Source organism: Triturus cristatus, chromosome 6 (genome assembly GCF_964204655.1).
Source record: "Triturus cristatus chromosome 6, aTriCri1.1, whole genome shotgun sequence".
NCBI lineage: Eukaryota > Metazoa > Chordata > Amphibia > Caudata > Salamandridae > Triturus > Triturus cristatus.
This window is the reverse complement of record NC_140589.1, coordinates 1552335242-1552479420: the sequence shown is the minus strand read 5'-3', so window position 1 is coordinate 1552479420 and position 144179 is coordinate 1552335242.

The following is a 144179-nucleotide window of genomic DNA, read 5'->3' as shown; positions in this document are numbered from 1 at the left end:
AACCCTTCTGGGTCACCCTGGATTGTACCCCGCTACCCGCACCAGCCTTCGCGACGCGGCCCGCCCCGGCCTCGGTCCCAGCGAAGCCCCGACATCAAGGCGCGGGAAGAGTGGGGAAGGGTCAAAGCCCCTCTCCAGCCCTTTCCAATAGTAAACACCCCGTTCGAGCGAGTGGGGATCGACATCGTGGGGCCCCTGGACCCCCGAACCTCCCAAGGACATCGCTTCATCCTCGTCCTGGTCGATCATGCCACCCGATACCCTGAGGTCATCCCTCTCCGAACAGTGACGGCCCCCGTGATGGGCCAAGCCTTGATGGGCATCTTCTCCAGAGTGGGTTTCCCCCGGGAGGTTGTGAGCGACCGAGGCACAAACTTTATCTCAAAGTATATGCGGTCCCTGTGGCAACAATGCGGGGTCACCTACAAGTTCACCACCCCGTACCACCCCCAGGGGAACGGAATAGTCGAACGATTTAACCAGACATTGAAAGGAATGATCAAAGGCCTGGAGGAGCCCCTGAGACGCAAATGGGACGTCCTGCTGCCCTGCCTCCTGTTTGCCTATCGGGAGGTCATGCAAAAGTCTCTGGGGTTCAGCCCCTTCGAACTCTTGTACGGACACCCTGTCCGAGGCTCCCTCAGCCTGGTCAAAGAAGGCTGGGAGACTAACGTCCAAGATGCTCCTCCCGACGTCTACCGGTACCTCCTGACCCTGCGGAATCAAACCCGGAAATTCAGGGAACTGGCCGAAGCCAACCTCGAGGCCAGCCAGGAGGAAATGAAACGCTGGTATGACCAGAACGCCTCCTCCATCGAGTTCGAGCCAGGCCACCAGGTCTGGGTCATGTCGCCCATTGACCCATGTGCTCTCCAGGACAAATGGACCGGGCCCTTCAAGGTGGTAGAGAAGAAGAGCCCCGTCACCTACCTGGTCGACATGGAGTCCCCCAGGAACCCCCTCCGGGGTCTCCACGCCAACAGGCTCAAACCCCACTTTGCCCGAACGGAACTTAGCCTGCTGATGGCTACGGACGATGGGGCCGAAGACGACTCCGAGCCCCTACCCGACCTCCTGAAAACCTCCGAAAAGGACGGCTCCGTAGAGGGAGTCATCCTCTCCGCCACCCTGACTCCAGAGCAGCGCCAAGATTGTCAAGGACTGCTGCATCACTTCGCTGCTCTCTTCTCCCTCACTCCCGGAGTCACCCGATGGTGCGTCCACGACGTCGACACCGGGGACAGCCCCCCCGTGCGACACCGAGCCTACCGGGTCCCCGACCGGGTGCGGGCCTGCATCCACGCCGAGGTCTCCAAGATGTTGGCCCTGGGGGTCGTCGAACCCTCCGACAGTCCCTGGGCCAGCCCTGTGGTCCTGGTGCCGAAAGCTGCTGCCACGGGCACCACCCCGGAGCTCCGGTTTTGCATGGACTATCGGGGATTGAATGCCGTCACCAAAACCGATGCCCATCCCATTCCTCGGGCAGATGAACTGATCGACCGCCTAGGAACAGCCCGCTACCTTAGCACCTTTGACCTCACCGCCAGATACTGGCAGATCGGGCTCACCCCAGGCGCCCAAGAGCGTTCTGCTTTCTCCACCCCCGATGGCCACTACCACTTCCGAGTGATGCCCTTCGGCATGAAAAATGCCCCGGCGACCTTCCAAAGACTGGTGAATAAGGTACTGGCCGGCCTAGAAGCGTTCAGCGCCGCCTACCTGGACGATATTGCGGTGTTCAGCAGCCACTGGGCCGAGCACCTGAGGCACCTCTGGGAGGTCCTGACCACCCTCCAAAGGGCCAGACTCACAGTAAAAGCCAGCAAGTGTCAGATAGGCCAAGGATCCGTAACCTATCTGGGACATCAAGTGGGGAGCGGCCATGTGGCTCCCCTCCAGCCAAAGATCGACGCCATCGTGGCCTGGGAGCCCCCAACCACCCAAACCGCTGTGAGGGCCTTCCTGGGTCTCATGGGCTATTACAGGCGTTTCATTCAGAACTATGGAAGCATTGTGGGCCCCCTCACAGAGCTCACATCAAAGAAGCAACCAAAGAAGGTGCACTGGACGCCCCTCTGTCAGGTGGCCTTCGAGACCCTCAAGACAGCGATGTGTACCGCCCCCGTGCTACAAGCCCCCGACTACAGCAAAGAGTTCGTGGTACAGACTGATGCCTCGGAGTACGGAGTCGGGGCTGTCTTGTCCCAAGTGAACTCTGAGGGGGTTGACCAGCCGGTGGCCTTCATCAGCCGGTGCCTGCTGCCCCGGGAGCAGAGATGGAGCACCATTGAATGGGAGGCCTTCGCCGTGGTGTGGGCCCTCAAGAAGCTCCGGCCCTACCTCTTCGGCACCCACTTCCGGGTCCAAACCGACCACTGGCCCTTGCGGTGGTTAATGCAGATGAGAGGCGAGAACCCGAAGTTGTTGCGATGGTCCATCTCTCTGCAGGGGATGGACTTCACTGTAGACCATCGGCCCGGCAACAACCACGCCAACGCCGACGGCCTGTCCCGCTTCTTCCGCCTCGGCGAGGAGAACCCCCAAGACGATGGGTGACTCTCCCTGCCTTCAGCTGGGGGAGACGCCTGTTGGACCCGGCCTCGTGGCGTGGTCCCGAACCCTCCTTCTCGACCAGACGGGGGCAGCCCCAACCCTTCTGGGTCACCCTGGATTGTACCCCGCTACCCGCACCAGCCTTCGCGACGCGGCCCGCCCCGGCCTCGGTCCCAGCGAAGCCCCGACATCAAGGCGCCAAGATCCGACCAAGGGGGGTCGAGTGGCCACTCCACAGATCCCGGAGGAGCAGAGTTTCGATGGGGCCTCCAGCCGTCCCCCGACGCCTGGCTCCGATCACCCTCTGGCCTCCCTGGGCGCTGGCCCCCCCCCGCTGGGTGTCTGGACGCTCTCATCCCGGCCCCTCCGACTCCCCCAGGCGCGAGGGTCCGGACATCAAAGGGCTCCAGCCATATATCTGGGGCAGCCCAAAACCAGGACAGCAGTTGTATCCTGGAGTCAAGAGCCCTGCTGATCGCATCGCGGCTGACCCTACGGAGAGAAACTCATTGCCTGGAACTTGGAACTCGAGCCCTGCTGACTGCGTCGCGGCTCCCCCCTTGCTGAGAAGAAGACCCTCACGAAACATCGGAGCCCTGCTGACATCGTCGCGGCTCGACCTCGCTGAGCTAACCATCGGAGCCCTGCTGACCTCGTCGCGCTCGACCTCGCTGAGCTAACCATCGGAGCCCTGCTGACCTCGTCGCGGCTCGACCTCGCTGAGCTAACCATCGGAGCCCTGCTGACCTCGTCGCGGCTCGACCTCGCTGAAGTAACCACCGGAGCCCTGCTGATCTCGTCGCGGCTCGGCCTCATCGAAGCAACCCCCCGAGCCCTGCGGACGACGTCCCGGCTCCCGGAACCTCCCCCAGCTCGAGGATTGAGAGCTGGGCGCAGGGTGTTCCCGTACCAGGCTGGTACTGAGACTGTCCCGCTACCCCGTCCCTAAAAGACCCTGAGACTCTTTTGGATCCCTCAATCCGCCTGTAAATATTGCCATGGAAACCTGCCTTTAATACCGATAAAAACTTGTGAGAATTGATACCCTTGTTGTGTCCCTTTGTGGTGGTGGGATTGCTTGGCTGGTACGATCATAGGAGAAGGACCTCGCCCAGGAGGAGGCTTCTCAGCGGCGCTCGGCTACTTTCCTACGGAACGGTGGCTCTCGGGGTGGTCAGTCCGACACCATCTGACCCCCCCCCCGGAGATCGCCCTTCTAACAGTTCTGATGCTCTGTCCATCACCACCCCCTTTTGTACCGCCTTGTTCGCCATAAGTTGGCAGGGTATGCTCAGACGTGAGTCCCTTGCTCACTTTGCCACTGGATTCAAGCAAGTCTGGCTGAAGACGGCTGAAATGCCAGAAACCGGTCCTAGGAAGCTTGTTTCTGGTCCAGGGAAGGCATAGCTTGGCAGTTCGGGCTGGACTGTTCCCATGAGGCACAGGGTCAGACTGATTTGCATATGGCCATGTCTGAACTGGGGTGACAGAGTGAGCTAAAGAACGGTGATGGATCAAACCCAGATCTGTTGACTGGGTGTGAGTGTTTGATTGGTTCTGATGCGCCGTCCATCACCACTCCCTTTTGTACCGCCTTGTTCGCCATAAGTTGGCAGGGTATGCTCAGACGTGAGTCCCTTGCTCACTTTGCCACTGGATGCAAGCAAGCCTGGCTGAAGAGGGCTGAAATGCCAGAAACCGGTCCTTGGAAGCTTGTTTCCGGTCCAGGGAAGGCATGGCTTGGCAGTTCGGGCTGGACTGTTCCCATGAGGCACAGGGTCAGACTGATTTGCATATGGCCATGTCTGAACTGGGGTGGCAGAGTGGGCTAAAGAACGGTGATGGATCAAACCCAGATCTGTTGACTGGGTGTGAGTGTTTGATTGGTTCTGATGCGCCGTCCATCACCACCCTCTTTTGTACTGCCTTGCTCACCATAAGTTGGCAGGGTATGCTCAGACGTGAGTCCCTTGCTCACTTTGCCACTGGATTCAAGCAAGCCTGGTTGAAGACGGCTGAAATGCCAGAAACCGGTTCTAGGAAGCTTGTTTCCGGTCCAGGGAAGGCATGGCTTGGCAGTTCGGGCTAGAATGTTCCCATGAGGCACAGGGTCAGACTGATTTGCATATGGCCATGTCTGAACTGGGGTGGCAGAGTGGGCTAAAGAATGGTGATGGATCAAACCCAGATCTGTTGACTGGGTGTGAGTGTTTGATTGGTTCTGATGCTCTGTCCATCACCACCCCCTTTTGTACCGCCTTGTTCGCCATAAGTTGGCAGGGTATGCTCAGACGTGAGTCCCTTGCTCACTTTGCTACTGGATTCAAGCAAGTGTGGCTGAATACGGCTGAAATGCCAGAAACCGGTCCGAGGAAGCTTGTTTCCGTTCCAAGGAAGGCATAGCTAGGCAGTTCGGGCTGGACTGTTCCCATGAGGCACAGGGTCAGACTGATTTGCATATGGCCATGTCTGAACTGGGGTGGCAGAGTGGGCTAAAGAATGGTGATGGATCAAACCCAGATCTGTTGACTGGGTGTGAGTGTTTGATTGGTTCTGATGCTCCGTTCATCACCACTCCCTTTTGTACCGCCTTGTTCGCCATAAGTTGGCAGGGTATGCTCAGACGTGAGTCCCTTGCTCACTTTGCCACTGGATTCAAGCAAGCCTGGCTGAAGACGGCTGAAATGCCAGAAACCGGTCCTAGGAAGCTTGTTTCCGGTCCAGGGAAGGCATGGCTTGGCAGTTCGGGCTGGACTGTTCCCATGAGGCACAGGGTCACACTGATTTGCGTATGGCCATGTCTGAACTGGGGTGGCAGAGTGGGCTAAAGAACGGTGATGGATCAAACCCAGATCTGTTGACTGGGTGTGAGTGTTTGATTGGTTCTGATGCTCCGTCCATCACCACCCCCTTTTGTAACTTCTGAAAGCACTACATCATAGTTTGTAAAACTATACTCATAGTGTCCCTTGTCATAAAACATATTAAGCAATAAACTACAAGTAATACCATACGTTAAAGGGAGATGATGTTATTGGATACCTTCCTCCACAGACGCAGGCAACTGCATACCTACATAACAGTCTCTCACATCCATCGAATTCACATACTCATATAGCAGCTTCGCATAGGCATTAAGCATGTAATCACCTTTAGACAAATCTACATGCAACATAAGACTGATTTGATCTAGCAGAGCTTTTTCAACTCCTACGATACCCTCTTTTGTGCTAGAAGTGATAGGTGTGGATGTCCCTTGTACCCCCACTCCCCAACTTCTGCATCGTGTGAAATGATTACAGATACAACAACAACTACTACTATTGCTACTATCACTCCTACAATAAATGTACCTATTACACCCTTGGACCTACGGTTCGAACTTCCAGACTCCATCTTCAACTTGCCGGTTCAGCTTAATCAGAGAATACACAAAAGTCTCACCTCAGATTGCTGCTCAAACAGTTCAAACACATTTCATTGAAGTCCTGGAAATTCATTTACAGTTCAGTTCTTCTGATTTTATTTACACTGTCCCAAGAGATTTACCTAGCCCTCTTTCTTCTTCTACAGGAAAAACCCTAAATATATTCTTCTTCCACTCGGACCTAGGTTATCTTCTTGAGTTAACACACGCTGCAATATTTCATCACAAACAGCTGTGATCCCCTGAGCTGGTGGCTGAAGGCAAAAGTTGGAAAGGACAATTCCTGAAGGATCAGAATCCGCACTTTGCTCAATACTGGAGGTCTCAGAACTGTTATTGTCAGCACTCCCTCTATTTCTAGTCCAGGAACTATCAATCTCACCTCGAATTTCAGCTTGGGTGTTCTGCTGATTACTCATGAAGACCTCAGTCTTCCGGTCCCCACCACTCCCAGCATCTGCTACCCTATAAGACCTCCCAATATGACTCAAAGCAACCACAGTCTTCTTCCCAGCATTCATCTGCTGACACGTGACACACCTATGACACACCGCTTCAGCAAACGCACGGAACCGTGGACTATACCACGACTGTCTGAACACTCGCACCATAGCATCCCTTCCAAGATTCACTGCTCCAAGAATCTGTGTTGCCATCGGACTTAATAAATCATCTGGCAACACTGCTCGACCATCATTTGAAACCTAAATCCCTTCATCTCCTATCTCGCATCCTGCTCTGATCCACACAGCTGTTTCCTCTTCTGAAACCTCTCCCTGCAGACGTTTGAGCTCATCCCAGGTGTCTGCCATGGCTAACATCATGCTGAGCTCGGATCTTTCTGGGCTCTCTCCTGTATGATCTCCAGTCAAAATGCACCCTTGCTCAGCGTAAAAACGTACAACTTCATCAGCACATCTATTCCCCAGAGAGACAAAGTCATTTCCCCTCCCATGGGCTGTACATTTTACAACAGCAATTTCTCGTGGATGCTGATAATCTTCTAACAATTGTCTTACATATTCCCCATTCCTAATTGGAGATCCTGATGACGTTAGGAAACCTCTCTGTGACCATAGCTGTCTGAAATCATGAACCACACCAAACCCATACTGACTGTCGGTGTAAATAGTGATTCGGATTTGCTCAGCAGCCAAACAGGCATGAGTCAGAGGAATGATTTCAGCTACCTGTGCTGAGTATACTCCCTGTAAACAAGCAGCTTCCACAGCTCATGAAATGGTAAACACAGTGAATGCTGCTCTCAAATAATCTACATTGTCTCTTAAGCATTAACCATCCACAAAACAGACTTAATCGGACTCAGGTAGAGGTTCATCCACAATGTCAGGCCTAGGTTTGGTGCAAAATTCAGTCACATCGAGACAGTCGTGGTTCTCACAATCTTCATCATCAACTTTCGGTAAAGGCATTAAAGTATCAGGATTCAGGACAGAACAACGTTTCAAAGTCACATTCTCTAAAGCAAGTATAACCTGCTCATAACGGCTACGTCTATTATTTGTCATATGCTGTGTCTTAGTTCTCGTCATCAGGAGCTCAACTGAATGTGGAACAAAAACAGTAAGTGGATGACCCATAACAATACTCTCACATCTCTCAATGATGACACCTGTTGCAGCAACAGATTTGAGACATCCAGGCAACTCTGAAACTACTGGATCTAAAGTAGCTGAGAAGTAGGCAACTTGTCTACAGACTCCTCCATGGCTTTGAGTTAGGACAGACAAGGCACAACCTTCTCGCTCATAACAGAACAATGAAATGGACTTGTTATAGTCTGGCATCCCCAGAGCTGGACCACGACATAGGCTCTCTCTCAACTCCAAAAATGCGACCAAACAGTCATGATCCCACGGTACTGGATCACTCACATCCTTGTGTGACAGCCTCTGTAAAGGCTTTGCCTTCGAGGAAAAATTGGGGATTCATTGGCGACAGTATCCGACCATCTCCAAAACCATCCTAACTTCCTTTTGAGTGGTGGGCACAGTCATGTTCATGATTGCCTCAATTCGATCTGGTGACACCTTCCTCTTGCCTTTCTCGATTCGATGCCCCAAATACTGAACTTCGGGCAAACAGTACTGCAGCTTATTCGGTGACACCTTATGTGCATTCTCTGCTAGATGATTCAGTAAGGCAACAGTATCGATCCTACAAGCAACCTCCGTCTCGGACGCGATCAGAAGATCGTCAATGTACTGCACAAGGACCGAATTCTGTGGCAGTACGAGACTCTCAAGATTTGTTTTCTTTTTTTTTCTTCTTTTTTAAATTTTTTGTATTGATAATATAACATTCGTCATTTACAGATCTTTATAATATACAGTTTATCGTTTAAAAGAGAAAGATGCTGTATAATGTGCAACAATACAATCAGTCATCACATTGTCGTGATTTTCTTTCGTGACATTTCAAGTTCTACAGTTGGCGAAATGCAGAGTTCCCCCAGATAGGCCTTCCAGGCCCCCCACTTTGTATCCCACTTCTTAGGACATCCTCTAGTTTTATAGACTTCTTTTTTGGCAACCATACATTTATCCATTTCCGACACCCATTTCATAGCAATTGCTCTCTTAACCAGGGTGTGTCCCAGGGTGGTGAATTGTTGTTCAATATCTGTGAGATCATTTGCCTCCCAAACGTTAAGGATTCCCAGTGGGGGTGTCAGCACGAGTGGTTTTCCCAGTGCGTCTTGCATCTTATTCGTAGCTCGCTCCCAGATGTGCCGAATGTAGGGGCAGTCCCATAATATGTGATAAAATGTGGCAACTTGGTTACAGCCACGCAAGCAAAGCTCATCTTGTTGAGCCCCTATCTTGGCTAATGTCACCCCGGTAAGGTATGTCCCATGTAGGACCTTAAGTTGAATCAATCTCAAGCGTTGATTAATCGCAGCTTCCCTAGGAGACATCAGAGCGGTCTGCCGGTCCTCATCATCAAGTTGTCCTAGATCTAATTGCCATCTGTCTCTAAGAGTGAAGAAGGGATCTGGTAGATTATTACACAGCTTTCGATAAGTAAGGGAAATGGCCTTAGTAGGGAGAGGCTCAGAGAGAAGTCAGTCTTCCAGAGGAGACGAGTCCAGGACGGTCGTCAGGTCTGTTAATGCTGTATTAAGCGCATGTCTGATTTCTATGCTTCGGAAAATCTCTTTGGGTGCCAGTTCGTGTTTCCCTTGCAGTTCTTTAAATGTGAGTAATTTCCCTTTCTGTAGAAGGTCTCCAACTGTGGAGATCCCTATCGTATCCCACCTGTCGAACCCTACCTGATAGCATAATAATCCCAGTTGTTGAGAGGACCATAGAGGCGTGGCCTTCATCAACCTTCCCTGCCAACCCAAGCTTTTGTTAGCTAACCGCCAGACGGAGGTCGTGTGAGCCATTGGGCCAAGATATCTCCCCTTGCGAGGTTTGGTATAAAGGACTCCTAGATATCCCTCTCGGCCAGTCTGGTATCTCTCAAGGTGATACGCTGGGTTCAATGGGGGACTGTACAACCAGAGGTTAGTTGCCACAAATTGAGATACCCAATATTAAAGGCGAAAATCTGGGAGTGCGATGCCTCCGTCATACCAGCTCTTTCCCTAGGGCAATACGTGGCATCCCTCCATCCCAAAACAGTGTCCGAACCTCCGCCTCCTTACTAACAAAATAGGAGTCAGGGATAGAATAAGGGCAGTTATGGAGTGACTAGAGGAACCTTGGTAGTGCTAGCATTTTAAACAGGGCTGCACGACCCAATAACCACAGTGGCAACGATCTCCAATGTCTGACGTCTTCCTTAAATCTCTGCAAAGGGGCGGCTAGATTTTTATCGTAAAAGGTTTTGGGGTCGGGGTGATGAAGATCCGTAAATACGTAAAGCCCTCCCTGGTCACTTCTACATTGCACCCTTGAGGTAGTCTAGGCGTGGGGCCGTGTAGAACATAGAGTATTGATCTTGCCCAATTAATGACATAACCAGAGTATTTTCCGAAGTTAGTAAAAATGTTGAGTAGATTGTGGATCGAGGCATACGGGAAAGCTAAATAAAATAGGATATCGTCTCCGTATAATGATATTCTATCCTCAGTGTCTTCATCCCATTTTAGACCTCGTAAAGTGACGTCCTGCTGCACCCATGCCGCCAGCGGTTCAAGAACAAGCGCAAACAGCAGAGGGGATAGGGGGCAGCTCTGTCTAGTTCCCCAGCGTAACTTGAATTCCCTAGAGGTATGGTTATTAATCCGCACCTGTCCCGCAGGTCAGTATAGAGCAAGCAAAGCCAGGCTATAAACTTGGGGCCAAATTCAAAGCGTGAGAGCACTTCGAAAAGGTATGGCCTTTCTATTGAATCAAACACCATGGTGGCATTTAGGGACATGATCACTGCGTCTTCTTCCAAATAGGGTTGCCTCGCAAGCACATTATTCGATCTGCGAATATTCAACGCTGTATTTTGGCCAGGCACGAAACCAGATTGGTCGGCGTGGACCAGGGAGGGCAACACAGTATTTAGGCGGGAGGCCAATCATTTTGCAAGGATCTTGGCCTCTGCATTTATTAATGAGATTGGTCTATACAATCTGCAACAATCTACCGCCTTCCCGTGCTTCCGTATGACTACTATAGATGCTAGTTTTTGGTCTGGTGGTAATATGCCCTTCTCCAGGCTTCCCAAATACATATGGTTAAGGTGGGGGGCCACTTTCACTGCCACGGATTTAAGGAACTCTATCGGGATACCGTTAGGCCCCATCGCTTTCCCTGATTGATCACTATAAATGGCTTTGCAGAGTTCCTCGTCTGTGATATCTGCTAGGATTCTTTTCAAGAGCTGATTAAAGATCAAGGGACTCTCTGTATACCCTTGAGGGATACAACACCATGTTAACACACGATCTTCCAGCCGGAATGCAAATAAAAATTGGCTCTCTTCATGCAAAGGTATCGAAAAGAATGCTTGACACAAATCAATCACTGCGAACCACTCAGCTTCACATGGGATCTGAAACAGGATCACAGATGGATTCGGTACCACAGGACAACATGGAAGCACAATCGTGTTAATCTTTCGCAGGTCCTGCACAATCCTATACTTCCCACTCGGTTTCTGCAATCCCATGATCAGTGAGTTACATGGACTCCCCATTATTTCCTTCAGAATTCCCTGTTCAATCATAGACTCAATCACAGGCTTGATTCCTGCAATCGTCTCCGGTGACAGATTATACTGGAGTGTTCTTGGGAACTCAGCATTGGGTTTAACCTGTGAAATCCCATACATCCAGAGAGACAGAGTCCCTTAGGTCAAGTGGGAGTTCCTCCACTGTCAACATAGGAAATTCTTCTATGCACAAATTCGGATTTACCATGTTGATCATGAAAGGTCCCTAATCTCACAGATATCGACTCAGTCAATGGGTTGGTCATTCGCTTATTCGCCACTCCTATGACTTGAATCGATTGTCCTAAAAGGGGCAAATTGGGGACTAGTGCCGATCTTACAGTAATATGGGTAGCACCAGTATCAACCAAAAATGTGGTTGGATGACCATCAACATCTACCTCTACATACGGTCCTCTCTGGTCTACCTCCAAGTCTTCTTCCCACCTCAGGCATTGTCGTTGCAATGCATCTGAATAGAGTTAGTCAAAGGTCTCGATAAAGGGCATCTGTTGATATGTTCGGTTTCCCTGTGAGATTCTCGGTGGCTGGGGAATTTGTACCTGCGCACCTATTGTCCCCCCTTGTACAGATCTGGATCTCAACACTGTATTGACGACCTCTGGTGTCTGCACCACTTCCTCCTGCTGAATCTGATTAGTTGGATTCAATCTACACTCGCACTTCCAATGCCCGATCTTGTGACAGTTATGACATGCAGTAGTCTTCTTTAAGGTAGCAACATCTGTTCCTGTCTTAGGAGCTATGAGTTTCCCCTTTCCCTGGCCTAATGTATTTTGAGTCCCTCCTTGATTATTTCCCTGTCTTCTTCCTAAAGTTCCTCCGTTTGACTGTGTCAGAACTTCCTTTTCTGCATTCTGCATTTGGACCAGCATCAGCTTATCCTTAAGCTTCTTATGCTGCGAGTCCACATCGTCACTACAATACCTGGCGTACCTCAGAATCCCATCCCCCGATTTGTTCTGCAAGCAAATCAAATGCTCCTGGATCATAAGGCTTACTTCTGGTCTCAATCCTAACACAAACTTGGAGACGAACTGTCCCATATCCTTGGGGTCAAGGGTATCCAACCCACTAAACTGCTTGAATGCTTGCAAAAGCCTCTCATAAAAGGCATGTACAGTCTCCTTTGGCTCCTGAACAGTTCTGTCTATCTTAACCCAATCAATATCTTGTGGTGATATCTTAGATTGCAACCATGTGATTACCTGTTTATACCTTTTCATAACCACAGGTGAAGCACCATGTGTAACACAATCTCGCTCTGAAGACGACCAATCAACAGCAATTTCACAAGCAGACCACAAATCACTTGGTACTACAATATCAAATAATGTATTTAAATCAATCCACAGAACGTTTGAAATTTTGACAAATCGATCAACTTGCTTGTACCACTCAATAGGTTTTTCCCTCAGCCGAGGAAAATCATTGGTAAACACCTCTACTCCAAGGCACGTGCACATACCCTCCGCTCGGTACCTTTCGCAACGGAAAAGACTCTACTCTCATTGTTCCGCCTCCTGGAGATGGTGTCTCTCCTATGCTCTTCCTAGCACTCTTTTTCTTTGACCATCTTTCCTCCCACTTGTCAAGAATGCTCCATGCATGTATCCCTATGATCAGTTCTCGAATGTGCGTTTTCAGACCTATGACTCTATTCTCTTCTAGTTCCTGATCACTGTAATTTAACCTGTGATTTCCCTGTAACATTTTCGTTTGAGACAAATCCACATCATACCTCCGTGCCAACTCCGTCAATTTCTCATGTGCTTTCCTTGCCTTGCGAGTTACATCCTTTGCCACAAACAACAATTCATCCGGCTCATAGAGTTCGATCCTTTCCAAAGGCAATTTCCCACTAATTATCTCCTTCACTTCTGCCTTTAGTCTCATCACATCCAGCACCTTAACCCTCAGGTCAGCTTTAATTGTCCCTCGACTCGACGCACTACTCGACTCTCCACTCTCAGTACTCTGATCTTCCTGCTGATTCCCTTCCATTAAGTTCTGTGAGACAGATTGACTCCCCGAAACTCCCTGACTATTACCACTTCCCGTCATCCTTCCACTAGGGCCTCTCACTGGGGGTTCCCACATCCTCAAGTCAAAGCGCGAATCAGCCAATGACCCTGTCCTCGGTGCTCTCTGCTCCACCTGTCCCCTAGAGGAGTCTGCTGTGGCTGGCAATGGCGTACTTGATTCTATGGGCCTCGAAGGGTGACCACTTCCACTTGCTATCCCATTCCCTCCGGAACCAGTACCCTCTCCCATTTCTGACCGTACTAGACTTCCATTACCTGCCTGATCTGGATCGTATACTGAAAACAATGGGACCAGTGGTGACCGGCACTGTAAGAGCTCCGATAGCCTGGGAACTGTGTTAGCTTCATTTGTCTCCATTCCTCTCAGTGGTTGTGTCCTTATTCTCTCTGTTCCCACTGAAATCCTTCCTCTTACTCTCACAGTAGAATTTGTCTGCGGCTCCCCTGTTTCCCTTGTAGAAGCTCCCATTCCTCCTTCCGAATCTGGATTATACGGAAGTGGACGCTCTGCCAACAACCTCTCCAAAAGACTGTCATCTGTGTCGCTATCATCTTCCTCTTCTCTTCTCTTTGGGGCATCTCCTACCTTCACTAACAAAGGAAACAACCTATCTCCCTCAATGGTGTCTACCCTCCAACTGTTCGTCAATGCATCCCACTGTGCATCCTGAAATGCCCTGATCGACTTCTTCACTCTTTCCTGACTTCAATCTCTTTTTCTCGCATGCGCTGCTCTTATCCATGCATCCAGCGCCTCAAACTGAGATGATCTAGGCAGGGGTCGTAATGCAGCCATCACTGACTTCAAGTGATACAACACATCAAATCTGAATGAACCATAATGTGGGAAAGCCAAATCTCCCTCCTTTTCAGTCATCGTTTGCCAATTCTGAAGCCAAAGTATAGTATGGAGCCCTACGTTCATAGCCATATAGTGAGCTGGGGTATCCTCAGGCGGTGCTTCTTCCCCCACTCGAGTTACCACTCCTCTATCTCCCCTACAAAGATCTCGCAATACCTTAAAACATTTCATGATTAAATCAACTCTTTCACCCACAGTGTTTTCGTTTTACTTCCTGATGTCAATCCACCAATACCAGCGCAGCTTTACACTAACCAACCAATCACAGCGCGGCACAATTCGACGTCACTCGTTCTCCTCACTCAGCACTTCCCCTCCTTCAAAATTCGACTCAAACATTTTCGCACGTTTCACTCATACAACAAGTAACTGCCCACCAAACGACCACACAATCACTTGATCGACTGTCTGTCCACCATATGACCAGACAGTCACTCGTAATTGTCTACCTCAGTCTGACAATTGTCTGTCCGCGAAACAACCAGATAACTGCCCTCGACCATCTGCCCACGAACAGCCAGACGGTCACATAAATAGTTGATAGGATCCAATCACTCGATTTTACACACACAGTAACGACCTGCGTTGGTCACTCAAGCACTCACTCTCTCGTTCCCTATATCGGGTGGGGTTGTCGATGACGTCTCACGACTTCCACAATCAATGGTTGACAATTACGGCTCTGGGTGTCTTCTACACCACAATCTATCTTTCTCGGGATCTTAGGCTACTCATTGAGCCTGACATCAAAAATCACATAGACCGCGTGCGCTTACAGTCCGAAACCACATTCACTCAACTCTCATTCCAACTCCGCAAGACATCAATTAATCAAATCATCACCGCAATCTAACAACATCCCTGTTCATGCTCACTCCTCTGCGAACTGCTGCTTCCGCCGCACCCTCACTCTCCGTCGGTCTCTGCCAAACACCGTCGTTCTCCTCTCTCGATCCTCTGGACAACCATCTTTTGGGCTCTATGGGGTTTTCCTAACCTTTCCCTAACTTCTCCCCTTACTACAGAGGTAACGGTCGTCTCGCTACCAAGGCTTGGTTCCACTACAGAAATGTTAACAAGGAACCCTAAGTCGATGTCTCTTTTTACCTGCTGAGAAGTGTAAAGGAGAGAAACAACGCATCCCCAAATTAACTTTCCAAAACTTATCATGACTCAAGGACCACAAACTCCAACTTCGGTTTAGGGGTTTTATTACAAAGCCAAAAATAACTAAACATACAAGCATCTAAAAACAAGATTGTAGAAATACATGGGAACTAATGCAAAACCGAACCTACAAATTAGTCTGCTCCGGCGGATCATGAAGAGAATAAACAGCTCTAAACATAAAACACAAGCAAGGACTGCTCCAACATTTAATTTAGACTTCATCTGTAGCTGAAAAGTAAAAAGCATTAGACTATCCCTACTCTAACTCTAAGGTGACATCCCTACTTAGGGTCCGATTCCGATCCTGGATAAACCGGGTACGAACCGTCGGATGGAGCGTTTTCTCCGTCCGACTCGTACCCGGTAGAAATACCTTCCAAACATGCAAGTACGATTCGTACGCAAACACCATTTGCGTACGAATCGTAAGAAACACCGACCGAACAAAAAATACCCACAATTCTGATCCGTGACACCGCGGACGTGACGTCCGGACGGAGTCAGGCAGCGTTTCACGAACCAGCAAGTACGATTCATACCGACGTCACTCCGCACGGACAATATTTTACGGGAGCCAAAAACTGCCGGGAAATCAGGACGACGCGCACAAGGAGCACCTGTACGCGACGGACAGCCATGGACCCCAACCTACGTGTCATCCCGGCCCTCATTGCAGTCCACCTGGTGTACAGGAACCGACGCAGACGCCGCAGAAGGTCAGAACAACACCCAGGGTCAAAGGGGGGGGGCAGGGGCAGGAAACATAACCCCCACCCAAGTCCAAAATCAAACATGCCCTGTACATACCTGACCCCCAGGGCCTTGTAACTTCGGGGGTGGGGGCGTCTCCACCAAGGCCTGCGTCCGCCACAACGGAAGTCAACATGGACGTGAACCGGCAACACAACAATTGTGGTATGCACCGTACCCACGCCTTAAGAGCGTGGGTAAGTGTCGTCCCACGCCCACCCCTACGTCACCCCAACAATGGCGGTACGGCACGTACCCACGTCCCAAAGGCATGGGTACGGGTTGTACCGCCATTCTTGGGGTGACGTAGGGGTGGGCGTGGTACGACCCGTACCCACGTCCTAAAGGCATGGGTACGGGCCGTACCGCCATTCTTGGGGTGATGTAGGGGTGGGCGTGGTACGACCCGTACCCACGTCCTAAAGGCATGGGTACGGTGCGTACCCCTACGGCACCCCAACAATGGTGGTACAGCCCGTACCCACGCCCCCAGTGCGTGGGTACGGCCCATACCATGCATACCCCTACGTCACCGCCACAATGGTGGTACGGCCCGTACCCACGTCCCACAGGCATGGGTACGGCCCGTACCACCATTGCAGTGGTGATGTAGGGGTATGCCTGGTACGAGCCGTACCCACGTCCTAAAGGCAGGGGTACGGTGCGTACCCCTACGGCACCCCAACAATGGTGGTACGGCCCATACCCACGCCCCCAGAGCGTGGGTACGGCCCGTACCACGCGTACCCCTACGTCACCCCAACAATGGGGGTACGACCCGTACCCATGCCTCAAGGACGTGGGTACGGACGTACCAAGTGTACCCCTACATCACCACTGCAATGGTGGTACGGGCCGTACCCAGGCCGTAGGACGTGGGTACGGGTCGTACCACGCCAGTGGACAGACACATAGGGGTGTGTGGGCATCAGCCCCAGCAGTGCCCAGACATATGAGGGGTGGGTGCAGAGTCCTCCCAGCAGTGCCCAGACATTGGAGGGGTGGGAGCTTATCACTCCCAGCAGTGCCCAGACATAGGAGGGGTGGGCGCCTATCACTCCCAGCAGTGCCCAGACATAGGAGGGGTGGGTGCCTATCACTCCCAGCAGTGCCCAGACACATGAGGGGTGGGTGCAGAGTCCCCCCAGCAGTGCCCAGACATAGGAGGGGTGGGTGCAGAGTCCTCCCAGCAGTGCCCAGACATATGAGGGGTGGGTGCCTATCACTCCCAGCAGTCCCAGACAGAGGAGGGGTGGGTGCAGAGTCCCCCCAGCAGTGCCCATACAAATGAGGGGTGGGTGCCTATCACTCCCAGCAGTGCCCAGACATAGGAGGGGTGGGTGCCTATCACTCCCAGCAGTGCCCAGACACATGAGGGGTGGGTGCAGAGTCCCCCAGCAGTGCCCAGACATAGGAGGGGTGGGTGCCTATCACTCCCAGCAGTGCCAGACACATGAGGGGTGGGTGCAGAGTCCTCCCAGCAGTGCCCAGACATAGGAGGGGTGGGTGCAGAGTCCCCCCAGCAGTGCCCAGACATATGAGGGGTGGGTGCCTATCACTCCCAGCAGTGCCCAGACATAGGAGGGGTGGGTGCCTATCACTCCCAGCAGTGCCCAGACACATGAGGGGTGGGTGCAGAGTCCTCCCAGCAGTGCCCAGACATAGGAGGGGTGGGTGCAGAGTCCTCCCAGCAGTGCCCAGACATATGAGGGGTGGGTGCAGAGTCCCCCCAGCAGCGTGGGTACGGCCCGTACCACGCGTACCCCTACGTCACCGCCACAATGGTGGTACGGCCGATACCCACGCCCCCAGAGCGTGGGTACAGCCCGTACCACGCGTACCCCTGCGTCACCGCCACAATGGTGGTACGGCCCGTACCGACGTCCCACAGGCATGGGTACGGCCCGTACCACCATTGCAGTGGTGATGTAGGGGTACGCCTGGTACGAGCCGTACCCACGTCCTAAAGGCATGGGTACGGTGCGTACCCCTACGGCACCCCAACAATGGTGGTACGGCCCGTACCCACGCCCCCAGAGCGTGGGCATGGCCCGTACCATGCATACCCCTACGTCACCCCAACAATGGGGGTACGACCCGTACCCATGCCTCAAGGACGTGGGTATGGCATGTACCAGGCCAGTGGACAGACACATAGGGGTGTGTGGGCATCAGCCCCAGCAGTGCCCAGACATAGGAGGGGTGGGTGCAGAGTCCTCCCAGCAATGCCCAGACATATGAGGGGTGGGTGCAGAGTCCCCCCAGCAGTGCCCAGACATATGAGGGGTGGGTGCCTATTGTTGGAAGGCGTTCACCGGGGAGGCTGCGGAATGCGTTCCTGACCACCCGGAGACCCACCTTTCCCAGAGTTAGGCCGAGCAAGAGCGGGGAGGCCCTTCCTGGAAGGGTCTCGTACCTAGGATCGCACACGCTGCGCTTACTCTCTTCCGATAGAGGGACACCACACAGTAGTTCTTCGTAAGACAATATACTTTATCGTTAGTTGTAAGGGATCTTTATGATCCGGAAGGCAGGTACAGAATTAGTGCCACAAGCGGCGGCGATCTCGTGATGGGGGGTATGGGGGTAGCGGGACAGTCTTTGAGTCAGTGTCTCTGCGGAGTATCCGGCGCACAGCTCTCAATCCTCGAGCTGAGGGGATGTTGCTTCTCTCGGCAATCTCTGCCGATTCTCTTGGAGGAGGGGGGCTGCGAGTCACTCAGCAGGCACAGGAGGTTCGTAGTTCGGGGAGCCGCGACGGCGTCAGCAGGGCTCAGATGGTTCAGAGTTCGGGGAGCCGCGACAGCGTCAGCAGGGCTCAGGTGGTTCAGAGTTCGGGGAGCCGCGACAGCGTCAGCAGGGCTCAGATGGTTCAGAGTTCTGGGAGCCGCGACAGCGTCAGCAGGGCTCAGATGGTTCAGAGTTCGGGGAGCCGTGACAGCGTCAGCAGGGCTCAGATGGTTCAGAGTTCGGGGAGCCGCGACCGCGTCAGCAGGGCTGAGGTGGTTCAGAGTTCGGGGAGCTGCGACAGCGTCAGCAGGGCTCAGATGGTTCAGAGTTCGGGTAGCGTTCTTCGGTTCGGGGAGCGATCGAGCCGCGACCAGGTCAGCAGGCTCTCGTCAGTCCAGGTCTTCTCTGCCTCCCGTCCCTTCCGCACCCCTTGTTATACTTCCCCTCCTCTTTGAAGTCCGGGGTCCTCGCCGAGAGGGGTCTTGGTGCCTGGGGGGCGGTGTGTCGGGGCTTCCAGTCGCTCGGCCCTTTGATCTGTTCAGGTGGGTCCGGGAGGGACTCCAGACACCCAGCAGGCGAGGCGGCCGCTCACCGGGGGCCTGGTGGTCGATCGAAACCTCCCTTGGGGAAGAGACCAGAGGTGTGACAGGGTCGGCGCCTCTCGGTCTGGCTTGGGGGGTTTCACTCTCCCTCGGCCGGGCATGCGTGTTGGGGGTCTGGCCGGCCATCGGGATGTTGGGCCATGGTGGCCAGAAGTCTGTGACATGGAGGATCGGTGCGGTTGCAGGGTGGCTTGCTGGTCGGGAGGGCCCACGCCACGAGGCCGGTCTCACACCTATCACTCCCAGCAGTGCCCAGACATAGGAGGGGTGGGTGCAGAGTCCTCTCAGCAGTGCCCAGACATAGGAGGGGTGGGTGCCTATCACTCCCAGCAGTGCCCAGACATATGAGGGGTGGGTGCCTATCACTCCCAGCAGTGCCCAGAGATAGGAGGGGTGGGTGCAGAGTCCTCCCAGCAGTGCCCAGACATAGGAGGGGTGGGTGCAGAGTCCCCCCAGCAGTGCCCAGACATATGAGGGGTGGGTGCCTATCACTCCCAGCAGTGCCCAGAGATAGGAGGGGTGGGTGCAGAGTCCCCCCAGCAGTGCCCAGACATAGGAGGGGTGGGTGCCTATCACTCCCAGCAGTCCCCAGACACATGAGGGGTGGGTGCAGAGTCCCCCCAGCAGTGCCCAGACATATGACACATGCATACCCACCCCTGGTGCTGGCAGCACAATACACACAATGAGAGCATGCAACAAGACTGTATACTCATGTGCCACCCTACTAAACTAAGAGACCCAAAGGGAACACACACTGTCACGCACATTCAAGGACTGATAGGAATGTACAGGTGCTGGGGCAGCCAACAAGTTGTTGCCTCCTGTTGGAAAGGCATTCTCCGGGGGGCTTCGGAATACGTTCCGGACCACCCTTTGACCCACCTCTCCCAGAGTTAGGCCGAGCAAGGGCGGGGAGGCCCTTCCTGGAAGGGTCTCGTTCCTAGGATCGCACATGCTGAGCTTGCACTATCTGATAGAGGGACACCACACAGTAGTTCTTCGTAAGACAGTATACTTTATCGATAGTTTCAAGGGATCTTTATGATCCGAAATGCAGGTATTAAATCAGTGCCACAAGCGGCGGTGGACTCGTGATGGGGGTATGGGGGTTGCACATCGGAAGCGGTAGTGCCCATCCGGGGTGGAGAAGGCGGAGCGCTCCTTGGCTCCCTCAGTGAGCGCAATCTGCCAGTATCCGCAGGTTAGGTCGAAGGTGCTGAGGTAGCGAGCGGCCCTGAGGCGGTCGATGAGCTCGTCTGCGCAGGGGATAGGGTGAGCATCCGCTCGGGTGACCGCATTGAGTCCCCGGTAGTCCACACAGAATCTCAGCTCGGGGGCGACACCAGGGGCAGCCGCTTTCGGGACCAGGACTACCGGGCTAGCCCAGGGGCTGTCGGAGGGTTCAATCACCCCGAGGGCCAACATCTTGGTTACTTCGGTCTGGATGCAGGTTCGGACCCGATCAGGGACCCGGTAGGCTCGGTGTCTCACTGGCGGGCTGTCGCCGGTGTCTACGTCGTGGACACACCAGTCGGTGACCCTAGGGGTTAGGGAGAAGAGGTCGGTGAATTGTCTTAGTAGCCGGCGACAGTCGTCGGACTGTTGGGGGGTGAGGGTGGTTGACAGTCTCACCCCCTCTACGGAGCCATCTGTCTCTTTAGCACACAGGGGGTCTGGAAGGGGCTCTGTGTCTTCTTCAGTCCCATCGTCGGTGGCCAGGAGCAAACTCAACTCCGTCCTCACAAAGTGGGGTTTGAGGCGGTTCACGTGGAGGACCCGGAGGGGGTTCCGCGGGGACTGCACATCAACTAGATATGTGACTTGACTCTTCCGCTCGACCACCTTGAAGGGACCAGTCAATTTGTCTTGGAGGGGGCAGGGTTTCACCGGGGCCATGACCCAGACTGGTTAGCCCGGCTGAAACTCGACCAGCGTGGCATTCTGGTCATACCAGCGCTTCATCTCTTCTTGGCTAGCCTCGAGGTTTGCCTCGGCAAGTTCTCGGAATTTCCGGGTCTGGTTGCGAAGTGTCAGGATATAGCGGAACATGTCAGGAGGGGTCCCCCGGAGAGTCGTTTCCCAGCCCTCCTTGACCAGGCTCAGGGGCCCCCGGACGGGGTGTCCGTACAGTAATTCGAACGGGCTGAACCCCAGAGATTTTTGGGGAACCTCTCGGTAGGCGAACAGGAGGCACGGGAGGAGGACGACCCATCTCCGGAGTAGGGGTTCTTTGAGGCCCATGATCATCCCCTCCAGGGTCCTGTTAAATCGCTCGACTAGGCCATTCCCTTGGGGGTGGTTTGGGGCGGTGAGCTTGTATGATACCCCGCACTGCTGCCATAGGGACCTCATGTATTTGGAGATAAAGTTCGTGCCACGATCACTCACGACTTTGCGAGGGAACCCCACATGGGAGAAGATCCCCATCAAGGCCCGGCCTACCACGGGGGCCGTCACGGTGCGGAGGGGAATGGCCTCGGGGTAGCGGGTGGCATGGTCCACCAGGACGAGGATGAATCGGTGGCCCTGGGCGGTCTTGGAATCCAGGGGTCCCACGATGTCGATTCCCACCCGCTCAAAAGGGTTCTAACAACGGGGAAGGGTTGTAGCGGAGCCTTGCGCTTCCCCCCACTCTTTCCGCTGGCCTGGCACGTGAGGCATGACTTGCAGTGGGTCTCCACATTCGCTCGCATCTTGGGCCAATAGAAGTGGGTAACTAGTCGCTGGTAGGTCTTGTCTTGGCCTAAGTGTCCTGCCAGGGGTACATCATGGGCTAGGCCCAGGAGGAGACTTCGGAAGCGCAGGGGTACCACCAGTACTCGGGCCGATCCCAGCTCGGCCGACTTCTGTTCGCTGTACAGGAGGCCGTTTTCCCAATATATCCAGTGTGTTCCGGACTGGTCGCCTGCTGCCTGGGCTTCGGCCTGCTGTCGGGGTCCAATGAGGGAAGGGCAGGTGGCCTGTTCCTGGCAGAATTCTTCTCGGGAGGGACATCCCTCGCAGTGCCACTGGGCAATCTCGGGCAGGAGTCAGGGGCTCGGGATCTGGATGCACTGACCCGTTATCGTGAACGGTTTCTTCTTTCGGAAGAGGGTCGTCGGACCTCGGGGACGGCGACTGTGTTCAGAGGCATGGCCTCAACTCCCTCGGAGGAAGGCAATCGGGCAGTCATAGAGCGCGTGGTGGCGCATACCCATTCGGGTAGGCCCATCATCTCTAGATGGGCTCTTCGTTCCACTTGTCCCCATGGGGAACTCTCGAGGTCGTTGCCCAGGAGGCAGTCTACGGGTTGGGAGGTTCGGACTGCCACCCTCAATTAACCGGTGACTCCCCCCCCTTCGAAGGGTACCAGGGCCATCCGGCATAGGCTCTCGGAATTGTCCGAAGATATGACTGGACAGAAGGCGTCGGGCAGGATCTGGTCTTCGGGGACCAGGTGGCAGTGGACCGCTGTGACACTCGCCCCGGTGTCGCGGAGGCCCTCGACGCGGTGACCGTTGACCGTCACCTGCTGTCGGTACTTCTTCATGTTGGCGGGTAGGTGTGTTCCGGGGACCATCTCTCGGTCCCCTAGGGAGACCAGGGCCATGGCGGCTGGTTCCCACTTTTCGGAGTCTTCCATCTCTTCTCCTAGGGCTACGGAGGCCATTTGTCGAGCCGGAGGGGTTGTCGTTGCGGGTCGTTGGTACATGGGACACTGGGGGTCACTGGCATAGTGTCCGGTCTGTTGGCAGCGGAAACAGGTGATCTTGACTCGGGGTCCCGACCTCCCCGGTGGCCCGGTGCTGGCTGGAGGTGGGGCTGGAAAGTGCGGAGGTTGGCCTCTGGGGGGACTGTGCTGGGAGCCCCCCGGGAATTCCCTCGGTCGGCCTTGGTTCCCTCAGCCCCTCTGGCGGGGGGGTCCCTGACTGTGGCGACCATAGTCTCCCACAGGACCCCGGGAGGCCCGGGTGTTCACCCATCGTTCAGCTTCGACGGCCAGTTATCGCGGGTCAGTGAGCTTGCTGTCCAGGAGGTGCTGGCGTAACTCCACAAAGCAATTGGCGGACAAGTGTTCCCATGCGATTAGATCGAACAACTCCTCAAATGTGGAGACCTTGCTGCCCTTGATCCACCCGTCCAAGACCCGGCTGTAAAAGTTCACGTACTCTACCCATGTGGTACCGGGTATCTTCTTGCAGTCTCGAAACCGTTGCCGGTACATTTCGGGGGTGAGCCCATATCTGGCTACTAGGGCCTCTTTCATGTGGCTGTAGGAGTTCAGCACCGTGGAGGGCAGGTCTAGCAGGGTATCTCTCCCCTCGCTCAGGAACCGGCCCCACAAGCCAGCCCCCCAGTCTTTCTGCGGAACTCGGTGGGAGGTCATGGCAACTTCGTAGGCCTTGAACCATTGCTGGATGTCGTCGTTTTTGTAATATTCCTTCACCACATCCTTGAGGATGTGGACCTTTGGTTCCACGGTGGAGGAGGGTGGTTGATTTCCCGAGGGTCTGGCGCCTCACTTTTAGCCTTGAGCTCGATCTCCTTCAGGCTGCGTTCGTGTTCTAGTTGGAGTTTTCTTTCTTCGTGTTCTCTCTGGCGTTTTTTTTCCTCAAGTTCTCCTTGTAGGCATAATTGTTCTACCGCCAACTTTTTCTCGGCCAGTTTTAGCTCTCCCTCGATTTTCAGTTTTGCTAGTTCTAGTTCGTGGTTGTGGCCCCTTTCTCGGTCTGCTAGTTCCTCCGGGGATAGGCCCCCTTCTGGGGCGCTGCTCCTTACCGGGATGCTTCGTGGTTCGTTTGGCGGCTCTCCTTCTGTTTGGGCCAGGGAAGCTCCTGCCTCGACCCAGGTCTTCAATGCTCCCTGGAAATCTTCTTTCGTGCTTAATCCGGTGGTAGCGATTCCAAGGTCTTTGCAGAATTGTTTTAATTCTCGGTGCGTATAATATTCCAACTGGTCCTCTCGGAATGTTGAGCTTGTGTTGATACCTGCGGCACCTAGGGAGGTTTCTCCTTCCATCTCTTTTCGGTAGTGCGTCAGCCGTTTACTGCACGATCTCTAGGCGTTGGCTCGGATCCCGTCGTCTGCCACCAAATGTTGGAAAGGCGTTCTCTGGGGGGCTTCGGAATACGTTCCGGACCACCCTTTGACCCACCTCTCCCAGAGTTAGGCCGAGCAAGGGCGGGGAGGCCCTTCCTGGAAGGGTCTCATTCCTAGGATCGCACACGCTGAGCTTGCACTATCTGATAGAGGGACACCACACAGTAGTTCTTCGTAAGACAGTATACTTTATCGATAGTTTCAAGGGATCTTTATGATCCGAAATGCAGGTATTAAATCAGTGCCACAAGCGGCGGCGGACTCGTGATGGGGGTATGGGGGTAGCGGGACAGTCTTTGAGTTCAGTGTCTCTGCGGAGTATCCTACGCACAGCTCTCAATCCTCGAGCTGGGGGATGTTGTTTCTTTCGGCAATCGCTGCCGATTCTCCTGGAGGGGAGTGCCGCGAGTCACTCAGCAGGCACAGGTGGTTTCGGAGTCGGGGAGCTGCGACAGCGTCAGCAGGGCTCAGATGGTTCGGAGTTCGGGGAGCCGCAACAGCGTCAGCAGGGCTCAGATGGTTCAGTGTTCGGGGAGCCGCGACAGCGTCAGCAGGGCTCAGATGGTTCAGAGTTCGGGGAGCCGCGACAGCGTCAGCAGGGCTCAGATGGTTCAGAGTTCGGGGAGCCGCGACAGCGTCAGCAGGGCTCAGATGGTTCAGAGTTCGGGGAGCCGCGACAGCGTCAGCAGGGCTCAGATGGTTCAGAGTTCGGGTAGCGTTCTTCGGTTCAGGGGTCGATGGAGCCGCGACCAGGTCAGCAGGGCTCTCGTAGGTCCAGGTCTTCTCTGCCTCCCGTCCCTTCAGCACCCCTTGTTATACTCCCCCTCCTCTTTGAAGTCCGGAGTCCTCGCTGAGAGGGGTCTTGGTGTCTGGGGCCGGGGTGTCGGGGTTTCCTGTCGCTCGGCCCTTTGTTCTGTTCAGGTGGGTCTGGGAGGGACTCCAGACGCCCAGCAGGCGAGGCGCCCGCTCACCGGGGGCCTAGTGGCCGATCGAAACCCTCCTTGGGGAGGAGACCAGAGGTGTGACAGGGACGGCGTCTCCTTGTCTGGCTTGGGGACTTCTCGCTCTCTCGGCCGGGCATGCGTGGTAGGGTCTAGGGTGTGGCTGGGTCCTTGGCCGGCCATCGGGTTGTTGGGCCATGGTGGCCGGAAGTCTGTGACATCAGGGATCAGGTGCGGTTGCAGGGTGGCTGACTGGTCAGGAGGGCCCACGCCACGAGGCCGGTCTCACACCTCCCATGGAAGATAAAGGGTGGAGTACCCACAGATACAATGCCCACAATTGTCAGTCAGGTGACCAAAGACCCTGCAGAACACGCAACACATGTGTGCGAGGCTGGGAGTACACACATGCATAGGGCGTAAAAGGGAACATGTCCACATGAAGTCATGTCAATATACTCCATACACTAGTAGAGTGACCACCAAGGATGCCACAAATGATGCAGGTGGAGACATTGCTGAGCAGGCATGGCCAAAGTTGAAGGGATCCGTCACACACCCAGGATACGTAGACACAGCTCAGCACAACAATTGGGAAACAGCCTGCAGGGAAGATGTCAGGGTCCACAGAGGAAGGAACACACCTTGGGACAATATCACCATACAGTAAGAGCACACATGACCAAAGATTATTTGCAGAGCCCTTGTGATGGCACACAGATACCAGGGTCCACCCCATGAGCAGCACACTACAACATTTCCCAGACACCCAACACATTATCACCACCCCAAATCATGGAGCAGCTCCACCACCAGCAAGTCCAGGAAAGCATTAGTGTGCAAAAAAAAAAAAAAAAATGCTTTAGTCAGCATTCAAAATAAATTGTTTTAAATGCCCACTATTTACAAGGCCCATGGGCCAGGCCATCAGCAAAGTCCTGGGGGGGTTGCACATCGGGACGTGTGTCCCCTAGCTTGCCTGCACAGTTCACATGTCCATTTCATCCACAGAAGGGGGGGTATCATGTGGGGGGAAAGGACCAGGCACCGCAGGGACAGGAGGGGCAAGGGTAGGTGTTGTGGGTGCAGGGACGGATGACTCCACCACAGGGGGTGGGGCAGCGCCAAAGGTGGATTCCAGCACGGCGCTACACACTACTGCCAGGTCGCCCAGCGTCTCCCCTGCACCTGAATGAACCACAGGCCCCAAGGAGGGGGGGGGCAGAGGGATGGGTTGCAGCGCTCCCAGGGGAGGGTGTGGACAGGGGGGGACTCTACCCCCGTGGCCGGGCACTGCCTCCACCGCTTGCGGGATGGTGCCCCACTGGGGCTGAGGGACACACTGGGCACCAAGGACTCATTCGGTGACAGTTGGCCAGGAGAGCTAAGGGGAGTGGTTTTGGAGGAAGTGGGTCTTGAGGAATGTGGACTCCCACTCTGGCTGCGTGCCTGCCGTTTGCCCCCAGACCCAGTGGGTGTGCCTACTTCCCCCTGTGTGTGCATGACTGGAGGAGTGCGCTTTGCCTTCCCTGGTGGTGTGCTGCCTGTGTCTGGTGGGGTGCATGCATGGGGACGTCTGGGTGTGCGTGGGACAGGCATGGGAGTAGGAAGTGTGGATGGTGCAGGGATAGGGGGGGACGGAGCGCTGCTGGAAATCCACTGCTGCAGTCAGTGAGGAGTCTATGGACTTCAGCAACATCCGTTGATCAGACATCGCTGCTGACATGGCCTCCATGTACGACTGCATCTGTGTTAGCAGTGTGGTGTGGCCATGGAGGACAGTAAGCATCGATGCCTGACCAACCTGCAACTGCCGCAGAATGTCCACAGACTCGGCATTGACGGCAGCAGGGGAGACAGGGGCAGGGGGTGCGGTGCCTGGCACGAAGGAGACCTGTTGGCGCCTAGCACGGTGGGATGGGACCCGAGCAGGTGGGAGGTAGATAATGTGAATTGAGGGGGCGGCGACAGATGTAGTGCTGCTCCCAGCTCTGGGAGCAGCGTCCGCCCTCTCAGGGAGCTCAGCCTCGGACCCGTCAGCGTCATAGTCGGTGGTGGGACTGGACAGGTCCTCCGCCGCACTCCCCTCCGTCTCCGTGCCACTTGCTGAGCCAGACACGCCAGCACTAGTGGCACCGCTGCTGGATCCCTCCTCAATTTCCATGCCAGTGTCTCCCTCGGTTTCCTCGACGATGCTGTGGGCAAGGTGAAGAGACAGCAAATAATCAGACACCTGTATACATATGACACATGATTCAAAACTACATAGGTCACAGTGCATAGCATGAAAAGCAACATGAGTAACATCTACAATACTACGCACATATGTAGGCCCTGCACCACACAGATGGTTGACCCACCATGCCACTGAGAAACAATGGAGAGCATGACACAACAGCAAAGAACTTGATATCAAATTAGATTGAGGAGCTAGTCTCTGGGGACAGTTGAGTACAGCATCTGGACCACACACCGTAGCCAAAAAAGGGATGAGCAGGAACCATGTCTTGTAACTTTTGGCACATGCTGCTTAGCAAATACATTTAACCCTGCCCAACATGACTGGGTCACTGCATGTTGAGTGTATGTTCAGACAATCATCACACACAGGCCAGACCTGGCAAGGACACATACAGTTTGGACATGTAGGCCTTTCCAGCACAAACCCCGCCCTACCTAAGACAATGTGAGTGACACAGAGGAAGTACTTACACCTCTTACTCAGGGATTACTAAAATGCCCTTCAATAAATCCTGAATGTACATGAATTAACCCTCGTGCGCCTGTCCAAACATAAAATTGACAAACAACCATCATCAGATAGTTGTACCAAAACACACTGGCACCGGCCACTGTGAGTATGCACAAGCCAAATTGGGTCACCCTGTACAGTGGACACATGTCGCACACTTTACGTATATACATATTTGGCCAGGGTACAATGCCACAGAGCACAACCTATGCTGAAGACACAGTGAATGTCCACATTGTTGGACGACACACATGATACCTAGGAAAAGGTGCCCCAGGGGACTGTAGTGGCCACACTCCTCCATGGTCCGGGATGGATATGACTGCAACAGAAGAAAATGTCCCTGCACTATGCATATCTCCCACTCATGCACATCATGTCTGAGGCAACAACATTGGTCATGCATGCTGTAAGGCAGTACACTTTTCAGACACACTCCTATGTCGGGACTCAGCATCAGTGCCAACTAACATGGACCCCACATTGACTGAACTGGCCAGGGCACAGGCAAGGTCCCAACACATGTTACACACCACCCCCACACATGATGCTGCAAGCATTGGGCACTTGGATTAACTGGCAGCCTAGATGATCTTGTGCAAGAGTGACTACACACAGACCAGGGAACACGTGTCAAGGAGGGGAAGGGAGGAAGAACAGCACCGGTTTACTTTGGGGAACAGGATATGTACTACACATAGGAACCCTGGCAGTGTATCCATGCAACTGCGCACTTCCAAAAGCTGGTGACACACAACAAACACACATGTACCTACCCCCTTCCTGCTGCTGCTTCTCCGATAGGCGCCTATCCAAGTCAGGGAAGACCACCGCCAACACACGCTTCATCTGGTGGCTCAGGCGCCGGCGCCCACGGTTCTTGTGGCTCTCAGGTGAGTCCCTCAGCAGGACCCGGGCGATCCTCCTGATCCAGCACCGGATACTATCGACACTCCTGAGGCGGAAGCCGGGAGAGAGACACTCGATTTTTAAACTTTGTAAATTGTATACTTATGTTTTTACCTGTATGATTGTAGCTTCTGGGCACTCACTTCCCACTTGGCTAATCCTGCACAGCGGATGCTAGCGCTGCCGCGGCCTGGGATCTTACTCACTGCCGCCATTCTTAGAACAGCCCAGAGGCCACGCCCCCTGACGCGAGGCCACACCCCTTTTTCCTTTTAAACCGCGCTGAGCACAAGCTCGGGCTGAGACTATCGACACTCCTGAGGCGGAAGCCGGGAGAGAGACACTCGATTTTTAAACTTTGTAAATTGTATACTTATGTTCTTACCTGTATGATTGTAGCTTCTGGGCACTCACTTCCCACTTGGCTAATCCTGCACAGCGGATGCTAGCGCTGCCGCGGCCTGGGATCTTACTCACTGCCGCCATTCTTCGAACAGCCCACACGGCCACGCCCCCCGACGCGAGGCCACGCCCCTTTTTCCTTTTAAACCGCGCTGAGCACAAGCTCGGGCTGAGACTATCGACACTCCTGAGGCAGAAGCCGGGAGAGAGACACTCGATTTTTAAACTTTGTAAATTGTATACTTATGTTTTTACCTATATGATTGTAGCTTCTGGGCACTCACTTCCCACTTGGCTAATCCTGCACAGCGGATGCTAGCGCTGCCGCGGCCTGGGATCTTACTCACTGCCGCCACTCTTCGAACAGCCCACAGGCCACGCCCCCTGACGCGAGGCCACGCCCCTTTTCCCGTATCCTATAAGAATGTGTATATCTCGGACGCGCAGCGGATGAGCGCAGCGGGCGCGCCGTCAGCACGCCGAAGGCGCGCCTAAGGGAAGCCCGTCTGCGCCCGTCCGCGCCCTGATGGGCCCCAGGGCACGCCATGCTACAGGACGGATCATCTACTCCCGTGAAGAGCTGCTGGCCACTGACAACGGCCAGGGCCACCTGTGTGAGTCATCATGCTTTCGAGCCCAGAGACTGGGGCTTCTAGTCAACCGCCCTACCAGTCTTGATAACGCCACTTCGATTCCTGTTACTCATACAACGCCCGTTTCCTGTCTCCATTCCATGTCTATAGCTTATCTAAACACCCGCTCCATGGTGAAACATAACCTGGACCTCTTTCTTCTACTAAGGCGAGGATAATCTCGACATTCTCTTACTTACTGAGACTTGGCTCACCCAAGACTCCGCTCCAGATATCATAGCAGCGTTGCCGCCTAACTACCGCATCATTCACGCTGATCGCGGACCCGGCAAACCGGGCGGGGGAGTGGCAGCAATCTTCCGCCACGACCTGAACGTCACCGCCTTGACCTGCCTGAATCTCTCAGACACTGAAAACCTGGTTTTAAAAATTGATACTTCCTATACTACTATGGCATGTGTGCTTCTTTACAGACCCCCTAACAACATGCCGTCCTTCCCTTTAGCGCTTAGCGAACAAATTGCCAACCTAGCCATTGATCATGCAAGGATCCTTTTGGTGGGGGACTTTAACTACTGGTTCAACGATCCTCTGGAAAGTCCTCAGTCGCGTGAACTCACTGAGCTCCTTACAAATCTAAACTTTGAACAACATGTACAATCACCTACCCACTGTAAAGGCCACATTCTGGACCAGGTCTGGACCAACTCTCTTTTAGTTACGACCCCGGCCACCTTTCCGTGTCTATGGTCGGATCATCTTCTTATCAAATTTAACCTTATCCATTCCCCTAGAAAGTCCACCGTCACAGCTACGGGTGGAAGAGCTAGGAACTGGAATTCCCTAAACAGGTCGGAATTCCTACTAACTCTTGCTACTTCCATTCCCTCCCACAACTCTGATATCAATATAGCAGAAAACAATCTTTCTCTCTGGCTGCAATCAGCCAGCGATGCTCATGCTCCATACAAGATGATCAAACTGGCCCGACGCGCCGATGCCCAGAAATGGTTCTCTTCTGACTTAAAAGCAAAAAAAATGGCCCTTCGACAACTCGAGCGACGTTGGCGTCGCAACTATGCCCCTGACTCTAAAACTCGATACATCTCTGCCAGGAAGGACTACATGAAATCTATTTTAGTAACTAAAACTGCTTACTTTTCCTCCCGTATAACCAACTCAAACAATAAGTCCAAGGACATCTTTTCTATTCTTTATGAATTAACCAACCTTGACAACGTCCGACCCAGTTTGCCCCCGACCCAGGTTCTCTGTAATTCACTTAACGTTTTTTTTACAGAGAAAATTATGGCCATCAAAGCCAGTATTCCTCAAACCTCAAGCCCTCTCCTTTTTGTTCCAAGCCCCAACACTATCGATTCACTTAGCAGTTTCCCCCCCATTACCCCAGAATTATTCCAGGAATTACTGGTAAGAGTAAAATCTGGCGCCCCATCTGACAGATGCCCTCCTTATATCCTGAAATAGTGCTTAGCAGCTATTCCGGCCCCCGCCTGTACCCTTCTAAACAACTCTTTGGCTACTGGATTAGTTCCCCTTGCATTTAAAGAAGCAATTGTAATACCTGGGATAGCCAGACTTATAACCGCAGCGCTTTATATTTGCTTGCGCTTTGCTTGCTGCAAATTAATTCATTAGCGTTTTTCACAACATTCCCTAGTTTTGTATCTAAGTTGAGTTGCTTTATTTATACCTTGTTTTTAATCGTAATTAAACCGCCCACACTCTTGCATTTTAAACCGTGTCCTCACCGCTGTTTTAGCAGATTGTATCACCGATCTTCTCAACTTTCGCCGCCATCTTGGGGGACTGGATTAGCTGGTGGCGCCATTGCACTGAGCGCTCTAGTGCTCAGGTGAACCTGGGGGGAGCTACTATTTAACCCTCCCTTGGCTCGCGCAGCGGTAACGCGCAGCGGTCGTGCCTGACTCGTGCCTGAGTCAGGCCAGAGTCCTGCCCGTCTGCGCCCGTCAGCGCCAAGGAGGCGCGGAAGCGGTACCCCTGAGGTAAGCCATTAGGACCTGCCATTGTCTTCATGGTTATGTTGGATATGTTGCCTAGGGTGGATGTGCCATATCTCGCTTCTCACTCGCTGTACCATAAGCCAATCGCCAACTCAACAGCCCTTCGAGGTGGCCTTATCAATGCTCGTTCAATTTGTACAAATGCCCAGAACATTCATGATCTGATCTCTGACAATATGCTTGATTGGCTGTTGGTTACTGAAACCTGGCTGAAGCCGTGGTGTAACCCTGATTTAGCCATAGCCCTACCGCAGAACTATACTATTCAGCGGCTAGATAGACCTACACAACGAGGAGGAGGCATTGCTATTATTTATCGGAATTCCTTAAAATGTTCTGCCTATGAATTGGTAGACATTAAAGGAGCTGAAGCATTAGCTTTCTCTCTGGCCATTCATGAGTCCTTCACTTTTTCTGGTGTACTGGTTTATTGCCCCCCAGGCCCATCGAAAGAATTTCTGGACAATTTGGGAAATGCACTAAGTGATTTAGTGCTTAGATTTGCTAATTTTACTATGCTAGGAGATTTAAACCTGCATCTTGATTCCCCTTCTGCTCCTTGAGTTGAGTGCTTTATGGAGATCATTAAGGTTCTGGGACTTACTCTCTTGACCAATGAAAGCACACATTCAGGAGGTCATCTCTTGGACTGCATTTGTTCTAACTTTACTGGACTTGCTGTAAAATCACCTTGCCCTCAGATCTGGTCTGATCATTTTTTTTATACCTTTTCATATTGCAATAAACCACAAAAATACGATACCTAATTCCAACAATAAATTTATTTCCAAGTCTATAGGTAAACCAAATTGAAAAAACTATCCAGCAGACCTGATGTGATTGAATTTCTCACATCTAGTGCACCTAGGGCAACAGGGAATACTTCTGGAGACTATCAAGGTTTCTGTGATTGGCTAACCAAGGCAAGCCACCGTTTAGACCCTATTAGGTCTCAGATCTCAACCTCTAATATTAGAACAACAAAGAGGAGGGCCCCCTGGTTTTCATCTGCCTTGAGACTAGAATTGACAGTGTTAAAAAAACTGGAACGGAGATGGCGCAGGTCATATGAAGCCTCTGCTCGTGACAACTACAAACAAGCAAGAAGAAATTATCATGCTAGCATTAAGTCAGCTAAGAAAGCCTATTATCTACAGGCCATTTCTATGGTAGCTCCAGGAAAAAAAGAAAAAGAAATTTTTAAAATAGTTAAGGACTTTACGAATCCTTCAGTCCTTTTGCAGGAAATCCCTCCATCTCAGAAACTCTGTGATGAAATTTCAGATTTATTTTGAAAATAAAATTCTTGATATTGTCAGGACTTTCCCGCAAACATCGTCCATTTTAGAAATCACTGAAAACGCAGAGAGCAAGAAAGGTTTAACCACTCTAGAAAAATTTTCTTATGTTCCGCTGGAAGACTCTCTAAAGGCCATTCTCGCCTGTAAATCGGGCTCTCCTTTTGATCCCTGCCCCCCATCAGTCTTACAAACTCTAGCCACAGTAACGAATCCCATTATTAATGGGATCATTAATTCATCTCTTGCCACAGCGGAAGTTCCAAATGATTGGAAACTTGCAGCTCTTAAGCCTCTTCAGAAAAAGGCACTAGCTGACCCGACCACCCTTTCCAACTTACGGCCAATATCCCTGCTCCCGGCTGTATCCAAAATGGCTGAGAAGTTCGTGAATTATCAACTCACGAACTTCTTGGAAGGAAATAATATTCTGCATCCTAATCAGTCAGGGTTTCGGTCTAATCACTCTACCGAATCTGCCCTGCTGTTTACAGCAGAGACCCTTCGGATGGCCCTGGACCAGGGTAAGAAAGCTGTATTAATCCTACTCGACCTGTCGGCAGCCTTTGATACGGTTTCTCATATCATTCTTTTGAACCATCTGGCTGCCGCAGGAGTAGGTGGGGTGGTTTTGGCTTGGCTAAAAAATTTCCTCACAGATAGGCGACAAACTACAGTGTTAGGTGATTTTCAATCAGAGGCCAAGCCCCTTAGCTCCGGAGTTCCCCAAGGATCAAGCCTGAGCCCTTTGCTGTTTAATTTGTATATGGTCCCCCTGATGAAACTAATCACTAGCTTCCAGATTAATAGTATTTCGTATGCTGATGATACTCAGCTTATCTTAGTACTGGATAGTGACCAGTCAGATACTGAGGAAAACTTTAGACAATGCCTAGCAGCTACTTTTCACTGGATGGCGGACAACCATCTTAAATGCAATGCTGGTAAAACCGAAATCATTCCCTTTGGAAAACAAAATTTGTTTTCTCCAACAACTTGCTGGCCTGATGATGCAGAGGCTCCTCCTATGACCATTACCTCAGCGCGAAATTTGGGCATTAAGTTCGATTGCCAACTATCCTTTAAACAACAAGCATTGACGGTAGCGGGTTCATGCTTTTGCATAATAAAATCTTTAAGGAAGTTTTTCGATCTTCTGCCTTTGCCAGCTAGGAAGACAGTCGCGGTGGCCTTGATTGCCTCCAGGCTGGACTATTGTAATAGTCTATATGCTGGAGCCAATAAATCAGTATTACATAGACTACAAATAGTCCAGCATGCTGCGGCTCGTTTGGTACTTCGCTGGCCTCGTAAATCTTCAGCATCAGCAGCATTGAATACGCTTCATTGACTTCCTATTTGTAAAAGGATTCTTTTTAAAATCCTTTTACTTACGTTTAGGGCCTTTTATCAGCGAGGTCCTAAATACTTGTGTAATGGCTTTAAACGTTACCTCCCAGCACGCTGCCTAAGATCCTCAGGACTGAACCTGCTTACTATCCCTAAATTCAGGCTAACCACTAAAGGTGGCAAATCTCTTTTTGTCTTGGGCGCTAAGGCCTGGAATAATCTTCCCGTCTCCATTCGATCCCTGTCTCAGGAGACTCTGTTTAGAAAGGCTCTGAAGACATGGATTTTTTCTCTTACTGATGCAGCCTGTTTAGCAATGGTGTAGGTATAGGTGTTAGCGTGAATTTGTCTGCCCCCCCCAACCATTCCATCTGGTTGGTTTAGCGCCAAGATACTCCCTGGAGTGGTAGCCGCGCTTTATAAGTACACCTTTACATTACATTACATTACCTCTCCTGAAGAAACCAGGTGCAGATCCGACCTGCAATGCAAATTACCGCCCAATTTCCCTTCTTCCCTTTCTTGCTAAGGTGTTGGAGGCTCATGTCGCCAACTGCTTGTCCAACTTCATAGAGACATCTAACTGCCTTGATCCACATCAGGCGGGCTTTCGCCCAGCCCATTCAACTGAGGCGGTGGTAGTGGCAGTAATGGACACCCTTAGGGACTGTGCAGACAATCGCATTCCACAGGCTCTAGTGCTCCTGGATCTGTCAGCCGCATTCGACACGGTCGATCATACCATCTTGATTGACCGTGTCTCTCAGGCTGGCATCCGGGGCACGGCAGCCGGTTGGCTGAGGTCCTTTCTAGTAAATCGTTCCCAGGCAGTCCACCTGGGTAACCTAGCGGGCACTAAGCAGGCCATTACATGCGGTGTACCTCAGGGTTCGTCCCTGTCACCCCACCTGTTTAACCTCTATATTTCCCCTTTAATTCAAGCTCTTAGAGATAAACAGGTAACGGTGCTGAACTACGCGGACGACCTACAGCTCCTATTCACAATTGACAACTCAGATACGTCCATCTCCTTCTTTCAATCAACAATGAGGTTCATCCAAGCTTGGATGAACCAAAATCATCTGAAATTGAACCCAGGAAAAACCGAGCTGGTCCTGACTGGGGACAGTGCTAAATACTGGGGCCCACAGTATTGGCCAACATAAATGGGTCAAGCTCCGATCCCTTCATCTTCGGCAAAGACGCTTGGTATCACCCTAAACAGTGACCTCTCTCTAAAAACACAAGTAGGCCAGGTGATATCCAAGTGCCACTTTCAAATGAGAAAAATCCGGAAGGTTCGCCGCCTTTTGACCCACGAAGCCCTGATACAGGTGGTGATCGCAACCGTGATTTCCCATATAGACTACGCTAACTCGATATATCTGGGCCTCCCCCAGTTCCTTCTGAAACGACTTCAGATGGTGCAGAATCAGGCAGCAAAACTGATTTTGAACCAGCCTAGATGGCATTCTGCTTCCCCTCTTTTGAAAAATCTTCACTGGCTCCCGGTCGCCCAACGCTGCACCTTCAAAGTCAGCTGTATGATCTTTAAAGCGCTCAACTGTAAAAGCCCTACCTTCATCACTAAACTCATTATAAAGTATGCCCCGTCCCGTAGCCTTTGCTCAGCCCAACAATGCCTTTTACAAACCCCATCCTTTAAACGTAAACGCTCGGGTGGCTGCAGATTTGGCACTTTGGCACCCCGTCTGTGGAATGCCCTTCCCCTTGAGATCCGGCTATGTCCCAACCTCATATCATTCAGGAAATCCCTAAAGACCTGGCTTTATCAACAAGCCTACTACTAACTCCGCTGGCTTCCAACTCTGACTGTCCCCTGTCACTACAGCGCCAGGAAACCAACCGGTGTCAGTGCGCTATACAAATCATTGTTAACATAACATAACATAACATATCCTGCCAGCGTTTCCTCACCTGGGGCAGGCGCCGCCTCCGACCCTCCACCGACCTCATGGCACTGACGGCTTCCCTCCAGATCTCCCCCTTGGCATGGACGACTACCTGTGAGGATGACAAAGTGAGACAACATCAATACACCTGCTACATGTCACAGCGACACACATTTGAACAATTTGGCTGGTTTGAACAGGGCATAGTATGCAGCAAAATCATTGCACCTTCATCATAGGGACATTATCCTCTGGGGAAGGCCAAAGGCATGACGTGGCATTGAAAGTACACAGGTGGAATGAGGGGTGCAACACAATCACTGATCCCGGCTCACACTGTACATCACAAGCTACACCACGATTATGTACAGCACCTCAAAGCAGTCACATGCCCCAGGCCACTGGCGCAACCTCATCAGGGTACACAGACACACACAGGCACAGGACAATCACCTGCCATTGGCAACTGCGGGTACAAACATCACTCTGCGCATGTGGCACTAGACCGGGGGTGTCACAGGTGTGGGGCAGGCTCAGCACGTCAGACACACAGCACAGCTCCCTGCTCACATCAGATGGGTAGGGTATATGCATCCCTCGTGCATCTGGGGTGCAACACTCCACATAGACACTCACCCACATGACAGGGGACTTACACACACACCAATGTCCAGGGGACGAACACATCATTTGGACACTCTTACCACAGGTACACTCAACTCACACACATCTGTGGGTACAGTCACCTGTCACACTGGGGGGACCACAGAATCACATCAGGACTGTAGAAACAACATTCCCAAGAGGATTAGCCTGGCTGAATGTGGCATGCACTATGCAGTGATTGTCACAGTAAGCACCATGCAAGTGAGGAGTGCAGACATGCACTACAGCATGCTCTGCATGGGAGACATGAGGCATTCCCCCCCCTGGGACCCACTCTGAAGAACATTGCATGCCTGTCACACCTGGAAACAATGCCAGAAGTGACAGTCACAAAACAGGGGCACAGACTGAGCTAATGTAGTCTGCACTCATCTGCTCCCCTGGTCTCCGATACAGGCAAGGGTACTGTGGGAGGATCACGTCCAGCAGGGCCTGGTTCTCCTCCTGGGTGAATGGCTGGGCCCTCTCCACAGACCTGGACATGGTGCCAGAGGAATCACGAGCAGCAGCAGTGGTGTGGAATGAAAGGTTGTGCAGGCAAGTGCTCTCTAATGGGGCCTGGCTGCCTTATATTTGCCTTGCTGGCCTGTTTCATTTACAGGAGTACAGAGTGATTGGTCAATCTCATTTGCATCCTACGTTTCCTCCAATCCCTTTAAACCTACCCCAGTGGGTGCCTTTGCATGTTATAAAAAATGAGCATGATGTCAAGTCAACAACCACTTTGCAACTTTGTATATTGTCTCCAACCGACTTCTGCTGGCCACCTGATGAAAAAATTTGAACTTGAAACTGGGTCTCCATGACAACCAGCATGCATTTAGGCCCTTATAATTGTCCCTCATGTGTCCCCTATGTAATTTCACTATACACACACAGGTACGAAGCATTCCACGCCCCTAGGGCACCACTACTCCAGTGATACGGTCCGTACACGCGTGTGTAGGGTCCGTACCACTATGGTTGTGTCGCCGTAGGCGTACGCCATGGTGATACGGTCCGTACACGAGTGTGTAGAGTCCGTACCACTATGGTTGTTTCGCCGTAGGCGTACGCCATAGGGATACGGTCCGTACACGCATGTGTAGGGTCCATACCACTATGGTTGTGTCGCCGTAGGCATACGCCATGGTGATACGGTCCGTACACGCGTGTGTAGGGTCCGTACCACTATGGTTGTGTCGCCGTAGGCATACGCCATAGGGATACGGTCTGTACACGCATGTGTAGGATCCGTACCACTATGGTTGTGTTGCCGTAGGTGTACGCCATAGGGATACGGTCCGTACACGCGTGTGTAGGGTCCGTCCGTACCACTATGGTTGTGTCGCCGTAGGCGTACGCCATGGTGATACGGACCCTACACACGCGTGTACGGACCGTATCACCATGGCGTACGCCTACGGCGGCACAACCATAGTGGTATGGACCCTACACACGCGTGTACGGACCGTATCACCATGGCGTACGCCTACGGTGACACGACCATAGTGGTACGGACCCTACACACGCGTGTACAGACCGTATCACCATGGCGTACGCCTACGGCCACACGACCATAGTGGTACGGACCCTACACACGCGTGTACGGACCATATCCCTATGGCGTACGCCTACGGCGACATGACCATAGTGGTACGGACCCTACACACGCGTGTACAGACCGTATCACCATGGCGTACGCCTACGGTGACACGACCATAGTGGTACGGACCCTACACACGCGTGTACAGACCGTATCACCATGGCGTACGCCTACGGCCACACGACCATAGTGGTACGGACCCTACACACGCGTGTACGGACCATATCCCTATGGCGTACGCCTACGGCGACACTACCATAGTGGTACGGACCCTACACACGCGTGTACGGACCGTGTCCCTATGGCGTACGCCTACGGCTGCACTACCATAGTGGTACGGACCTTACACACGCGTGTACAGACCGTATCACCATGGCGTACGCATACGTCTGCACTACCATAGTGGTACAGACCCTACACACGCGTGTACGGACCGTATCACCATGGCGTACGTCTACGGCGACACAACCATAGTGGTAATGGACCCTACACACGCCCTTAGAGCGTGTGTACGGTGCGTTTCACACCTTACACTGCTGACAGGCGGCACACAGAAAGGAATTGAGCTGTCATACTTGGCCGAGGCTGGACATCAAGTCATTGTCAGTGCAGTCCTACATGTCTCGGGCCTAGGTGTGTCAGGCTGTGATGTGGCACAAATCTCCTCATGTTTGAACCCAGTAGATGTGTGATGAGCTGTGTACACATGTCATGTGTCAAGCTGCACTATGTGCCACACATCACCTTCACACCTTTGACATGTGTGCATGTAGTACAGACTTGTTGAGCACGGCGTCACTGGCATGGCACAGTTGCCAACACCCGCAACTGTCCTCTGATGCCAGGTACACGGATAATGACACCTGACATGTGACTACCGGCTTTGCACGATGTGAGTATGTCATGTGTGTGTCATGTGTTCCCATAAGCTTGCTGTTGGTGTTCCGTCAAATGCATCTGCAGTTGCTGCATCCAACATGTGCATGTGTGTGGATGGGCATGGCACACTATTATGCACACCAGGACACATGTGGAATCAGACGTAACGTGTGTATGTATGCATCGAACATGGACTTGCGAGACAAGGACATATCTGCGTAGTATCAATGTATGTGTGATCAGTTTTGACATGTACCCCTTCATGGCAAGGTGTTTGCCTTGCTGGCCTGTTTCATTTACAGGAGTACAGAGTGATTGGTCAATCTCATTTGCATCCTACGTTTCCTCCAATCCCTTTAAACCTACCCCAGTGGGTGCCTTTGCATGTTATAAAAAATAAGCATGATGTCAAGTCAACAACCACTTTGCAACTTTGTATATTGTCTCCAACCGACTTCTGCTGGCCACCTGATGAAAAAAGTTGAACTTGAAACTGGGTCTCCATGACAACCAGCATGCATTTAGGCCCCTTATAATTGTCCCTCATGTGTCCCCTATGTAATTTCACTATACACACACAGGTACGGAGCCTTCCACGCCCCTAGGGCACCACTACTCCAGTGATACGGTCCGTACACGCGTGTGTAGGGTCCGTACCACTATGGTTGTGTCGCCGTAGGCGTACGCCATGGTGATACGGTCCGTACACGAGTGTGTAGAGTCCGTACCACTATGGTTGTTTCGCCGTAGGCGTACGCCATAGGGATACGGTCCGTACACGCATGTGTAGGGTCCATAGCACTATGGTTGTGTCGCCGTAGGCGTACGCCATGGTGATACGGTCCGTACACGCGTGTGTAGGGTCTGTACCACTATGGTTGTGTCGCCGTAGGCATACGCCATAGGGATACGGTCTGTACACGCATGTGTAGGATCCGTACCACTATGGTTGTGTTGCCGTAGGTGTACGCCATAGGGATACGGTCCGTACACGCGTGTGTAGGGTCCGTACCACTATGGTTGTGTCGCCGTAGGCATACGCCATAGGGATACGGTCTGTACATGTGTGTGTAGGATCCGTACCACTATGGTTGTGTCGCCGTAGGTGTACGCCATAGGGATACGGTCCGTACACGCGTGTGTAGGGTCCGTACCACTATGGTTGTGTCGCCGTAGGCGTACGCCATGGTGATACGGACCCTACACACGCGTGTACGGACCGTACGCCTACGGCGACACAACCATAGTGGTATGGACCCTACTCACGCGTGTACGGACCGTATCACCATGGCGTACGCCTACGGCGACATGACCATAGTGGTACGGACCCTACACACGCGTGTACGGACCGTATCACCATGGCGTACGCCTACGGCGACACGACCATAGTGGTATGGACCCTACACACGCGTGTACGGACCATATCACCATGGCGTACGCCTACGGCCACACGACCATAGTGGTACGGACCCTACACACGCGTGTACGGACCGTATCACCATGGCGTACGCCTACGGCGACACAACCATAGTGGTACGGACCCTACACACACGTGTACGGACCGTATCCCTATGGCGTACGCCTACGGCAACACTACCATAGTGGTACGGACCCTACACACGCGTGTACAGACTGTGTCCCTATGGCGTACGCCTACGGCTGCACTACCATAGTGGTATGGACCCTACACACGTGTGTACGGACCGTATCACCATGGCGTACGCATACGGCTGCACTACCATAGAGGTACGGACCCTACACACGCGTGTACGGACCGTATCACCATGGCGTACGCCTACGGCGACACACCCATAGTGGTAATGGACCCTACACACGCCCTCAGAGCGTGTGTACGGTGCATTTCACACCTTACACTGGTGACAGGCGGCACACAGAAAGGAATTGAGCTGTCATACTTGGCCGAGGCTGGACATCAAGTCATTGTCAGTGCAGTCCTACATGTCTCGGGCCTAGGTGTGTCAGGCTGTGATGTGGCACAAATCTCCTCATGTTTGAACCCAGTAGATGTGTGATGAGCTGTGTACACATGTCATGTGTCAAGCTGCACTATGTGCCACACATCGCCTTCACACCTTTGACATGTGTGCATGTAGTACAGACTTGTTGAGCACGGCGTCACTGGCATGGCACAGTCGCCAACACCCGCAACTGTCCTCTGATGCCAGGTACACGGATAATGACACCTGACATGTGACTACCGGCTTTGCACGATGTGAGTATGTCATGTGTGTGTCATTTGTTCCCATAAGCTTGCTGTTGGTGTTCCGTCAAATGCATCTGCAGTTGCTGCATCCCACATGTGCATGTGTGTGGATGGGCATGGCACACTATTATGCACACCAGGACACATGTGGAATCAGACGTAACGTGTGTATGTATGCATCGAACATGGACTTGCGAGACAAGGACATATCTGCGTAGTATCAATGTATGTGTGATCAGTTTTGACATGTACCCCTTCATGGCAAGGTGTGTGGTCTGTCCTTTTTTCAGGGACATGTGACCTGTGCCTCTAGTGTTCCGCAACCTGTCTGTATGATGAAAATCCTTCTCCTGCACACATGTGGATGTCTGTCACTCCTGTAATGCGTCTGCCTGTTCACTTACACTGGCCCACGGCTAGTCTCATGCCATGTCATGTTGAGCTTGTGAATCCACGTTTGTAGATGGCTCTTGGTAGGAGTGTCACCTGCCTGGCATACGTGTCCAGGATATATTGCACAGACCTGACTCTGCATGTAGCATATGTGTATTGGCTGTTCAACATGTGCTCGGTACATTGACATTGTTGTTGTACTGTACTCACTCTTCATTGTCCCTTCCAAATTACTGCAGGGCTCCGCCTCTCCCCCGACCAATCCCAGACTTGGCTGCCCTAAGGGAACGTGACTGTATACGCCGCTACCGCTTCACCCAACGGTTGATTCTGAACTTGACAGCAAGGCTGGCACCACACCTCCAACCGCTACACAGGTATCCTACTGCACTGACACCCAAGATGAAGGTGATGGCAGCCCTACATTTCTTTGCCACGGGTACGTTCCAACATACCATTGCTCATGTTGGTGGCATGTCCCAGACCATGTTCAGCCGTGTCCTGCATGATTTTTTAGAGGCCACGTTGGTTCACCTGGATGAGTTTATACATTTCCCAACTCCTGAGCAGTTGACAGGTGTCAAGGGTGAGTTCTATGCCCTGGGAGTGATGCCCCATGTCATTGGGTCTATTGATGGGACACATGTGGCTTTGGTACCACCACAGGCACAGGAGGTAGCCTATAGGAACAGGAAACATTACCACTCCATTAATGCCCTTGTGGTGTGTCTTGCTAACATGGTGATTTCCCATGTCTGTGCTCATATTCCAGGATCAGCACACGATGCCTACATCATGAGGAGTAGCAGGGTGCCTGAAATGATGCTGCAGCTGCGCAACGAACGAGCATGTCTTGTTGGTGGGTATACTCTGTTACTCCTGTATTTAGCGTCATCTTTCTGTCTTACTGCTTCTCCTGACCCACTTCTGTCCATGATGTTTCCATGTAGGGGACTCTGGCTATCCCAACATGCCATGGCTGATCACACCTCTCCGCATCCCCAGAACGGCTGCCGATCACTGGTACAACAACGCCCATGGGCAGACCAGGCGAGTGATAGAGAGGACCTTTGGCCTCCAGAAGAGCCGATTCCGGTGCCTCGACAAGACCGGCGGCGCACTCCCATATGCACCGGTGAAGGTCTGCAAAATCTTCCTCGTGTGCTGCATGCTGCACAACATGGCAGTGAAGAAAGCTGCGCCACTCATCCTGGATCCGGATGAGCAGGAACATCCACCCGTGGAGGACGAGGGGCTTGGTGACGAGGCAAGTGATGTTGAGGAGGAGGAGGAGGAGGAGGACATCTGGAGTCAGCTCATACGCAACTTCTTTGCTTAGTGGTGAGTTGCAGTGTCTGAGTGTGCGCGCATTGAGCCTTGTGTGGCATGTGTTGCAATGTGTGGGTCCATCTGCATGTCTGGCAAGTGAGTCAGAGGTGTGTTTGGATGTGTCACTCGAGTGATGGTGTAATAACAGTATGTCTTACCTGAGACATTATTTTCACCTAGCATGTTAACAACCTTATACGTGTTGAGTACATGCCCATGCATGCGGATGTGCTTCTTTTGGCTCACTTCTTGTGTGTCTCTCATCCCCAGGTATTTGTGCATGCTGTCTGCTGGTGACATTGTTGTGCTCCTGCTATTCCTCATGAATACAGCAACGTGTGCTGAATCAGCGTAACATGCACGGAGATGTCGAAAAATCACCTTAGGGTAAGGGATGCACCACGGCTTTTTGGGTGTGCTATGTGTTTGGAATGCGTGTGCACTGCTCCTGTTCATGTTTGGTTACTTAGCATACATGTAGAATCACCATGGGTCACATGACATGGAGCTGGATTCACCTGAATTGATAGTCACACTTGGTGACAGTCATCTGTAATGTGATTGTGGATTGTGATGAAGGCATCAATGTGTGTAACACTGCCCTCGGACACATACGAGATGCACCGGGTTGGCATAGTGTGGGACATCCCCATTAGTGGTTCAATGGTGATTTGCAGCCTCCCCGTGAGCAGCACGGGGTGTTTGCCTCAAACCTGTCATTTGTGTGCCAGTTCTATGGGTTTCCTGCATCTGTGGTGCAAAGGGGGATGCCAGTGTAGGCTCCACATGTTCATCCACATGACCTGTGCATCTGTTAATATAGATGCATTTGCCTTCCGGCAAACATGACTAATAAAGGTGCCCCTCAGCCTCCAAGGTGCCTCATCTCTGTCAATGCAGGTCTCTTGCCACTGTGCATGCGGCATGTCTGGCATAGTTGTCACAGATTGTGCATATGAGTCTATGTGTAGAGTAGCAAGATGCAAGCTGTTTGTCAGGGATTATGATATGTATTGTGCACGATGTACATGGCTGTGTAGGTATTTTGCCATCTCAGTCCCCACAACGGCCACTTTGCTGCATGTGCATCCATTGTCTGTGTGTGTGCCATGTTGAACCAGACACTCCTCCCTTCTCATACACCTTTTGCAGTAGTCCTTTCTGACATGCTTGTGTTAGTGTGCAACTTGTGGCATGGTTTCCAGGACATGGCGCCTGCTGCTGCAGGCCCTGCAGCAAGGGCACACAGAGTTTCTAGATTTGCCCTCACACACACGCCTCTAAGACGCATCCCCCTTCCTCCCTCCACCCATTCATTTTGGTGTAATCTGCTTGTGTGTGACACAGTTGCGGTGGCAAAAGCTGGACCGTCTGCACATGCTACATGCACATTGCACGTGCCTCATGTCCTTGCATGTGCCACATCACGCTACGCCATGATGTTGAGGCCACCCACCAAGCAATGTCCATCCAATACATCTGTTGCATGCACTCAGGCATGCCCTAATCGCCCACACAACACCTTTGCATAATGAGTGTGCAACTCCAACTGCCTACACAGCGCTGGCACGCCTTCCAGGCCCTGTCACACCAACCAGGTCATGTCCCTCCTACTCCCCACCGGCTCTGTACCCCAACATGGCCATGTGAGTGGTACTCCAGGCATCTGCATGTAGTATGGTGTCTTGTGGGACACATGGCACAGGTATCATGTCTCAGCGTGTCAGTCTACAATGTGTCCAGGATACCCCTCTACACCATGACATGCGCACTACATCTCATCATCATCTGGTGTCCCATTGACAGGCAGGTGCTCCTCACCCTCCCCAAAGATGCAGTCCTTGCCAGTTCCCATATTGAATAATGCATGGTATCCATTGGCAGATGGCTGCACGTTGGCCACCTGATGCTGGACTTGTACACGACTGAGGTGTTCATCTGCGGATTGTCCCCTTACAGCTGGGTCAACTGCTTGTGTCTCACCCGCAAGGGCCCTGCACAGGCACACAGTGTCCACGCACATGAGCTGGTGTGCATCATGGAAAGCTTGCTCACATGTGCTATGCTGATCACCAGCATCTGTACCTCAGGCCTCAGAACACTCTGCATTATGCACAAGGTCCACTGTTCGATCCACCTCAAGGCAAGACAGACCATCCCCCAGGTCAACTTCGACATCCATGTCCAATCCTACCCTGCACTCTAGGGAGAAGTACCTTACAACTCCCATGACACTTGTCCACATCCAGGGTGCATCTGCACAGCTCTGCTTCAACATCCGGCAACCCAGCCACATCACCGTCCAACAGGGATAGCGGCAATGGATCACTGTCATCTGCAGGATGACCTTCACAATCCACGTCCACACTCAGGATGCAGCCCACGACCACGCCCCCAACACAACCATGTGGCACTGTCATCCAAGACCCCATTGTGCCATCTCCATGCATCCAACCTTGGCCTGGCCACCATTCTCCACATCCACCTGATTCCTGCTTGCAGGACATAGTTCTCCCACCTGGCTACACATACCTGGGACTCCCACCCCAGGACACTCCACATGATCCCTGACCTCTGCGCATGACTGTTGCTCTTTGAAATAGGTCTGTCCGCACAGTTGTGCAGGCACCCCCTCAGCTGGTTGGGACCATCACGGGTGAGTATGGTGCTCCATGTCTGTATTGGATGATACATTGTGACCCATGTGTGTCCTGTGCCAGACTCAGACCCCAGGGTATGCATGGTTGGAGTTACTTCAAAACTCAGGCATGGTTTGACTTGCCAACACACACATGTAATGGAATAATAATAAATGACGGCATCATCTCGTGATTTCTAATATTTTTATTAGTGGTGGGGTACGTGTTTGGGGGGATGCAATTAGGTGCTGTACCGGGGGTATAGAATCCAAAGTTCACAGGGGGAGATGGTATCCTTGCCATTGGAAGTCATCAGAGTCCATGCCACAGTCTTTGTCAACATTGGTCATACAGTGACCAGCAAGTCCATGTGGCAGAGAATGTCATTGGATGAGGTGCTGCTGTTGCGCCAGAGGGCCAGGTGCCAGGCCAGGTGACCTGGGAGATGGTCATAGTCCGCTGACTCTCACGGTCTTTTGCGTGGACGACCCACCTTCCTCCGGGGACCCTCAGATGCAGGCCTTGACGATGCTGGGGACGCTCCGTCAGATGAATCCTCCTCCTCCTCCCTCCCTGTGTCTGGTGCTGGTCTACGCCTGGTGGCACAGGGAGGGTTTGCCAGGCTTTGGGCGATCTGACGGAGTGATTGGCTCACGTCCCTGTGCACCGCCAGGAGCTCAGCCAGACTTGCCTCCATCCGTCCTTGGTGTTGTTGATGACTGGCATGATGCTCGACCTGCAGGTTCTTAACCTCATCGAGGGTCCCCTGCATCTCGGAGAGTCTTGCCACGACCTGGTCGATGCCTCTGGTGTCACGCCGGTATGTGTCCAGGATGTTGCGGACGTGTGACATAACCGGTTCCTTAGCTGCCTGGTCAGGCTCGCGCCTCCGCCGTCCTCCACTCCCACCACCCCTGCCCACTTGAGCCTGGCCTGCCCTTGTTGGCACGTCAGGTCTCCGGGACCCCTGAGGGATGGCATTTGCGGGGTCGCCTGCCTCCTCCTGGGTGCCCGGGGTCCCTCGTCCCTCCTGGTCAGACTGGCTGCGGTGTGTGCGAGCAGAGCTCCTGTGTGTATCCTGGGATGTGGCAGGAATATGGGTGGTGGTTGGCACAGTTGTACCTGACGCAGGTGCTGCAGGTGCTTGGGCACCAGAGGGGCCAGGTTGGTCGGGGTCATCCACTGTGTGGTGAGAGTCGTCGCTGCCGGCGGGATCATCGCCATGCCGAGCCTGGTCCTGTGTGTCTTCCCCCCCAGTGTTGGGGGAGATCGACGACGTTGCCCTGTGTGTGAGAGAGAGACAATGTTAATGGTGTTATATGCGTCATCCATGTTTCATACATATTCAAGTTGGCACAGTTGCTCTGGGTAGTTGGATATGTCTAGCATTCCTCTCACAGTGCACTTGTGGATGGGTATGTTGCGGGGGTCAGATTGATATGTACTCCTGGTTATTTGTCCTGTCTAATGAGTGTTGGGATGCTTATTTGGCTATGGATTGGTCTTGTTGTGTCACATATCCATTGTGGGAGTGCCAATTTGCGTTGGCTGCCCCGGGGGTGTGTGCTTGTGTAAGGAGGGGGGTTGTGACCGGGCATGCTGTTGGGTGTGGTGTGATTTGTCATTGGGTCTACCAGGTGATGTGTCTATCCCCTCATGGTGCCTGCTGGCATGACAGTGAATGTGAGTTCCTGTGGTAGGTAGGTGGCATGTGGAGTTGGTGTTTGAGTGTACAGTGGTCACAGGTTTGCCTTGTGCTGTCTACAGCAGGGCCAAGTGTCATCTACCTTGTCTGTACTTGGCAAGTCCCTGTGCATTGTGCATGGTGCATGGGTATGTGCCTTGGCCACGGCTGTCAACACTTTTCTTATGTGTGACACACTCTTTGTTATTGCATCAGTTTTGAACGCAGTGAGCAGTGTAGCAAGCGTGCGTAGCGAGCGCTGCAGAACCGACTTACGTGTTGCACTGTACGCGGCCACATGTTGCTTTGTCATGTCTATTGGAGAATGCAGGTAGGAAACTTATACATTTGTGACTGGGTTCTAACAAACACAGTGAGTGGGTATACTGGGTGTGAGGTTAGGTTTGTGCCTGCAGCGAGGATCGACTCGTGCACAGTTTGACACATGGGCCAGTGCTTTCCAAACTAATGAGGGGTGTTTCACGCACTGCCAGACCTTGTCAACATGCACACAGTCCACCCGCTGATGAGCGGACATGCCCACACCACTCAAGGGTGATTTTGTCTCCCTCTGTCTCTCTCTCTCCCTCCCTCTGTCACCCTCCTCCCTCCCTCTGTCTGTCTCCCTCTGTCTCCCTCTGTCTCCCTCCCTCTCTCTCCCTCTCCCTCCGTCTGTCTGTCATCCTCTGTCGCCCTCTGTTGCCCTCTGTCTCCCTCCCTCTCTCTCCCTCTCCCTCCGTCTGTCTGTCACCCTCTGTCGCCCTCTGCCGCCCTCTGTCTCCCTCCCTCTCTCTCCCTCCCTCTGTCTGTCTCCCTCTGTCGCCCTCTGTCTCCCTCCCTCTGTCACCCTCCTCCCTCCCTCTGTCTGTCTCCCTCTGTCTCCCTCCCTCTCTCTCTGTTAGACGGACCGGGAGGGTCGGCCGAGGACAAGGGGAGAGGTCTCCGGGGAGAGCCATCTCCAGCGATCGTACAGACGAGTAACTTCCCCCCCACAGATGTACACCACACAAAGATAAGGTTTAACATTCTTTATAAGCAATCTTTAGGTACGATAGAATGGTACAAGGAGGTCAGGACTCAGGGGTCCCCTCGATTCTAGTCTCTTGGTTGGGAAAGGGGGTTGCGGGACAGTCTTGTTACCAATCTGGTAGATGCGATGATATGATGGATAGCTCACAATCCTCGAGCTCGGTGTTCTAGCTGGACGGGCCGCGGCAGCGCCAGCAGGTCCCGGTGAAGGTGGTCGTTACACGGTCCGCGGCAGCGCCAGCAGGTCCCGATGAAGGTGGTCGTTACAACGGTCCGCGGCAGCGCCAGCAGGTCCCAACGAAGGTGGTAGTTACAACGGTCCGCGGCAGCGCCAGCAGGTCCCAATGAAGGTGGTAGTTACGACGGTCCGCGGCAGCGCCAGCAGGTCCCGACGAGGATGGAGGATGCAGAAGGCCACGGCAGCGCCAGCAGGCAGGATGATAGTTCACAAGGCAGGGCTACGGCAGCGCCGGTAGTCCGTCAAGGATGAGTTCTTCTCGGTGTCTCTCGACTCCAGGATACAACTGCCTTCCTGCTCTGGAGCTGCCCCAGTTATAGGTCTGGCGCCCTTTGATGTCCAGACCCTCGCACTTGGAGGTCGGGAGGTCCGGGATGAGGGAGTCCAGACACCCAGCAGGGGGTTGGAGCCAGTGCCCGGGGGAGCTGGGGGGCGATCGGCACCTGGCGGGGGAGAGCCATCGACACTTCTTTCTCCCATCGACCTGCCAAGTGGTCCGTTCACCTCCTGGGTGGATGGTGGTGCCGGGATGTCGGGGCCTGGCCAGGCCCAGGGTTAGGGTCGAGCTGAGGCCACGCGGCCTCGTGGTGCAGTGTCCAAGATGGCGGCTGGGCCGGGCGAGGGAGCCGGTAGTGGTTCGGCCCCATGATACAGAGAAGTCCGGGGGCAGGAGTCCCGTCTGGAGACGGGGTGCGGGTTGTTTCTGTGGGTAACACCTGGAGGGCCGGGGCTCGGGCCCTGTCATGCGGGGAGGGAGCAAGCCCTTCATGTGGCCTGTCCAACATGCGTCCCCCCCAGCTGAAGGCGGGGAGAGTCACCCATCCTCTTGGGGACTCTCCCCATCTGCGTTGGCGTGGTCTTGGCCCGGTCGATGTTCCACAGTGAAGTCCATCCCCTGCAGGGAGATGGACCAACGCAATAGTTTGGGGTTTTCCCCCCGCATCTGCATTAGCCACTGCAGGGGTCGATGATCTGTTTGCACCCGGAAGTGGGTACCGAAGAGATAGGGCCGGAGCTTTTTGAGGGCCCACACCACTGCGAAGGCCTCCCTCTCGATGGTGCTCCAGCGCTGTTCTCGGGCCAGGAGGCGTCTGCTGATGAAGGCCACCGGTTGGTCAAGTCCCTCGGAGTTCAGCTGGGAGAGGACCGCCCCGATGCCATGGTCGGAGGCATCTGTTTGTACGATGAATTCCCGACTGTAGTCGGGGGCCTGGAGCACAGGGGCAGTGCACATGGCGGCTTTCAGCTTCTCGAAGGCCGCTTGACAGTCTGGGGTCCAGTTGACCTTCTTCGGGTGGTTTTTGGATGGGAGTCCCGTGAGGGGCCCCACAATGCTGCCATAGTCCCTCACGAACCGCCGGTAGTAGCCGGTGAGCCCCAAGAAGGCTCGGACCTCGGTCTGCGTGACTGGAGGCTGCCAGGACTGGATGGAAGCAATTTTGAGTTGCAGGGGGGCCACCAGACCGCTTCCCACCTGGTGTCCGAGATAGGTCACGGACCCCTGACCAATTTGGCACTTGATGGCCTTGATTGTGAGGCCGGCCCGTTGGAGGGCCTGCAGGACCTCTCGGAGGTGGTGGAGGTGGTCGGACCAGTGGCGGCTGTACACAGCGATATCGTCCAGGTAGGCGGCGCTGAACTCCTTGAGCCCCGCCAAGACCTGGTTCACCAGTCGCTGAAAGGTAGCTGGGGCATTCTTCATGCCGAAGGGCATGACTTTGAAGTGGTAGTGGCCATCGGGGGTAGAAAAGGCGGATCGTTCTTGGGCCCGGGGTGTGAGACCGATCTGCCAGTAGCCCGCTGTCAGGTCGAAGATGCTGAGGTAGCGGGCAGCCCCCATGCGGTCGATCAGTTCATCCGCTCGGGGGATGGGATGAGCGTCGGTTCTGGTGACAGCATTCAAGCCCCGATAGTCGACGCAGAATCGGAGCTCAGGAGTGGTGCCGGGGTCAGCAGCTTTGGGGACCAGCACGACCGGGCTGGCCCAGGGGCTGTCCGAGGGCTCGATGACCCCGAGCGTGAGCATCTTTGATACCTCCTCTTGGATGCAGGCCCGTACCCGATCTGGTACGCGGTACGCCCGGTGTCTGATAGGGGGACTGTCCCCAGTGTCCACGTCGTGCAAGCACCAGGGGGTGACCCCTGGGGTGAGGGAAAACAAGGTAGCAAACTGCAGTAGGAGGTCCCGGCAGCCTTGGCGCTGTTCCGGGGTGAGGGCATCGGAGAGCCGGACCCCGTCCACGGAACCATCTTTCTCACGAGTCTTCAGGAGATCAGGGAGAGGCTCGGAGTCTTCTTCCGCTCCACTGTCTGTAGCCATCAGGAGGCTGAGCTCCGAGTGCACAAAGTGGGGTTTGAGTCTGTTGGTGTGGAGGACCCGGAGGGGGTTCCGGGGAGATTCCATATCGATGAGATAGGTGACGGGGCTCTTGCGTTCGACCACTTTGAAGGGCCCCGTCCACTTGTCCTGCAAGGCACATGGTTCGGTGGGGGACATCACCCACACTTGTTGGCCAGGTTCGAATTCGATGGAGGAGGCATTTTGATCGTACCATTTTTTCATGTCCTCCTGACTGGCCTCAAGGTTCGCTTTCGCCATTTCTCTGAATCGCCTGGTCTGATTGCGTAGGGTCAGGAGGTACTTGAAGACGTCTGGAGGGGTCTTTAGGGGGGCCATCTCCCAACCTTCTTTGACTAGGCTGAGGGGCCCTCGCACAGGGTGCCCGTACAAGAGTTCGAAAGGGCTAAAGCCGAGGGACTTCTGGGTAACTTCTCGATAGGCGAAGAGGAGGCACGGAAGTAGTACATCCCACTGGCGACGGAGGGGCTCTTCCAATCCCCCAATCATTCCCTTGAGCGTGCGGTTGAACCGCTCGACTAGTCCGTTTCCTTGAGGGTGATAGGGGGTCGTGAACCGGTAGGTGACCCCGCACTGTTGCCAGAGGGACTTCATATACTTCGAAATAAAGTTTGTGCCTCTGTCGCTGACGACTTCTCGGGGGAAGCCCACCCGGGAGAAGATCCCCATTAAGGCCCGGCCGACCACCGGGGCTGTTACAGTTCGCAGGGGCACAGCCTCGGGGTAGCGGGTGGCGTGGTCCACCAGTACCAGGATGAACCGATGTCCTTGTGCTGTACGGGGTCCAGGGGCCCCACAATGTCTATTCCCACCCCCTCGAACGGGGTGGTGACAACTGGGAAGGGTTGCAGAGGTGCTTTGAGTTTGCGGCCGCTCTTCCCGCTGGCCTGGCACGTGGGGCAGGACCGGCAGTGGTTGAGGACGTCGTTTCTCATCTTCGGCCAGAAAAAGTGGGTCACCAGGCGACTGTAGGTTTTGTCCTGGCCCAGGTGTCCAGCCAGGGGGACATCGTGGGCCAAATTTAACAGGAAGTCTCTAAAACGGAGGGGCACCACCAGCACTCGACTGGATCCTAACTCCGCGATTCTCTGTTCACTGTACAATAGGTCGTTGTCCCAATAGATCCAATGGGCTCCGGTGGTGTCCCCTGCGCTCTGGGCGAGGGCTTGCTGGCGGAGTCCCTCGAGGGAGGGACAGGTCTTCTGTTCTTGACGGAACTGTTCCTGGGTGGGCCCCCCTTCTTGACGCCACTGAGCCAGGTTGGGAAGGTCCTGGGGCTGAGCGAGCCCTTCGGGGGTTTGCTCTGGGGGGTCGGTATGGTCGGTGTCCTCTACTGGAGCGATCGGGGGAGGAGGTGCTGGCCATTCTGGTTCTTCTGGTCGGGGGATGGCACGGGCGGCCATGGACCGGGTGGTTACGCACGCCCAGTCTGGGAGGCCCAACATCCCCAGGTGCTCTTTTCTTTCTACGGCGGCCCACGGGGAACTCTCAAGATCATTCCCCAGGAGACAGTCCACGGGGGCATCATCTCGGACCGTCACCTTCAACATGCCGGAGACTCCTCCCCATTCGAAGGGGACGCAGGCCATCCGACATAGACTCTCCGAATTGTCGGCTGAACGGACGGGGCAGAGAATGTTCGGCAGGATCTGCTCTGGTTTTACCAGGTGACAGCGGACGGCCGTCACACTGGCCCCCGTGTCACGTAGTGCTTCGGCCCGGCGTCCATTAATGTTCACCCACTGACTATATTTTCTGGTGTTGGCGGGTAGGGGAGCCCGCGGGACCAGGTCTCTTCCCCCTAGGCACGCTAGAACCATGGCGGCCGGTTCCCACTCTTGTTGTTCCTGCTCGTATTCTTCCTGTTCTTCGGAGATTTGTTCTCCCCCCAGGGCGGCGGCAGCTACCTGGCGGGGTCTCGGAGTTTGGTTCTGTGGACAGTTCGGGTCATTGGCGTAGTGGCCGACTCGCTGGCATCGGTGACACGTGACATTGGCTCGGAACCCCGGCCGCATCGGGGGGTTGCCCCGGCTGGCCGGGGGCGGGGTGCTGGCAGCGGGAGCGGCCGGGACGGTGTCTCTTCCTCGTCCCTGGCCTCCTCCTCTTCCTCGGGGACGGTGCTGACCTTGGTTGTTCCGGTTCTGTTCGTGCGGCCCTCTCCGGCCCACTCGGGTGCTTTCCCACCGGTCAGCTTCGGCGGCGAGTTGCCGTGGGTCAGTCAATTTACTGTCGAGGAGGTGCTGCCTGAGCTCGACGAAGCAGTTGTTAGAGAGGTGCTCCCACACCATGAGATTAAAAAGTTGCTCGTAGGTCGTTACGTGGCTTCCCTTGATCCAACCCTCTAAGGCTCGGCTGAAATAGTTGACATATTCCACCCAAGTTGTACCCGGGATCCGGGTGCAGTCTCGGAACCTCTGGCGGTACATTTCGGGTGTGAGCCCATATCGGGTGAGGAGGGCAGCCTTCATGTGGTCATAGGATGACATCAGATGGTCTGGGAGCTGTAACAGGGCATCGCGGCCTTCATTGACGAACCTCCCCCATAGACCGGCTCCCCAGTCACTTCGATCGATCCGGTGGGAGGTCATGGCGATCTCGTAGGCCTTGAACCACTGTTGTATGTCGTCCTCTCGGACATACTCTCGAACGACGTCCTTGGGGATGTGGACTTTCTTTTCTGTCGCTCCCGGGGTGCGCGGTCGCTCGGGCACCTCCAGTTCTTTGTTCTGCTTCCGTAGGTCTATTTCTGCCAGTTTGCGCTCGTGTTCGTACGCTAATCTCTTTTCTTCGAGCTCTCTCTGCCTCTGTTTTTCTTCCCGTTCTTCTCAGAGCCGCAGATGTTCTAGGTTCAGTTTTTGTTCCGCTAATTTTAGTTCACCGTCCATTTTGAGCCGTGCCATTTCTAGCTCATGTAGTCTGCTTTTTTCTCTCTCTTGGATCTCTTCCTGCGAGAGACCCGTTCTTCGCTCCTCGGGAGCCGTGGTGTTCCTCTCTGATGCTGCAATGTTTTGGTCCGGGGATCTCGCGGCCCCGGTTTCTGCCCACGACTCAATGGCGTGCTTGAAATCGTCTTTGGTACTCAGGCCGGTGGTAGCAATGCCTAGTTCAATGCAGAATTGTTTCAATTCACGATGGCTGCACTCTTCCAATTTCTCCATCTGGAATTTCTCGGTGGATCCGCTCTCTTTGGTTGACATTGTGGTTTCGTCGTGGGGTGAGCTACTCTCTGTACGATTACGCGTTGATTCGGATCGCGCCGCTGGCCACCAATGTTAGACGGACCGGGAGGGTCGGCCGAGGACAAGGGGAGAGGTCTCCGGGGAGAGCCGTCTCCAGCGATCGTACAGACGAGTAACTTCCCCCCCACAGATGTACACCACACAAAGATAAGGTTTAACGTTCTTTATAAGCAATCTTTAGGTACGATAGAATGGTACAAGGAGGTCAGGACTCAGGGGTCCCCTCAATTCTAGTCTCTTGGTTGGGAAAGGGGGTAGTGGGACAGTCTTGTTACCAATCTGGTAGATGCGATGATATGATGGATAGCTCACAATCCTCGAGCTCGGTGGACGGGCCGCGGCAGCGCCAGCAGGTCCCGGTGAAGGTGGTCGTTACACGGTCCGCGGCAGCACCAGCAGGTCCCGATGAAGGTGGTGGTTACAACGGTCCGCGGCAGCGCCAGCAGGTCCCAACGAAGGTGGTAGTTACAACGGTCCGCGGCAGCGCCAGCAGGTCCCAATGAAGGTGGTAGTTACGACGGTCCGCGGCAGCGCCAGCAGGTCCCGACGAGGATGGAGGATGCAGAAGGCCGCGGCAGCGCCAGCAGGCAGGATGATAGTTCACAAGGCAGGGCTACGGCAGCGCCGGTAGTCCGTCAAGGATGAGTTCTTCTCGGTGTCTCTCGACTCCAGGATACAACTGCCTTCCTGCTCTGGAGCTGCCCCAGTTATAGGTCTGGCGCCCTTTGATGTCCGGACCCTCGCACTTGGAGGTCGGGAGGTCCGGGATGAGGGAGTCCAGACACCCAGCAGGGGGGTGGAGCCAGCGCCCGGGGGAGCTGGGGGGCGATCGGCACCTGGCGGGGGAGAGCCATCGACACTTCTTTCTCCCATCGACCTGCCAAGTGGTCCGTTCACCTCCTGGGTGGATGGTGGTGCCGGGATGTCGGGGCCTGGCCAGGCCCAGGGTTAGGGTCGAGCTGAGGCCACGCGGCCTCGTGGTGCAGTGTCCAAGATGGCGGCCGGGCCGGGCGAGGGAGCCGGTAGTGGTTCGGCCCCATGATACAGAGATGTCCGGGGGCAGGAGTCATGTCTGGAGACGGGGTGCGGGTTGTTTCTGTGGGTAACACCTGGAGGGCCGGGGCTCGGGCCCTGTCATGCGGGGAGGGAGCAAGCCCTTCATGTGGCCTGTCCAACACTCTCCCTCTCCCTCCGTCTGTCTGTCATCCTCTGTCGCCCTCTGTCGCCCTCTGTCTCCCTCCCTCTCTCTCCCTCTCCCTCCGTCTGTCTGTCACCCTCTGTCGCCCTCTGTCTCCCTCCTCTCTCTCCCGCTCCCTCCATCTGTCTGTCACCCTCTGTCGCCCTCTGTCGCCCTCCGTCTCCCTCCCTCTCTCTCCCTCTCCCTCCCTCTGTCTGTCTCCCTCTGTCGCCCTCTGTCTCCCTCCCTCTCTCTCCCTCTCCCTCCGTCTGTCTGTCACCCTCTGTCGCCCTCTGTCGCCCTCTCTCTCCCTCTGTCTGTCTGTCACCCTCTGTCGCCCTCTGTCGCCCTCTGTCGCCCTCCCTCTCTCTCCCTCTCCCTCCCTCTGTCTGTCTCCCTCTGTCGCCCTCTGTCTCCCTCCCTCTCTCTCCCTCTCACTCCGTCTGTCTGTCACCCTCTGTCGCCCTATGTCGCCCTCTGTCGCCCTCTGTCTCCCTCACTCTCTCTCCCTCTCCCTCCCTCTGTCTGTCTCCCTCTGTCTCCCTCTGTCGCCCTCTGTCGCCCTCTGTCTCCCTCCCTCTCTCTCCCTCTCCCTCCCTCTGTCTGTCTCCCTCTGTCGCCCTCTGTCTCCCTCCCTCTCTCTCCCTCTCACTCTGTCTGTCTGTCACCCTCTGTCACCCTCTGTCGCCCTCTGTCGCCCTCTGTCGCCCTCTGTCGCCCTCTGTCTCCCTCCCTCTCTCTCCCTCTCCCTCCCTCTGTCTGTCTCCCTCTGTCGCCCTCTGTCTCCCTCCCTCTCTCTCCCTCTCCCTCCCTCTGTCTGTCTCCCTCTGTCGCCCTCTGTCGCCCTCTGTCTCCCTCCCTCTCTCTCCCTCTCCCTCCCTCTGTCTGTCTCCCTCTGTCTCCCTCTGTCTCCCTCCCTCTCTCTCCCTCTCCCTCCCTCTGTCTGTCGCCCTCTGTCGCCCTCTGTCTCCCTCCCTCTCTCTCCCTCTCCCTCCGTCTGTCTGTCACCCTCTGTCGCCATCTGTCGCCCTCTGTCGCCCTCTGTCTCCCTCCCTCTCTCTCCTTCTCCCTCCCTCTGTCTGTCTCCCTCTGTCGCCCTCCCTCTCTCTCCCTCTCCCTCCCTCTGTCTGTCGCCCTCTGTCGCCCTCTGTCGCCCTCTGTCGCCCTCTGTCTCCCTCCCTCTCCCTCCCTCTGTCTGTCGCCCTCTGTCGCCCTCTGTCGCCCTCTGTCGCTCTCTGTCGCCCTCTGTCGCCCTCTGTCTCCCTCCCTCTCCCTCTCCCTCTCCCTCTCCCTCCGTCTGTCTGTCACCCTCTGTCACCTCAGCCCAGCTTCCTGGGCACACACACTTTGCAGGTCTTTCAAAGGCCATTGGCTTGTTCATGTGGCTTTGTATAGAATCTCCCGGACCCCATTGGGCAGAGTGTCTCTGAGTCTGCGCTGCAGCAGCAGTGTGTGCTGACACTCTTTCACAGTGTTGCCTCTTCATTAGCTGCTGTTATGTGCGAATTGGGCCTTCATACCCATGTCATCCTGCGACGCGGCCGCCATTTGCAGGCGACACAGTACAGTGTCGGGACACACTGTTTGTATAGCTCTGCCCTCGGCCATATGGGCTGAGGGCATTGGTGTCTGCTTCTGAGTTGCACAATGTGATTTTGGAGGCCCCCCCTCCCGGCATCACGGACATCCTGTCTTGTGTTGGTGTTTTGTGTGGCCTGTGACTTGGCATGGCCTTGCTTGGTGCATGGGGCATGGAGCCGATAGTGGCATGTGCGTGTTGTTGGAATGTGGTTGCGTCCGGTGATGGATTTGGGGTAGTTGCGTGCATTATCGGGAGTTGGGTTGTGGATGCGGTTCCCCCCATGTGGGGTGATTTGTTTGTGTACTCACCAGGCTCGGCGAGTCCTTCCAGTCCGTGTACTCCCACCGGCGGCAGCTTGTGCATCATCTTCTCCTCCCAGGGATGGTAGTGTACCGGTCTGCGGGCCGGCCCGCCTCCAGTGATGTTGGCCTGGTTGTGTTCGTCGGTCATTTTGCGGCGGACCGTCCTCCGCAGATCGTACCACCTGGCTTGGCATTCATGCCTGGTCCTTCGGATGGGTGCAACAGCATTCACCCTCTTGATGATCCTCTGCCACTTGGCTGATTTTTCTGATACGCTGGTCTGTCTGACCAATGTTCCAAAGAGCTGTGGCTCGACTCTGATGATTTCGTTGACAAGGATCTCCAGCTCCGCTGTTGTGAACTTTGGATTCCTGTCTGTGGGCATGGTGTGGGGTGTGGGTGTGGATGGTTGTGGGTGTGTGTGTGTGGTTGTGAAGGTGTGTGTGTGAATGTGATGAGGGGGTGTTTGTGAAGGTGGTTGTGTGAAGGTGTGCAAGTGTAAGGTGTAGTAAAGGTTCAAGTCTGGTGCTGTGGGTTGTCTGTGGGGTCTGTCAGCAGTGGGTCTGTTGCAAAGGCTCATGGTTTGTGTGTGTGGGCCCTTTTTATTGGTCCATTTGTGGGTGTGGCTGTGTTTGAACTTTGGGTGGGTGTGTTATAAGGGGTGGTTGTGTTTTGGGCCTCTGTTTACCTGTTTGGCTGTTGCAGGTCAGTGTATTGGGTGTCTTTTGGCTTGTTGGACGTGTTTTGTGGTGTTGTGCGATTCAAATTGACTCTCCTTGTGGTGTTTTGCAGTGTCCTGGTTCAGTACGTGTGTTTTTCGCGTCTGTGCGGTGCGTACATCGGCCATGTTGTTGTACAGTGCTCACATTTGCTATGGCTTGGTACGACTCGTACATGCGCACGGCTGGGTGAGGGTGCTGGTGTAGGGGCCTCGAGTAGGGTGCGTACAGGCACGGGCAGGGTGTGGGGGCCTGGGGGTACATGCCGTACATACGTGAACCCAGGGTACGACGCGTACATGGGGGGGCTGGGGGTATGGCACGTACATACGGGGTGCTGGGGGTACGGTGTGTGCCCCCACCCCCGTATGGACGGTGCGTACCCCCACCTCCGTATGGACAGTGCGTATGTAAGCCCTGTCCCCCAGCACATACCCCCAGCCCCCGTATGTACGCGCAGTACCCCCAGCCTCCGTATGTACGTGCCATGCACCCGCCCCCCGTATGTACGCGCCGTACCCCCAGCCCCTCCTATGGACGGTGCATACCCCACCCCACCCCGTAGGTACGGAGCGAACCCCCCCGGTAGGCACTTAGCGTACCACCACCCCCGTAGGTACGCTGTGGACCCCCAGCGCTACGCGCTTTGGGTCCGCACCGTACATACGGGGTGGGGGTACGCACCGTACCTACGGGGTGGGGGTACGCTCCATACCTAGGGGGGGTGGGGGTACGCTCCGTACCTACGGGGTGGGGTGGGGGTATGGAGCCGACATGGGGGGGGTGCTGGGGTACGGCGCATACGTGGGGGGTGTGCTGGGGGGATGTTCGGCGCGTATGCGGGCACATATTTGGACGTCTCCATAGTTGCTATGGGAGTTCGCACCGTACGGTATTTTTTACATACAGTTGTGCATTCGGACGGACGGGACAGATCGTACTTGCACGCTCTGACTTCAGTTTCCCGATTTGTAGGTAAAACTGTCCGGGGACGTGTCGGACACTATTTCCGACCCGAGGACGTGTGGGGGAATTTTCCCAATGTGATTCGTATGGATTTTTTCACATACGAATCGTACTTGCCAGTTTGTACGGGACTTGTACGATTCGTACGGTAAAAAAAACGGATACGATTCGTACGAGGGAAATTTTTGACGGATCGGAATCGTCCCCTTAGCATTTCCCAGGCAAAGTCAGTAAAAAGAGTGTCAGCTTGTGAAGACTTCCTAAGAAGCACATTCACAATGCAAGTCAGATGACTAAAGCAACAGAGCTCATTCTAAGATACTCCTCCCATATCATCCTGTCTCCTTCTACCTCTCTAACACTCTCTCTCTGACTCTCCTCCCTCAGGGCACTTTCCCTAATACAGAATGCAAAAAGGGTAAAACACGCTCACAGATCACCTCATACTAGCGGACACCTCTCCTAGGTAGTTTCCCATCGTCTTCTCCATGTGTATTCCGTTGACCTTGGTTCCCAGGCCTCCTCACCGAGAATGAACACCTGCTCCCAATTATCGATTTTCTGTTTACATTGTTTCACTTCTCCTCCATGCCAGGTGTTAGTTCTAACTAACAAAGGCAGCTTCTTCCACCTGCAACTGAAACGTGAGAACAGAATATTTCTGCGTGCACATGAAATTCGCTGACTATTTCTAAAACACGAGAGTTTACCAGGGAGATTACATTTTTGGGCATACACAGTTTGGCCAACATAAGAATAAACGAATAGGCCTTTCATATCACATTGTGAACATTTCATTTAGGCCTTTACACATGAAATTATACACTCGAGTTAATAATGCTTTGCACTACAGCATCTACAATTATTACACGTTAAGCATCTCATTATTTCTTCGTGCAATCTACATCTTGGTGCACATTTAAACCAAAAACGCATTTCATTTCACGTAGCTTCTCATTAGGCGATGGCAATTTATCAAGGGTTACAAATTCAGACATAAATGTCATTTCATTTCTCCTTGCATGTCACAAATACTTTTCTATCATTTAACATCACATCATTAATGCACCACATTTCTAATGACCACATATTAATACAATACAAGAATATATGCGAGTGCAGACTATCCGTGATTATGATGCACCCCTACAATTTTAGAGCACCATCACGCTCCATCACTAGGAAGGGAAGGACCCGAGGGTGAGCTCGACCAAACATGAAGATGGGGCAGGCCTCTAATAGATGGCTTTTTCCAAGAAATTTGAATACATTTTAATGATTTGGAAAATAATTCAAAATGTTCACAGAGAGACTGTGAAGGTTAAATCATTTGCTGGCAAGCAGGGAAAAGAGTAATGAATTAACAGTGGAAAAAATGTCTCTGAATATGTTGTTAGCTTGTTCAATTTTGATGGTAAAAATGCCCTTGGTTGACTGAATCAGTAATTTTTAGTTGTTGATAGCTGCCCTATAATTTTATAGGAATCAGAATCACACGATTCTCAATTTCCTTTCCAGTGCTCTGCAGGGGCGCTTAGCCATTTTTAAGGTATCAGTGAACCAAGATGCAGGAGTTTCTTATGGAAGAATCTGCAGATTTTTAGTGGAGTAATTTGTCAAGGGATAACAAAAGCCAAGATGTAACATTAGGGGCATCATAGGAGATCTGCCTGCTCAAGGATAAAGAAGAATAGTTGTGTGCAGCCTGAAAATGGGCTTGAGATATTTTATGTGAGACTCATGGGGTTTAGATCAATTGTAGTTTGTAAGCTGAGGAATTTCTAGTGTGTATTGTAGAGTGTACTCTCAACTGGGAGGGTTTACCGATGCTGAGCAGGTGTTAGTCTAGCAAGATGTAGGGCCTAGTGGGACTACTTGAAAAGCCAGGTCTTGAGGAATTGAGAAAGTGAGCAGGAGGCACTTATGTGTAGCAGCAGTTCATTCCATGCTTTGGGAGTGATGCTGGAAAAGACTTGATCGCCACATCTGGTTTTCGATATGCATGGGAGGTATGTAAGTAGGAGTGTAATTTAGCGAAGGTGTCTAGAAAGTTTGTGAAAGCAGATGCGATTGTTGAGGTATGCCGGGCCAGTGTTATGTAGTACCTTGAAAATGTGAGAGTGTGGGTGAGGAGTCTGAATCGTGTTTGTTTGTGTATGGTGAGCCAGTGGAGCTCCTTCAGGTGTGGTGTGATGTGAGTGCACTGTGGGTGGTTGTGAGTGATTCTGGCCACCAAGTTCTGAATTCTCTGCAGCCTTTGGGTGAGTTTTTTGTGTTTGCATGGAGAGTGATCCCATAGTCCAGCTTGCTTGTGATGAGGGTGTGTGCGATAGTTTTCAGCGTGCTGATTAGGAGTCACCCGAACATTTTTATCAGCATCTTTAGTGTATAGAATCATGAGACTGTGACAGCATTGAGTGTGATGTTGGTGATGATCCCTAGGTTCATAGCGTGGGTGGTGGGTGTCGGTCCTAGCTCTGTAGGACATCAGGTGGTGTCCTACAGTTAAGTGCTTTTACCAAAGATTACGATTTTGGTCTGGTCGATCTGTCAGTCTTCAGACAGCTTGTCTTCATCCCGTGGGCAATCTCAGTCATGCAAGCTTCGAACTAGATTTGGGTATTTGGCCTCTTGTCCGTGAGAGAGTAAATGAGCTGGATGTCATCACTGTAGGAGTGGACGATGAAATCATGAGCGTCCATGATGATGGCTGGAGCGATCCTTCATGCTTTGAAGAGGGTTGGACTCAAGGAGGATCCTTGCTGAACTCCGCAATTTAAGTCCTGGGCATCCAAGGTGTACAGTGTAAGGCTAACAATTTGGGTCCTTCCAGTCAGGAAGGAGCAAATACATCGGAGTGCTTGTCCTTGGATTCCAATGACGTGCAGGCAATGGATGAAGATGGGGTAGGAGAAGGTTGGGTGTTTGGAAGGGATGTATAGGAGAGAAACTCATGCTCTTTGGAGAAAGTAAGGTACAGCAATGAAGGCAGCTTACAGAACCCCAGAGAGAGCTGAGGTGCAATGAAAAAGTGAACTTACTTTCAGAGACGCAGGATAAATTTGAAAAGGCCAATCATTTAGGATAGGAGAACTAAGGGTGGTGGTGTGGACAGGTGTAGATAAGCTTGCCTTTGACACAGCTAATTGAAAAGATAATTTTGCGCAATTGGATATTGGTGAGCCATCTAGGCATTCCCAAATTGATGTTTTCCTTCTGCAAAGGAAAGAACCTTCGACAAAATGTGGTCAAAACAACACGACCGACACAGACTTGAAAGGACTTATGGGGAATGATGGGTCTTGCACCACTGATTGGGCACTTTAAATTTAATAACTGTATAGCATTTTCAATGACGAATCATTCTAAATCAATCATGATCAATGGGAAAAAACATTTACAACATAGTTTATCTAACTGCGATACAAAAAATGTGATTCCCTGCTTGAAATGTCCATGTGATAAGGTCTACATAGGACATACAATCCAACCTGTTAAAATGCACATTTTGCAGCATAGATCTAGATTAAGATGTAATGTACAGGGTGCCCACTTGTCCACCAATATAAGCATAATGAGAATGACATTCAATGGTCAGTGTTGATTGTGGTTCAGAATACCAATAAAGCAAACTTACAAATGACTCTTAACAAACTAGAGAAACGTATGATTGAGAAATATAGAACAGCTGTACAAGGTCTGAACGATCATGATGAAATGTGGGCCCTGATATAACTGGATTCAGTTTAGAGAATCAGGACAGTGGTTTCATAGTAGGGTGCTGAGGTTGTAATACACCACAGAAGTTCCAGGCCTAGGACTCAGGAACTATCTGTCTCTATTCTGTCCTAATATTGTGTACCTGTTAGACCCGGCCTCGTAGCATGGCTCTTCCTGTCCTCGCACTACCTAACCTGGTACCTGGGACCCCAAGCACACGGCCCAGCCGATCCTTCCCACCAGAACACACACACGCGACCCGGGCATCCCCGTCCATGGCCTCTCTCCTTTCGGCCACCCCGGGCACGTGTGCCCACTTCATGCACCAAGATGGCCGCCCGGCCCCAGCACAACCCGGGCCTAGAGGCGCCACTCCGGCTGGAGGACATCACGCGTCCAGGGGATGAGAGAGGGAGGAGCAGTTTCTATCGCACCTCTGAACTCCCCTGGGACGATGGGTTTCGATCGGCCCTCCGGCCTCCCTGAGGGCTGGCTCCACGCCTGCTGGGTGTCTGGGACTCCTCCCGACCCGGCCCTGAAAGGATCAAAAGACAATGGCAGGAAACCTCGACAAGCGACCCCCAGGTGACAAGACCCCTGCCTGCACAGACTCCGGACATCAAAGAGGGGTCGACCTATAACAAGGGGTGCTCTGGGACTGTCCGGCAGATTCGCCTTGGAACATCTGAGCCCTGCTGAGTGACTCGCGGCTCCCTGAAGATCGTAAGACCTCCGAACTTGTGCTTGAGCCCTGCTGAGTGACTCGCGGCTCCCCGAAGATCGTAAGACCTCCGAACTTGTGCTTGAGCCCTGCTGAGTGACTCGCGGCTCCCCGAAGATCGTAAGACCTCCGAGCTTGTACCTGAGCCTGCTGAGTGACTTGCGGCTCCCTGAAGATCGTAAGACCTCCGAACTTGTGCTTGAGCCCTGCTGACTGACTCGCGGCTCCCCGAAGATCGTAAGACCTCCGAACTTGTGCTTGAGCCTGCTGAGTGACTCGCGGCTCCCCCAGACTCTCTTTGGTCCCGCCGGACCCCACGACGACAAGAGTATCCCCCAGCTCGAGGATTGTGAGCTGTGCGCCGGGTACGCTCCTGCATTTGATCCATATCCCCCCAAAGACTGTCCCGCTACCTCCTACCCCCGCCAAGACTCTGTGAGCCCACGCTCTGCTTGTAAATATCTGCCTTGCTGATCATAAAGATCCTACCACTTCGATTTGATAAAGCTTGAATCCTAAGAACCCTCGGTGTGGTGTCTCTTTGTCGTGTGGTGCCGAGTGTACGATCCTAGATACAAGATTCCTCCCCTGCGGAGTCTCCCGCCAGTGCCCGGCTACGATACTTTGAGGGTGGGTCTCAGGACAGTCAGGGCCCCCTCCGGGCCCCTCTGAGGTCGCCTTCTAACATTGGTGGCAGCGGTGGGATTCGGGCCCATAACCTAGAGATCGTACCGTGAACGACTGACGCACTACCGACAAAGATGGCAGAAGGAAGCGCCATGAGCCCCGCAGAAACCAACACCAACAGGGTGTTCCAGGTGGAACAACTAGAAGAATACACGCACAAAGAACTGAAGCAATTCTGCAAAGAACTTAAAATCGCTACCACCGGTCTCAACACCAAAGAAGATTTGCAGAAAGCACTGAAAGCTTGGGTGGATGCCGGGGCCTCCCGCCCAGAAGGCATGGGGGAGCGACACGACGAAGCAGAACCCCCCCAAGGCGAAAGCAGCAGCAATCAGGTGCGAGGCTTCGTGCCAGACGGGGGCCTTTCCCCGGAAGAACTCGCAGACAGAGAGAGAAGTCGCAATCACGAACTCGAGTTAGCCAAACTCAAAATCGAAGGCGAATTGAAATTAGCGGAAAAAAAGCTAGCAGTAGAACAAATGCGCGTACAAGGCGAATTGGAAGAGAAGAAGCTCCAACGGGAGCACGAAGGAAGGAAGCTCCAACTAGAGCACGAACGCAGCTTGAAGGAGATCGAGCTCAAAGCCAGAAACGAGGAAGGGAGGCCCCCGGGGAACCGAGAGGCGGCCTCCCCGGCGGAACAGAAGGTCCACATCCCCAAGGACGTGGTCAAAGAATATTATAAAAATGATGACATTCAACAATGGTTCAGGGCCTACGAGGTCGCCATGACCTCTCATCGGGTCCCGCAGAAGGACTGGGGGGCAGGGCTGTGGGGACGGTTTCTGAGCGAAGGAAGGGACACCCTGCTCGACCTACCCCTCTCCCTACAGACCTCCTACAGCCACATGAAAGAGGCTCTCCTCACTAGGTACGGCCTCACTCCAGAGATGTACCGTCAGCGATTCCGGGACTGCAGGAAGATCCCGGGCACCACCTGGGTGGAGTATGTAAACTTTTTCAGTCGGGCCTTCGATGGGTGGATCAAGGGCAGCAAGGTCACCACCCTCGAGGAACTCACAGACCTCATGTTGTGGGAACACCTGGCTGCGAACTGCTTTGTGGAACTACGCCAGCATCTGCTCGACAGCAAACTCACCGATCCCCGGAAGCTGGCTGTGGAAGCAGACCGCTGGACCAACACCCGGGTCCCCCAGAGCATTGTAGGAGAATACCCCCGAGCCAGTCAGGGACCACCCCGCCAGAGAGGGGGAGGGAACCAGGGAGGGCAGAGAGAGTCCCAGTCGAGTCCCCCGAAGGCCCAACCTCCACCTTTCCCGGTGCCCCCCCCCACCAGTCTCCGGACCCCCCGGGAGACGGGGGCACCGGGTAACCATCACTTGTTTCCGTTGTCAGAGGCCCGGGCACTACGCCAATGACCCGGAGTGCCCCATGGCCCCCCAGGTCCCCCCTGCTGCAAACCCTGCTAGACAGATAGCCAACGTAGCCCTGGGGGAGGAGGTTGAGGACACCGGGGAGTGGGAACCCGCAGCTATGGCCCTAGTATCCCTGGGAGATAGAGAGATGGTCCCTGGTAGCCTCCTGCCCTCCAACACGAAGAAGTACGGGCAGCTCGTCAAGATCAATGGCCACCAAATAGAAGCCCTGCGAGACACCGGGGCCAGCATCACCGGTGTCCTCAGGCACTTAGTCCCCGAGGAGCAGATCCTACCCAACGTCTTTTGCCCCGTAATTTCCGCAGATAATAGAGAGAGTATGTGTCAGGTAGCCCTGGTGCCGTTTGAGTGGGGAGGGGTGATAGGTAAACTGAGGGTTGCCGTAAGAACCTCCCAGCCGGTCGACTGCCTCTTAGGGAACGACCTGGAGAGTTCTCCCTGGAAGTACGTCGAGCGCAAGGCCCACCTAGGAATGATGGGACTCCCCGAGTGGGTGTGCGCCACCACCCGATCTATGTCCGCCCGACTCACCCCCCTGGGGGAAGTCGAGGACACCCCGACCGAGGGAGTCAGAGCAGTCCCCGCCGAGGGTCCTCCCGTCCCCCCATCGGGAGGGTCAGTCGCCAGCGACGAACCCTCACCGTCCGACACCACCCCGGTCCCCGAGTTAGGCGATCTGGCCGAATTGGCCCCGTGGCGCCACGAGGGCGGGCCCACCCGGGAGGAGTTCTGCCGGGAGCAAGCCACCTGTCCTTCCCTGGTCGGACTGCGGCACCAGGCCGAGGGCCAAGCCGCAGGCAACCAAACCGGAACGCACCGAGTTTATTGGGAGAATAACCTCTTGTACAGTGAGCAGAAGTCGGTGGAGCTAGGATCCGGCCGGGTGCTGGTGGTACCCCTACGCTTCCGAGACTTCCTCCTGGGCTTGGCCCACGACGTCCCCCTCGCCGGCCACCTGGGTCAAGACAAAACCTACAGCCGTCTCGTGACTCACTTTTACTGGCCTAGGATGAAAGCAGCTGTAGAAGCCCACTGCAAGTCCTGTCCCACGTGCCAGGCTCGTGGGAAGAGTGGGGGGAAGCGCAAGGCTCCCCTCCAACCCTTCCCGGTCGTCAGTACCCCATTCGAATGAGTCGGAATCGACATCGTGGGGCCCCTGGATCCCCCCACCTCCCAAGGTCACCGTTTCATCCTGGTCCTAGTGGATCACGCCACCCGATACCCTGAGGCGATCCCCCTACGCACCGTCACGGCTCCCGTGGTGGGCCGAGCCCTGATGGGGATCTTTTCCCGGGTGGGTTTTCCCCGCGAGGTCGTGAGCGATCGCGGCACTAATTTTATCTCAAAATACATGACGTCCCTGTGGCAACAATGTGGAGTGTCCGATAAGTTCACCACCCCGTACCATCCCCAAGGGAACGGCCTAGTAGAAAGGTTTAACCGGACTCTGAAAGGGATGATCAACGGCCTAGAAGAACCCCTCCGGCGTAAGTGGGACGTCCTGCTCCCCTGCCTCCTGTTCGCTTACAGGGAAGTCCCACAGAAGTCCTTGGGGTTCAGCCCGTTTGAATTACTATATGGACACCCCGTCCGAGGTCCCCTCAGCTTGGTTAAGGAAGGGTGGGAGGCAGCACCCCAGACCACCCCACGAGATGTGTTCCAATACGTTCTGGCCCTCCGGAACCAGACCAGGAAGTTCCGAGAGCTGGCCGAGGCCAACCTGGAGGCAAGCCAAGAAGAGATGAAGCGCTGGTACGACCAGAATGCCACTCTGGTCGAGTTCCAGCCGGGCCAGCAGGTATGGGTCATGGCCCCCGTGAAGCCTGGCGCCCTCCAGGACAAGTGGACCGGGCCCTTCAAAGTGATTGAGCGGAAGAGTCCAGTAACGTACTTGGTGGACGTCCAGTCGCCCCGGGATCCCCTGCGGGTCCTACACGTGAACCGCCTCAAGCCTCACTTCGTGCGGACAGAACTGAGCCTCCTGCTGGCCACCAATGACGGGGCCGAAGATGAGTCCGATCCCCTCCCGGACCTCCTGTGTGTCAAGGAGAAGGATGGCTCCGTGGAAGGAGTGAACCTCTCCCCATCCCTCACTGACCAGCAACAAGCGGACTGTCGCCAGCTCCTAGGACAATTCTCCGACCTCTTCTCCCTGATCCCCCGAGTCACCGACTGGTGTGTCCATGACGTGGACACCGGGGACAGCCCGCCAGTAAGACACCGAGCCTACCGAGTCCCTGACCGGGTCCGGTCCTGCATTCAAGCTGAAGTCTCGAAGATGTTGACCCTGGGGGTGATCGAGCCATCCGATAGTCCCTGGGCCAGCCCCGTGGTCCTAGTTCCGAAGGCAGCGGCCCCCGGTGTCGCCCCCGAGCTCCGATTCTGCGTGGACTACCGGGGGCTCAATGACGTCACCCGGGCCGATGCCCACCCCATCCCCCGAGCCGACGAGCTCATTGACCGACTCGGGGCGGCCCGGTTCCTCAGCACATTCAACCTCACCTGCGGATACTGGCAGATTGCGCTCACAGAGGAAGCCAAGGAGCGGTCCGCCTTCTCCACCCCAGATGGGCATTATCGCTTCCGCGTAATGCCCTTCGGAATGAAAAATGCCCTGGCCACCTTCCAGCGACTGGTGAATAGGGTCCTGGCCGCAATGGAACAATTCAGTGCGGCCTATCTAGACGACATCGCCGTTTTCAGTTCCGGATGGAGTGAGCACCTCCAGCACCTCCGGAGAGTGCTAACCGCCCTGCGCCAGGCAGGCCTCACAGTAAAAGCCAGCAAGTGCCAGATTGGGCAAGGATCAGTAGTCTACCTGGGGCACCAGGTCGGGAGCGGTCAGGTCGCCCCTCTACAGCCAAAGATCGACGCCATCCTAGCCTGGGAACCACCCACCACCCAAACGGAGGTCCGAGCCTTCCTGGGCCTCACTGGCTACTACCGAAGATTCATCCGGGGGTATGGCAGCCTGGTTGGCCCCCTCACCGAACTCACATCCAAAAAACAGCCCAAGAGGGTGCAGTGGACGACTGCCTGCCAGGAAGCGTTCGATGCCCTAAAGAAGGCCATGTGCACGGCCCCCGTCCTCCAGGCTCCCGACTACTCCAAGGAGTTTGTAGTCCAGACCGATGCCTCCGAGCATGGCATTGGAGCCGTCCTGTCCCAGGTGAATGACCAAGGCCTAGACCAGCCCATCGCCTTCCTCAGCCGGCGGCTGTTGCCCATAGAACAGAGGTGGAGCACCATTGAGCGCGAAGCATTTGCCGTAGTCTGGGCCCTCAAGAAGCTGCGCCCTTACCTGTTTGGCACCCATTTCAAAGTCCAAACCGACCATCGGCCCTTGCGATGGCTCATGCAGATGCGAGGAGAAAACCCCAAGCTACTGCGGTGGTCAATCTCCCTCCAGGGGATGGATTTCACCGTAGAACATCGCCCTGGTACGGACCACGCCAACGCTGACGGCCTCTCCCGGATCTTCCGCCTCAGCGAAGAGAACCCCCCAAGATGATGGGTAGTTCTCTTCGGCTTTCAGCTGGGGGGGACGCGTGTTAGACCCGGCCTTGTAGCATGGCTCTTCCTGTCCTCGCACTACCTAACATGGTACCTGGGACCCCAAGCACACGGCCCAGCCGATCCTTCCCACCAGAACACACACACGCGACCCGGGCATCCCCGTCCATGGCCTCTCTCCTTTCGGCCACCCCGGGCACGCGTGCCCACTTCATGCACCAAGATGGCCGCCCGGCCCCAGCACAACCCGGGCCTAGAGGCACCACTCCGGCTGGAGGACATCACGCGTCCAGGGGATGAGAGAGGGAGGAGCAGTTTCTATCGCACCTCTGAACTCCCCTGGGACGATGGGTTTCGATCGGCCCTCCGGCCTCCCTGAGGGCTGGCTCCACGCCTGCTGGGTGTCTGGGACTCCTCCCGACCCGGCCCTGAAAGGATCAAAAGACAATGGCAGGAAACCTCGACAAGCGACCCCCAGGTGACAAGACCCCTGCCTGCACAGACTCCGGACATCAAAGAGGGGTCGACCGATAACAAGGGGTGCTCTGGGACTGTCCGGCAGATTCGCCTTGGAATATCTGAGCCCTGCTGAGTGACTCGCGGCTCCCTGAAGAACGTAAGACCTCCGAACTTGTGCTTGAGCCCTGCTGAGTGACTCGCGGCTCCCCGAAGATCGTAAGACCTCCGAACTTGTGCTTGAGCCCTGCTGAGTGACTCGCGGCTCCCCGAAGATCGTAAGACCTCCGAGCTTGTACCTGAGCCTGCTGAGTGACTCGCGGCTCCCTGAAGATCGTAAGACCTCCGAACTTGTGCTTGAGCCCTGCTGAGTGACTCGCGGCTCCCCGAAGATCGTAAGACCTCCGAACTTGTGCTTGAGCCTGCTGAGTGACTCGCGGCTCCCCCAGACTCTCTTTGGTCCCGCCGGACCCCACGACGACAAGCGTATCCCCCAGCTCGAGGATTGTGAGCTGTGCGCCGGGTACGCTCCTGCATTTGATCCATATCCCCCCAAAGACTGTCCCGCTACCTCCTACCCCCGCCAAGACTCTGTGAGCCCACGCTCTGCTTGTAAATATCTGCCTTGCTGATCATAAAGATCCTACCACTTCGATTTGATAAAGCTTGAATCCTAAGAACCCTCGGTGTGGTGTCTCTTTGTCGTGTGGTGCCGAGTGTACGATCCTAGATACGAGATTCCTCCCCTGCGGAGTCTCCCGCCAGTGCCCGGCTACGATACTTTGAGGGTGGGTCTCAGGACAGTCAGGGCCCCCTCCGGGCCCCTCTGAGGTCGCCTTCTAACAGTACCCAACAGCCACCTATGAGTATGACCAGTTATTCTGTGTGATGATTAAGCAATCTTTAACTGTTCATTAAATCTGTACTATCATAAATGTTCCAACACAATGTTTATAGGGCCTGAAATGATGGGATGTGGACAGCAGGAAGACTAGACCGCTTTGTACTCGAGGCAGAGTGACTGCCTTTGCAAAATGGGGGAGGGGAAACAAAGCTGGAACCCAGCAACTCTTCTTCATGAAGACAACCTCCCTTAACTCGGACATGTTGTGGGAAATGAAAACATAATTAAAACAGAAATGAAAAATAAATGCTAAAACTAAATGAAAGACTTAGGAGCCAGGCAACGACTACCAATATCTTAAAAGGAAAGTAAAATGATATCCTTGAGAAAGCACCTGTCAACCAAAATGGACTTACACTATGATACTATCCGACCTATATACTAGACCTGTCCTCCCTAGGGTGATCTTTCCTGGGGTTTTTTTTTCGCCCTTGCCTCATTTTTTCCACCCTCTTTTTGGTTGGCTCTAGGTCTCCGGGCACCTTACCATTGCTAGTCAATGCTAAGGTGCAGGTGCTCTCTACCACCAAGATGGCTACCACAGACCCCTGCTACTGCGGAGCGGTCTTTCATGTAGCGCCCTAGTTGTCAGGAGCTGTCTAGAACCCTTAGGTATTGTGACATCACTAGCCTGGTTCCCCTGTCCATCCCTAGAATGTAGAAGGCCCTGGAACCTTCCGGAATAGAGAGAGGTCACCTGATCTGGGGGTATAAATAGAAAGGGCGGGAAACTTTCTAGTCAGTTGTTGAGGTACCACTGACCTGGGGGGGACCCTGTGCTGGAGTTTAGGCGGAAGGGGGAGGGGGCACCTATACCACTAGGGGTGACTAGGTCTAGGCCTTGCCCGCTAAGCTGCGTGAGGATTCCTGACCAAACCCACTGACCTGGCCCAGTGTGAGGGAATCCCCTAGGGACCATCAGGAGAGGCCTAACTGGCAGCAGCCTCCAACTCAAACCCCCATCCCCCGAACTGTCTAACTAACCCCTTGTCAGGAGGAAGGGCCGCGTACCATCAGCGCCACAAGGGATCACCATCTGAGTGAAGAACTGCTAAAGACTCAGTCGAGTATCCTCCCCAGAGCCCCCACTGGTTCTGTCAGCACTAATCTGGTAGTGCGCTATCCTGGCCCTGAAGCGCTGTGGTGGCGAAGCGCTATCTAATCCCAAAATCACCGTCGCTATCCTGGCCCTGAAGCGCTGTGGTGGCGAAGCGCTATCTAATCCCAAAATCACCGTCGCTATCCTGGCCCTGAAGCGCTGTGGTGGCGAAGCGCTATTTGACACCAAACTCACCGCCGCTGCCCGAGTCCTGAAGCGCTGTAGTGGCGAAGCGCTATTTGATCCTAAACTCACCGCCGCTGCCCGAGTCCTGAAGCGCTGTGGTAGGCGAAGCGCTAGATGACACCGAAATCACCGCCGCTGCCTGGGGTGGTTGCCGCTGCAAGCGTCGGGGCCCGGGCGACCCTTTCGTGACCCTGCGCAGCAGCTGAGGAGATCCAACGTTGCGGAGACACCGGCGGCTTCTGCCGATCCCAAGAGGCTCTCCCACATCACGTGACGAGGTGACGGCCGCGTTTTAGGCCTCGCCCCCGCCCTCGACCAGCCTCCAGAGAACTCCGTCATCGCCTCAAGCCAGCGACGCTGCTCCCAGCAGGAGTGGGCGCGTCTTTCCCGGAGTCGACGGCCTGGAGAGACCAGCGCAAGGGCCCCGTAGGGCTGAAGACTGCAGGTAACTTTCCCGGGGGAGGGGCGCGGAGACCCGAGGAAAGCAAGGGGGGCTGCCCAGTAGTATTCACCCTTCAGGAAGGCAGCCCCGCATCCGCTCCTCCCCGGGAGAGACTAGGACTGGGTCTTGTGAGCCTGGTGGGTCCTTGGGAGGCTCGGGACATTAAAGACGATATCGTAGCATGAGCGTGTGAGGCGGAAGAAAGCCACGTGGCCAGCGCCAAAGCCCCCGTTAATGTACCCCTTTTGATTGTGGTGACTGGAAGTCCTACTCGCTTGCTCCCACTACCAGGGGTAAAGTTCCCAAGCTACCGTGACACCGTTAGAGCGGGTGGGAGTACTGGTAGTTTGATGGGGATATGCCTTTACAATGCTTTTGTTATACAGTCATTGATGAGTATAGGCTTTTACCCTGCTTATGTCATACAGTCATTGATGAGTATAGGCTTTTACCATGCTTATGTCATACAGTCATTGATGAGTATATGCTATTATACTGCTGATGTCATACAGTCATTGATGAGTATATGCTATTATACTGCTGATGTCATACAGTCATTGATGAGTATATGCTATTATACTACTATGTCATACAGTCATTGATGAGAATAAGCTATTATACTGTGTAAGTCATACAGTCGTTGATGAATTTACGCTAAATACTGCCAAGATTATTCAGTTGTTAATGAATACATACTAATGCACTGCATATGTTATTCCCAGTTATTAATGAACACGACATAAAAAGTCCTGTTTTTAAACACAAGTGGTGTGGCGTCGTATTATTGTGTGCGTTACTCTGCTAAGTTGGATGCGTGTGCTGCACGGCTACTTTATACAGAATGCCTTTGGGAGCCTTCCTGCCACGAGCCAGGCTACCCTTGTGAATTGGCAACCCCAGTTCCAACATAATTTGGTGCTCAGCGGTGGGATCCGGTCCTGTAGTTGTGCAGCACCCTTCAGTGAAGCAGAGTACGCCGCAATTGGACACCTAGTGTTTAAGCAAGCATAGCCAGGTGGCCTCTACTGTCTAACGGTGTGCCCAGAGGATTGCCCTAGTTGTTACCTACGTCCTGATATTCACTCATATTGTCTGGGTCCCCACCTGTCAGAATGGAGTTCCAGCTAGCCAACATAGAGGAATACTCGGTGGTTCAGCTGAGGAGTTTCTGTCAGGGGATGGGGGTGGCAGTTGGGAAGAGAGCCAAAGGAGAAGAGCTCCGTAAAGCCTTACAAGCATGGGTATTAGCCCACCCAGAGAGGAAAGGGGACGAGGAGCCAGAGGAGGAAGGGGCATTAGGGGAGGCGGGCACGTCAGGAGAACTAGACCTGCTGCACGTTGATGTCAGTGAAAACTTGTCACCAGGGAGACGTTCTGGGGCAGGCAGTAGTGTGTCTAGAAGGAGTGCCTCGCCGGAGGAGTATGAGGACAGGAGGGAGGAGAGGTTACTGAGATGGGAGCTTGCAAAATTGGAAAAAGAAAAGGAAGATAAGAGGCTAGCAATGGAAGAAAGGAAGCTTGCGCATGAGCTCCAGCTCAAAGAATTGGAGTTGAGAGCATTACAGATCAGTGCGCAAGGGAATGTAAATGGTGGCAGCGTACCAGAGGTTCCACGGGAGCCTAAATTCTACCTCCCAAAAGATGTGATTGCTAGTTACGGGGTGGGGGATGACATCAACCGGTGGTTGGAGGCGTACGAAGTATCCCTGAAGGTCCATGGGGTGCCCACAAGCTACTGGGGGGGTGGCCTGTACCGATATATACCTCCCGTAGTGAGGGACACCCTCTTGTATCTAGAGAAGGTAGACCAAACCAACTATCCGGTGATGAAGGAGGCCCTGCTTAAAAAGTTTGGCCTCACCCCTGAGAGATACCGTCAGAGATTCCGTAGCAGTCACAAGCTGACCACGCAGAACTGGGTGGATTTCTATGATTATGCCCGGAAGGCTTTAGATGGATGGGTGCGTGGCAGCGAGGTGCAGGATTTAGAGGGTCTGTACAACTTAGTTCTGAGAGAGCACCTCTTGGATAGATGTTTTCCGGAGCTGCGCCAACACTTGGTGGACCGCAAGCTGACCGACCCCCGGACACTTGCGGAAGAGGCGGACACTTGGGTCAGCACCCGAGTGACCCTCAAGGGACCCGGGGGAGATGGCCCGAAGGGTGGACAGAGCGCCCCCCAGAAGAAAGAGGGGGGAGATAAAAAGAAGGAGCTCTTCCGAGGCCCACCAAACAGGCAGTTTGGGAAAAGTGTAGGGACTCCCTCTCAGTCCAGTTTCCCAAGGTCCACTCACCCTGACAAGGGTCAACCGCCAAGAACAGTCAAGTGTTATGAATGTGGGGAGGTGGGACACTATAAAGGGGATGTCCAGTGCCGCAAAAGAACTCCTGCCCCCGCAGGAGGTAAGCCCCCCGGGGTGGCTAGTATAGCGCTTGGGGTGGAGTTGCCCCTAGATCGGGAGGGGGAGTGGACAGGCCTGACCCTCGTCTCACTGGGAGATAGGGAAGAGGTTCCAGTGATTTCCTTACCATCGAATACTGCCAAATACCGGCAGAGGGTGCAGGTGAATGGACAGGAGGTGGAGGCTTTGAGGGACACAGGTGCCAGCATGACCACCGTAGTAAGGCGGCTGGTGTCCCCGGAGCAGTTGATCCCTGACGTGTTCCATCCGGCCGTATTGGCTGATGGTAGCCTGAGTCATTACCCAGTGGCTCGGGTTCCATTTGAGTGGGAAGGAGTTAAAGGCCCCTTGAAAGTTGCCGTGAGCCCCGCCTTGCCAGTGGACTGTCTGCTCGGGAACGATTTGGAGACCAACATCTGGAAGGAAGTGGAGCTACGAGCCCACACCGAAATGCTGGGGTTACCAGGATGGGCCTGTGTGGTTACAAGGTCCATGGCTGCCTGGCCAAGAACTCACACCGAGTTAGAGCCGGAAATAACAGCCCAACCCGAAGTTGGACCAGTAGAGGAGGTGGATACCCCCCGTGGGATGGAAGAGGAGCCGGCGGTTGTGGCTCCAGAATCCGCGGAGGTGGATGTTGTTCCTGTGGGGGACCTGCCTATCCCGGCCGGTTGGTGCGTGGAAGGAGGGCCTACCCGGGAGGAATTTCGCCGGGGCCAGAGAGAGTGCCCCACGCTTGAAGGCATGCGGCGACAGGCCACAGCTCAAGCGACCAATAAGGAATCCGGTAATTACCACGTTTACTGGGAGGATGGCCTCCTGTATAGCGAGCCGAAGGTTCCGGTGCATGGATCTTCAAGGGCCTTAGTAGTGCCCCAATGCTACCGGACCTTTTTGCTGGAGTTAGCCCATGAGATACCTCTAGCTGGACACCTGGGCCAGGACAAGACTTTCGCGCGGTTAGTCCCGCATTTTTATTGGCCCAGGATGAGAGTTGCCTCTGGCACCTATTGCAAGACCTGCAAGACATGCCAGGCAAGTGGCAAGACAGGAACCAAGGTGAAGGTCCCCTTGGAACCGCTTCCGGTGGTCGGGACCCCTTTTGAGCGGGTCGGGATCGACATTGTGGGACCATTGGACCCTCCGACCTCTTCGGGACACCGGTTCATCCTGGTGTTAGTGGACCACGCCACCCGGTACCCTGAGGCCATTCCTCTGAGGACCATCACTGCACCCGTGGTGGCGCGGGCCCTAATGGGAATTTTTACCCGAGTGGGATTCCCCAAGGTCGTGGTGTTGGATAGGGGCACAAATTTTATGTCAGCCTATATGCAGGCCATGTGGAAGGAGTGCGGGGTGACCTATCGGTTCTCCACTCCTTATCACCCCCAGACTAACGGACTCGTAGAGCGTTTTAACAAGACCTTAAAGGGGATGATCCGGAGCCTGCCAGAGGACTTGAGGCGGAAATGGGACATCCTCCTCCCTTGCTTGCTATTTTCGTACCGCGAGGTACCGCAGAAGGGAGTCGGGTTCAGCCCTTTTGAGTTGCTCTACGGCCATCCCGTTAGGGGGCCCCTCAGCCTTGTCAAAGAGGGATGGGAGAAGACTTCAATGAAGCTTCCCCGGGATGTTGTCAGCTATATGCTGGCATTCCGCAGCCAGATGGCCAAGCTGTGGAAGGAGGCCTCAGCCAATTTGGAAGCCAGTCAAGCCGTCATGAAGGAGTGGTATGACCGCAACGCTCGGACGGTGGAGTTGGATGCTGGACAGAAGGTGTGGGTCATGGAGCCTGGGGAGCTTAGCGCCCTCCAGGACCGGTGGACTGGTCCGTTCGAGATTGTGGAGCGACGAGGCCAGAACACCTATATAGTAGACTTGAAGACCCCCCGGCAGCCCCATCGGGTGTTCCACGCCAACCGCCTGAAGCCGCACCATGAGAGATCGGAGATGACCCTCCTTATGGTGACGGATGGGAGCGAGGAGGAAGAGAGCGAGCCTCTTCCTGACCTTCTGGCGGCTCAAGAGAAGGATGGTTCGGTAGAGGGAGTGGTCCTCTCCCCATCCTTGACCCCGGAACAACGGAGGGACTGCCGCCAGGTACTGGAGCAGTATGCCTCATTGTTCTCCCTCACGCCTGGACTCACGCAACTGTGTACCCATGATGTGGACACAGGGGACAGCCCACCGGTTAAAGCCAAGTCTTATCGGCTGTCCGACAAAGTGAAGAATAGTATCCAGGGTGAGGTGACCAAGATGCTGGAGCTAGGAGTTATTGAGCCCTCCAGCAGCCCTTGGGCAAGTCCGGTAGTGTTGGTGCCGAAAGCGGCCCCACCGGGCACCACACCAGAACTTCGGTTCTGTGTGGATTATCGGGGTTTGAATTCCGTCACCAAGACGGACGCTCATCCGATCCCTCGGGCGGATGAGCTGATTGACCGGCTGGGAGCAGCCCGGTACCTTAGTACCGTTGACTTGACGTCAGGGTACTGGCAGATTGCCATGGCAGACGGAGCACGGGAGAAAACGGCGTTCTCCACCCCCGAGGGCCACTTTCAATTTAAAGTGATGCCCTTTGGGCTCAAGAATGCTCCGGCCACGTTCCAGCGGTTGGTGAACCAGGTGCTATCTGGCATGGAGTCTTTCTCAGCGGCCTACCTGGATGACATAGCTGTCTTCAGTAGCGGCTGGGAGGACCATCTGCAGCATCTCCAGGAGGTGCTGCGGGCTCTGCAACGGGCTGGTCTAACCATCAAGGCCAGCAAGTGCCAGATTGGACAGGGATCTGTCGTTTACCTGGGACACCTGGTGGGCGGGGGTAAGGTGCAGCCCCTCCAGGCCAAGATTGAGGCCATATTGGCCTGGGAGCCCCCCAAGACTCAGACTGAGGTCCGGGCCTTTCTCGGCCTCACTGGATATTACCGCCGGTTTGTCAGGGGGTATGGAACCATCGTTGCCCCCCTGACTGAATTGACATCTAAAAAGCAACCACGGAAAGTCAACTGGACAGCTGCTTGCCAGGAGGCATTTGACACCTTGAAGCATGCGATGTGCACCGCCCCGGTGCTTAGGACTCCTGATTACACCAAGGAATTCATCGTGCAGACAGACGCCTCTGAGCATGGCATAGGCGCTGTGCTCTCGCAACTGAACCAGGATGGCCAAGACCAACCGGTGGCCTTTATATCTAGAAGGCTCCTTCCCAGGGAACAACGGTGGAGCACCATTGAACGTGAAGCCTTTGCGGTGGTCTGGGCTCTGAAAAAGTTGAGACCATATCTCTTTGGTTCTCACTTCCTCATACAGACCGACCACCGCCCCCTTCACTGGCTCATGCAAATGAGAGGCGAGAACCCAAAGTTACTAAGGTGGTCCATTTCCCTACAGGGGATGGACTTTCGGGTGGAACATCGGCCCGGGGTTGACCACGCCAACGCGGACGGTCTCTCCCGGTTTTTCCGCCTTAGCGAGGAGAGCTCCCTAGAGGTTGGGTAGGTCTCCCCACTTTCGGCTGGGGGGGACGCCTGTTAGACCTGTCCGCCCTAGGGTGATCTTTCCTGGGGTTTTTTGTTCGCCCTTGCCTCATTTTTTCCACCCTCTTTTTGGTTGGCTCTAGGTCTCCGGGCACCTTACCATTGCTAGTCAATGCTAAGGTGCAGGTGCTCTCTACCACCAAGATGGCTACCACAGACCCCTGCTACTGCGGAGCGGTCTTTCATGTAGCGCCCTAGTTGTCAGGAGCTGTCTAGAACCCTTAGGTATTGTGACATCACTAGCCTGGTTCCCCTGTCCATCCCTAGAATGTAGAAGGCCCTGGAACCTTCCGGAATAGAGAGAGGTCACCTGATCTGGGGGTATAAATAGAAAGGGCGGGAAACTTTCTAGTCAGTTGTTGAGGTACCACTGACCTGGGGGGGACCCTGTGCTGGAGTTTAGGCGGAAGGGGGAGGGGGCACCTATACCACTAGGGGTGACTAGGTCTAGGCCTTGCCCGCTAAGCTGCGTGAGGATTCCTGACCAAACCCACTGACCTGGCCCAGTGTGAGGGAATCCCCTAGGGACCATCAGGAGAGGCCTAACTGGCAGCAGCCTCCAACTCAAACCCCCATCCCCCGAACTGTCTAACTAACCCCTTGTCAGGAGGAAGGGCCGCGTACCATCAGCGCCACAAGGGATCACCATCTGAGTGAAGAACTGCTAAAGACTCAGTCGAGTATCCTCCCTAGAGCCCCCACTGGTTCTGTCAGCACTAATCTGGTAGTGCGCTATCCTGGCCCTGAAGCGCTGTGGTGGCGAAGCGCTATCTAATCCCAAAATCACCGTCGCTATCCTGGCCCTGAAGCGCTGTGGTGGCGAAGCGCTATCTAATCCCAAAATCACCGTCGCTATCCTGGCCCTGAAGCGCTGTGGTGGCGAAGCGCTATTTGACACCAAACTCACCGCCGCTGCCCGAGTCCTGAAGCGCTGTAGTGGCGAAGCGCTATTTGATCCTAAACTCACCGCCGCTGCCCGAGTCCTGAAGCGCTGTGGTAGGCGAAGCGCTAGATGACACCGAAATCACCGCCGCTGCCTGGGGTGGTTGCCGCTGCAAGCGTCGGGGCCCGGGCGACCCTTTCGTGACCCTGCGCAGCAGCTGAGGAGATCCAACGTTGCGGAGACACCGGCGGCTTCTGCCGATCCCAAGAGGCTCTCCCACATCACGTGACGAGGTGACGGCCGTGTTTTAGGCCTCGCCCCCGCCCTCGACCAGCCTCCAGAGAACTCTGTCATCGCCTCAAGCCAGCGACGCTGCTCCCAGCAGGAGTGGGCGCGTCTTTCCCGGAGTCGACGGCCTGGAGAGACCAGCGCAAGGGCCCCGTAGGGCTGAAGACTGCAGGTAACTTTCCCGGGGGAGGGGCGCGGAGACCCGAGGAAAGCAAGGGGGGCTGCCCAGTAGTATTCACCCTTCAGGAAGGCAGCCCCGCATCCGCTCCTCCCCGGGAGAGACTAGGACTGGGTCTTGTGAGCCTGGTGGGTCCTTGGGAGGCTCGGGACATTAAAGACGATATCGTAGCATGAGCGTGTGAGGCGGAAGAAAGCCACGTGGCCAGCGCCAAAGCCCCCGTTAATGTACCCCTTTTGATTGTGGTGACTGGAAGTCCTACTCGCTTGCTCCCACTACCAGGGGTAAAGTTCCCAAGCTACCGTGACACCGTTAGAGCGGGTGGGAGTACTGGTAGTTTGATGGGGATATGCCTTTACAATGCTTTTGTTATACAGTCATTGATGAGTATAGGCTTTTACCCTGCTTATGTCATACAGTCATTGATGAGTATAGGCTTTTACCATGCTTATGTCATACAGTCATTGATGAGTATATGCTATTATACTGCTGATGTCATACAGTCATTGATGAGTATATGCTATTATACTGCTGATGTCATACAGTCATTGATGAGTATATGCTATTATACTACTATGTCATACAGTCATTGATGAGAATAAGCTATTATACTGTGTAAGTCATACAGTCGTTGATGAATTTACGCTAAATACTGCCAAGATTATTCAGTTGTTAATGAATACATACTAATGCACTGCATATGTTATTCCCAGTTATTAATGAACACGACATAAAAAGTCCTGTTTTTAAACACAAGTGGTGTGGCGTCGTATTATTGTGTGCGTTACTCTGCTAAGTTGGATGCGTGTGCTGCACGGCTACTTTATACAGAATGCCTTTGGGAGCCTTCCTGCCACGAGCCAGGCTACCCTTGTGAATTGGCAACCCCAGTTCCAACAGAAAGTAAAATGATATCCTTGAGAAAGCACCTGTCAACCAAAATGGACTTACACTATGATACTATCATGTGTAAACTATAATGTTTGTAATGGACCTGCTTCTTTGATAGAATAAAACTCTTGACAACAGATGTCGATAAGCAAAAAGTCATTCATGACTACCATGCATGCGACGGCAAGGTGGTGTGACAGGAGAGCAGGCTTCTCGATAACGGCATGCACACATGATGATGGTGAGCTGCCCCATGCTGATAAATTGCCAGTGCAGAACATTTTGTGGCACCTCTACAGAAGGCTTGGACATTTCACCAATCTGTGTTTGTCTATGGCGACACACCTAGGTCCTGGATCAAAAGCACCAAGAGCAAGGGCTGCAAGGAACATCTCCAATGGTCTTCTTAGGATGTACAATGATGCCTGCCACTTGTGTGTGGATCCTGAACGCTAGTTGCCTCTGAATAATAGCGATCATCAACACAGGGAAACTGATGCCTGAGGTGCAGTTCTAGTATCCGAAGCTACCACCTTGACAATAATCCATTGATCAACATCTTTCTAACTGTAATCCAAGTCTGTTTAAACAAAGTTCTATGTGACATGCATGACTCACAGTATAGTTGTAATAGTTTGATGGGATGCAAATTGTAAGGTGCCCGATCCTTTAAGAGACCAAAACCCATATGGCACAGGCCATACTGTAGCATGGGCCAATGTAGCATGGTGGAGCACAGTAAATAAAACAGTCTGGAATGCCATCAGGCCAATATGTACCTCGGGTACGAGAGTGTATTTATTCAGCGTCAAATGGTACAGTGACATCTGTCAGTTTGCAGATGTTTAAACTCTTTGAACTCAATGTTCAATGCTGATGTAAATGCTGAAATTCTTTCCTCAGGCACATTTCATCAGGATGAATGTAGTAAAATGTGTGTTGGGGAAAATGGACCGAAATGTGGGGGTAACCAGCAGGAATCCATAAAAAAAATAATTTTCACATGCTGTTCCCCAGCACTCCGGCTCCTCATAATAAAATGGTAATTCCATACCCAAGAATTACCAGTTTCCACACTGTTGGCAATTCTGTGAATGGAATTACTAATGCTTTCCTCCTCAATGCTCTAGTGCTCTTGGGCTTTAAAGTGAGGAGGAGGAGTTTTTCTGCTATATTTACATGCCTGTAGCCAGGGCCGGCGCTAGGCATGAGCAGTGTGGGCCGCAGCCCAGGGCCTCGCGCTCAGCTAAAAAACAGGGGTCCTGCTTCACTGTAAACGGCCACACTTTCACAGTAAGCCCACCTGCTCCTCCAGGGCTCCCTGCCCCACACAATCGCATTACAAATGTGAGATGTCTTGACCTTGCTGGTCAGGGCGTGGTGGCATTCCTGGGGGTGTGAGGAAGGAACAGACAAAATGGGGTCCCTTGTTAAATACCACCCATTCAAGGCATTTTGTTGCTAGGTGACAGAAGGGCCCTTTATTTCCAGGACTAGCCAGACACAGGTAAGGAGAGGTGGGTGAGGGGTGGAGGGAGCAGCCAGATCAACTTGCTTTTGTTAACCTTTGCATCACCCATTTCAAATGTATGTAGAACTGACAGTGGTAGGGCAGTGTTTTGCTAAAGGCCTTTACTGCTTGGAGGCCCAAGGGAGGGGCCCCCCTTCGCTGAGCTTCGAAGCCCTGGAGAAAGCTGCAGGTTGCAAGGTCCAGGTGTGGGGGGGCCCCCTCCCTGGGCCTTGTAGCCATTACTCCCTCTTTCCTCTCCTTTTGTTTATTGTTTCCTCCTGGAATTGATCCAAAAAAGAAAAACACATTTGCTGGAAATGTCTTTGGGAGACATTTTTCTGTTCCAAAGTGCAGCCTCAGGATGGAGAGAAATAAAAATAACTGAATAAAGCAAGATAAAGTGGGTCACAAAGTGGCCAGGTTGATTTTATTCACACCCAAAACACGTTAGCGCCACTTACCAGAGGTTGCCAGTGTAGCACTACTTTTCTTATCTCGTCTTTCTTTGAACAACATTATTTCCCCTGGTAGGTAAGTGCACCATTCCTGGATGTACTGCAATACCTGGTTGATGGGAAAATAAAAGGCGTACCATAGCTCTGTGTTCACGAATGCGGTCTTTTAAAACCATACTGCTAACGTTTTGTAAGGATATAGGTAATGGACATTGAAACGGGTCCCTTCTAGGCCCAGTAGTCATGTCCTTAACTTTTCAGGCAAAAGCACTCACTGATTTCTGAATAATAAGTATGTGCAAAAGTGTTAAAGTAGCCATGTTGTTCCTTCTAACATTTAACATGTGTTACTTAATCTTGCATTCCCTTCAGTGTTTGCTTTTTCCAGGATGTGGTTACTTTTTTTTTAGGCGGCATATAACTCTTTTTTAGTGCGTAATTTGAACTGAGTCGCATCCAGGTGTTTATAGCGGGGCACAATTGGGTTGTATTTGAAGGCAGTGCGAGTTTCTCCCAGTAGAATGTGGCACCATCGTCAGAGCTGACACATATGGGACTGGGGAACCAGGTTCAGCCCACCTGACTACTCTTATGAGGGAGCACATTCCAATGCTAGACCTTAAAAGACCCCACAAGACTTTCAAAACCCCGGGTGCATATGTAAAAGCCTCTATCGCCACCGCAACGTCTCTTTTTCGGACGTTGTGGTGGTGATAGGGGATGCGCCTTATGTACAAGGCAGCGTTAAGTCACTTAACATGACTTAACGCTGCCTTGTACATACTGCACCATTTCACGCTATTGTTAGCGTGAATGGGGCGTGCAGTGGGTGTTGTGGTGAGCGTTCCACCCATTGTATTTGACGCTGCACCCTATGTACAAGGGTGGCGTTCATAGGAGGCAGCGCCAAAATTAAAACCAGAAAAACACTGGTCTTAAGTTGGCGAAACAAGGAGAAATGTATTATTTCCCCTCGTTATTGCTTTTTCCAAGTGAGCTGCCTTGTGCAGTACACATGGAAAAAGCAAAATGTACATAAACAAGCTAGCCATTTTGTCACTTTTATGAGTGCTGCATGAAGCAGCACACATGATAGGATTGTTTATGTGCAGGAAGGAACACCTCTCTACACATAAATAATCCTCCCATGCACACAGACACCCTTGCACTCTGGTGCAAGGGTGCCTGATTTGGCGCTAAGTTGCTAAACTTAGCGCAATCGCAGGGGGAAACGCTGTAAATATGGTGCAGCCTTGCGTTTCCGAAGTGAAGGAGAGAGGCGGGTGGGGGCCTCATGATTGCAAGTATATTATGTTTTTATTAACACTTGTTGCCTTCTTCCTGGCCTCCAGCAATTTTCGCCAACAATAATAATGTCATGATAACTACAGTGATTGATGTTCTTCCTAGAGAGAGATGGAGTTTGTCAGGTTGATATTTTGACTCGTGAAAAGGTAGCACAGAGGTTTAATGTGCCTGCTGCAAAAGGACATTTACCATGTAGATCACAAAGTGCACATAATGTAATTAGGTCATTGGGTTACTGAATTTGTCAGTGAGATCCTTTCCTTACTTGCAGTTTATAAGTCAAAATCCTAACATAGAACAGTGAGCTATTAACTGTCATATAAGAGCTGCATGCAAACTGCAAGGTATAAATTAGAGCATTATGTTTTTTCCCCTGTCTTTTATTATCCTAATGTTGCAAAAAGGGTTATTTTAGATAGAAATCAATTCTGAATGTTAGAGAGAACCCCCCAACCATGGTATTATGTTCTAAATTCAGAGTTTGTGTTTCTCCAGACCAATCACTATTAAACTATACTGCCTATTAGTATGATTGTCATGTGACTCCTACACATTGCATAGGACATTTTACATAAGACAAAGGATTATGTGATTTACACAGGTATGATTGCTTATTTCTGTGTAATGTGTGTGATATAAAGTGCTGACACCCTACACTGGTATGAGCGGCGCTGGAAATCAAATTAAATGCATCTCAGATAGAGTGTAGTTATGGCGACTTGGGGGGCACTGTTAAAGAGTGGTAGTGAGGGAATCTGTGGCAGAGGTGGTCATTGGGGGCACCAACAAACATTGTCGCACAGGACTCCACCAGGGCTAAAGCTGGTCACTACCACTTCCTACCAGCCGCGGTCGGTAGTAGGAGTAACTGCAGGGTGGTGACGTGGGGAGGGGGAGGGGCAGGGTGGGGGGTAGTAAACTATGGATTATACCGCGGCTGCTTCCTACAGTTCTAACACCAAATCCAAAAGGTTGATTTGAAAAACCCTTGAATCTGCAGCATACCTTCAAGTCAATGTATGATTTAGCAGTGGTCTCCGTTGTTTTAAGTCTTTTTTTTTATTTATATACAATCTTTATTTGTTTGCAATGGTGTCCTGTATTTTTGTATTATATGTGTTGTGTTTTTACACTTAACATAATTCTAGCAAGTAATGAACCCACACACAAAAATATTGTCCTACGAGTCTTAGCATATGTGTGTGGAATACTGGTGAGAGGATTTACGTTAAAACAAATTAATAAGTATTAATGTCATCCTAAGGTGGCACAATAATGGCACGGAAAAATAACAGAGCCTTTTGAAATTTGCGATTATATCCATGGAGTGAGGGGTTATTTCTTGTTTAATTTTAAATTTTGAATGATCCCGCCCCTTATTACCTCAACAGGATCTCTCCTCTTTATGAGACAGAACTGGAATGTTTCTCATGCACTCATCTGGAAACAATCAGTTAACATGGAGTACAAAATATGCATCTTTGTAAGCCCTGCACCTAGCTTGTCCATCCAATGTGACAAATGTAATCCATTTAATACAGTTTTAAAATATCTGGAATTATTTCACTTGTACATTTCTTTTTGTCCATGTTACTGATATCCACATTAGTTCTCTTCTGTGATGCCAAATAAGATCAATAGTCCTGCAATGTCACTTTCTTTGATGTTACTTCTTGTGATGTTACATTCGGAGGCGGGCCCAGTTAGTGTCTCTCAATTGTTTTATAGGCTTTTTAAAAACTGCTTGCATTTCGGAAATGTATTGAATCTGTGATGAATTTAAGTGTGTCACGTTGTTGAATTTTAATTACGAGGCACTTCGTTTTACCTTTCACAACAGCTTTTTATTGTATCTTTCTTTGCACGAAAGCACCTCTTTACCACCTTTTAATCTTGTATTCTGTGTGGGCCAGGAAATGTAGGCAGCACAAACTTACCGTGGACTGAAGGTGGGGATGATTGAACCACGGAGCTGCGCCATTTCTAAAGGTCGTGCTCTAGTGCTTTAAAGTGAGGAGGAGGAATTTTCCCTCCTGTCCTATATCTACATGCCTGCTGTGCGGACGCGACCACGGCCAGCGCCAGCCATTATTCCCACCTAGCCTTCGATGACCACCCCAGATTTATGTACCGCACTTCCGAATTGAGAGGTATGAGGGGGGACATTTTGAAACATGCTCCCCTCTCCCCCTAGTCTACGCAGGTCCAGTCTCCTGTGCTTGCTGAAAATATAGGTTTCACCCTCTCAACAGGATGGTTAAAAGCTTATCAGACCTAACATCTAACAAGGGCAGCTTTAGGCAGCCCTGATCAATGTCCGTTCATACACAAACTGCTTTATACATCTACAATCTGTTAGTCAGTGCTTTAAATGGGGGAATAAAGTGCAGGTACTCATCAGATCGAGCTGGGGGCGTGGCAAGGAGGCGGGGCTAGAGGCAGGACTAAATACCAGTCTCTGCCACTGCAGCTGCCGCTGTGTCCTCACTCAGCAGGCCCCTTCCAACAACCTGTGTCATTCTCGAAAGCCTTGGCTCTTTCTTGGGACACCTACCCACCCCCGACTCTCATCAGATGATCCTCATCTCATCCACCAGGTGCTTTATTTTAAACTCACTGCCCGCGCCCTCAGTGTATTCTCAAATATCGTTTGCTTGCCCCTTTTTTCTTCTTCAGATAACCCCTCGATTTCTTCAGCTGACTGTGCTTATACCCCTTCACTTCTGAAAGCTCTCCTCAGTTGTCCCCTTTCTCACCCACCAGCTGCTGTGCTATCCTCTCCGTCTTTTTCGCATAGAAGAAAGGGAAAGCCAGAGCACGCTGCACAGCTTCCTGGCGGGTGAGGTCACACCAGAGGCGCAACTACAGTCAAATTTCGGGGGGGGGGGGGGTGGCTAAGAAAAAATTTCGGGGAGGGGGCTGATTCTTCAAGCAAAATGCAGAGTGGAGCTCTAAGAAGGCCCGTAAAACATCAAAGCCTCATTAACAAGCAAAAGGTCTTTGCTCCTTGCTGCCTCCTTGTTCCTGGGTTCTTTTTCCTTTTTCCTTCCCCTCTGCCCTGCGCGCCAGTTCCCCCCCGCCGCTCCCGTTCCGGCCTTTCCCGCTGCTGCTCCCCCGCGGCCCCGCCCCCCTGCACACCCATTGGCCTCCCCGCTCCCGCCTGCCAACTGCTCCTCCCTCCCAAGCCACCTCATATGCAGGCCGAGAAGGGGCTGCGCGCAGCGGGCGCGCCACTGGCGTGCCGAAGGCGCACCTAAGGCAAGCCCATCTGCGCCCGTCCGTGCCCGGACCGCACCCAGCGCCAGAACCCCTGGACTCCGCGAACGCCACGACACCAGAATACACTACGACGCCAGCACCCTCCATGCACTCAGCGCCGGCCGAAACCACACCTGCTTCCAGGCCGCCCCAAAACGGACCCACGGACCCTTCTCCTGCCACACCTGCAGCTTCACCTGCGACAGAACCACCAAACCACCAAGGTCTGCACCCAACCACCTCCGCTGCATACTCCTCAACACCCGCTCCTCACGCAAACACTCCGTCGAGCTCTGGGATCGGCCCGACACCTCCGCCCCAGACGTGGCCTTTCTGACCGAGACCTGGTGGAACGACTCCTCGGCGCCCGACATCGCCACAGCCATCATGGACGGCTACAAGATCACCCGCAGGGATCGCGCCAATGGAATCGGAGGAGGAATAGCCATCGTCCACAAGTCCACCCTCAAGGTCGCCACCCACGCAGACGACACCCAAAACACCGCCGAACACCTGCACTTCCGGATCCACACCGACCCCAACACCACCCTCAGAGGAACACTCATCTACAGACCCCCCGGACCCCGGGCTCAGTTCAGCGACTCCATCGTCGACCTCACCAGCACCCACGCACTCACCTCCACGGACTACATCCTCCTTGGGGACCTGAACTTCCACCTCGAGAACAACAACGACGCCAACTCCGCCACCCTGATCGACAACCTCGCCAACCTCGGCCTCAGACAACTCGTCACCGCACCCACCCACGCTGCCAGCCACACGCTGGATCCTGTCTTCTCCACAGGCTCCCACGTCGCCTTCGACCGCACCACCGAACTCCACTGGACCGACCACTGCTGCATCCACTTCACCTTCAAGAAACCAACCATGCACCCCCGCACCCAACAGCTGCCTCGCCGCGGCTGGAGTAAAGTCACCGAAGACCAGCTGATCACCTCCCTCGCCAAGAACCCACCCACTGACCCCACTAACCCAGACGCCGCAGCCCGGAACCTCAGACAGTGGATCGACGACTGCGCCAACACCCTCGCCCCGCTCAAGAAACCCTCCAACAGCCACGCCAACAAGAGAGCCACCTGGTTCACCGACGAGCTCCAGACCTCCAAACGCGCATGCCGGAAACTGGAGAAGACATGGCTCCACGAACGCACACCGGACAACCACGCAGCCCTCAAGGATGCCACCCGCAGACACCACCACCTCATCAGATTAGCCAAGAGATCCTCCTTCAAAGACCGCCTGGATAACAACGCACATGACAGCAAAGAGCTCTTCAGCATCGTAAAGGAACTCTCCAACCCCAGCGCCAACACCAACGACATCCCGCCCTCACAAGAACTGTGCGACTCACTAGCCATCTTCTTCCACCGCAAGATCACTGACATCCACGACAGCTTCAGCACCACGACCGCCTGACTACGCCAGACTCCACCCTCCCTGTGAACACCACCAGCGCCAACCGCCTGACCTCCTGGTCCAACATCAACGACGATGAGACATACAAGGTCATGAACTCATCCCCTCGGGATCTCCGTCTGACCCATGCCCACACCACGTTTTCAACAAAGCAGACGCAGCCATCGCACCCCAACTGCAAAAGGTCATCAACATCTCCTTCCTAACAGCGACATTCCCGGAAAGCTGGAAGCACGCCGAAATCAACGCTCTCCTCAAGAAGCCCAATGCGGACCCCAAGGACCTCAAGAACTTCCGGCCCATCTCCCTGCTCCCCTTCCCAGCAAAGTTCATCAAGAACATCGTCAACATGCAACTGACCCGCCACCTGGAAGACAACAACATCTTGGACCCGCACCAGTCCGGATTCAGACGAAACCACAGCACCGAGACAGCCCTCATCGCCGCCACAGACGACATCAGGTGCCAACTAGACAACAGCGAAACATCAGCCCTCATCCTCCTGGACCTGTCAGCAGCCTTCGACATGGTCTGCCATCGCACTCTACAGACACGCCTCCTAGCAGCCGGAATCCAAGAGAAGGCTCTTGACTGGACCACGTCCTTCCTCTCCGGCAGAACCCAGAGCGTCCGCCTCCCACCCTTCCGACCCAAAGCCACCGACATCCTCTGCGGCGTCCCCCAGGGCTCATCCATCAGCCCGACGCTGTTCAACGTCTACATGGCCCCCCTCTCACAAGTGGCCCGCTTTCACGGCCTCAACATCATCTCCTACGCCGACGACACCCTCACCAAGGACCCACACACTGCCAAAACCAACCTCCACGAGGGAATGAAGGCTGTCGCCGACTGGATGAGGAGCAGCCATCTGAAGCTGAACTCAGACAAGACAGAAGTCCTCATCCTCGGACCCACCCCCTCAGCCTGGGACGACTCCTGGTGGCCGACCACACTGGGAACAGCACCAACACCCACCGACCATGCACACAATCTAGAATTCATCCTCGACTCCTCCCTCTCCATGTCTAAGCAGGTCAACGCCGTCTCCTCCTCCTGCTACAACACCCTCCGCATGCTCCGCAGGATCTACAAGTGGATCCCGACCGAAACAAGAAGAACAGTGACACAGGCCCTCGTCAGCTGCAGACTGGACTACGGCAACGGACTCTACGCAGGAATCCCAGCCAAACACCTACGACGACTACAACGCATCCAAAACGCCTCCGCCCGACTGATCGTCAACATCCTCCGCCGCAGCCACATCAGCCCCCACCTGAGAGACCTACACTGGCTCCCCGTTGACAAGCGGATCACCTCCAAGCTCCTCACCCACGCACACAAAGCCCTCCACAACACTGGACCAGCCTACCTGAACAGCAGACTCAGCTTCTACACCCCCACCCGCCAGCTTTGCTCTGCCAGCCTCGCCCTCGCCGCTGTCCCCCGCATCCAACGAACGACCTCCGGCGGCAGATCCTTCTCCTACCTCGCTGCCAAGACCTGGAACACCCTCCCCACCCACCTACGGCAGACCCAAGACCTACTGGCCTCCAGAAGACTCCTCAAGACCTGGCTCTTCGAGCAGTAGCAGCACCCCCCATCCCCTCAGAACCTTGGCACCCTCACGGGTAAGTAGCGCGCTTTACAAGTACTCTGATTGATTGATTGATTGAAGTACTCAGGTGCGGCTGTGTGTGTACGGCTGTGTGTGTGCCTGGGAAGCTGTCTCATCCCGGGCTGCCACACACGGCGGGGTGGCTGAAGGCCTTTGAGTCCAATGGGCGTTGCGCGCCTGGGTCACACGTTGCTCTGCCTTGGCGCCATGGCGTCACTGCCCTCCTTGTGAAATCACCAATATGTGAGCATGCGCCGCAGTGTAGAAATGCGATGCATGCTCACATGACTATTTATTCATTTAATGCAATTTTATATAGCACGAACATTACCTGAAGGTGTCAGAGCGCTTTAGAAAAGAAACAGTTGCGTTACATAAGGACTTTCGATGACATGAGTTACATAAGATATACACACAGAAAAAACGGGAAAAAAATCAAATGTACAAGTTGTAAAGTCACTCAAGGAAGAGATACAAACAGAAAAACTCTGAAATCACATAGGAATGGTAGTGAATACAAAGGTCGACTACATATACTAGTGGTTATAGTTCTATAAATACAAATAGTAAATTCACTCTGGATTTCATTTTACCGGGTATTAGGCTTGGACAGTTATATATTACATATTTACATATACATATATTTGTATGAGTTACAGGAGCATGGCTCAGGCATATGGAAAAAAGCAGGCAAGGGGAGAGAAATTAAGGGGAGAGAGGAAAGGAATAGGGGAGGTAGAAAGAGAGTGAGGGAGGGAGGGAAGAGATAGGGGAGGGGAGGGAGTGATTAGTGATGGGATCAGGGGCATCAGCATTATTCGCAAACGATGAGTAGATCCGTGGAGAAGATAAACGATCGATCAAAAGGTCGCCCAACTAGACACCGGCGGGACCAGCGGTAGGGACCAAGGTCACTAAGATGACAGAAAGGACAAGAGTGTCTTTAGGAGATGGTCCCAAAATGGTGGGGTGCATATGAGTCTTAGCCCAAAAGTTTACAGTGCGAACTCACCCGGAGCTCATGAGGGAGACAAGCTCAGGGACACAAGCCGGTAATTATTTAGCCCCAGGAGATCCTCGCACCCGACTCAGCTGAGTCTCCTAGGTCGGGAGCGGATGGTGGCCCAGCTCACCTCTTACACATATGTAGTGCAGCAAAGTCCTCCGACGTAAACCGGAGCTTCATTGAGAATCCACTGGCCCTCAGGGCTCAGCTGGGCGTCTCGCCTTACCGGACTGCTCCCCCTATGCAGGATACCACAAACAGGGCTCTTCCCCGCTACCACTCCAGCCGCTGCGAGTACGGATCGAGGGAGACTTCCCAGCGGGATCTGCGCTGTACGAGAGATTCAGTCGGGCCTTACCGCTGCCTGCCGCCAATCTGCGGGGGGAGTTCACTTGCCTATCTCCCTCAAGACCGCAACCTCTGACGTCCCCTCCTCTTGTTCCAGGGCGCCGCCGAGTACTCCCGGCCGCCTCAGGCCGCCGACCCTCGAGAGACGCCGACCGGCGCAATTTTGCATTGTAGCTGCCGATGACATCCAGGGTTCTTCCGTGCCTCCGCTCGCAGGTAGCAAACTCGACCGCAAGGTGTTTCGGCAGCCGCCAAGTCCACCGGAGGTTCTTTGCTGGTGTTTGGAGACTATGTGTGACAGTGAGTACCGGTACTCTATTTGGTAACGGAGAAGTACCGGTACTCTTGGGGGGGGAAAAAGAAGTGCCGGTACTCAGTACCAGTGAGTACGGGCCCATTTAAAGCACTACTGTTAGTGGATAATGGCTTAAATGCTCTTTTCTTGCCAGAAACATGGATGAATTAGGCCTTCTGCCCCGATCTGCAGTATGCCATTCCTGACAACAATACTTGTGTACATGCGAACAGGATAGGAACAAGCATTTGCAATGCAATAGGTCTCGCATTTGCGAGAGTTTGAGCTATTAGCATTGTAAATGACAATGCCTTTTATTTATGGGTTTAAAAACAAAACGTAAATAAAAGGCATTCACATTTACAAGGCCGATAGCTCAAACTTGCATGAATGCGAGACCTATTGCCCGATTGGGCACATTTCCAAATGCAAAACACATACAGGAAAGCACACTGTGACACCTGCTACGACATTGTGAGATGTGAAGTAGAGGTTCCGTTTTTTTTCCCCCGTATCCAGACCTAAGGTCACCTTGGGCAGTACGGTACCGAACCGCTAGGGCCCAAACAACATTTAAATCTCAAATATCTTGCACTTCCCAACAGAGCTTTCCGAGGCCCTTCGTGCTAGTGTCCAGGGCCGGACTGGCCGTAGTGGGCACCGGGCATTTCCCCGGTGGGCCGCCAGGGCGGGGGCCGGCTTTGGGCCCCTGGGTGGCCGTTTTTGTTACGGGGGCCTGCAATATCGCCCCTCTGTAACAAAATCGGCCGAAACCAGCCCTTGCAAACAGCTCGGCCGCACCCCCTCAGCCCCCCTGAGGGGCCGGCCGAGCAGTTTGCCAGGGCCCGTTTTGGTTCCCCTGCTAGTGTGCCTCGAGCGGACATGCCAAAATGGACAGAACGTTAGAGAAAATAACAGCTATCTTGATATATTTAAGTCACATGTAAAGCTTGTGTAAACGGCCGTGCCCCCAACTGTTTTGTGGACAGGCACTTTTTGTGCCAAAATCAAAAATAAATACGATACGTGGATACTTTATTGCTAGACTACTTTCCAGCCAGTTGCAGTGTTAGCAAAGAGGCCAAGGATAGCATGAGCATTGTATTTGAACAATTCTTAACGTCTGTAATGCCAGTCGTCCTATGTGTGCAGGTTTGGACTGCGTTAAAGTGGGGCAATTTAGCAATGCCAGAGGGGCTGGACTAGCAGGTTAGTGTGTGATCCGGATTTATGGTCTAGTCTAATGGGCCGTTTAAAAAAAAAAATATTGTTAAATTCTCAGACAGTACCACAAAAAAACAGTAGTAAGCACAAACTCATGCCTCCCATAACTCGTGAAAAACACTTATACAGGGTGTCTATACAAGTTCAAAAATGCCCCGGCTTTCAAATGTGAGATCTTTTTAGCTCTCTGAATCGCTAATGGTGGGGGGGGACACTTTTATTTTTCTTCCCCGCCCTGTATTTTTTTTAAAGAATGCGGTGCAGCAAATATATAAGAATGCACATGAGTCCTTATGCGCATGCCTTTTGCCGCACTTGGTAAAGGGAGTCTGAAAAGAACCACGCTGCCAGGCGCTCACCCTAAATGGCCCCATTTGTAGGGGACACATTGCTCTTCCCTTGCCCCCCGTCACCCCCTTCCCCGCTTTTCCTTTTCTGTCACTGGCTCGCACATTCACGGCCACCTCTCTAATAATCTTGCCCATCACGTACCCTTCTCAAACAGAATGCAGCACAGCACGGAACAAAGGAACCAACTTCATCTATTTCATATATGTATAACTGTTATATAGTGTGCTATACCAACCAACCCTCTTCAAGGCACTCCAGACCTCATTTCACTACATTGAATGCACAGATATTTCTCATGAGAGAGTACAGGTCATTGGACATGTCTGTCCATTTAAAGCACTGCTTAGTATGTAACAGTAAATGAACCGAGGCGCCACAGGGAAGACATGGCAGCAGCGCACGGTGTCAATGGTTCTTGAAATACAGGGTCACTTCATGACATGGTAGATGTAGTGTCCTGAGGAGTGGACACTAGGACCTGGGAGAGGGCAATGCCCAGGGCAGGTCACCGGACACCAGTTCCGGTCAGGGGGAGGCCAAGGGGTAGTACACAGGAAGGGATGACGAGGAGCAGACGCGAGGCATGCTAGCTGCCTAATGTACCGAGAATAAAGAATACTTGCACCTACTGCGTGGTGGTGGTCATTACAGGGCAAGCGACGCCACAACTGGCGACGAGGCGGGATCCAAATCCACGCGTCGCGGCGACTGTCGGAGCCCACCCGGTCGCGGAAATCAACTCAGAGCCAGGAGCCCACCCTGGTCCGAAGTGCCCAGCAGAGAAAGAACATCGGTGCGGGAGCCCACCCCGGCGCTGCTGACACAAGTAAGCACAGCGCGAAACTGACCGAGCTGCCGAGAAAAGGAAATAAAGACTCTCCCGTGCGTGAGTTTTCAACAAACTCTCGCGAGAGGAGGCGGCCATTTTGGGGTCAGGCAAAAGACCCAATCAGCATCCAAGATAGACGGCGGCCATTTTAGAGAGTCAGGCAAAGTCCCAGACAGCGCGAAATCGCGTGAGAGTGCAGCGGCCATCTTGGAGTCAGGCAAATTGGGCCAATCACAGCACAGGAAGGCCGGGAGGCCATTTTTAAGTCAGGCAAAAAGTAAAATAAAGCCTAAAACGACGAAAAAAAGAGGAATCAAAGCAGAAAACGTGCTAAACAAAGGAAATAGCAAGAGAAAGAACAAATTAGGCAACAACTAAAGGCACCAAGAGTAAACAAAGACATAAATAAAAGGAAAGAACAAAGGAAATGAGTGACGAAGACACAAGGAGCACACAAGCTGTGTTCCGCAGGCCACTGCCATTTAACATATCGGAACCACAAGCAGGCATCAGATGGGAGAGATGGATACGACAACTGGAACGCTACATGCGCGCAACGGACGTCGCGGAGAACAAACAGCGAGATCTGCTGGTTAACCTTGCGGGGGACGAGATAGAAGACTTAATAATGACATTCCCGAGTGAAAAGACGACGGACTACAAAGGCGCGAAAGCGTGCCTCACGGAGAAATTCGACCCCCAACGCAACATCGATTATGAAAGGTACACGTTCAATACGGAATGCCAACAATCAAACGAGAGTATGGATGATTTTGCGACAAGATTGCGGAAGTTGGTGACATATTGCGAGTTCGAAAAGTTCAACAATGAAGAAGCAATACGACTGCGTCTCATTGAAGGGTGTCAGTCAGTAGAGTTCAGGGCACACATTCTAAAAGAACCAACAACACTTGAGAAAATACTGACGATGGCCCGCACAGAAGCACGGGCCATGGAACATGCCAAGCAAATACAAATAGGCAAAGAAAAAGGAATGGCTATGGCTTATCGGATCACGGAAAACTTTAAAAGGAATGATAACAGGGAGCAACAACATCCCAGGAAACCATCTGCCACATGCTACAGGTGCGGCCTTGAATTTCCACACATTGGCACCTGCCCAGCAATGGGCCAGAAATGCAGAAAATGCAACAGGGACAACCATTTCGCAAGCGCCTGCATGAGCCGGCAATTCAGGAATGAGAGGGGACGAACAGCCAGACCAAGGATGACGAGCACAAGACACGCCCGACACATGGAGACGGGGGAGAGAGGCTCGTCTGAAGAGTCGGACGGAATGACAGCGTCCGGGAGGGAAGCACGGCTATACCTCATGTCCGACACACCCAAAGAAGGAAGACAGCAAGAACACGTCCAGCTGGTGGAGAAGCAGCAAATCAAAAAGAATGCCACAGTAGACATCGACGTCGGGCGGCACAGAGCAAAGTTCATGCTAGACAGCGGCGCAACATGCAACATAATGTGCATGTCAGAATACATGAAGATGAGAGTAAAGCCAACACTATCGCCATCAACAGTAGACGTGTTCACGTGGGGATCAAAGACACCCGTCGAAAACATGGGCAAATTCACTGAAACTCTGACATATCAGGACATGACATGCCAAGAAGAGATACACGTGTTGAAAGGGTACATCCCAGCACCCTGCCTGCTGAGCAACGTCACAGCACAAGTCATGGGGCTGTTGGCTATGACCTATCACATGGCAGAAAAAAGCAACATACTGCAAGAATATCAAGGAATACTGAAAGGTCTGGGGAAACTAAAAGACAAACAGATCCCCCTACATATAAATGAAGCTGTGAGACCAGTGGCACAGCATCACAGGAGAGTGCCTATTCATATACAACCGCAAGTGGAAGAAGAAATAAACAACCTACTACAGCAAGACATAATTGAGCCTGCAGACGGCCCGACACCATGGGTGTCACCGATTGTTGCGGTCCCGAAGAAGAACACGTCCAAAATACGGATCTGTGTGGACATGAGAATACCGAATACCGCAATCTCGAGGGAACGTCATCCGGGACCTCATCTGAACGACATGATCAGCCGTCTAACAGGGGCGTGCCGATTCTCAAAGCTAGATCTGTGCAAAGGATATCACCAACTAGAACTGGACCCCCAGTCAAGGTACATAACGACGTTCTCCACACACCTAGGACTATTCAGATACAAAAGGCTCAGTTTTGGTATCTCGTCAGCCGCTGAAATATTTCAGGAGACAATAAGACAGGTGATATGACCAGTGCACAACAGTTTCAACTACAGTGACGACATCCTAGTATTTGGAAAATCGGACGAAGAACATGATGGCGCCCTACGGCAAGTGTGCAAACAGCTGGAGCAGGCCAGGCTAACACTGAATGGAGAAAAGTGCGAGCTAGGGAGAACAGAACTGATATTCTTCGGGCACATATTCTCGAAAAGGGGGATGAGGCCTGATCCCAGCAAAGTGGAGACGCTGAAGAACACCAAGCCACCGTCAGATGTGGCAGAAATAAGATAATTCCTAGGCCTGGCAAGCTACTGTGCCAGATACATACAAGACTTTGCTACGGTGAGCACACCGCTGAGAGAACTAACAAAACAAGGCCAGAAGTTTGTCTGGTCTCAACAATGCAATGAAGCGTTCGAAGAAATACGGTAGGCAGTGATGACTGTGGAGCACCTCGCATACTTTGACCCTCTGCTCTGCACCGAGCTGACGGTCGATGGCAGCCCAGTGGGGCTAGGAGCGATACTAGCACAACACTTGCCAAGAAAGGAGTCACCAAGGAAGATTGTTTCATACGCCAGCAAAAGCCTGACAGACATTGAGAAGGCACACTCACAGCCGGAGAAAGAAAGCTTAGCGGTGGTATGGGCATGCAAGCATTACCACATGTTTGTGTACAGGAAGCCGTTCACCATCATCACAGACCACCAAGCACTGGTAACAATCTACGGCAACCCAGTGGCAAAGATGCCGCCCCGCATCGAGCGCTGGGGCATCAGACTAATGGATTACGATTTCAAAATTGTCCACAAACCAGGGAAAGAACACAATCCGGCAGACTACATGTCACGGCATCCACTACCGCATGCAGAGAAAAAGGCCTCAATGGCAGAAGAATACTTAAACTTCGTGTTAAAGCAAATCACGCCTGCACCAATAACTTTAGCAGAAATAGAGAGAGAAACTGAAGAAGATGACACTCTACGATCGGCCAGAGAAACAATGAGGCAACAAAGGTGGAGACATGTCAACAACAACTGCACATGGAAGGGAGGAGTATACAAGGAGGAGATGCTGGCTTTACAGAAGATAAGCGGGAAGCTATCAGAGACAAATAGTGGAATAGTAATGCGGGGCACCAGGATAGTCATTCCAAGCTCACTACGGCGCCAAGTGGTTAGCATTGCACACGTGTCACACAGGGGCATTGTGGCGACAAAGAAGCTGCTGAGAGTTAAAAGTGTGGTTCCCCGGTTTAGATTGTCTAGTCGAAGATACGATCGTGGCCTGTCACCTCTGTCAAACAACAGGTCCGCCAGCAAGACAGGAACCACTGCACATGTCGGAACTGCCAAGGGCTGTATGGACAACAATGGCTGCCGATTTCTTTGGACCTCTAGACGCGGGAACTTTCCCTACTGGTCATAATAGATGAATACTCCAGGTTCCCCATTGTGAGACCAGTCTCCTCGACGTCAGCAGCAGCAACCCTACCTGTTCTGGACGACATATTCGCAGCGTGGGGCTCGCCAGAAATACTGAAAACTGATAATGGTCCTCCGTTCTCAGGAGAGGAATTCCGAAGGTTCATGGCTTACCTTGGAATACAGTAGCGGAAGATAACACCACTATGGCCGCAAGCAAATGGCATGGTGGAAAGATTCATGGGAAACATCAAGACGGCAGTCCAGAGGGCGAAGCTGTCACAGATTTCCCTGGGCCAAGCACTATGCCAAATACTGAGAGACTACAGAAACACGCCCCATGGGTCTACAGGGAGCTGGTACTAGGGAGGACAAGCCGAACGAGGCTGCCGCAGGTAGAAGGACCGACAGCGTCAGGGCACGAGAGCGTGGAAGCAAAGATGAGGCAGCAAAGAGAAAAATGAAAGAATATACTGATAGCAGACGACACGCCACCAGATCACATCTCCATGAAGGAGACACTGTAGTAGTACGACAGATACAACAACGAAAATCGGACAGTCTATTCGCCCAAGACCCGTTGACGATAACAAAAGTAAAAGGAACAATGATCACAGCAGAATCAGACCGCCAACGAATCACAAGAAACAGCTCACATTTCAAAGGGCTAAAAGAAGAAAAGGACGAAGAGCAAGTGACAGGCATCGAAGAGACCACAAACAGGGAGTGCCACAGAACAGGTGCAGCAGAAGGCACCAGGCCAAAGGAAGGCCAAGGACTTGTGACGAGGCCGAGAAGAGACATCATGAGACCAAAGAGACTAATAGAAGAAATGTGAGATGCCGCTCTGGGTATGTTATGTTAAAATTGGTCTTTTATAGCGCTCGGCTACTCCAAAGAGTGTCCCAGCGCTTTTAATAACAACCTACACCAAGAGACACAGCACAGTAGACAGAAGACGGGGCCGACAGAAAGAGGACAAAACAGACTAAAGAGCAAAAAGCCAAGTTTTAAGGCCCTTCCTAAAAGTCAACAAATTAGAGGTGCTGCGCAGAGCCAGAGGCAGAGTATTCCAACGCTGCGATGCCAACAACTTAAAAGAACGACCTCCAATACGAGCCTTTTTAACTCGAGGAACCACAGCCAAGAACAATGATTCAGACCTCAAGGATCGGGCCGGATGGTAAAAAGCAAGTCTCCTTTGGAGATATTTCGCACCCGAAGCATAGAGGGCCTTGTGAACTAAGGTCAAGGCCTTAAAAACTATCCGTTTCCGGATCGGAAGCCAGTGGAGTGACTGTAGAAGACCGGAAGCTCTGGCTCGCCTATGTAGGCCAAAAATGGCTCGCGCGGCCGAGTTCTGGACCACCTGCAGTCGTTGCAGGAGATATTCCGGTAGGCCGAGATATAAAACGTTAGAATAGTTCAATCTTGAACCGATCAAGGCCTGCACCGTCGTCTTCCTATGATCCTCCGAAAGCAAAGGAAGAAACTTTCGGAGCATCCTAAGGAGGCCGAAACATGTTCCAGTAAGACCAAGGATCTGAGATCTTAACAACAAACCATTATCAATCTTGATCCCCAGATTCTTTGCCAGCTGAGATGAGCCCGCTGGAGGGAACATGTTAGCAGGCCACCATTCCTGCCAGTCTAGATCAGATGGGCATCCAAAAAAGAGTACCTCCGATTTGTCTGAGTTGCACTTGAGGCTGTTGAGCTGGAACCATTTAAAAACAGCCCCAAGGCACTCACGAATACTCTCTCCATCAAAATCTTCTCCTTTCCTGCACGAAAAGAGGAGCTGGGTATCGTCGGCATAAGATACGATCTGGGCCCCCCAAAACTCCGCCAATGCCGCCAAAGGAGTCATAAAGATGTTAAAAAGAGTCGGGCTCAACACAGAGCCCTGTGGAACTCCGACTCCCAGAGGCGGCATCGTGGCAGAGCTGGGCGGGACCCAGACCGTTTGCTGACAGCCCTCCAAGAATGATCTAAACCATCTGAACACCGTCCCCCTCAGACCGATATCATAAAGTCTGGCGAGGAGACCCTCATGGGGGACGGTGTCAAAGGCCGCTGACAAGTCCAACATAACGAGCATAGCTTTGCCCCCCGAATCCAGTACCTCTCTAATGGCTTCAGATACCTCCAAGAGCGCCGTCTCGGTGCTTAGGTTAGGGCGGAAGCCAGATTGAGTAGAGTGCAGCAGATTATGAGATTCCAGGAAATTGGACAGCACGATATGCACATGCTTCTCCAAAATCTTAGCCAACGCAGGGAGAAGAGAAATAGGCCTATAATTGGCCAAAGCCTTAGGGTCTAGACCAGGCTTTTTGAGAAGAGGAATAACCATTGCCTGCTTCCAGGCCTGCGGGACCACCCCCCGACTCAGGGAGAGATTCAAAAGTGGATTCGCCAGCGGATTTACAACTTCAGCCATTTTCGCCAAGAATTTGGCCGGACAAGGGTCAAGAGGCGACCCAGATTTAAGATTGGCCATAAGTACTGAAGACGAAGAAGCTGAAATTGGCGGAACAACTGCCAGAACTAGACACGAAGGGGCCAACGAATCTAGGCCGTACTCATAATTGGGACCTACCTCAGCCACCCTCGGGGGAAAGGAGTCCTGGATCAGTTGAATCTTAGTAGTAAAGAAATTGGCGAGGGCAGAAACCCACGGCTCAGACGGAGCGGCAATGGTCCCATTATACCGTGGGGACGTGAATTCCCTGACAATCGTAAAGATCTCCTTACAGGAGTTAGAGGCAGCCTCTATCCTCCTTGCCAGATAGCCTTTTTTTTCAAGGAGGATGTCTCGATGGTATGCTTTAACCGCAGTCCTATATACAAGCCTGGCCTCCGGATCATACTGCGACCGCCAGGCCCTTTCAGCCACCTTGCACTGCCGTCGAGAGGCCGATAGTGCTTCAGTAAACCAGGGGGCCGAGACCCGCTTAGATGTTAGTCGAGGGGCCTTCTCAGGGGCCAGATCATTCAGCCTATGCGTTAGCCATGCCTGCAAGGGTAGCATCTCACTTGTCACATCCATCCATACCACCCTATCTTGCTACGAACTATACCTCACCAACTGTCCCATTTCTGATTACTAACTAGTGTTACTGTTGTCACGTCTTTGTGACAAAGGGGGGAGATGTAGTGTCCTGAGGAGTGGACACTAGGACCTGGGAGAGGGTAATGCCCAGGGCAGGTCACCGGACACCAGTTCCGGTCAGGGGGAGGCCAAGGGGCAGTACACAGGAAGGGATGACGAGGAGCAGACGAGCGGCATGCTAGCTGCCTAATGTACCGAGAATAAAGAATACTTGTACCTACTGCGTGGTGGTGGTCATTACAGGGCAAGCGACGCGACAGTATACATGCACCAGTGGACAGCATATTGTTGTTTCATTTCGGTTTTAGCCAAGGAGAAAGGCCGCTTCCATTTTCTCTAGAGTGGTGTATAAACCACGTTTGGGTCTGGATCCTAATGTCCAGGCTGCAGTATGGGACCTGATCTTTTATGCTTTGGACAAGGCAAGTGGGGAAGGGACCCGGGTGACCTTTGGACAGTAGTAACACCAGGAGAATAGATAGGGACTCTCAGCCTTGCACCCTCTACCCCTCCCACTCCAACTATAAGTTACTGAAAGTGACATTTGCATAACGGGGCTGCTCAGAGTGGTATGAAAAGGTTACCTTAGAAATTTCGGATTCTTATTCAAATCGTGTGATTTTGGGCAAGTGATTAAACTATTCCTCCATGCGCAAAATTACAAACATGAAATATCATCAAACGCAAGTATAAACTTGTGAAAAATATTTATAATAAAATACCCCGTATTGTATTGTTTCTTACTTCCCACTCACCTCTACACACCCCTGAGAATGACAGAATCAAAATAAACCTTGCTGCCCTGTCCACAATAGCATCATCACACAAAGCAGTAGCATGCCAGAATGCCAACTGCTCATCCTCCCGGTGACACGCAGCCATCGCAAACACGCGACAAGAAAAATGTGGCCTCCCACCCCATATTAAAAGTTTAGCCTGGAAGAGCAGGCCACTGTGGGGGGCATGTACCGCAACCCACGGTGTCATCCGAGGACAACTCTGTACCACGTGTGCTCTCTTACCCTCACCAGTGACAACTGCGTGTAGCCGTGTTACCCCCAGACTGCGGTACCCCCACGCTCTTAAATGCCGCTCTGCAGAGTGAGCGCACATTAGCCTAGTGGGAAACACCACGCTATAAAAGCAAACATGTCAAAGAAATAAATAAGCATGGTACATAACGTTCCACGCTCAGCACCATAACCTAACCCATGAAGGTACGTGTATGGTGCCATAAACAAACCTACTTCACATTTTTGGGCAGGATGGTCAGAATGCCGTAGCTCCTGTGAGATGTTTACTGGGTGAGAGGATTGTTGGCGCTTTGTTGGAGAGGCGATCCTAGATCTAATGCGAATAAAAGTAAGAAGAAAATAAGCACTTGCAAAGCCGAATGAAAAAACAAAAATAATGCTTACCGATTAATGAAGAAGGCAGTGTAACGCCGCAAGCAAAAGATACAGTCCTGTTGGGCGGTCACAAAAGGAGACAGGGCGGTAACAAGGAGGGCCTAAGAAGCCTCATTATCAATCGGAAGCAAGCATTTACCATGGACAATGACACCAGCCCATGAAAAATATGGACGGGGCTTCCACACCACTTCTAAAACATACCCTACTACAGCATGCCTCACAGAGCGAGCAGGGCATGCGCTGCAACGCTACGCTTGACCTACAAAAGGGAGAAGGAGCCACCATCATATATAGGAAGGCTTTCAAACACCAGACATTTATACTGGAAGCTCTGAAAGAGGCAGAAGCCCTTGGCTTCAATATATCTCCCAGAGGCAATCAATCCTTTTCTGGGTTGTTGGTTTATCACCCCCCAGGTTACGCTGGGGACTTTATAGCCTCCTTAGATCAGGCTTTAGCCCCCAAATGCATTAATTATGCAAATTAGGTGACTTCAACCTACATCTGGATAAAAAAGATGACCCTCTATCCATCCGCTTCTTGGAAGCTTTAGCTTTCCTTAACCGCTTTGACGTGGTTGGAATTCCCCCGTGTTAAGGAAGAATTCCAGGCATCCGCGGAACAGACGGGCCCTGGCCATCCTCCGCACACGCCCACCGTGACGAAGAGATTAACCTCACATGTGTGGATTCTGGCCCTACTCATAGAGCTGGCCACGCAATTGATGGCATTTTATCCAATATAGCGGTACTTGTGGAAACCCCTGAACCGACAGTTTGGTCGGATCATTTCCTACTCCCTTTTTCCTGGCTCATGGCTGGTGTTCAAGAAAGTAGATTACCCAGTGTGACACAGGAGAAAAGACCTTGGAATAAGGTCTCTGCCTGATTTTAAGAAGGTTCTTTATGAATCAAGACCAGTATGCACGGGCAGGGTCACTAAGGACAACTAAGCACTTGGCTCCCGAAGACAGCGAATGCAGTAGCACCCATGAGGACCCTTCAGATGGGAATTAAGTCCTGTTCAGCTCACTGGTTCACCCAGGACTTAGCCCTGGAAAGAGCCTTGTATAGAAGGTTGGAAAGAGCCTGGCAGCAACACTATCAGGATGCAGATAATATACAATATAAAGTGGCCATCAGTGTTTATCATCAAAACTTAAAACGTTGCCGCAGCCCCTTCTATACCCATAGTGGGACGGAGATCTTTAAGATCGCCTACAGCTTTCTTGATCCTAAAACGATGACCCCACCAGCGGTTAACAATCAGGTCCTTTGTGATGGACCCAGTGATTTCTTTGAAGAAAAGATCATCAGAATCTAGGCCAAGTTGTTGATCCTGAGTCAGCATTTCAATTTGTTAACGAGCCATGATGTTTTAGCAGAATCCTCAGCAGAAGGTAAGCTGACTTGCTTTCTCCCTCCTCCGATTGATGAATTGGGGGTGATGTTTACATTTCAGGGTTCCGGAAGATTCCTGCCCACATCGCATCTTGAAGACCACAGCTGACAATATTGCCCCAATTTAGCAGGAGTTATTTACCATTTCTCTTCACTCAGGTGTCATACCTGATTTCTGGAAGAGGGCGAACATGGTCCCCCTGCTTAAGAAGGCTACCACGGACCTGGAAGTACCAGCACACTTTAAACCAGTTTCCTTATTGCCAGCAGCAGCAGAAGTTCTGAAACATTTGGTAAATTGTCAACTCATCACCTTTCTGGTAGACGATAATCTCATACAATCTATGCCAATTCGGCTTCAGAGCCTGTCATAGTACGGAAACTACGCTTCTTGAGGTTTTGGAATCCATTAAATCTAGCCTGGATACCGGCCTCAATGTGGCTCTGGTGCTGTTGGACCTGTCAGCAGCATTCGATATGGTGGACCACAGCATCCTAATACAAAGGCTAGAATATCTAGGAGTGTTGGGGCCAGCCCTTGGCTGCTGAACTCCTTTCTTGAGAACCGAGAATTGGTTGTCTGGCTGCACCCCTGCTCTTCCTGAGCCAAATCATTATAATGGGGTGTCCCACAGGGCACCTCTCTGAACCCCACCCTGTTCAATGTTCATATGAGTCCACTGGCCTGACTGGTCGAAGTTTTGGGAATTAAGATTGTGTCCTTTGCGGACGATACGCTCTCCTGCTCTTTTATGAAGGGGATTCAGCGAACACCAAAGAATCTTTTGCCCTATATATGAAGGCACTGTTAAACTGGCTTAAGTCTACTGAACTACAATGAAACCCAGAGAAAACAGAGATCGTTTTGTTTGGGTTGAACCCTTCTTATGTGGACGGGAGCTTGTCCCAGTGAGGTTGCCACCCTACCAACACCACGGTAGTGGCCAGAAACCTGGGCGTGTTGTTTGACTCCCAACTTTCCTTCAAGGCACAGGTTTCGGCGGTGGTTAGATCTTGTCTCTGCATCCTCCGTATGCCCAGGAAATTTCTGTATGTTCTCCCTCCGGGAATGTCAAGTAATGGTGGTCAGGGCTTTGATTTTGTCCCGATTTGATTCTGTCAACGTTCTGTATCTGGGTCTTCCTGACTACTTATTCATGCGTCTACAAGTAATACAGAACATAGCAATATCCCTCATCTACAGGCTACCCAAATATGCCTCTGTATCTCATTTCCATGAGAAGTTTCATTGGCTTCCAGTGCACAACTATATAATGCTCAAAACTATGACTCTGGCCCACCAGGTCGACTATAACAGGGGTCCTGCTTACTTAAGTGAGAGGATCAAGGAGTACAGATCAGGAAGATTGCTACGCTCTAGTAGTTCTGGCCTGTTAACAATCCCCTGGAGTGTCCTCCTTTATGGTCAGAGCAGCAAGTATTTGGAACCAGCTGCCTGATCATTTGAGAATAATAACCGGGGAGGCACCCTTCAAGAAGGCACTGAAAACACATATTTTTAAGCTGTAGGACCTGGGTACACTTTTGGGTGCACTGCTCCTGTTCTTATATGCTGAGTGCCGGAACACTCTCCGAGTAGCTGCACGCTATATGAAATACATTCATTCATTCATTCACACCTGTAAAAATAGCTGCCTGTGTGTGATTGTGAACCAATTGAACTTTGCCCCTTTGCAACATTTCAGTTTGGATAAATAAATAAACATAAATACGTGCATGACACAAAGTCAATAAAAGATATTCTACATGTGCAACCAGCCTTAAACTTTTTTTAAAACTCCAACAACAGAATAGTTTTAAATGTGCTTTCTACGCGTTAAATGCTGGTTAAATGAAATAACCCACACTGTTGTAAAAGATCCACGCATTTGATTTCCTTGCTGTGGTGTCGAAATAGATACATCAGGAACAACTGCAACAATTCATTGATATACACCTGTCATGCTTACAAAGGTAGAATAGATAACTTTTCAGCTACAATCCCAGCATGTGCTCATCTGCATTGCATACCTACAGCCTCTGTTTTTGGTGTCACTGCCACGGGTTAAGTAGAAAATAATTCTGTAGCAGTTGTTCAAGGGTCCTGGGATGAGATACGTGGGCCCACATAGTTAGATCTCTGAGATACGTGCTTAAATAACTTAGGGATGGTTATTGTGAGTTGGGGCTCCTGGGCGTTAGTGGGGAGAGATGAGTACAGTGTGGGGATATACAATGCCTAGGTGTTATGGTGAGTTAGGGACACTGTCTTGGTAATAAAATGGAATAATCATTACTGGAAGCTACATAGACATTTGAATTCAATGCTGACCACTATTACTGAAACACCCTAGAGGCCTGTATAACAAACAGCACTACTTGACATGATATGCTATAGTACACGCCTAGCTAGATCAAGTCACCTTGACAATACCCAGTACCAAAATCGCTCAAGCAACCTATGGCTGAGGAGATCCACTAAATACAGCTAGTACCCTGGAGGAGTCTAACACAATCCATCCTTGCAGGTTCGATCACCATTTCATGCTGACAAATTGTAAACATAGTCACGTAAAGTAAGGGGGTAGCACCGACCATCGCGGCTGATATATATATATCTCTTCTCTTCCTTCCGGCTACTTGCAGATATCCCTCCCTTCCCACATTCAGAAGCCTTTTAGTGTGAATAATCCAAATTCCATAAGAATCATGGGAAATAAAGCAAAAACAAAACAATTACAATGGCACCTTTAAAGAAGTGTATAACTGCCAATTAACTACAACCATAAATTGAACCATGAATTGTGTGTCTATTTCTAACACTTCTTCATCTATCAGACCACTTGATAGCTGAAGAACAACAAGTACAACATTGTTTCAACCATGCACTCCACACAGTGCAGCATGCTACTCCTCTGATAATTTGCGTTTCAACTACCCAGTTGGGTATGAAGCTTTATATATATGCAACAAAGCAATACATTATATCGATAACTATGAAGGGAAAAACCAGCAGTGAGAAAACACATCCAGTGGATCCTAAGCTATTTTTCGATTGTAAGTAATCACTATGGGGCAGATTTACAAGCCCCTTGCGCCTTCCTGCGCCGCCATTGCATCACTTTTTTTGACGCAACGGCGGCGCAAAAAATACGGCCAATTTACAATGTGACGCATCTAGGGAGATGCGTCACGTTGTAAAGCCCTGCGTCACATTATACCTGCGTCAGGTATAATGTATGCAGGGTGTGCGTTCCCACACAGTAAGGCCTCGTAAAAGTGACGCAGTGAAATCTACAAGATTTCACTGCGCCACTTTTAGGGCGCCACTGCGTCAAAATCTTATGCCTTCATGAGGCAGGCATAAGTAGTGACGCAGTGTAGTGGAAACAGGCCTCAACACGCATTCCTGGAGTTGCGTCGTGCTTGAGAAACGACTACAGCAATGCGTGACTTTTCCACCAACAGATGCGTCCGAATTTCGGACGCATCTCTCAATCCTTGCGCCATAGTGTACCGTATTGTAAATACGGCATATCTATGGTGGCGCAAGGGTTTCTAAGGGTGGCTCAGGGAAAGTGAAGCATCTGTACAGAAGCGTCACTTTCTTGTAAATCTGCCCGTATGTTTCTAGACTGAACTCCTCACCTCATTCAAGAAAACATTCCACTCTATCTGTAATCAGTTACTGTAAATGATACCGAACAGAAATCATACCAGTAGATCTGAGGTAGACCAGTGGATACTAAAAAGTAGATTCTCCTTCAAGGAAATATTAATGGTGTGTTAGACTATGCATTACTAAACAACAATAGAGAATATTGCTGTGCTAAGATAGATCTACTGTTGAATGTTGCGTATAAAGAAAATAAAAACATAGCCAAGAAAAGACAATTCAGCAAACGTATTTCCATTCAAGACGTATTTGTGGTAATAGACTGTTGAGCACCCCGATGTATATGTGAGCATTAGTACTTGTTCTTAGCAGAGACTGGCCTATATAGAAAAGCAGTACAGAATTAAATACTAATGCTGTGTCTCGGGAAATGGACCAGCTAGGAAAATAATTAACCTGTTATTTTTAATAGTTATTAAAAATCCAATTCAGTGGAATCCATTGCACTCAGGAATACAGGCCTACCCCATCTAGCCTGACAGCTACTGTACCTCGGAAATGGGACCAGCTAGTCAAATAATTTAACAATTATGTTTAATAGTTATTCATAGTTCAATTCAATGGTGAAGTCAGATTTTTAATATATTGAAGGAAACTAACTTGTTAAAGTGTTTTTTCCTGCCTCAAGTTGATGGAGGCTAATCCAAGCCTGTGCTCGGCCTGGGAAGAATTGTCTCCGCAGAACACACACAATAGGCTGCCCTGAATGGACAGAGATGACTCCTCTGAGCTCAATAGAATATGCAGCGTAGGGACTAAGGGCATTCTGTTTATACCACAGTGTCAAATTCTGCCTGACAGTTCTATAAGTCACATGTAAAAGTTTGGTGCACTTGAAAGGGAGAGAACAGGGTTCTTGTGAATCCCGTTTGGTTACTGAAGGACACTGCTTTCATCCTATTAGACATCTGTCTCTGTGTTTGCTGTTTATACAGTGCCTGCTGCAAACTGGACTTTAGTGTTAGATGTGGGTGGACACTAGAGATTAACACAGTTCACTCCCCTACACTCCAAACATAGTCAAAGTTTAGTGTGGCCCAAGATTTTCGACAACTTGAACATGCCCTGACACATGACATTTTAGTACTAAGACAAACAAGAACTACTTAAACAATGGCTGGGGTTGTCCCCAGAACATTTACCCTGTTGGTAAGGGAGTGCTCAGGAGTCATCTTCACCTACAAGACAGTGCCAGGAATAAGTGGGGCACCCCAAGGTACAATATGAGAACACTTTCTGGACCAGAGAGGAACAGAAGAGGACAGGACCTATTGCCTGGAATATGTGAAGGCTCTGGAGCACTGGACCTGCTCCCACTTGCACCCAGAGCAAAAAAGTGAACTTCAAGGTTCAGTTAGCTGACTTCCTGTGTGGTTAGAGGGGTACAAAAGTGTCGACAATTTCCAGTTGAGAATCTGAACTGGATTTTTCTGGCGGGTCTTGCCTGGCACCTTCAGTGGGGGTGGGGGGACTTTGAAGTGTGCTCCTGTGGTTTCTTGGGCTTTAGAAAAAAGTTTAGAAACTTTTGCTCCAGAGCCAAAGAGAGCTACAGTGAAATGCAGACCACCAGAGGTTACACGGCATTGCTGTGAATTTCAGTTCATTAACCTACTCCAGCATCTGTGAAAAAATTACACAGTCCTTTTATGTTTTAGGACTCAGAAATGCTTTCAAGCACAAATCGCAAAAGGTCCAAGGTCTTAGCGAGACCAACTTGTTACAAGTATTCGACCAGCAGCTCCACAGAAGAGGCTTAACTTTCAAATCTGTTTGGCGGTGAGACCATTTTTTCTTCAAAATAAATGAAAAAGTACTTTTGTGGGTTGGGACATTGAAATGTTTGACTTTCAGACTTTCGCCAATCCACTTTGCGTATCTGACCAGGGCTCCATCTATATGCAGCATGTTAAATGTTGCATATAAAAATACAGTCAAGAAAAGAGTACTCAGCACATGTTCTTCCTTTCATGATCAATTTATGCTACCAGACAGTGCCAGAACACTCTGGCATGTGTCTGAGCATTTGTACTTGCTCTTATCAGAGAACAAATAGAATCTGGTGCAGTTCAGTTGTGGGCAAATGGTGAGTGCTCACTGAGCTACATGCTACAATACTGGTGATCTCAGGGTAGGTGTTGATGCATATATAGGAATCCAATTGACAAAACAAATCAATCTTAATTTAACGCAAATGCCCAGATGTTTCTCATTTGCACACAAAACACGATTATAATGTGGGTGAAAATCACACAGTTTTTGTTAGTTAATGTGCATGATTGAACACCTTAGAATTCAGAATAACATGCACATTCAGCAGATATATTCACCATTCCAAGTTGTCATATTATAACAAGTGCAAATTGTGCTCCGCTAATTTGAATACTACGAAAGACCATACCTTAGCAGAGGCACAATTTGCCCACAATTTTTGTGGCCAAAATTGAGAAGCCCCTGATGAAGTGCCTGATGAAAATTCAGGCACTTCATAAATTGTGAATCTAAAAAATCAATTGCCATCTGCGTTGTGGTTGAAGGGTGTGTGTATATATATATATATTTCAATTTTCAATTTCAATTTGCTTTATTCGATAATTTCTATCATAAAAGCTTTCATACACTATGGTCAATATTATACAAGTCAAATTTTTTGTAATAGTTAAAAGGGATAAAAATATTTAAAAATACATGGTATAACAACAATAAAAGGAAACAGCAATTCATAAAAAATTCCCTTTAAAAACAAATTACTAGAATCAACAAAGGGTCTCAAAATCAAAGTTCATTCCTTTAGTCCTCTTACACTAAAGAGTGGGTTCAAGATTTATTCAATAGCAGCATTGACTAATTTTGTGGCTTTGGAAATGGCTTTCGTGCGAATGATCCAAGCCCGACCCAAAAATTTGGCAACTCCGCACACAATTACTGATCTAGACGCATCTGATCTCAGGATGCGTAGTGCAACTAGATGGTTCCTTGTTCCTAGCTGAACACAAATAGGTTTAAGCCATTTATTCCTGGTCTGCTGATAAGCCGGGCATGCAAATAGGCAATGAGCTATAGTTTCGTGGGGAGCTTCGCAACACGGGCAACTAGGAGAGAGATTTTTAGCTGGATCCCTCTGAGCAACTGAAAGATTAAGGTACAATGACCCAAACCGGAAAAGTATATACAGCTTTCTATCCATAGGGACTCGAATGAAGTCAAGATAGGGTTCCAGATGGCCAACATGTTTAAACTGTAAGAAGTCTTCTGAAAGTTTCCCATGCCTCGGATAGGATAGATGACGCTGGTGTATCCAGTTCCAGTAGATCTTTTTTTAACTCAGCCTTGGAGGGCTGGGCTTGGTTCCTCCATGCGTCAGCTATACCCAGCGAGACTAGGAGATCCTTCAGTTCGGTGAGCCATTTTACCCTTTTGCCCATATCCAGAGTAATCAATTCACTGAGACCTGCCGCATAATGTGAGAGTTCCGGGGTGGATCTTAATCTTGCCCAGTATAAGAGGGGGCGTAGTCTAATTGTATCGCTCACCCTGCGCCTTCCTGTATCGAGGAATAAGGGGGTTAGTGGAGTACATTGGGGACAGAGAGGATATCTCTTAAAAACTTGTTCTCTGACTTTTGAATTTCAGCTATGTTTTCAAACCCCCAAAGTTCTGCTCCATAGGTTGCCGCGCTAACTGCCTTACCCTCATAAACAGCCAGGGCAGGGGAGACTAGTCTAGAAATAGACAGGCGCTGTTTTCTTACAATTGCCCCTGCTACCCTTTTATGATTTAGTAGCATTTTATTCAAGTGTGGTCTCCATGACAATTGGTCCGATAGCCTCATCCCCAAATAATCAAAGCAGTGAACTTGCTCAAGATGAGAGCCATTAAGGATGAGTTTCGGTCTTAACTGTTTTCCAGGGTTAAAAGCCATGAATTTTGTTTTAGAAATATTAATAATAAGGCCCCTTTGAGTACAAAACTCCTGGAAACGGGTGAGTAGTAATTGAAGACCCATGGGGGATTTGGAGATCAAGAGAGTATCGTCAGCAAAGAGAAGTGTAGCTACTTTTTCCCCTGCCAGGGCTGGTGCATCAGCTGGAATATGGCTAAAAAAATCCACGACACCATTCACATAAAGCGAGAAGAGTGTGGGAGCCAAAACACAGCCCTGGCGGAACCCTCTCTTTACTGGGATACTCTCTGTAGTCTGCCCTTGATCTCCCCATCTAATTCTTGCGGAGGTACCGTCATGGAGGCGAACTAAGAGGGATAAAATATAAGGGGGTATGCCCATTTCCTGCAGGACGGCCCACAGCTTAGCTCGTGGAACTAGATCAAATGCTGTCTTGAGATCGATGAAAGCAAGATATAAGCTCCCCTTTGCAATTACAACCACTTTCCAGTATAGTAATAATAGACGGAAGACTTGGTCTATGGTACTAGTAGCTTTCCTGAAAGCCGCTTCACATTTAGATAAAATTCCCCCTTCCTCCATCCAAAGGTGAATTCTATTAAGGAGGGTACGTCCTACCACTTTTTGCATACAATCTACAAGGCTAATAGGCCTGTAGTTGGCAGGGAGTTGGCGTCACCTTTTTTAAAAATAGGAATAACTTCGGCTTGTTTCCAGGATGGGGGGACTTCACCACCTTCTAACAAGCTATTAATCAGGTGTTGGATATATTTAGCCCATCCGCCTGGTTCCAAACGGAACAAATCACCTGGGATGCCATCAGGTCCTGCGGCTTTAGCTGGAACAATGCTCTTAATAGCACTTAGAACCTCCTCCCAACTAAAAGGAATGATATGATCCGGATTGAGTAAATATTGATTAACCCTACTAGACACTCGCTCTCCCTCTACGTCAACGGCATATAAGTTTGAAAAGTGGTCCCACCAATTCTGGCTGTCTATATGGTTTGGGATTGGGACAGTACCTGCCCTACTTTTAGTGCTGATTAGTGACCAGAAGGAGGCAGAATTTCTCTTAGAAGCCGCTATTTTCAGCTCATCCCAGTGGTCCTCATCATAAGCACGCTTAGCTATTGTCAAGGATGAGTTATAATCTTTCCTTGCTAATTTGACCCTGATACTATTTTTCTCCTTGACCGCAGCTATTAGTGCTTTTCGTTTCTCTTTGCAGAGATCTGTGAACCAAGGGTTAAGAGTGTTTTTTCCAGATCTCCTTTTTCCTAAGCTAGTGCTACCAAGAAACTGTTCCGCAACCAAGGAAACAGTTTCCTGGTGAATTATAAGGATCTTACCTCACGTTTGGATCGAGGCCATGGCTTCCTCAAGATCTCTAGTTTTTTCGGCCAATGTTAAAGAAATAGAGGAGATCTTCTTTTTGTCTGCTAGTACTCTAGGCCACCTTAACCGCCTGCCACAATTGGAGGGTACTACCTCTTTGGAAAGAAGGGGGTCAGCATCACATACAGATGCTATTGTCAGCGAAGCAGCCCAACGGTTCTGCAAGGTTAGGGATAAAGGATTGTGATCGCTGTCTACTGTAAAACTAACCTCCATATCGACTAGACTTTCCCAGAGACATAGATCCAGCAAAATATAATCAATACGGGAAGGACATGTCAGCTTGTTAAAAGTGTACGCCCCCTTAAGATCTGACAAGGTTCTTCCGTTTACGGCTCTTAAGCCGTATTCCAGTGTGAGGGCGTTAACCTGCATGACAATCTCAGTCCATTTTTTAATTGGGGCCAAGGATAGAGGAGGTACTCCCCATCTAATGTCCTCTCCAGCTAAATTCAGGGGGTCCTCGGTACCCAAGGGCTCGAATGTACAATTGAAGTCCCCGGCTATGATGGTTTTTGAGGAGGGAGGACAATATGCTAAGAGGAGTTGTAAATCACTCAAGATGGTCGAAGACCTGCCACTCACTGTTCCCCTGATGTAGACATTAAAGAGGTTAAGTGATTCACCTTTTTTTGGGGCCTTGATAGATAGCCACAAGATGTCATGATTATTACTTTCTTTAGAAGTAATAGACCATCCCAGATCGAGGTTAATCCATATTAGGAGTCCACCTGAGGGTCTACCCTTGCCACTAAAGATTGCAGGGATAAAATAGATGGCAAACCCTGAGATCGAGAGTGCTTCCATGCTCCATGTCTCCTGAAAAACACAGACGTCATGCGTGCTCACAAACTCAACCCAAGACGGTATGTTCATATTTTTCTTAAGGCCTGCTATATTCCAGGACAGTATTTTCAATGTATTCGTCGCGGATAAGCTAGCAGGTTTGAGTGGAATGGGTGGTTGGGCATGTAATGTCTGGGAAGATGGAAATTTAGAATTAAGTAAGGAGAAGGAGCCCTGGACAGTAGAACTTGAACTATTTATGTTCTCATCTAAATGGGGCATAGGGAGTCAATCATTTTTATCAAGGGAGGATAAGAGTGGGACTCCTCTTTTAGATATGGTATTAGGAGAAGTCGCTATCCATCGCCTGAACTGGATTCTAGAATGGTCTGGGGAAGAGGTTCTATATTCTAGTGCAACCAGATTCTCAACCATTAGGGCATCCACCAAGGTTAACTCAATCGCATCAAAGTTAGAATCTAGGATAGAACGCCTCTTAGCCTTCACAATGTCCTCCCTAATAATGGATCGACACCCTCGTACATGGCGGATCCAATGGATTGATTTATTAATTAATGAGTCGCTAGACTCATAAGAGCCTAGGGAGGATATCTTTGGAACATTAGTCATAAAAATAATGTTAGGTGATCTCTGGCCAGGGGCCATTAGGTCTCGGTCCACAGGGGGTCTAGGCGTCCCAGTTAGCCCAAAATGCGATGGTCTAGGCATAGGGCCCTGTTGGTGACCTCCTCTCCTGCCGGGGATGGTAATACGATCTTTACAAATGGTCTTGGGAGCTACCCGGTCCCCTCTAGGGAACTGCTTCCAAGTCTCAACCCCAGCTAGAGTGTTGTTCAGATTACCCCCACCAGTAGGGGCAGGGTCATTTCCATTTATAGATATAGGACCGTCCACGATATGATGCAAGTTTTCTGAATGTTTGTATTGGGTACGGTCCAAGAGGTCCATTAGTAGTCCCCTTATACCCATGACATCCCCTCTAAGTTCTTTAATGACCCTTTCTAATTCTCCAATTGTATGGGAACAATTACAACTACAACAGTGTCCCGGACTAGAATGGTTCTGACCGGGCACAAGAGGGGTAACATCATGGTTAACACTTATTAAGGCTAGAGGGGCAAATCTATTAGAGCAAATTACATTAGGGATCGGTTCACAACTGCTCTCGCCCTTGACCTGAGCGTCTCCCTTGTTGCTTTCATTTAGGTCTACAGGCACATAAGAATCCCCCGCTGTCCGCTTTAGCCCTCTTTTCTTATGTTTAAGGAATAACTCAGGTATTACTAGGCTCTTAGGAGGGGATACAGTGACTTTTTTGGTGGCTTCCTCTGGGTTGGGACTGGGGGCATTTTCTAAGATACTTTCGCACTCATCAATGACAGTATCAATTCTGTCCATCGCACAATTGGCAGCAGCACCTTTAGCCGATTTTTTTAACCTCTTTTTCTTACTTTGGATAGAGGTAGAAGTATTGTGGGCAACCATCCCCTCCATAGCTTTCCTCTTCCCCATCAACTTGACATATAATAAAGGCAAGCTGTGGAGAAGAACTTGATGGAGGCATGCGGTAGATAAAAACTACGCGTGTTTCAGCATTACTGCCTTCATCAGGGAACCGTCTGTTGCACAAAAATCATGTAAATGGCGACTTGAGCAGCTATATATTATCGATAACAAGTCCCCAGATCGACGCCAAAAAAGTAAAACTTATAGACAATAGGCACAGCTTGTGAAAAGTGTAGTTCGACTCGGTGTTCAGAAATAGGCTTAGGATTTAGCACTCTCCTATTGGATACTTTATATTTCTATCCGGGCTTTGGATGTAGCCATAATGGCAAAGGGCCAATAACGTGCTTTCCGGAGCTTCCTTAATCCGTTTTGATGCGGTGAAAAATCGCCTAGATGTCAGTAACAATGCTTCGTATCGAAGACTCATAGATATATAAAATTATATGTGTGTGTTTGTGTATATATATATTTATATATATATATATTCACTGAAAAAACCATAGGTTTCACACACGTTATAGTTAGGAATTAGCATTTAAAAAACCTTGCAAATTCACTGAAAAAACCATAGGTTTCACACACGTTATAGTTAGGAATTAGCATTTAAAAAACCTTGGAAATTCACTGAAAAAATCATAGGTTTCACACATGTTATAGTTAGCTGGACATTTCACTCGTACAAAACCATTGAAATTCCCCCGTTATAGTTAGTTCAGCTAACTATAACTTGCGCGCCCGCAATCCACTGCTGATGACGTCACATATTACATCACTCATGACATGGTCAGTGACATCACTTATGACATCACTGATGACATCTCAAATTCATGGAGCTGAACAGCTTTTCCAGTACGTGAAAATGGCAGAACAACAGTCTTCTTCAGGGAGTGAAGAGGAGACCTTTGTGCCACCAAGGTGGAGAAAACAAAAGGACTCATTCTTATGGAAGTTCTTTACTTTTCCAGAGGGCCAGAAGAAGGTGAATGCCCCGAAAGTCACATGCACTGTTTGTGGAGTTGTCTTATCTAGAGGAGATCCCAAAAAAAAATACTCCTTTAGTATTCATTCTATGTTGAGGCACTTCCAAACAGTGCATGCTGTGGCTTATGCTCGTGAGTCTAGAAGAGCCACAAGAGACAACCCTCCAGCTGCTCAGCCGAGCACATCATCTGCAGCCGCAGATTCACCTGCTTCAAGACCTCTGGAAATCCACCCTCTGTTCCAAAAGGTTCATATACGGTGCAATGTGTTCAATGTTGTTCTCTGTCATGGTGAGAGCAGCATTAACTTAATAGAGAACAAAATACAGCAGCACACATGCTCCACCCCATAATTGTTTTCATTTTTTGTTTTTGTTCCTGTTGAACAGTTTTTCATTCCCTGTTTTTTTTGCTGCTCTCAAAAAATTAAAAAAAATACCAAATTGTTAAAAAACTAAAAAAAAATACAAAACAAAAAAGACAAAAAAACAGTTCTTTTCAGAACTCACTTCACTTCTCCAAGAAGAGCTATATTCCTTATATACTGTGTTGTAATTTTATTGAATGAATGTGTAGTGTATACATGAATGATTGAAATGAATGAAATGACTGAGTGAAGAGGAGGAAAGGACTGACAGAATGAGTGAGAAAAGGAAAGTATAATCAGTCATGAAAGGGAAGTGAAAGACTGACTGCAACAAAAGGACTAAGGGTAGAGGATACAGGTAAGAAGAGTGAATGAGTAAGGGAATGGCAGTGAGTAATGGAGAGAGAGGGAGGGGGGAGTGAGAAAAGGGGAGTAAGGGACGGAGATAGGAAAAGGGAGTAACAGACGAAGCGGATGAAGTATAGCAGGGTAAAGGGATTGAAAGTAAGAGAAGTGGAGTGATGGTGAGATAACAGGTATGAGGATTAAAAAAGGGGGTATGAGAAAGTGAGAGATGGGGAGTGAGGGGATGGAGGGATTTAGAAAACTGAGTGAGAGAAAGGGAGTCAGGATTTCAATGAGCAAAGCAGAGTGAGGGAGAGTGAAGGAAAGAATGCGAAAAGGTGAAGGGGTGTGAGATACAGACAGGAGGAAGTGAAGTAGGAGAATAGGAGTGACTATGAGTAAAGGATAGTGACAGTTAGGGAAGGTGAGAGAAGGAGAATGACGGAGAAGGTTACAAAATTAACATAGATGGAAAATGAGTGATGGAGAGAGGAGGAGTGGTAGAAACAGAGGGGCAGATTTATAACAAACTAACGCAGCACGGTGCAGCAAGTAATTTTTCTGCGCCGTGCTGCGTTAGTTTCGAAGCACAGAGATGCGACATATTTACAAGAATATGTCGCATCTCTATGCTTCCACTGCGCTGGCGCACAAACTGCAGCCATGCGCCGGCGCAGGCTCCCTTGCACCATGCTGCAAGGATGCCTGCGTGGTGGGGAGATTGTTCTTCTGCAGGAAGGGACACCTTCCTGCACAAAAACAATCACAAGATGCTTTTTCCTCTTTCAATGAGTGCTGTAGCATGCAGCACGCACTGAAAGAGGAAAAAACGAGGAGAAATGAAAAATTTCTCCTCGTTGTGCCTCGCTACGCCACCTCTAGGGTGGCGTAGCATTCACACGCATCTCCAGAGTTACGATTTCTCGTAAATCTGGAGATGTGTCTAGTTCTATGGGTGTTGCGTGGGAACACCCACAACAACACCCATGGAACGCCCCTTCAACGCTCAGTGCTGCGTGTGAAGTGGCTGTATTTACGAGGAGAGGAAAAGTCACGCAGGGTGGCTTTTCCTCTCCTTGTAAATATGGAGGATCCCCCTGCGCCACCAGTACGTCATGAAAAGTGACGTAGTGGTGGCGCAGGGGGCTTGTAAATCTGCCCCAGAGATGTTAAGGAAATTAAGGGTAAGACAGACAAAGGGAGAGAGACAGAAACAGAGACAGAGAGCAAGGAACTGAGAAGGAGTAAGGCAGTTAGAATTACTGAGACATATGGAGACAGGGAGAGAAACATGGTTGAAAAAATAGTGATGGAGGCAGTAAACCTAGGGGAGTAGTAGAGAAGGAGTGTGGGAGTTACGAAAGAGCAGTAAAGGAAGAAGAGAGAGAGAAGGGGAATGAGAAAAGCAGAGTGAGGAGAAGTGAAGAAAAGGGAGCATGAAAGTGAAGGGGTGAGAAATACAGATATTTTAAACTTACCTGACCAACAAAATAACTTAATTAGAAATAAATGTTTTTTTTTTATTACAATAAAAATGGATTCAATTTCCTAAATTTTCTTTCTCGATCTGAAAAAAAGAAAAAAAGTAGTAATATTTAACAATACATTTTAGAATACAGTACACATATTTTCATATTTAACAAAGTAATTTTTTGCCCTTTTTTTGCTGTATTCAGAATATATTGAATTTCACTGAAAATAGTGATATCAATTGCATTCATCACTTAACAGCGGGCAAAAAAATAAATAATCTGAAAGATTGTTTAAAAAAGCCCTGAATCTATCCTCAGTAAAACATACCTTGATAGAAATGTAACATATATATTAAAAATATCTTCTAAAAACAATAACTATTTGCAATAAATAACGTCTGTAAATCTTGTTGCTTAAGCACATACACCAAAATAATATCTGTCAAAGAAGTCCACAATAGAAACATTTACCTTTCCACGAGGCCAAATGGTAATTTTTAAAACCTTTTTAGGTGAAATATCGAATGGTAATCCTATAAAATCGAAATAATGGTTTCTTCAGATGCTGCAATTTGTATCTAAAATTTTGGTTTTAGAAAAATTAAGTAGGAATTTGGTAATTCTGCAGGCAAACGTTGCTTGAAAATCAATTGAGAATCATTACACAGTGTCAAGCCTTTTTCACATTTTAGATAAACTGTGTAATGACCAGAAGTTATAGAAGGTCCATCATGGAAAATTATTGCAACTGCAACAAAAGTCTTTCCTGATATTGATAATTGATAATTGATTTCCTACAAACTTCTTTATAAAAGTGTCCAATATTGTTCCATCAGCTCTACAACATTGCATCATTAAAATCATATACTGTCCATATTTCTTTAAAAATAACGTTGATAACATTTCTGATTTACATTGAGAACATTCCATGTTGTGATTTGCATCTTTAACTAATTTACTAAAAGTCACTGATTTACTCTCTGGTAATGTTAAATGTATGAACCTTTCAGAATCAACATTAGTGCTGAATGAGTTCATACAGTTTTCACAACAATGTTCCCATTTATAAGAGAGACCAAACATATTTTCTATTTCTACCCCTTCATCTTCCAGTACCATAAGCATATACATTAAGAATTCCTGTGCATCTTGCTGGACAATTTCAGTAAACTGTGTACATCCAGAACATACATCTAAAAGATTTCTAACATCAGAAGCACTTTCTATTTTAGTTTTATCATTACTCAGCTTCTCATAAAGGAAACGCAGCAGAGAACAAAATCTTTTTTCATGATTTAGTATCATCTGCTCTTGCAAACTTTCAAGATAAAATACAACATTCAGCACTACATTAGCGTAGCAGTTGACACCAGAGCTATTTTCAAAATGACAACCAACAACCTCTTCAACATTGTCCTTTTTCTTTTTGCTTGCAATCACATCACTCTCCTTTTGTTTTCTCTTCTGTACATCCTCATTACAGATATTCTCAATTCTCCTTTTCCGACAAACAACACATTTTTCAAACACAGGCCTAAATGAGGAGCATAGCTTCTTCTTAATCTATTATACTCCTTTACACAATTTGCATCAACACTAACTTTTGAGTCATCAAAGTCTATCATGAATAAACCAGATCATTTTTTCACTCGTGACAAAGCAACATATGCCATACCTTCTTTAAACACACTAGATCCAATGTTTACAAAAGCACTATCTACAGTTAATCCTTGAGATTTGTGAATAGTTACAGCATATGCTAGAGAAAACGGAAACTGCTTCCTTTGTACATATAAGTCTTTCACAAGCAAAAAACTAACTGAACAACGACTAATGTCTTTAACCTCTTCAATCTGATCGAATTTTATTTTTAAAAATTCAATTCCATCTTTTTTCTAGTAGTTAACAAAACCCACAGCTTTACCCATAGCTCCATTCACTAAACCTTTTTCTACATTCAAATTACGTCTTAAAATTACTCGACAATTCATACATACATAAAGATTATTTTCTAAACCAGCTGTTTTCGATATGTTTTTCTCTAGAGAATCCAATTTAGTTTTCAATTTGCCTGTCAATGTAATAGTTATTACTTCATGTTGTATTTTATCCACGGCTTCCATTTTCATAATCTCTTCATTTTCCAATTTCAAAAGTTCTTCATTGAATATAGAGCATTCATGTAGTGTTGGCATTAAGCAGATTACAGTATTTTTTTCTGCAATTTTCTTGTATATTTTCTCTGGAACTATTTGTTCTGTTGGAAACAAATTACATAGCAATCGAATCTGTAAAGCTTTTCTGCCATTTTCTGTGAGTCGTCCAATTCTGATATCTTTGAGAATAGTTGCATAATCATCATCATTTGCTTGCCGCATATTGGTAATGAGTTCTTTGTACTCAAAGTATGAACAAATATGCACATTACCTATACTTCCTAACGACGTTTTCGTGTCTTCATGTGTAAGAGTATTAAATACTGGTTGTCCTTTAACTGGAGTGAGCTGCAGTAGATCCCCAAAAACTATAACATGTTTTCCTCCAAATAACACGTCATAGTGTGTCTTTAGAATTTGCTGCATTCTTAAATGCACAAAGGCAAGCATTAAGTTTGATACCATGGTTACCTCATCAATAATGAGAACTTTCATTTTCTTCGACACTCTTGAAACTTCAAAACATGCTTCTCCTGTTAGCTTGTGGTATTCTATTTTGTTCTCATGCTCTACTGGTAACATTAGCAAACGATGTAAGGTAATTCCTTTTATGTTATATGCTGCTAACCCAGTTGGAGCAGTAACAACACAAGACAAAGTTGAATCTGTTTTTTTCTGTAGGTAGCTTCTAATTACTTTAATTAAGAAACTTTTTCCAGTTCCAGCTTGTCCACTCACATACATTCTGATTGGTTCAAATGATGTGCCTGAGCACTCTTTATTTTCATGTAGTAATCCATGATCAATTTGTTTTGTGACTCCTTCATAAATATGTTGTTGTTCATCATTCAGTTGTTGTTCCAAATTTGGTAAGTCTATTAAATCTTCCTGAGCTTGATTCATAGCTGTTTCCACTTCAGTCATGGCTATTGCAGCTTCATTTTCTACGATTGGTTGTCCTAGGGGATCTTGACTGAGCATACCAGAACTTTGACTGTCTTGAGAACTGTCTCTAGCTACTTCAGCTGCAATTGTAGCTTCTTCTTCAATTTCTTCATTTAACATTTGTACATAATTTGAGAAAGTACTGCATTCTATGTTATCTTTGCATGCATTAAAGGAATCTTCATAGCTCTGAAAATCTCCAAGTAATTCATCCTCTGAACGCCATGGTTTAAACAGCTGTAAAAGTGCTAAGTAGTAAAATTCCTATTTGTCAGTAGTGTCGCAACTCAGCTTCCTGTGATTAATCAAACTTCCTTTTGTTTGTTTCACCAAACATCCTTCCTCACCAATGACTTTATATTTTCTATTGTTGATGTCTTCTGTGGCATTCCGTCTAAAAATGTAGTTCTGCAGCACTTCATAGAGACACATGTTCTCAAGACGATGACTTCTGTTTGGGTAATATGTGTCCAACATGTTTGTTTTCAAAATGTCTGTACTTTCTGGTTCGTTCTCTGCTAAACATTCAATTTCTCGAATAGATTTCAGTACCCGATTTCGCATTCCTGCAAGGCCTAAACTTACCCAAATTATTCTTCTGGATTTGGAGTACAGACTTGCAGATGATAACCTATCTGAGCATTCGTATGACCCAATTTCTCGATGCGATAACATCTTTAAACTGAAACTGTATAGCTTTTTACTGACAATCTTCTCGTGAGAAATCTCTTCCCACATTTCTTTCAATTCCGTTTTCTCAGATTTAGTGATGTAAGATGTGACATACTGAGCAACAGCAATAGAATTGTCAGCTACATACTAAATATCCATGTTAGCATTCCACATGGATAAAATTACTGGGTTGTAGTCATTTATATATTTTGACTCTTCTTTTCTTCTTAGGTTGTAGGTATTTTTCGGAGATTTTCTTGTAATGGTATGTCGCACAGCTGACATAAAACTGTTTACTCTTCCTTTTGAAAGAACAGGTCGTGGAAATCCAAATCGACATTTTGTGTAGAATTTATCTTTACTCTTGTACTTTCGTCGACAGTATTTTCCACACCGATGACTTTGGAAACGTAAAACTTGCTCTTTTAAGTTTTTTTTCTTCTGTGCTTTTAGGTATAGCACATGTTGCATATTCTTCAATGAAAGATAAAACTGCATCATCAGAATCTGTTCCAAATTTTGGGGCATCCTTGATCCACAACAGCATATGAATATGAGGAGCACCTCTTGCTTGGTACTCTTTTCTCCAAAAGAAATCCCCAGTTTCTCCAAAAGGAGGATTTTTTTTATTGCAGATGAAGGACAGCATAGCCTCAAATCTATGATTGAAATATCTGCAAACATTAACCGGATCCAATGAGCACAATTCTCCTGCTATCTTGTATTGGATGTTTTCAATATTTGAATTTGCCTCTCGAAGAAAATCTAGTAAATCATCCCAAGCGTACTCAGCACAGCTTAGGGTAAGGAACCATGTAGGAGTTCCTAAATTCCGTAACATACATTTCAATTCTCCATGGCGTCGGTACCAATATTCATAAGTCCCACGCTGACAAGCCATCAGATTAATCAATTGAGATTCCAAATGATCATCTCGCTGTTGCACTTTGTTCATAAAATCCTTTGCAGACACATTATGTAGATGTACTCCAGTTTTTAAAATGTGATTTACTGCATAAGATAGTGCAGACAAGTCACTTTCAAATAAAAGATGGAACAAATAAGGAATAGTTTGATGAAATCTTGGATCTTCTGCATATAATCTTATAGTCCGATACTCAGAAGCAGGAATCTGTACTGGACGTTCATCATATCGTCCACCTTTTCCTGTAGGAAACAGCTGGGGAAAACAACGAGCTTCCAAGCTCTCCTCCCATACACTCACGGGAGTTCCTTTTGCTTTTTTCATCTGAAACAGATCAATAGTGTTTCCCATAACTTCTTTAGAATGAAGAGGATGTATGCTGAAATGTTCATAAATTTCTTCTTCTTTTGACTTATCCACTTTTTCAATTTGCCCAGTTGGTATTCCTGTGTCTGCTAGTAAAACTTCTTCATCTTCATCCATATAAATTGATTCATACCATTTATTATTTCTTTTCAAATATAAATTGGCTCTTTGTACTTTTCGTACATCTACTAGCTCCTGCCAAATTTTCTTATTCTTTGTAGGTACACCATTAACCAGAATAACTAATAGTTCAGTTTCCAAACTATCTGCATCAATTGTTTCAATATTTTTTTTCAAATCTAATGGCAAATAGACAACTCTTCCTTTTAAACCTCTTTGTAAATCTGAAGGAGGTAATTTACCTGTTTTGGGCTCCATACGAACTATAGTCTGAAACGGATGGACACATTGAATGAGTATAAACTCATACGTATTTAAATTACAAAGTTCTGGAGGAATATCAACCAATTCTAAATTATTATGTACAGCTCTAGCTGGCATTTTATTTTCTTCTAACTTGTTATAACAGTATTTAGAAATACGCTGATCTTCACCCAAATCAAAACAATTTTCCAGAAATAAATATGTAACAAAATCCTTCCACTCATAATTATTTTCTTTTTCACTTTATTTATAGAGATCAACATTCCTTGTTTGAGTTTTATAATGGCTTCTCCGGCAACAAATACAAGTAATATTTGGTCTTTCATTAGAGATGATAGTAAATTTTGTCATTTGATATTCAAAATGTTTACTAACAGTGAGTTCTACATTCTCTTCCACATTTTCCTCAATAACTGTGTCAATTCCTGCACTTTCTTGCTCTGGACCAAAGTAACAAAACTGAATATCATCAGTAACCTTCTCTACATCTGATACAGATCCACGGAACAGAGCACTATTCAACTCATTTAACTTTAGTGCTGGACTTTTAGCAAAATACAATCTTCTCACAAACTTTCTCATTTCAGTATGATGTACTGCCAGCATCCTAAAATGGTGAAAAACACTTTGACAAACTTTCCTAGAAAGACAAGCCAGAGAATGTCCTTGCAAACCAGTATTCTTCCTCACTCTGCATGGATCTAGTCTTTGAAGCACCTTAATCTTCTGTTTAACACTTTTTTTACTATATTCTCTTAGAAAGTCACGTAATTTATCAATAGATTCTTGTCGTACAGTACAAATACTACTACAATTACAAGTGTACACTGGGGCTTTAGGACGTTTCCCCATACCCTCATCAGCTAACACTTCTTCCTCATTTCTCGGAACCATTTTCTCCTTTTCCATTACACAACCATCTTTAACTTCATAAGCTCGACCACTGGTGTCAACTGCATGCAGCAAACTATTACTTTGAAGATAACTCTCTTCATTAAAAAATGGTTCAGTACTTGAACTATGCTTCCATTCTCCTAAGAACACTTTACAAAAGTTATTTTTTTCACTACTCTTTTTCTTTTGCTTTTTGACTTCATTACATTGACTATTTTATCTAATGTACGGATCCTGTTCAAAATTAAAATGAATAGTTTTCTTTTTAATTCCAAAGCCTTTGCAGCAATTGATTCAATATGTTTCTTTTTCTTATAAAATTTTGCTTTCTTCCTATATTTTTTCACATCCTTTAGAAAATTGAACATCACTCTTCTCTGAAACATTTTTCTACGAATGTTTTGAAATTCTGTTTTTCTTTTTAAGTCATTCTTTCTTGCTTCTGATTGTACATTAGCATTTAGTATTTTCTTTCTATTGTCTTGTTGTTTTCTACTTGAAACACTATTTGCAGTGGACACATTTTTTAAATTTTTTCTATGTTTGAGGATATTTTAAAAAAAATCCTTAGTCTGCTTACCAGAAGACTTTTTCTTTTGTCTAACATGAGGTTCTTCAACTAATTTGTGCTGTCCAGTTGTCTTCAAATATAGATGTTTTTGCTGTTCTTTTCTCTTTCTTGATTTTATAGGCATGTTTAATTTATTTCAGTGTTGTTCAGCAATACCCAAACGAAACTAAAAAAAAAATACCTTTATGTAATTTAAATATATTACTATATTTGTTTTGAGCTTTTCATATCCTATCATATGAGCTGCCCCTTTCCTACGAGTGCAAGTCTTACACAATAAGAGCAACACAAATTAAATCTCTGACAACAATTCCTGTGTGCACACAGACTCATGGTGTGATTCTAGGCAGAAAACGATATTTGATTGGCAATTTCAAAGCACATTTACTACTGTGGTAGAGCAAGTGATAATTACTGTAACAGCCTGACACATTTTCCTTATAGTTAAGAGAGGCAGAAAAGAGCACATGTCCTAACAGCTACTTGAGACCATGAGCATGTGGAACCTGGATGAGTGATTAGACTAGAGCAAAGGAAATGAGCCTTGGTGACGTTGAATGTGTTAGTGTTACACACTGCTATCTGAAATACCACACAGTGCTGAATAGTAAGCATGGGAGTGCAGGAGAAGCAGCTGGCTGTGTGCTAAGAGTGTGTTTCTGGAGACTGTGTATTGTCAGGAGCAAGAGAGATCTGCATGGACGCTTGCACAACTGCATGAAGACTGCAGAGATGTATGTAAGAGTACATGTGTGGTAAGGGTTAATTGGAGTTTTGAACATGTAGGAACTACCTCACCCATTGCAGGAGTGGAAGGAAAATCTACCCTGTTGATTTCAAATGTGTTAGCATTTGCATCTCATCTGTGAGATATTGATTTGTGCTGAATGCTAACCATCACAGTTCAAGAAAACAAGCTGCCCCTTTTCTGCGAGTGCAAGTCTTACAGAACAAGAGCAACACAAATTAAATCTCTGACAACAATTCCTGTGTGCAGACAGACTCATGGTGTGATTCTAGGCAGAAAACGATATTTGATTGGCAATTTCAAAGCACATTTACTACTGTGGTAGAGCAAGTGATAATTACTGTAACAGCCTAAAACATTTTCCTTATAGCTTAGAGAGGCAGAAAAGAGCACATGTCCTAACAGCTACTTGAGGCCATGAGCATGTGGAACCTGGGTGAGTGATTAGACTAGAGCTAAGGAAATGAGCCTTGGTGACGTTGAATGTGTTAGCGTTACACACTGCTATCTGAAATACCACACAGTGCTGAATAGTAAGCATGGGAGTGCAGGAAAATCAGCTGCCTTTGTGCTAAGAGTGTGCTTCTGGAGACTGTGTATTATCAGGTGCAAGAGCGATCTGCATGGACGCTTGCACAACTGCATGAAGACTGCAGAGATGTATGTAAGAGTACATGTGTGGTAAGGGTTAATTGGAGTTTTGAACATGTAGGAACTACCTCACCCATTGCAGGAGTGGAAGGAAAATCTACCATGTTGATTTCAAATGTGTTAGCATTTGCCTCTCATTTGTGAGATATTGATTTGTGCTGAAAGCTAACCATCACAGTTCAAGAAAACAAGCTGCCCCTTTCCTGCGAGTGAAAGTCTTACAGAACAAGAGCAACACAAATTAAATCTCTGCCAACAATTCCTGTGTGCACACAGACTCATGATGTGATTCTAGGCACAAAACAGTATTCCTGAGTGATACCAGCACACCTTAACTTATGGTGAAGACATACTCCATAATATCTTACAAGTTCAAGGCAGTTAAATATCTTCCAAAACAAAAAATGTAAAACACAACTTTAAAAGAAGAAACACATTTCTATTATTTATATCAACATGCACCACATACATCCCCTCTCAAATTCATAACTCACCTTTAAAAGTAGTTGAGAAAGAAATGTGGCACTCACACAGCAGATTATCAGAGTCAGAATCTTTGAGCTGTACACCTCTCACCAGACCCAGTAAATGGCAAACGTTTCCTCTCTTTTTTCACACATATACATGTTAACTTCAAATCACATTGCTTCCCACATTTTTTCAAATGGAAACACATATTTCTATTGGTTGCAAATTTCAACCCTTTCCAAATGATTCCTACCTCCAACATGACTTCTGCCTGCTAGCATAGCAACAGGTCATGGAACACTGGTGTGAGCAGAGACGCCAGAAGTTCAGCACACAATGTTTCTAATCCAAAGAGCAAGAGTGCTTGACTTTTCAAACCTAACAGCAAATCCAAAGTAATGTTCTGTGGGAACACATTTTTCTGAACCAATACAAAACATGCTTGTAAAAATGTAAACATACAGCCTAGTTTTTAGTGTAGAATGGTGTGAAACAGCCAATGAGTTCTTTTTATTAAAAAAAAAGTATTTAAGCCTCCATTTTACAACTATCTTTCTTTTCATATTGCCATTCTACTGAAAGACACCTTCTGAGTGCATCCAGATCTCCTTGAAAGATGTTCACAGTGTGGATTGTAGGTCATAGCTATGTCTTCTGGAGTGAAAAGTATGCAGGAAAAAGAGGTATTGTGAAAGACCTCGCTTTGCCAAATGTAGACATTAAATGGATTGGTCAGAAAGGGTTAAAGTGGCACCAATTAATGCCTTTGGTGAAATCCTTTCTACATCTCCCACAGCCTAACCTTATAATTGTGCACTGTGGTGGAAATGACCTAGGCACTTTAACTGGGGTAGGTCTGGAAATGCTTGTTAAGGACACCTTTGTGCAATTGATGTCACTTTTTCCACAAACTACCTTTGTATATTCTAATATATGCCAAAGGCAAAAGTGGAACTGGTCCAACCAATATTGTCCGCAGATTGAGAAAGCAAGAAAGCACGTCAATAAGTCTGTTTCTGCTTTCCTCAGAGACTATGGTATGGGTTCTATATACCACAACAACTTGCGTTACAACATTCAAGGCATTTATAGAGGAGACGGTGTACATTTCACAGATGAAGGGAACAGAGTCTTCCTCTTGAACTTTAGACTGTGCATCGGTACTTACTTGTAGGAACCAAAAAACACTCAATGAACACAACGGCTCTTTTTAGAGCCAACCAACATCTAAACTCTTACACTTGATTTTTAATTCTATTTATTTTACGAATATTTTGCCGCCGTGCGCGCACCCCGCAAATTTTGAAAAAAAATAAAATGTTTTTTTCACCCTTCAGGATCCTTCAGAGACCCCCTGACAAAGGCTAGAGGGTCAGGAACTCTCTACCCTGCCCCCTTTTCACGTTCTCCACCTTTCTTTTAAATGGAAACACACATTTCTATTGCTTGCAAATTTCAACCCTTTCCAAATGATTCCTACCCCCAACATGACTTCTGCCTACTAGCATAGCAACAGATCATGGAACACTGGTGTGAGCAGAGAGGTCAGAAGTTCAGCACACAATGTTTCTAATCCAAAGAGCAAGATTGCTTGACTTTTCAAACCTAACAGCAAATCCAAGGTAATGTTCTGTGGGAACACATTTTTCTGAACCAATACAAAACATGCTTTTAAAAATGTAAACATACAGCCTAGTTTTTAGTGTTGAATGGTCTGAAACAGCCAATGAGTTCTTTTTATTAAAAAAAAAGTATGTAAGCCTCCATTTTGCAACTATCTTTCTTTTCATATTGCCATTCTACTGAAAGACACCTTCTGAGTGCATCCAGGTCTCCTCCTCACTCCCTGAAGTAGACTGCTGTTCTGCCATTTTCAAGTAAAATTGATAGCTGTTCAGCTCCTTGTCCCAGGAAATAAGAAGAAATAGTGAGGGGAGTGGGTGTGGTGTTTGAAGATTCTGGAACAGAAACTACTATGAACCAATGCTTCTGAGTGCATCCAGATCTCCTCACTCCCTGAAGTAGACTGCTGTTCTGCCATTTTCAAGTAAAATTGATACCTGTTCAGCTCCTTTTCCCAGGAAATAAGAAGAAATAGTGAGGGGAGTGGCAAGGCATTTATAGAGGAGACGGTGTACATTTCACAGATGAAGGGAACAGAGTCTTCCTCTTGAACTAAAGACTCTGCATCGGTACTTACTTATAGGTACCAAAAAACACTCAATGAACACAACGGCTCTTTTTAGAGCCAACAAACATTTAAACACTTAGGGCCATATGTAGGAAGCCAAATACCGGTCGGTAACGGCTGATTTTCGGTAAATATCCCGTTACCGACCGGTATTTAGGCATTTGCTATGTAGGGGGCATATTTCAGGATTAGGTAATTTACCGAATCGTTAAAATTACCGATTCGGTAAATTTACCGATTCGGTAAATACCGAATCCTGAAATGAGATGTAGGAAACACTCAAATGAGTGATGTGTAGGAATTAGAATTCGGTATTTACCACCAAATATAGGTTGGTGATAAATACCAAATCCCTAGCAAAACGTGACATTTTGCTGATGTCAAAGTGCCATGTGGCAGACATACATGCCCTTAGGGCATGTATGTGCGCCACATGTGCACACATGGACGAATCAGGGGTGCAGCAGGGTGTCAATGTAACACCCTGCCACCCATGATACTGCCTCCCCCATTACCGATTCGGTATTTACCGATTCGGTAATGGTAACTGGCTTCCCATTCATTCCTATGGGCTTCCTGGCCCATAGGAATCAATGGGGAGGTATGCCTCATTACCGAATCGGTAAATACCGATTCTAAATTACCGACCCTTTCCGAATCGGTAAATTTTACCGATTGATTACCTACATCACATTTACCGATTCATAAATACCGAATCGGTAAAATTCGGTATTTATGAGTCGGTAAATGTGACCCTACCTACATATGGCCCTTAAACTTGATTTTTAATTCTATTTTTTTATGAATGTTTTGCCGCCGTGCGTGCACCGTGCGCGCACCTTGCGCGCAGGCTGCGATTTTTTGAAAAAAAAATTAAATGTTTTTTTCACCCTTCGGGGTCCTCCAGGGACCCCCTGACAAAGGCTAGGGGGTCAGGAACTCTCTACCCTGCCCCCTTTTCACGTTCTCCACCTTTGTTTTTCACTGCCACACACAAAATGGCGTCCGACACTTTCTGATTTCGACCGATTCGAATGTTGACTGACATCTAACCACCAATCAGAATTACGCTCGCGCACGGCACCGTGCGCGCACGGTGCGCGCCTATAGATATTTATGTACTTTTAACTGCAATTTTCTCAGAAACTACTGAACAGATTGACACCATATATGCAAAAGGCACATCCCTGACCTGAGGACTACCTCTTTGCCAAATTTCAAGTAATTCTGTTCAGCCGTTCGGGCTGTACCTTCGACTAAAGGTCCTATGGGAAAATGCATGGGGAAAATGCGTTTTGGGACCCCCCTTTTTTCTCAGCCCCCGCTTGACGAATCACGCCGAGACTTTCAGGGTAGGAGCTGAGCGGAGCGCCCCATTAGTTTTGAAAATAAGCGCAATTCTGATTGGTTGTTAGATGTCGGTAATAATTCGAATCGGTGGAAACCAGGAAGTGTCGGCCGCCATTTTGTCTCTCGCAGTCTGAGGGGGTGAAAAACAAAGGTGGAGAGCGTGAAAAGGGGGCAGAGTGGACAGTTCCTGACCCCCTAGCCTTGGTCAGGGGGGTCACACAAGGACCCCCAAGGAAAAAAAAAACAAATTTTGTTTTTTTTAAAAATCACGAGGTGCGCGCACCCTGCGCGCACTGCGAACCGTGGGTGCTCGGTGCCGAGCGCCCACAGCGTGCGCACGGTACGCAAAGCGCACCGTGCGCGCAGGGTGCACGCACCTCGCGATTTAAAAAAAATAAATAAATTGCACGGTGCGCACACGGTGAAAGACCTGAAAAAAAAAATTCATAAATACATAACTTAGCATTTAAAAAAACCTTGCAAATTCACTTAAAAAACCATAGGCTTCACACATGTTATAGTTAGCTGGACATTTCACTCGTAAAAAACCAATGAAATTCCCCCGTTATAGTTACTGCAGGCAACTATAACTCACGCGACCGCAATCCTCTGCTGATGACGTCAGATATTACATCACTGATGACATATGTGTCTTTCTGAAAAATAAATATTTGTAATATATGTATAGCTAAAGATTAATGGAAGAAGACATGGGTAAATAAGTGTCTAAATACAGTGATGTAATATCTGACGTCATCAGCAGAGGATTGCGGTCGCGTGAGTTATAGTTGCCTGCAGTAACTATAACGGGGGAATTTCATTGTTTTTTTACGAGTGAAATGTCCAGCTAACTATAACATGCGTGAAACCTATGGTTTTTTAAGTGAATTTGCAAAGTTTTTTAAATGCTAATTCGTAACTATAACGCGTGTGAAACCTATTGTTTTTTCAGTGAATATATATATATATACATATACATATATATATACACACACATATGTATATTTCGATATGTACACACAAATATGAGCATGTGTAGATATGGATTTGAGATATATAGAGAGAAGTAGAGACAGATATAGCTAAAAGACAGTACACATCAAAAAGAAATACCCAGTACCTATTTGGCAAATGAGCACAACCATGGACGCTTCATTTACGGGGCGTCAGGGGACGCAGCTGCAATGCCTGGCTTGCCACATGTGACCCCTGGCACTGCCTTTAGGACCACCGGGTGTCAGAGGTGGCACAATCAGTGCCAAGAACACAGTAGGGCCTCCACATTCCCTATTTTCTGCCCGATTTACATTATACTAATAGTGGTTGATTTTCTATTATTCACTATTAGTCTAAAGAAAATGAAGCACACTTAGGGCCCGATGCCGATCTCGCTAGGAAAACCCTCCATACGACTCAGATCGGGAGGGCTTTCCGAGCCAAACGTGCTTACGGACTCCGTTTGCTCAGACTCCCATTGAACTCTATGGGAGCCTGTGTACAGGCACATACACAGGCTCCCATAGCAAAAAACGGTGGGTGGGGAAAAGCATACACCTTGTGGCGGGGACCCCATGGTGCCCGTCACACTGTGAATGCCTGGATCGTAGGGACCCACGGGCACCCCTCCGTGACAGATTCAGAGGGCCACAGGTGAAGATGGGCCTGCTACGGCCCCCCTGAAATACGATTCCGACAGCTGCTTTGTCTCGTTGAAACCGAGGTGAAGCGGCTGTCCGAATCGGCTACGAACGAGTCGTACGGACAGGTTTGGGTCCCGGAAACGATTTGGTCAGCACATACGCGTTCTCTGCATCGAACTTGATTGTTTGGACCAGTGTACGATTCAGTCTTAAACAAGGGCTACGAATCGAATCCAGGAAAGCTAAATCCGATTCGGTGGCCTTCCGAACGGCATCAGAATCAGGCCCTTAGCTGGAACAGGACATTTGGTGGCAGCTCTGGTAAGTAAACATTTTTAAATATATGTTGTGTGCATGCTTTCGGGTGATAGTGTGTTTTTATGAGAGATATTGTGTTCATGTGTAAGCATGTGTGTCTGTATGTGTAAGCATATGTGTGTGTGAGTCAAAGTGAATGAGAGTCAGTGACAGGTAGTGAGTGAGATTGTGTGAAAACGAGGCCCAAATTTACTATACTTTGATGCAAGGCCACCCTGCACTAAAGTTGCTGCGATACCTTGAATTAAAAGGAGTAAGGAAAATGGGCCATATCTGTTAAGATGAACCTTATTTTTTCTCTCCCCACTGGCATACTTTTGCACCCATGCACCAAAGCACACACTCTTGTGCCATAGTGCAAGGGTTCTCCTGTTTGTTGAAGCATAGGTTTTGTACTAGAAGGAGTCCCTTCCAGTACGAAACTGAGCTTTAAGCATTTTCCCACTTTTTGTGTGTGCTGTACAATGCAGCACAGATGCGAAGTTGGAAAAATAAGGAGAAATTGAAACAACCTCGAGGAGGCGTCTGACTTTGGAGCTAATTCATATCTACCAATGTTTGTAGATAAGGGTTTTTATTAAAACCCATGGCTGGTTCCATGGGAACATCCAGGCCCCACTCACTAAACACCCCCTTGATACAAAGTGACATAAAGCAACACAAAGTGGCACATAGCGCAAAAGTTACATAACTTTCGGAGACTATCCAACAGAAATCCTGATTGGTTTGAAAATCCAACCATAAGACTCTGCACCAGGTTTGTGTCACAAAAATGATGCAAACCCAGAGCACAGGGTTAGGAGACCTGGGTCTAATTATTAATAAGTATGAGTTATTGAGAATGAGTGAGATTAAGATTGAATGCATTTGAGTGAGTGATAATAAATAATAATGACTAAAAGGAGGTGTTGGTTAATGAGTGTCAGTGTGTGAATGTGAGTGTAAGTGAGAATGTGATCTGATGCACTGAAGTTCATTATTCTTTTACAGAGACACCCAGAGCAAAATACTGGTGCTGGCATACTTGCAGCAATTTTCAACATGGAAAACACTTATGACAAAGTACTGTCACACTGGGGTTAATTCCTGACATAAAGTGCACTAATGGTAAAATACTGCTACCGGCATACTAAAGGTAATTCATGGCATATATAGGCACATGTGGAAAACATACTGAACATTCTTGGCGTGTAGATCCCAGTGGCAATATTTTGATACTTACGCATTGGAGGTAATTTTTGGCAAAAAGGTGGACAATCTGGGTTATGGAGGGTGGAAACCTTGACAAAATGTTGGCCTTTACACCTAATTCTGAGGTCATTTTTGACATATGGGTCACCTATGGTATATCGACCACATAAATTAAAAAATTCTTGCTCTGGAATATTTTGTCAATTTTTATATAAGGGGGTACCTATGAAATATTGGGGCACCCATGAAAAAATGCCAGCCCTTGCACAGTGGAGGTAATTTTTGACATATGGTGGCATCAGTATCTCATTTTGAAAGACATATGTAGTCAACTCCTGGGGAACGTGAGGATTCATTGGCTTGTTGTGAAATTGTGTTTTATAATGCATTATTTCACACCATTGTTTTGAAAAATTTCTTGGTGGAAGAGGTCTCGCTTACTAGCTTTGCTCACTCATTACATTTCAGGGCGAGTATTATGCCCCCAAACTTTCAAATATCAAGCTAGCACCATAAAATAGGTGGTATATAAAAAAGACATTTATCTGTGTTATCAATCAATCAATCAATCAGCCAGCATATGTAGAGCACTGCCACAGGGTATTTGGTCGCTGGAGTACAAGGTCTCCGTCAAAAAGCCAGGCCTTGAGGAAATGGCGGGAAAAGCAAAGAAACAAGCAAATAACACAAAACATAGGCAGAAAAACAAGTGAGCAGAAAAGGCAAAATAGATGGCAGAAAAACAAGCGAAAAAGGCAGAACAGAAGACAGAAAAATGAGCAGTAAAGACAAAGGAGAGCAGAAGAGGGCAAAACTAAGGCCAAAAAACTGAGCAGAAGAGGCAAAATGGAGGTCAAAAAATTTAGCAGAAAAGGCAAAACAGAAAGCTGAAAAGTGAGCAAGAAAGGCGAAATAGAGGGCAGAAAAGCAAGCAGAAAATGAAAAACAGAGGTCAGAATAACAAGCAGAAAGGACAAAATGGAGTGCAGAGAAATGAGCAGAAATGCAAAACAGGGGGCAGAAAAAAAAGCAGAACAAGGCTGAGCGGTAAAGACAAAACGGAGCAGGAGAGGGCAAAACAGAGGCCCAAAAAACTAGCAGAAAAGGCAAAAAGAGGGCAGACAATCGAGCAGAAAGGCAAGGCAGAGGGCAGAAAAGTAAGCAGAAAATGTAAAACAGAGAAGAAGAGAGCAAAACAGAGGCCAAAAAAAGAGCGGAAAAAGAAAAATAGAGAGCGAAAGAATAGATAAAACAGAGGGCAGAAAAACAAACAGAAAAGGCAAAACAGAGCGGAAGAGGGCAAAACAAACAGAGGCCAGAAAAACAAGCAGAAAAGCAAAACAAAGGGCAGATAAATGAGCAGAAAGACAAAATAGAAGGCAGAAAAATGAGCACAGTGCAGAGGAGGGCAAAATGAGCAGAAGGGGGCAAAACACAAGAAAGAAATACAAGCAGAAAAGACAAAACGGAGGGCAGAAAAGACAAAACAGAGAACAGAAAAATTAGCAGATAAGGCAAAACAGAGCAGACGATGGCAAAACAGAGGTCAAATAAACTAGCAGAAAAGACAAAATGGAGGGTAGAAAATTGAGCAGAAAAGGCAAAACAGAGGGTAGAAAAGTAAGCAGGAAAGGTAAAACAGAGCAGAAGAGGGCAATTCAAAGGACAGCAACATTAGCAGAAGAGGGCAAAACAGAGAGCAGTAAAACAAGCAGAAAGGTAAAATTGTGGACACAAAAATGAGCAGAAATATGTAAAACAGAGCAGAGGATGACAAACAGAGGCCAGAAAAACAAGCAGAAAGGCAAAACGATGGGCAGAAAATCGAGCAGAAAAGTCAAATCAGAAGGCAGAAAACAAGACACAAAACAGAGCAGAAGAGGGCAAAACAGAGGGCAGAAAAACAAGCAGAAGCAACAAAACGGAGGGCAGAAAAACAAGTGGAAAAGGCAAAACAGGGGACAAAAAACTTAGCAGAAAAAGGTAAAACAGAGCAGAATATGGGAAAACAATGAGCAGAAAAGGCAAAACGGAGTGCAGAAAATCGAGCAGAAAGGGCAAAACAGAGGGTGGAAAAGTAAGCAGGAGAGGTAAAACAGAGCAGAGGAAGGCAAAACAGAGGACAGAAAACTGAGCAGAGGAGGACAAAACAGAGGGCAGATATGCAAGCAGAAAAAACAAAACAGAGGGCAGAAAAACAAGCAGAAAAAGGCAAAACAGAGAAGAGGAGGGCAAAACAGAGGCCAGAAAATGAGAAGAAAAGGCAAAATGGAGAGCAGAAAACGAGCAGTAAAGCAAAGCAGAAGGCCGAAAAACAAGCAAGAAAGGAAATACAGAGGGCAGAAAAACGAGCAGAGAAGGACAAAACAGATGGCATAAAAACAAGTAGAAAAGGCAAATAATAGGGCAGAAAAACAAGCAGAAAGGCAAAACAGAGCAGGAGAGGGCACAACAGATGGTAGAAAAACAAGCCGAAAACACAAAACAGAGCAGAAGAGGGCAAAACAGAGGACAGAAAAATGAGCAGAAAAGACAAAACGGAGGGCAAAAAAAGGCAAAACAGAGGGCAGAAAAACAAATAGAAAAGGCAATACTAAGCAAGAAACGAACAGAGGAGGCACAAACAGAGTGCAGCAGGTAGACAGGCAGGAGAGGGTAGTGGACTGCAGGCAACCTGGAAAGGAGAACTGTCGAAGGGGGAGTTGGCATGAGGACTTTTTTATGCTGTTATACTAACCATGCTATTATTATGGAACTTCATTAATGTCAGTTATTGGGATATGAGGGTCATGTGGCATCCCTTTCTGGAAAAATCAGGCAGGGTCAAGGGTCATGGGTCATGTGATGTCACTTCCTGTGATGTCATGAAGGTCGAAGGGTATGTGATGTTGCTTCCACTACATTAGGCATTTTGGTGAATCGACTCCTATGAGCGCAGTCATGATGCTCAAAATCAAAGATATTGGGTCAGGCCATGATGTTACGAGAGGGTTACAGGAGTCTCTCGATTGGATAGCTTCATGATGAGGGGATTGAAAAGTATTTAAAAGTTCCACCAGCCATTTATTTTATTGTTTTTTGTACTGCTTATATTGCACACACTTCAAACCTAATCGTCTAATTACGTGAGAAACAAAGGCTACATCTATAAGACAACTGGTAGTCATGGCAGCAGTTACAGCACACAGAGTTTGTCAGTGGTGTGTTCTCTGGGAAATGAAGAGCATGAGGGTGTTACGATACATCTCATTTTGTGAGGCACTCCAGTAGCGCATCATAATGTGTCTCCTGCAAAATAACAAAAGATTACTGCAACCATTGGGCAAATATGTGCCAAAGTGAGGCACAGCCACATGGGTTGGAGAGCTCTGAGCACAAGAGCGATAGTGGTACCACAATGAAATAGGCCAGGAAAGCAAAATAACAGTGACTGCAGATAGAGTCAATGATGTTATGGAAAATATGCCCAAAAGCTGGTGTGCCTGCTCAATTAATACTGTGTGCTGAGGCAGCCTCGGAATAATGGTAACTGGCTTACAATGCAAATTGTAATGAAATTATGGTAATTATCTTAGAGAATAAGATACCACCTTTCACAACTTATCACAGAAACATCTTTGAATGCACACTATCAGGAGGTCGCCATAGTCCTGGGTAGCTGATCAGAACTAGAAATTTAAAATTAGTTCGACTCTATCCTCCATTATAGGATTTTGCTGGGGGTTTTAAACCACCCCGGCAAAGCAATAGACTAATGAGCAGAGACTGGCACCGTAATGGGTAGACATGCGGGGCTGCTGCAAGGGTATATATATATATATTTTTTTTTTCAAAGCGCTCTGCTGCAAGGACGCACTCCACAAACAGATGTCTCTCAAAACCTTTTATTTTCATACCGGCAAATGCATTCCGAAAGTTCTTAGTGCCTGACGCGTTTCGAAGCAGGGCTTCTTCCTCAAAGGCAGTCCATGTGGATTTCCGGTGCTGTTGGCGCACTGCGTTATGGGTTTGGCTCCATAGTCTCCAAGAAGATACACAGGTACAGACCACAGAGTACTACCAAAATTGAATGTTCAGTGCAAACTTTATTCCGTGCACCCTGACATGACGCGTTTTAGTCGCATTCCAACGACCTTGATCACATGACGCGCTATAATCAAGTATTCATTGAAATGCTCTCACAAAGTACCCTCCTCTCAAAACAGCCAATGACATTACGTAATGAAACTAAACAACAGACTACAGTGAACAGGAACACCCAAATTCATGAACATGAAGTTAAAATGTTAAAATCTAGAAAAACAGACTTATAATGTATATAGTATACACATATTATCCAACAATTCAAAGAGAACATTTATAGAGGGTTCCTGCTCATAAAATCATCATGTAAAATTGTGACTGGCTGTGCGGGAGGTTAAATATAAATAAACCACAGTGCTAGTGCTAATAAAGTGTAGGAGAATGTATATATACAAGTTTGTATATTTACTTTTTTTTAACTTTTTTACTTATGGGAGATGGAAAAAAGAATCCCTAATCTCCCGGCCATTCATGCAATTGGTCTATAGGTACAAATTTGAAATATGTAAACATATCAATGGGAAACTGTAGCCGATTCCCAAAAATACTATCCATGGATGTTGCCTAAGAAATTAGTTTGAAGCACTTACAGCAGCTATTGAAAAGGGCCATAGTCGCTATAATGTAGCTGATTGATAGGGCAAATCTGAGAAAGAACTCTGCTCATTGTTAAAAAACACACACTCAATATGGCATAATTTACCTCAGCATTGCAAATGCCACAAATGATAATTGATATAAACAAATGTAAATATATGTAGATTGATGGATTTCATCCTAATAGAACTACCCGATAGGGCACAGATATATTAAAGTGAAGGGCTTGGACCAGTATCATCGTAATCAGCAGATAATAGAATCCAAATGGCTCTAGATCTATAATGTAAGTGCAAAATGTATATAGAAATAACAAAACAAATGAATAGACAAATATCAGGGACAGATAACAATCAATTCTCCCAAAGTTCATAGTGACATATCAGAAATCAAAGAGACACAGTACAGAGCACATAAAGAGATTAAGCAGCATAGGAAGGGTTCAACATATATGTTATATCAACGGCCCAATATGTGAATAGGACGTAAAGTACTATACACATTGATGTAGAACCAAATAAAATAAGATCACCATGTCACATCAAAGAAAGCCGTCCAAAAATCCAACCACAAACCCAAGTTAAAAAACCCAAAATGAACCTTTAAAGGTTTAAATCAGGTTAAAAATCGAGCATGAAATTGGTTACAAGGACAGTAAAATTGATTAATACAACAAGAAGTCCCCTAAGATACAGTAACAGGATAAGCATCAACAGGAAGAGAATAAACTGTATTTATAGGAAATTGTGCAAATCCTCTCCCATATTGAGTCCATTTGGCATCTTGGTGTCAAGTAATACTATATAATAGGATTCAAGGTGCCTTCATCTTTTCTCCCTGTTGCCACCTCTCAATAATTTGGGCACCGCATCAATAATGAACTATCTCAAATCATTAAAATGCGAGTGAATACCTGTAATTTTGTGCTACCCACATATTTTAGCTTGCACGAACACTCAAGTATTTAGACTGCATGGTCTGTTCTGCAAGTAAAAAAAAAACAGATATTTTTGTAGACTTGGATTCAAAAGCATTGGTAAACTCAGAAGTGGTAGTTCCAAACTTGCAGGCCCTACATGTACTGCACTTAAAAAACCCGGTGTGTTTGGACAGCCATGTGCCTCCCTTTGTTATTTCTGGGCTTGTTTTTACTAGAGCATCCCTCATAGAGGGTGCTCTTCTAAAAGTGATCTGAGGTAGATTGGGGACCAATTGGGACATGGTAAGATCAGTTTGAACAATAGGACAGTTTTTGTAGATGACCCTTCTTATTTCTTTATCCTGACTACAAAAGGTGGTGATTAACCGGACAGGACCTGATTCAGAGGAAATAGCGGTACTTTTACATACTGTCTTATCGGATACTGTGCCAAGGTAATCAGTACGATCCATACTGTTTGCTTTGGATAGAGCTAGCTTCAAGTCACTGCTCTTATAACCACGGGCTAAGAATCTGTCAAATGATTGCTTTTGACAACTCACCAGATCATTGTTGGAGCTACAAATGCGCCTTAAATGGAGAAATTCTCCATAAGGGATACTTTTCAAAAGGTGACGAGGATGCGAGCTGTGGGCATGCAAAATTGCATTGCCTGCTGTAACTTTCCTATGGAGCTTGGTTTGTAGCATGCTGTCTTCAATATATAGTTCTACATCTAGAAATGTAACTCTTTCTGGACTGATCTGAGCAGTGAATTCTAAGTTGAGACTATTGTTATTAACACATTCCACAAAGTTGTCGGCTGATTCAAATGACCCCTTCCAGATAATACAAATATCATCAATGAATCCCCACCATCGGACAACATGGGTTTCATACAGCTCACCGTGGGTCTGCCTGAGGACATGCTCCTCCCACCAGCCAACGTGTAAACACGCGTAACTGGGGGAGAAGTAGGTAGTTATAGTTAGGACCTATTTTCCATAGGAAATCCGCAACATTCTATTTCCAATAACTTTGGCGCCGGTTGACGAATCTTCGCGAAATTTTCAAAACTCGTGGGGCGCTCCGGTCCGCTCCTATCCTCAGGGTGATTCATCAACCAGGGGCCGAGAAAAAAGGGGGGTCTCAAAACACATTTTCCCCATGCAAATTTCCATAGGAACCTTTAGGCGCGGCTAAAGCCCGAACTGCTGAACGGAATTACACCAAATTTGGCAAAGAGGTAGCCCTTGGTTCAGACTCGTGAGATTTCTGTTAAATGGTGTAAATCTGTTCAGTAGTTGCTGAGAAAATCAAAAGTAAAATCATGTATATAACTATGGGCGTGCAGGATCCGCGCACCCTCCCGATCACAAGCTGTATGCTAATTGGCTGTCAACACTCCAAACCAGGAAGTGTTGACAGCCATCTTGTGCCTTGGTAGAACCGAGGCAGAAGAAAGCACAGAAGAAAACGTGCAAAACACAAAAAGGGGTCAGGGTAGAAACACCCTGACCCCCTAGGGGGACCCACATTTTATTTTTTTTAAATCAGCAAAATCCGCGCTGGGTGCGCAGATCCCGCTGATAAAAAAAAATCAAGCGCAGGCTCCCGCGCTTTGTTTCTAATTAGCCCCCGGGGGGGTCCCCCCAGCACCAGGGACTGTCACCCCCGGGGTTTCCTATAATATTTGTGGGGGGCCCTCAGGTCCCCCCAGCCCTGGGGACCACCACCCCCCGGGGCTTCAAAAATATTGGGTGGATAAGCTCAAAGGCCCCCCCCAAGCCCCGGGGACCGCCACCCCGGGGCTTTATTTACATATTTGCAGGGGGCTGACGGCCCCACACAGCCCCGGGAACCGCCACCCCCAGGGCTTGTTTTTAAATAAATAAACTACCTGTGTGGGGGGCTTGAGACCCCCACACGCCCCGGGGACCACCACCTCCCCGGGGCACTAAATATTTGGAATAGGGGGTCCGTTATGGACCCCCAAGCCCCGGGGACCACCACCCCCTGGGACTTTGTAGATTGTGGGAGGGGGGCCACGTGGCCCCCCTCCTGGAGCCTTGTCTTGGCCCTGGGGACTGCCACCCCCACGTCCAGCTCCTACAGTGTCCCGGGGTGCCCACCCCCGGGACACTGTAGTTTGCTATGCCTCGCAGCTCCCACCCTGCCAGAGCAAACTTAGTTTGAATTTTGAAAGAGAGAGCAGGAAAACCTGCTCTCTCTTGCAAAATTCAAACCAAATTGCTTTTCCACACGGGGAGCTGCATCTTAGCAGCTCCCCGTGTGGAAAAGCAATGCCGGCTTCCGAAGGACACGGGGAGCCGGCGGGACCGTGGGGGGATTGGGGACCCCCCACAGTCCCCAATGGAGAGGGCAGCCCCAGGGGATGTGGTCCCCGGGGCTACAAGTGGCCCAGGAGGGGGGCCACGCGGCCCCCCTCCCCAAAATTAATAAAATACATTTAAAAAAAAGGAGAAAGGCCGGCCCCGGGGGATGGGATCCCTGGCGCGTTTGCAGATGGGGAACAAATTCCCCTTGAATAGTGGGGGTCCCTGGGGGCCAACTAGCCCACCAGGAACCTCCAGTATGCACCAGGGGGCTGCGTTGCAGAGAGGTGTTCTGAGGCCACGCCCCTTTTTACACCTCTCTGCAGCTGCAGCTCTGTGGCACTTTATTGAGGTAGCTGGTGGGCTAGTTGCACCCCTGGGACCCTCAGGATTCAAGGGGACTTAAACTCCCAACTTAAAACGTGCCACGGGGCGAGTTTGCATAGTGGTGAAGGGAGGGTCCCTGGGGGCCAACTAGCCCACCAGGTACCTCCAGTAAGCGCCACGGAGCTGCGTTGCAAAGTGTTGTAAAAAGGGGAATGGCCTCTGAACACCTCTCTGCAACGCAGCTCTCTGGCGCATACTGGTGGTACCTGGTGGGGTAGTTGGCCCCCAGGGACCCTCAGGATTGAGGAAGAATTAATTCCCCAACTTAAACCACACCACAGGGTGTGTTTGCAGACATGTCACTTCAGGCCACGCCCCCTTACTTCACCACTGTGTAAACACGCCCCGTGGAGCATTTTAAGTTGGTGGATTAACTCTCTTTTAATACTGAGGGTCCCTGAGGGCCAACTAGCCCAACAGGCATCTCTAGTATGTGCCAGGGAGCTGCATTGCAGATAGGTGTTCAGAGGCCACGCCCCTTTTTACACCTCTCTGGAACGCAGCTCTGTGGCGCTTACTGGAGGTACCTAGTGGGCTAGTTTGACCCTAGGGACCCTTAGGATTCAAGGGGGCTTAACCTCTCAACTTAGAACGTCCACAGGGCGCATTTACACAGTGGTGAAGGGAGGGGACGGGCCTGAGGTGACGTGTGCAAACACGCCCTATGGCGCGTTTTAAGTTGGGGAAATAATTCCCCTTCAATCCTGAGGGCCCATGGGGGCGAACTAGTCCACCTGGTGCTTCCAGTAAGCCCCACTGTGCTGCGTTGCAGAGAGGTGGTCCAGGCCGTGCCCATTTTCTCTGCAACGAAGCTCTGGGGTGCTAACTAGAGATACCTGATGGGCTAGTTGTACCCAAGGGACACTCAGGATTCAAGGGGACTTTATCCCCCAAAATAAAACGGCCACAGGGCGTGTTTGCACATGTCAGCTCGGCCCCCCCTTCACTAGTGTGCAAACGCGCTCCGTGGCGCAGTTTAAGAGGTAGTTTTAATCCCCCTGCCCTGTTATATACTAGGGACTTACAGAGGAGGTCATGCTAATAACAGGGGTACCCCAACGCATAGTCTTCCCTAGTCTATGTAGGTGTTTTAACTGTATTCTAAGTTTCTTTTAGCATAGTTCTGGCTCTAGGACTGGTTAGTCAGAGTCAGTTACCACCAGTACCCATCTGAAAAAGTTGAGGGTACAGGATGATTTTGCAACAAAGACTCTTTCTGCTCCTCTGTTTGTTCTTTCTGCACGTCTTCCTTCTTCCTGCACTTTTCTTCGTCTTTGAGGACTTCTGTTGCTTCTTTCTGAATTTCTTTTTCTTCTTTCTGTGTGTTTTTTCTTCTTTCTTCACATGTCCTACCTCTGTAGGCATAGTTAGAAACTAGCATTTAAAAAAGCTTTGAAATTCACTTAAAAAACCATAGGTTTCAGGCACGTTATAGATAGGAATTAGCATTTAAAAAATCTTAGGGACATATCAGCAACAACCGGCGATAATTATTGCTAAGCGCATTTAGTGCTAGGATAATTATCGCCGGCTAGAGTGGATTTTTATCGCTGAGATAGCGTGCTATTAGCAACGCTTATTTCAAAAGCGATAAAAATCCTAGCGCTAACTGCCAAACGTGAGATTATCGCTGGAAACCCAGCGATAATCCCACGAAGTTTGGCGATAGCTTGCTTATAGGGCCTCACATACTTAGCTATGATATCCACCTTCCATAGGATATCATGGCTAAGTCAGTTTCAAAGCAGGCATAAAGAAAGTAGCGATAACAGAGGTTATTGCT